Source organism: Artibeus jamaicensis, unplaced genomic scaffold (assembly GCF_021234435.1).
Source record: "Artibeus jamaicensis isolate MK-2021 breed Jamaican fruit bat unplaced genomic scaffold, CSHL_Jam_final scaffold_474, whole genome shotgun sequence".
NCBI classification, from domain to species: Eukaryota; Metazoa; Chordata; class Mammalia; order Chiroptera; family Phyllostomidae; genus Artibeus; species Artibeus jamaicensis.
The window spans coordinates 19,943,602-20,087,780 of NW_026522046.1; the positions used below are offsets into that span (position 1 = coordinate 19,943,602).

Below are 144,179 nucleotides of genomic sequence, written 5' to 3' on the forward strand. Positions count from 1 at the left end.
GCTGTCCCATGGCAGCAGGCATGGGTGTCGGGTTGTATTCAGAATGAGAACTGTGTGGAAAGATCATCAAACCATGGCGCAGCCTAATAAACCAGGTAACTAGAAAAATTTCCAAAATAACTACTAAACTTTTGGTATTTAATGATAAAAAAAATTGAGTGACCAAAGGACAGGTGGAACCATGAGGTTTTGTGTAATAGGGATTTTATCTGTGTTTCCCTGGTTCTGTTAGGCAACCGAAGTTTTGTGCTTTGCTATTCTTCCTGATGACATTGTTATCTTCTTGCTGTCCCCAAAAAAGGTGACTAATTCTCTGTTGGTTTTAAGAAGGAAAACAGGCAGAACAGCATGACTCACAATTATAATCATTCTTTTTATTTCATACAAGAAAATTGGTTTATGTGGGTAACTCAATTTAATTGAGAAGATACCTTACTAATTGCATTCAGTGAAGTGAAATACCCTGAACAAGACCACTTTTTGGTTAAATCACTTTATTAGCAGAACTGTAAATCTGAATCATCACATCCTAATGAAATTACTGACTTTTCTTCCATTCATTTCAGTCTTTGTGATAAGCTTGATGCATATGTACATTGCATATAAATTGTATTATACATCTCAAAGTATACATAAAATTAGGACAATTTTAATAATTACAATTAATTATATTAACGTTGAGGATTTGTTTACTTTTTAAATGATAAATGGTAATGATGACAGCTGAATTTTTTGATTAAAATCAAAAAGGAATATGTAGACTTTATGTTGAAAGAGAAGAATCATCCTGGAGGTTTTCTTTAAAAATAGTTTTTGTAGTCTCTGTTTGATAAAAATGACACAAAGACTTTACCTACAAAGACGGACCATCCCCAAAATCAAACAAAATCCTAGTTTTCCATTTCTATGGTACCTTCTGTTCTCATTTTGACACTGATTTTAGCTTTAAGAGACAAAAGTGGGAGGTTGAGAAATGAATCTGAATTGGACACCCCTCCTAAGTACTTCTGCCAGGAAGTCCCATAGCATTGCTTCTGCTTGTGTGGTCTTCCCTTTGGCTGTGAGTTCTTTGAGGGAAGATACCACATGTTATTTACCATTGTGACTTCAGTACCAGTAATGGGGATCACAGTGGAGCAGCTATGTAAGTGTTTCTTGATCAAAGACACAAATATGTTTAGTCCAATCACTACATTGTTTACAATATAAAATTATTTTGTGAAATTCCATTTTGGAATTCAGAGAATAAATCCCTTCAGAATTTCCTACAAGGTTGTAAAAGTCTACTCTTTCACACTGGATTTCATATTCAGAGGTAGAGTGATTTGAACAAAATAGTCACTTCTGCTGGACAACATCATTTTTAGTTTTAAACGAATCACAACAGAGTAGGTAAGTTTTTTGAGGGTTGCTCATTGAAATTGTGACTTTCCATGGAGAACAATAGTGAAGAACTAGGCATTGGGTTACACAGACTTTGAAGTCACAACAGCCTCCCATTCAGTTATTCCTATTCTGATGCCTTCTCACCTGAAGTATCTGAGCAAAGCCTCCAGAGTTATTTTATGTTCTTCCCTCTAAAACTTTCAGGGACTCTCAGCTACAGAATAAATTCAAAAAACTTTAAGTTGGCATTTAGAGGCACCCGTTACTGGGCCTCAGCCTGCATTTCCGAACTTGTGCCCACTTTTCCCCCTTCGTGTACCTCAATGCCCATGTACCTAACGTACAGCAGTCAAGTGGAATCTGTCATTCGTCCCCATTCAAGAGCTATACTTTCTTACAGTGTGCAAAGTTCATTCGGTTTATACCCTAACACATAAGTCCTGCTTCTCCTTAAAGCCGTAGTCAAATGCTAGCCAGCTTGAATTCTCTCACTTCTACTATTACACATATAAATCTTATGGCCCTTCTCATTTCTACATTGTTTTGTGGCTTTTATATATAGGTATTAAATACCATATTTGACTCCACGTGAGCCCAGGCAACAAATATCCCTGGGCCTTGACTTTTTCCTACCTCTCAGCACCTCGCATGTGGCAGAGCTTTAATAAATATTTATAGGGGTTATGAGTACATAGGAACACATATGTAAACTGGTAGTATAAAATGGTTTGGGCATTTAAGAATAAGGACTCTATGATACTGCCTTTTATATATTTTTAAGAGTATTTGGAATTTGGAAAATTTTATTCATATAAAATAGTTTCGCATGTGATTCAGTAATTCAGTATTACAGAGAAAATGATTATAGAGCCATGAATAATTGGATGCTCAGGAAACAGGGTGCTCTGAATAATATAATTTTCTGGTTAACTTGGAGTTAGGCAGAAAATCTTTTTTTGTTTCATTTCTTGCTGAGAATTCTTTCTAAATATGCTAATTTTATATCTTAGGCAGAGCATCATTAAATTTTTCTTTGATAAATGAGGATATTAAAATGCCTTTGGGTAATCATTACATATCTTATTCTCATTTTACATTACCATTTAATGTAAGGAAAGAGAGGTTTCTAAATTTGGATTGTATCTCTACTATATTTAGCTTTGGATATTATTTTTGGATGTGGACAAACACATGATATATATTTTTATAATCTTAACATAGGATGATCCAAAATATGTACTCTAGTTGTCTTTATGAATGCATTTTTCACTTGCAGATGAATATTTCCAGTCTTTTGCTGCATATTATTGGTAAAATTTTATTACTTCCAGAAATGTTATATTTATAGCTTCATTACTAAATATATTTATATAACATAATAATGAACCATATATAATTATTCTTTGTTGTTTAACTTTTGATTTAGCCTTTTCCCTTGTAACAATTCCTTTTTTAAAAAGTTTTTCTGAGTTATATGCAGTTTTAAATTTGTAAGTTAACTTCTTTACCTCTGGTATAATTCTTTTGTCTTTGTTACTTTTTCAGAAGTTTCCACAAATCACAGTAATCTTTTGACAATATTAAAACAGGAATCATGAACACCAAAGATTTTGTAGTTCTTCCATGGGGAAAACCTGGACATTCAGTAAAGCTAAAATATAAGTAAGTACCTGCCTATTTACTTAAGCAGAAATAGCTGCTAAAGTTTCTGTATATTGTAATTTAAAATCTTCTTTTCACATGAGACTATTTACTTAAAATTTTAAAAATATTTTACTTATTTTTAGAGAGAAGGGAAGGAAGAGAGAAAGAGAAAGAGAGAAACATCAATGTGTGGTTGTCTCTCATGCATCCCCTACTGGGGTCCTAGTCTGCAGCCCAGGCATGTGACTTGACTGGGAACTGAACTGGCAACCCTTTGATTCACAGGCCTATGCTCAATCTACTGAGCTATGCCAGCCAGGGCTCACATGAGGCTATTTAGAGTTGAACTACAATTATGTGAATTTTTATCTCTATTTTCTTCACAGTGGTATTTTAATCTGTCAGAGAGTCAGTTTGAAATGTTATAAATCTATATTATTTTAAAAACAGGGACTGCAAGTATTTATGCCACAGGAATCAAAGGGAAAAGTTATAAATGAAGGGTGGGCTCACTATTAAAACTATAACAGAAAGTTACAAATATTTTTGTGACACTTACTCAAAAATAAAAAAAGAATTAACCTGAAGAAAATGAAAGAAACTTAAAATTAAGGACGCTATTAAGGTGAGCGACCTTTTGAAAGAAAAAGGAAGTACTAACTAACCTAGCACTCTGTATAGACAAAAGCTGTTATGTTGAATTTCCTTTTCTCTGGAAGAGTACCTTCTGTTCTGGATATATTCAGCCAGAGGCAAACAGTTCTGGGCATCTTGGGAATTTTGTGGCACGGCAGGGATACCCGAAGGGTCACTGTGCTGTTTGCCCTTGTGGCCATTGAGAGTCACTGAGAATCCCCAAGACTATTTTCTCAGTTATCACTAGGGCAAGCCAGCATGTGTGGGGAGACTGCTACTTTATTTATTTATTTATTATTTATTTATTTTTAATCCTCAGCTGAGGACATGCTTATTGATTTTTTTTAAAGAGAGAAGGAGGAAGGTAGAGAGAGAGGGACAGAAACATCAATAGGTTGCCTCTTATATGCACCCCCACCCGGGACCAAATCTTCGACCTAGGCATGCACCCTGATCTGCAATCTGAGCCATGATGTTTGGATGACACTCCAATCAACTGAACCACACCAACCAGGGCCAGACTGTCAGATGCTAATTTTAGTTCCTGATGTCCCTGATAGAGATCAATAGTCCTGTGGTAGTTCAGTGTCTTCAGAGATTTCCTAATTCTCCATTTACTGTAAGAGCATTTTGTAAACTGGAAAATGTTATAATGCAAATTTATGGCATTATGATGATAAGAATTACCATTTTGTGGTGGGGAGGGGAGAAATGCAATTGCCAGTATTACCAATTATCCCTTTTTATGCAAAAGGAGAAGGAGGCATGCATTAGTTGATTTTAGTGATATGTTTCAAAGTCTGTGTGCGTATACTTATAAAGATTATCCAACAAACTTTTATTGAGAGTGCTAAGGAATGGTGGATTCAAAAGTAGAAAGTCACAATATTTGCCATTATGTACAATAGCCTGTGGAGAATGTGAATGAGTAAAATGACATTTACGGTGCAGCTGGAATCACAGCAGGATGTGGAAGCGCAGGGGCCGCAAGATCTTGGCCCAAACTGCTGGGGTGAGGTTAGGTTGTCTCCAGTTAGTTGGGTGAAAGTTGGGCTGAGGCATAGAGACTACACAGTGTGAGAACTTCCAGTCGGCTAAGATTTATAGGACAAAGTTGGAGACATGGGCAGCATCATATAGACGACAAGCTAGCTTGTATACCACACTAAGCAGTTTGGAATTTATCTTGGACATGAGGGGGATCATTATTTTCTGGACTGTATGTCTTCCTGACCCACAGCCCATAAACACTAGGACCGGAGCACCCACTCTGTGGTAATTACCGTGGAGTTCCCTTTCTTGGGTCCTTTTCTTATTCCAAGCCTATTTTCACTTGATGTTATCTTAACAATCGTCTTTATATTTGTCTCACATTTTGGTGTTTTCCAACCCCCCACTACCTCTTTCCCAGCCCCCAAATCATTTCAATACATTGTTTTTGGCTTTTGGGTTTGTTGTGTTGATGTGGTCCCCATAGGATCAACCTTCGTTTTTCTTTGGTGGCTTTCCTGCCCTGCTGACTTTGAGTCCAAAGTTGTCCCCAAAAGGAAAACTTTTGTCTTTGTCTTATTTTAGCACATGCACTGCCACCATAAACTTGACAACTTAGTCAGTGGGCCAGTACTTTTTTTCTGTCATAGTCATTTCCTGTACCACAGTGGGGACTTCAGAAATATTAGAAGTTCTCTAAGCAAATGATTGACAAAGTCATATTTGTGCTTTCAAACTCTTCCTCTGGAAGTCACGTGGAAAGTATTGTAGGCCTTTGAGACTTTGGGGTGGGAGACCATCTCAGGGACTAATCCTGATCTGTCCCCATCCCACCCGAGAGTGATCGATTTCAGGAAATGGCACCACATCCTCCTGATCGCTCAAGTAAGAAACCCGGGATTGTCTTAGACTTTTCTTTGTTGCTTCCCTTGGGCAGTAATCTACTTCTGGTCAATCTCCAAGGTCAGTTAATTCTCATTTCTTATATTCTCAAATGTTTGCATTTTCTCTACTGTCTCTGTGGTTAAGATTATTAAAATAGTCTCCTAATCGGTTTCCTTGATTCCAGGCTGTGCCCTTGTTCAATTTTCCATTCTGCAGCCAGAGTGACCTCTCTAAAAAGCAAGTTTGATCAATTCTCTTAAAATCTTTTAATGATTCTTATTGCTCATTACTTATTTGGCTCTTTATGGTTTTGTTGCTCTAACCCTCAGAAGTTCCATTTCCACCCACTTTTTCCATCCTGCACTTAACTCCTTGTCACGTAGAACCTCTAGCGCTTTGGCCCACCCATCACTCTTTCTACTTGTGCCTACACATATCTGTAATCCTGGCACACTGCTCTCACCACCGCCTTGACTGGCTAAATCCTTTTTATCCCTTAGGGCTCAGTTCAGTCTTCGCTTTTGCCAGGAATCGTTCCCGCAGTCTCAGAGGCTGGGTGCGTGTGTGCTTTTCCTGTCTGCCGTGCAACCTCCCTGTGCATCTCTCGTGAGCTCACCGTCATGCATTAGTTCAGTTACCTTCATGCCTGTGTTCCTCTCCATAGTGGAAGCTCCATTGGGTCTTATATTCTGTTACCTACTTCAGTGATTTTATGTAGTAGGGGCTGATTTACTCCTTGTAGAGTAGACATATTGAAAATAATGCCTCTCTGCCAGTATCTTTGCAGCTTCTCTGAATCTTCTGGATGGCCTTGGCCTCCCGTCATTTTTTATATTCCATCTGGATTGTGTCTATTTGGGGGTGTATCTTTGACCCACGTGCCCTTTGGTGAATGCTAACCATCTATATAAATTATTTCTGATATCTATTATTCTTAATTTAGTTCTTTGCTGTAGCACGCATGGATGCCCATGCTATAGGTTTAGAGTAAAGCACTAATGTAATAATGAATATGCAGTTTCAAACTCATGATAGACCATAAAAGAGAGACAACTATGTTGGGTTAGACCTACGAAAGAGTCAACGACTAATGCTGACTAGAGAACACAATTGTAAAATGAAGAAAATGGCTTGTGTCAAAAGTTTATGGGCTTCAGATGTTAATATCAAAATCTATTGTACAAGAATCTATGAGGAAGCTCTTTTCTGTTCTCAGAAAAGGACTCTTCTCATTGCCTTTCTTCAGTGGAAACATTTGGTGATATTTGGCTCAGTTTCCATTTGTTCTTTTCGATGGCTCCTGTACCAACACCTTTAATGGGTGTTTTCTCCAAGTGTCTGCTCTTTTAGTCTTTTTAAACTTTTGATTGTACATTCATGACATAAAGATAGAAATGTGTTGAATGTTTAGCAAAAATATGCATTCTGCTTATATAGAAAAAATCATTTTTTAAATAGTGTGCTTCATACTACTTGAATTCTTAGAGAAAAGATAGTAAAAAATTAAGAACATAAAATTTTCTTTGTTTTCTATTTTGTGCCATAGATATTTGTTCACATATAAAGGCAGAGCTCATATATAAAGTGGGTTATGATTTTAAACCTCTAACCATGCAATGGGAAAAATAAAAGTCTAAGAATTGAAGAAATACCTTGTTTAAGAAGAATGTTAATAGAAAGCCAATGCTAACTTTAGAAATCATATTTCAAAGGACAAAGAAGCAGTTCAAATACTTTATCACTATTTATTATTCATAATTTTACTTAAGAGAAAAAGATGATCTAAAATTATTTAGCCTTTATTTTGTTTGTTTATTTATCCCAAATGAACATTCTGCCTTTAAATCTCATCAGAAATGCTCAAGAACTGAGGATGGAGAAAGTACAGCTGGAGTTGCAGAACCAAGAGATGGAAAAGAAATTACAAGAATTCCAGTCAACAAGGAGGAAGGAGAAGGAGGAAAGAGAGTAAGTGACATTTTTAGAGAATTTTAGAGGACTAAACTGAATTTATGTAAAGGACAATTTTAGATACTACTGTCATTCCTATACGAATCTGCCCTGAAAGATAATTTCTGGCTTTTCTTGATAAACAAGCAATATTAAATTTCCCAAATACCATAAGATTTTACTCATATGTGGAATCTAATGAGCAAGCAAACAAATTAGAACAGACTCATAAATACAGAAAACAGAAAAAACTCATAGACATAGACAACAGTATGGTGATCACCAGAAGGGAAGGGGGTGGGGAGAGAGAGAAGAGGCTACAGGAAGGTTAAATGGTGACAGAAGGAGACTTGACTTTGGGTGGTGAACACACGATACAATATACAGATGATGTGTTATAGAAGTGCACACCTGAAACCTATGTAATTTTATTAAACGATGTCACCCCAATAAATTCAATAAAATAAAAAAATTCCCCTACTTTTTCTGTTTGAATCTCTTGTATAAGACATGTTGCTTTAAAAAAATACCATTATTTTTGCAACAACATGGATGGAACTGGAAAGCATTATGCTGAGTGAAATAGGCCAGGCATTGAAGGACAAATACCATATGATCTCACCTTTGACAGGAAGCTAAAGAATAAAACAAACAAGCAAACAGAATAAAAACAAAGACGCTGAAATAGAGAACAAGGGGGCAGCGACCAGGGGGGAGAGGGAAGGGAACTTAGGGGGAAAAGGGGGGGAGGGATTTTGAGGAACAAGTGTGAAAGACACAGAGATGGGGACGGGGGGGGGGAATGGGAGGGAGGGGGGAGACCGGGCGGGGGGTGGTGGGGTGGGATGGGAGAAATAGATTAAAAAAAATGTACTTGAAAAGTAACTAAATAAACTTAAAAAAAATACCATTATTTTTGTTTTCTCTGGACCTTATTTGCTGTTACATTTTCTTATTTCTCTTACATTTTTCTTCTGAATCATTTATAGTTTGGAATGTTTAGGACCTCAATGCAGTATTTGCCCTTTGCTCTCATAAAATTGCCATCAACAGGAGATTGCCAATTAATATTTTAGGACATTTTCTTTATTAAAGACTTTTTGAGGTGGAATTTTACATGTACATACATAAGAAACACTCAGACCCTTAAATATCTTCAAAATACTTTTAGCAATGTACTTTAGCTTAAATTTTATGACAACTCTCTGATATTATGCATGCATATTTATATGAATTTTACTGAGAATTTGGTTTTATTATAAAAATAATAAATAAATATGATGAAAGTCTAATAGAACTGATAATTATATAATAAAAGTATTCTCTTCTTAGCTCTAAGCTGACTCCTATCCCATTTTGTAACACTGCTTTTAACTACTAAAAATGTTTCTCACCACAAATGTTTTATCTTTATACAAGCCTATGTATATGTGTATATTAGTGTGTGTGTAGTTGATGTCTTCTATGTTTTTACAAATATGATTATCTATAGTTATATGTGAATTGATTCATATCCTGAATATCTACTTAATGTAAGTACTCTTGCCAAATCAGTACCCAGTGATCTTATATTTAATGGCTACATTAACATTTCTTTGCATGGATATGATAGCACTTATTTTTCAGATTTGTATTGTTTCCAGTATTCTGTGATTATATATACTCCCATGAATACACATCTATATATATATTTCTTATATGTGCAAGAATATCTATGGGGCAAATTTCTAGATATATATTTTAGATATATATTGCTAGATACATATTTTAAGTATATGAGTGGTGTACATATTGATAGACATTGGAGAAATAGTCCTTCCAATAAGCTTCAAAAGTGTGTAACTTTCTCCTATAGAAAATGAAGGCACATGGTTCATGTGCTTTTGCTGGTAATAAATATTACCACACTCTATGTATATTAAATTTTGTTTGGTGCGAGAAGTGATGGTCATCAGATTTCTATGAAGTACCATCTAAACATTTAAATTCAGATGTTTACTGTAGTTTCAGTAGTATTTATTTTTAAGTATAACTCTTTGAAAAATATTAATGAGATACAAACACCCTTTCTGATAACCAGAGTGTTGGTTTAATTGAGGCATCTCAATGCCGTACATCATTTCAGGTGACAAAGTTTATTGTTTGTATCTTGCTGCTTTTCTCTTAATGATCCAATTACTAGTTCTGTTTTTTAAAACTTCACTGCTTTGGGCTTATCAGTGGATCACAAATATGTCTGTGAATGAGAAGTTTTGAAATCAGTTCTCAAGAGAGACTTTTCATTAGCCCTTTTATAAAAATTTTTTAAAAATGTTCTAAAGCTTGACTGGGTTTTCAGAATAGTTAAATGCTTTTCTAAGGTCACACAGATATTGAATGTCATTCCCAGAATGAGAACCTGCTACTTAGTTGTTAGGAAGTTAGAAGTCCAGTGTTCTCATCTTGGCTTTATTTTTTACTATCTGTGACCTTGGGCAAGGTTTTGTCTCATTATTTTTTAAATGGGAAGTGGACTCCTTCCCTTGTTGACTTCAAAAAAATTTGTGAGTCTCAAATAAAGGTGCTTTAAAAACTAAACTGTAAAGCTAAACAGTTGCCTTCTTTGCAATCTGTTACCCTTCAGTGTAGTGCTAATTTGAAGTCTTAATAAATAATTGATCATTTAATAGGTCTGCTGAATCTTTTTGGTTATTGTTTTATTTGCTTTCCCTCTTTACATTTGTGGGTCTTAGCTTTTAAAACTGCATGACAATCTGTAAAAATTTCTATAAATCAATAAAGCTACATTTAGTCATAATGTCTAAAAATAGAATTCATCTGTTTGGACATTTTGTTTTTACTCATTTCACTTCAAAAGTCCCAAATATGGTAGAGCGATATGACGTCTGCCTGGAAGAAGTCCAGCCATTGTTAATACAATGGTTTGTGCATCATCATGTAACCTGGCAGCCAAGGAGAATGGACTGGAGTGCGCATGCATAAACAATGATGACTTCACTCTACTAGTTAGTGGGGGCAGTAGACGCCACTGGGTGAGCATGTGCACTGTGTGGCTGTTACATACAAAATGCCTGAGCTAATAGAGCAACAAATCTACATCATATTTTGTGTTAAACTTGAACATTCCTCTGTGTAATCTATTCAGGTAATTTAGAAGGCTGCAGCTATGGGCCACTGGTGATTGGCAGCATCATTAGGACAGTGCACCCACTCATGCATCACGTCTCATGCAGACCTTTTGGGGGCAAATATAAAATCACCCAGGCTCCCCTAGAGCTGAGATTTGGTGCTCTGTGACTTCTGGGTTTTCCTGAAACTCAGATCACCTTTGAAAGGGAAGAGATTTCAGAGTCTTGATGAGATTCAGGAAAATACAATGAGGCAGCTGATGGTGACTGAGAGAACTACGTGAGGTCCCAAAGTGCCTGTGTTGAAGGGGACTGAGGCATTATTGTCCTATGTACAATGTTTCTTGTCTCTTGTATTTTTTCCAAAAAATGTCTCTATTTTTCATTTTACATGGCTGGATAACTTCTGTACAGACCTCATATTTTAAAGTTACTGAAGATATTGACACTATTTTTTTTTACAGACACTAACGTTACTGACACTATGAATATTTCATTTTCATTTTGTGGTCGTCTGTTACATGTTAACAACTGAATTTCCATTTCATGAAATCAGAAAAATCTATTTGTTTTCATTAAAAGGAGAAATGTATTTAGTGGTTATGTTTGACTTCTGTTTACATTTATTAAAGGTCAAGTGAATATCACTGGAAATCTGGAAAAATGGGCAAATTGGGTACTCAATCACATAAAATGTCACAAAATAAAGGAAATGTTATTAAGGTAAGAAAATACGATTTGATTCTCAAACAACTTGCTAACAAGAATATATAAATTATTTTTTCTGATCTTGCATTCCCCTCCCATTCTTGTTTTAGCAACTTTGCATACTATTTGATTATGATTATTTTTATAGGTTACATAGACCTTTCATATTCAGATATCTTTTTGTTTTCCATATACAAGTTGATTTTTAGAAATTCACTTTGAGTTGAATTTTCTAAATGAATTTTTTTCTGTTAAGTTCAGTTCTGGTTTCAAGTATGTGAAATAGAACTGTGTAGTTCTAGGTTAAGGTGAAAGCTGTTATTTGATGTAACAAAAACCAAATTTTTTCTGCCTTTTCATTATATCACATTTGTTTAATATGCTGATGTTCTGCTTCAATAGTAATTATTATTCATATCCTATTGATTCTACATGTGAAGATACCCAAGGGAAAAAAACTTACAGATTTCTCAGTCATAGAACTGCTTTATTTTTACCTATGTATTGGAAAATATATTATTACATTACATAACTGATTAAAACCAGATGAGTGTCTTTCTGTAAACTTTTTTTCTTCTGAATTCTTAAGCACAAGATCCACGACTTTGTAATTTTTATCTTATATAGCTTTTCCTTTTTTATGTGCCTATCATTAAACTTTCATCGGGCAGTTGGCATCTACAAACATCTCACTTGATGCTTCTAAACTTATTGGCTTTGGAAAAGCATCGTATTGTTTAATGTCATTTTCTTATTTAGTAGGTCTTTTTAATTTTTGGATTAAACAGTTCATAGTCCATTTTTTATTATCTTTCTGAGATATAGTGTTCCATGTTTCCGATGTTATTATACATATGGTATACTAAAAATGCTGAGTCTGTGATTATTGACTTATTTATTATTCAATATTTACTAAGCATCTCTTTGTCATAGAGTGAATTTTCCTTATTCTCCAGTAAATTCTCATCTAATGTAAAAAACGATTCACATATGAAAATATTTATATAAAACATCAGTATACAATTTTTTCCATAACTATTTAGTGTATGAACCATCTGTGCTTGGGAAATAGTATAGTTCTACACATATTGGAAAGTCTACTAGATGTGTTTGTAAGAACAAAGTGCTGAATAAATCATAATGCTAGTCCTTACAATCTTCATAACTGAGTTGAAGGATGAAAACACGGGGGATGCTGTCGAAGGCGGGTGTAAAGGTCTCCCTATAGCACAGGAGGGAAGGCCTCCAATAACAGGCTCAGGAGTCTTGATCCTTTTCACTGGGCGAATGGAATTCCCCGACAGCTCTGGAGCAGGAGCACAGCAAGACTGAGATGACGATTTCCGATGGCTGATTTTGTTCAAATATCTAATGCAGTTGGGATTTATAAATATAGAGCATGTGATATCCAAACTATTTTGATTATGTATCACATCAGTAAAGAATATGTTCTGAGCATAGCTTTGTATACATCAAGTCTTTATTTATTCATAACTAGAATTAATTTTTTAAGATTTTATTTATTTATCTTTAGAGGGGAATGGAAGGAGAGAGGGAGAGAAATATCAATGTATGGTTGCCTCTCATGCTTCCCCTGCTTGGAACTGGCCTGCAATCCAGGCATGTGCCCTGACTGGGAATCGAACTGTGATACTCTGGTTCACAGGCCTGCATTCAATCCACTGAGCTACTCCAGTAGAATTCATTTTTATATATTCTGTTTACTGATATATCATGTGCACTCTAAAGCAAAATATAGAGGTTAATCAAGGATAATATAAACATAATAGATGTTTCTTGTCTCCTCTCTGGTCTTTTCTTGAGCTCCCCCAGGCATGTATACATACTGCTTTGGAAGCCACCAGTATAGAGGCAGAGAGACCGTTAAAAATATCTAGAGATTCAGATCAGAAGAGTCTAACTTAAAATGTAGCAGAAAAAATAGAAAGGAAACTATTGGACCAAAAAAAGCAGTGATAAAAGAAAGGAAGAAGTCAAATACATAACAGATATTGCAGCCTGGGTTGGCGAGGAAGTAGAATAAAGAAGGAAGTTAGAAAAAAGTTCTAGAGTATTGATTTAGACCTCTCCTCTCTCCCTCTCTCCTGCCTTCTCCCCCAACTTTATTGAGGTATAAATGACAAATAAAATTGTAAAGTATTTAAAACGTACCATATGATAATGCAATATACATGTATATTGTAAAAGGATCCCCACACTGACTTAATTAATACATTTATTACTTCACATCTCTCTCTCGTTTTTTTGTGAGAACATTTAAATTCTACCCTTTTAGTAAGTTCCAAAGGTTTAGAATTTTCATTCGAATTTTCATCTGTTACTTGAATCTGAGAGAGTGAATTGGCTCCTAAGCATTTATAAAAAGGGGAAGAAAAAGATAAAGGATAAAGCGCAGGAAGGGCAGGTGTGAAGGGTCAAGCTCACAGTCTGGAGGCAAAGAGAACTTTAACATTTACTCAGTCTGTTTTGCACCAGTCAACAGTTTAGCCGCTCTTTCCGTTTTATCTCAAGTGCTTATGTCACTCTTGAAAAGCAGTTGTTATTTTTTTTTTAGTTCCACAGATGAACTAATTTACCATCAAAAGGTTAAATAACTTGCTGAAGGTCAAGTGCCTGGGCCAAGGTTTGGAATGCAGGCTTTCAGGCTGGTCCTAAGGTAATTTGCTAGCTCTGCAATAAAGGGAGCCTGCAAAGAGAAAAATGGTAGGAGTCGAGTCAAAGCAGTGTGATTTCATTGAAGAGGAAAGGGAAGGAGGGTATTTTAAAAAATATATGGAGAAGTCAGTCTTGCCTAATACATTGTGCAGTGGACCCAGTTTTGAGTCTAGTTTTAGACCAGGGTTTCTCTGTAGGGGTCAGTCCCCTCCCACCCCAACTTCCTGCTACAAGGAGACATTTTGCAATGTTGGAGACATTCTTAGTTGTTACCAGGAAAGGGTTTTTTGTTGTTGGTGGTGGTGTAGTTGTCATCATTTTTCCCTAATGGTAGCAATGGCTACAGGCCAGGGGTGCTGCTGTGCATCCTACAGTACATTGGACAGCCCCATAGCAAAGAATTGTCCTGGCCAAGGTCAAGAAACCTTGTTTAGACTAAATTTCTCACTGATTTTATTAGCTATGTGATTTTGGGCAGGTTATTTGACCTTTCTGACTTTGTGTTACCATATTTGTAAATATGCATAATGGTACTTTGTAACTACACAGAGTTTTTGGCAGTGTGTGAAATAATAGGGGTGAGGTCAATTGTAACATTACCTGAGAATCAATTTAAAATGTCTCTTTGTGGAGAATGGGGATTTCTAGAAACACTGAACTTGGTTTGATGATTGGCTCATTACTAGATGTAAAAGTATCTTCAAGTGGTTGAAAAAGGAAAGCAGGTGGCGGTGAGTGAAGACTAGCATTTCAGTGATGGTGAGGAAAAGCCTGGCCTCTCAAGGGCTGAATAGCATCAAGGAAAAACTTTATTACATTGTTTTTTAGACTAAGGGAGAAGATGAGTCAGTGCATAGTTGAGAGGTGACTCACAAAAGTAGAGTAAAGACTAAAGGTGGAAACCAGAGAGGTGTCAGTTTTGGGGGGCTCATTAAGCAGTTCTTTACCAAGGGGAAGGAGGACTCATTTTCTCTGAGACCAGAGAGATGGAAGAAGAAACAAGTGGCAGTAAAGCTAAATTTTTAGAGGTTTTATCTGACAGAGTGAGGAAGAGGAAGCTGTGGAAAACTGCTAATGGGAAGACCTCATCATTCTTAGTAAATTTGACGGCAATATCATCTGCCAGATTAAGGAAGAAAAATGGGGTAAATTTGAGTGTTTTTGGAAGGGAGAAATTCTGGATTAGACACTGTGGGTGACTGAGGATTAGCAGCAGATGAACACATACATTGTGGAAGAGCCATAAGAGCCCACTGGAGTCGTTCAGCATGGATTTGTAAGGGACCCAATCAGTATTATGTCATCGCAACGCCGGGTAGGTATGGGAGGTTTAAGAGAAAAGAGGTAAGGTTAGCACTGAGAAACTCTGACTTTGGCATTTTGAAGGTGTGGACATACAGATATCTGCTTAGGTTCCTGGTTTGGTCATAATGGTGAAGTGGCTGAAGAGACACTTGGAAGTTCATAGTAGTCACATGTTGGAGGGTCTTCAGCCTCATGGTGTCAGGTGGACATGGAAGTTGAAGTGTCCATGATCATCCCCCAGAAATGTGATGAACAGAAATACTGGGTGGAGTGCTGACCTTCAGGTGGACAAGGGTTCTGGATATTGATAAAGGCAGAAAGTGGATGGTGGGGACCTTCACCAGAGGCAGTGAATGATAACAGCAGTATTGAGGAGTAAACAGGAGAAAAAATTCTTCTCCTGGTCAGGAAAGGAGAGTAGAAATGGACCTAGTTCCTCTGGAGAGTTCTGTGGAGGAGGTTGTGTTGGAAGAAAGGTAGGTCCAGTTCATGTGAACTTTTGGAAGAGGCATTTTTAGGAAAGGTTTAAGGCATAAGATAGTTAAATGACTGTTTCATTAGTACTCCATCAAATGGCAGGGGAGCCCTGGACAGAAGGACAAACAGTAGAGAATGGCAGAGGTCACATAGCTAATTAGATTAAGAATGTGTATATTTGAAAAGGTGACCTGTGGGAGGAGTGTGGGCCCAGCATGGGGGGTTAGGGCATTGGAGGGAGTTTGGGGGCATCTGTGAACACCAGGGAGGCAGAGGATGACAGCATAGTCTGACTCCAACGGCCCAGATGACACATGGGTGTGGTAGAGCCACTAAGCTGCCCTGGTACCTGATGGCACATCTTCAGCAGCTGCTGGTGGAGGCATAAGTGGTTTAATAGGGCATAGGCTTTAGTATATTGAATTACTGATGTTTGAATATACCTATATATGCATATACTTAAAGCCATATATATATGTGCATATTTGTGTATATATGCATGGATGTGTGTGTGTGTGTTTCCTTGGTTCAGTCCTACTTTATCCTCAACTCCCAAACAGATAAACATCGGACTTAGGAATACATTCTATTTTCTGAAAAATAGCAGCTAGCATTTTGTTCACTGAAATATTTTTTATGCAGCTTGAGTTATTTTAAGTAAATATGAGCAGGAAAATATTATTCATGATACTAAAAACAAAGTATAAAATTTCCCTAATTTTCCTAATAATGGCTTTAGTTTGCTTTAGCAAATCCTTTCTGCCCAGGTAGCCTATAACTACATTGATCATGCTGCAATTCAGATGTATCATTAAGGTAATAACATTAGATAATTTGGTTATAAAAATGAGATTAAATTATTTGTAATTTGTATAACACTGCGAGTTTAAATGTGAAAGCATGATTCACTAAGAATTGCTTATTTCAATTGTACTGTCTTCTTTTTTTGCTGTGTTTGGTACATAGTATCTGAGTAACTACTTAGAGAATGTGAACAACAAATGTCCTTTTGAAGCAAAACCACTAGATTCACTGAAAATAATTAGGCTGAAATTTTCAGATGAGTGCATTTGGTACAGCCACAGACACAGAGGCAAGCATCGTTCTCATATTGTCATGTACAGATCAGGATTGAGCATGCAAATCACAAATTGGAAACCAGGCATAAATTGACAGTGTCTGTGTAAAGTGCCTCTCGTCTGTGTTTGTTTGTGCCCTTTGAATGTAGGTTTTAATAAGACCGGGGCAAGTGTGTGCGATTGATGAGTCTGTTTTATTTCTTCAAACCTTAAAAATTCCAGGATTTTAAGTGAATGTTTATCTGAAATACCTAGCAGTGAGTCTTAATTACCCATGTATATCTGTATTTCTGCCTACATCTTGGGAAAGTCAGGGATCTCGAATAATATATTTGAAGGTTAAGTTTATGACCCCTAAACACATGGTTCTCTAAACTGGGCAAATAAGGTAATAATATTGGTTTCTTCAGGTATGTAAGCAGAGTAGCTCAGTCTAAATTCAGTTTAGATTTAGTCTACATGAATATTTGACTTTGCGCCTTTCAGAAAGATCAGAGATGGAAAAGCCTTTAATATTTGAATAGTAGTTTTTTCCTAAAATCTTTTCTTGATGGTATGTAATGATTTTGTTTAACAAATAATATATGGCATGTTTAAAAGACTGTTTTTATATAGTTCCAAAATTTATTTTCTTTTTTAAGAATTTTTATTAATTTAATTTAAAGTTTTTATGTTTTTATGATGATCTACTAATTTTATATTATTGTTTCAAAATGTTTGGTTTGTTGAACAAGCACCGAGATTTTATAGCTTTTTAGTCTTTTTGTTAGTGACTTCAACTTCCTTTGAATAAGAAGATGTTTACCTAACAAATGATATCTATTTCATTAATACAGCTTCCTCCTGGAAAACTGAAATTAAAATTACTGAAGGAACAGCTTCAAGGTAAACAGTTTACCACTGTGCTATTAGCTGCCTCAGCTATCATTTCTTCTACATTTGAATTACATAGAAAATTAAAGCGCTAGAACTGTTTATTCAGTATAAAGATTCTAACTCCCCAAATGATGACTCTTTACTTCTGATATTCAAAATACATTTCACTTATGTTTGTGGGGGGGGGCTTATTTTATTATCAAAGAGTGTCAATTTAGAGTATGATTAGAATATAGCATTTTTTATAGTGAGGACTTTCATACCACTGGTCCTTAAAGTTTGTTAGTGTAATTTGTAAGATAAAAATTTTTCAGTATAAAGTTGTAAATTGAAATTTCACTCTAAAAATTAAAAGAATATTGAAAAATTTCTTTATATTTTAAAACAGTTTGACAATAACAGACACTAAAATCAATTCTGAACATGCCAATTTCAAAAGAAATTACTTCTTTTTTAAAAAATATTTTATTTATTTACTTTTAGAAGGGAAGGGAAGGAGAGAGGGAGAGAAATATCAATGTATGTTTGCCTCTTGTGCATCCCCTGCTGGGAATTGGCCTACAACCCAGGCATGTGCCCTGACTGGGAATCGAACCACAGCTGTTTGGTTCACAGGCCCGTGCTCAATCCACTGAGCTACATCAGCCAGGGCCATAAGAAATTACTTCTTAATAGAGGATAAACACATTTAATTTGAATGGTTAAGATGATTTGGTAGAACAAGTTATATATATTACTATATATAACATTTATTTATATATGTTATTTGGTAGAACGAGCTATGTTAATTATATATAAATTATATATATTATATATATAACATTAATTTAATTTGAATGGTTAAGATGATTTGGTAGATTTATTACAGAAGATGTTCTGTGTAGGCTTCAGTTTGATCCAGAGATGGGACAGAATGCTGGAGGTATTCTATCAAGAGAATGGTTTTTAGCACTTATTACATTCTATAATTTCACATGTCCAATGTAAGTGAGTTTTAAGCAGGGTAGATATGAGTGGATATGTGTGGCCCTAAAGTCACGGGAAGGGGACGTGAGCTCCCCAGCCTACTGGGAGAGTTAGACTTGGCTACATGCCATTCTTACTAGGTAACTAATGTTTATATATTATATGAGTATTTAGAAATATGCATACTTTCATTACTTTATCAATCAAATCTAAACTTTATATTTTAAAGTGATTAGTCTGACTTTTTCTTTTCTTCCAGAATCAGTAAGACCACTTAATTATAAAATGGCAAATTCTTCTGAAAGTGACAAACCCAAGATAAAAGGGAAGCCTTGTGGTCAGTGTGAGAACAAAGCCGCTCTGCTAGTACGTACACTACAATAAGATACTGGAATAGCACTTATGCATGGTCTCAGACACCTCTCCCAACTTAACTGCCTCGGTAGGCACACACTTTTCCTCTGTGGCTCGTATTAAGGGTGAGGTGTGCATGCTGTTGGGGCTGTGCGTGCTGCTGAAGCTCACCCTCTCCTTCCTGTTTGAGGCACTGGCTTAACTCATCCTCTCTGCCTTGGATCATGCCGATCAGCACACAAACATGCTGCAATATCTTCTACCTACAACCAAAGCTAAAGTGACAGCAAACACTCTCCTTTGTCCCCCATATCTCCCTCTGTACTTCTATTTTGGTAACAGTTGACAAGTTGGCTATACTTGCTGTCATCATAGTCTCTTCTCTCATTCTGTCTATTTTTTAAAATTGAGATATATTTTATTTACAGTGAAGTAGACAGATCTTAAATGTATAACTAATTGCCTTTTGACGAATACTTACACTCTTATCAAGATAATGGAATGCCCCTGAAAGTTCCCTTCTGCCTTTCCCAATTCATGTTCACTGCAAAGGCAACCACTGCTGTGGTTTTACAGAAGCACCTTACATTGGTAGTACCTATTTTTGTACTTTATGTAATGGAATTATAATGTATATGTACACACACACATACAGGCACAGGCAAACTAGTTTTATAGTTGTGAATATGCAAAACACAGAGTTTATTCTTGCATTATTTATTTATTAATTATTGCATTATTTATTATTAGTAGTAACCTCCTTTTGCCCACCCCTCTATCTAGATTTTGTGTAAGTTTTCTTTTGCTCCATGTGGAGATTTATTCATGTTACATTTTCAGTAGTTTGTTCATTTGTATTACTGAGTCGTATTCCATAGTACAGATACACCAACATTTGTTTATTCCTTCACATGTTGAATGACATTTGGGTTGTTTCAGTTCTTTTTTTTCTATTATGTTTAAGACTCCTGTGTACATTTATGTGTAAATCTCTTTTTTCCCCAAAATGATATTTATTCTGTCTTTCTTTAAAAGTTCTGAAGTGAACTTGAAAAAAAGTACAAAAATAGAATGCTTTCTGACAGCTCTGGAACTTTCATAGATGTGAATTCATGAGCTTTAGAAACTACTGTAAAATCCATCATAAGTTAAATGTTGCCATCTGGGCCATTTTAAGTGCAAAGTTCAGTGGCATAAACCACATTGCTTTGCTTCTATCACCACCATCCAGCCACTGAATTCCTTTCAACTTGCAAAACAGAAAGTCGGTACTCAGTAAAACAAGAACTCCCCACTGCCTCCTCCCCTCGCCCCTGGCAACCTCGACTCTAGCTCTTCCTCTCTGAATCTGACCATTAGGTTTCTCATGTAAATGGAACCACAAAGTACCTGTTTTTTATCATTAGATAGTATTGTCCTCATTTCACTTAGCGTAATATCTTCAAGATTTATCCATGTTGTAGCCTGTATCAGAATTTTCTTCATTTTTAAGGCTGACATTCCATCGAGTGCACTGTGAATAATGCTGCTGTCAACATAGGGGTACAGATATCTGTCCAAGTTCCTGCTTTCAGTTGTTTGGGGTGTAGACCTGGAAGTGCAACTGCTAAATTCCCAGTCTTTCTTCAACCCTCTCCATTCAGTACCGGGTCTCTGCTACTGACAGCAACTGCTCCTCTGATGGTCGCCAGTGGCTTCCACATTCAATTCTCAGTTCTTTTGTTGGTTTATCAGTGTAGTGGTCTATTCTCAGTTCCTATCTTAATCCATCAGTAATATTTGATACAGTAACCCTCTCCTCTCCTAGGACTCTTCACTTGGCTTTCTCTGAAACATCATTCTCTCTTGGTTTCATTTTATTTTGCTAGCTGTCCCTTTTCAACTTCCTTTGTTGGTTTTCTGTATTCTTGACCCCTTTGAATGCCTCAACCCTTGGTCCTTAGCCTCTTCTCTAGTCTGTCTACACTTGCTCTTTAGGTAGTTGCATTTATTGTCTCAGCTTTAAAGACCATCTCTACTTCCATGCTTCCCAGATTTACATCTCTGATTCAAGCCTCTCCCCTTGAACTTTCAACTCAGTCTGCTCAATCAGCACCTCTAGTTGAATGTATAAAAGGAATCACTAATTTAAAATGTTCAAAATTGAACTTTTGTTTATCTCCAGCAAATTTCCTCCCCCTACACCCCACAGTCTCCTCATATCAATAAAGGTCAACTCAAAGGTTACTGACCCCCACTGATCTTTAGAAAACAGCAGTAACTGAGTTGCACTCTAGTTTCATGAAGCTTCTTTATTCAGCTGCACAGCAGTTATCACCCTATAATGCGTCTCTGTTTTCCACTTGCCTTTAATATAGATTCATGAGAATGGTGACTTCATTTCATTCAGTGTGGTGGGTTCACCTATGCCTGCAACTTAGCGGATACTCAAAACATATTTGTTGAATGAGTCATTTCTTTAAAACTTCTGTAGGATAGACTTTAGACATATTTTCCTTTCAGTTAATATTGATGGTACCCAATACCTTTTGTAATTTAATATATTACACATACTTAAGAAGCAGGTTTTTTCTCCCCAATAGCTTAATATATTGGGGATTATATTGGGGATTATATTGTGGAATATTGGGGATTATAACTAATATTGTGGAATATATTGTAGTTTCAGAGAATTTAGCCATAATCACTTCTGATTTAAGCCTGTTTTTACTAGCCTTATTTCATGTAGTTTTAACTGGGCTCAAAGAGTTAGAATTCTGTGAGTTTAATAAACGGCTTAAAAACAACATTAAATGTAAAACGCTGGCTGTTGGTAAAATGCTCTTACTATGACATCAGATTGTAATAGTGTTAGAGATAATAATGGACAATAATGTAAAGAATATTAGCCAATTATACCTATGTTGCAATGTTTAAAAATTTAAACAAATAATATTTTTGAAGCTGGAAGTATGAAAGGGGCTTACTGGTTGAATTGGATTGTCGAGGTTTATTGTTCGTGATCTGAAAAAGGATTTAGGTAGTAACTCTGGGTTGACATTTCTATGGAATCCTATTCTATGTGGAGCACTTTTTAAGGGCTGTGGAATTCGAACAGTATGGCATATGTAGGCAAGACTTTGCCTGAAAATAAAGGGTGAGTTTTTTTCCATCGAGTAGGAAATGTAAGAAAATGACATCCCAGACAGGATAAATGACATATGCCCTTACTGGAAAGCAAATGAGTGAAATATATGCAGTGATTAAAAAGCTGATTTGCCTGAAATCTGTGGAAGTTCAGATTTACGTCCTAAATATACTTAAACATTTCACTAAGATTTTAATAAAGGATGCTCTTCGATTTGATGAAAATATACTTGTTAAAACACAATAATAAATTGTTTAAAAATTGAAGCTAGGCAGACCTAATTGAGTAGACTGTGGTCGTGTTAAACTCCGAGTTTATCCTGTGTTTTAGCTTCCATCATTCTAGATTATAATGTTGGATAATTAGAGTCAACCTTTCTATATCTCGTGATAGTCTCTTCATCAGGGAAATTGTTTATTGGGATTGGGTTAAGACCTCGTGTTTTGGGGTTTTTAATCTCAACTTTACCTTTTATTAACTACATGGCCTTTAGCACATGACTGGATTCCTCTATAGCTCTGTCCTCTCATTTGTAAAGTGGAATACTATGAATAACTGTAGACTATACTGCTGAGTTATTCAGGACAGTGGGTTAATGCATGTGAAATATTCAGCACTGTGCCAGGTACATTGTCAGGAGACTCTAAACTGTGTGTTTTGGGCACATGTTCTTATGTCCTGATGCATTCACATATGTTGGTGGTGAAAATAAAGTCCCAAACTTCTAATTCTTCTTTTAATGTTTTAAAGATGTTACAGTAACTTTAGACTGTTTCTACATGGCAAAAGTGAAATGGATATTTAAAAATTACATATTAATTTGGCAGATGTGGATAATTTAGTTAAACTCCAGTGGTTTCCGAGGGCTTAATACAACGGACTGGTCCAGCCTTGATGGAATTAAAAAGATGTCCACTGAAACTGCACTTGGGTGCGCCGCCCTTGAAGAAGGGTCTGCGGTGGGGTGGAGTGCTCGTCTGTGTTCTTCGTATGTTTCTGCTAGTTGCACAAACTGCCTAAAAAGATTTTCCAGTCAGCGGTCATTTTAACCCAATTTAACTCCAAATATGCTTTTGTGATAAAATACATAAGCTGACTCTGCTGCCCTGGCTTTGATCTCCCAGTCTGCGGCCTCTGCTCGGCTGTTCCCATCAAAACTCTGCTGTCAACTGACACTTGGCTTAGAATCGTGTGTTGAAAGTGGCTTTCTGTCCTCTCATTACATTGTAAAACCATTGCTGAGTATTTATTGAAAATTCATTGAAATATTAGCAGATAAGAAAAATAAAAATTAAGCAGAATGTATTTTGTGATACGCAGTACTATAAGGATATTGCCATATATTTATGTGGAATTATGGTTTTTAATAGATTTTGGACTTGAAAAATGATGTATTTAGATGTGTTCATCATCATTTTTCTAAGAGACTTCAGCTTTTGAAATAAGAGTTGAAAGGGTAAAACTAGTTTCCATAGTAGGGATAGTATTTTTCTTCCACTTAAATAAAAAATCCAGTGTTGTAGAGCTAATCACATTTGAACAAATATATATTTGGATTTATTTTATTTTATTTGTTTTTTAGAGAGAGAGGAAAGGAAGGATAAAGAGATGGAGAGAAACATCAATGTGTGGTTGCTTCTCATGTGGCCCACACTGGGGGCCTGGCCTGCAACCAAGGCATGTGCCTGGACTGGGAATTGAACTAGTGACCTTTTGGTTCACAGCCTGTGCTCAATCTACTGAGCTACACCAGCCAGGGCTAATTTTTGACATTGGAAAAAATATATTTGGATTTTGACAAATACCCGAATATGCAGCCATTGATATATTTATTTTATTGCAGATTTTATTGTTTTTAAATCAATGATTAATACTGAAATTAATGATCAATAATTGATTTAATGATTAGTAATGTGGATTGTGGGTAAAAGCTTGAGCTTTGAGCCAGAATGGGAGGTTGAAACTCTAGCTCTATTGGCTGCACCAACTGACACATTTTTAATCATTATGTTCTTTTATCATCTCATCTTGACAATGGTCATACAATGGCCTTTATCACTTTAGAGGGTTGTTGTGAAGAACAAATGAGATGAGATAGGTGAAGCTCTTAGAGCAGTGAGTAAATGCTCATTAAACATTGTGAATATTGTTGTTTGATTCTATCTTTCCTTTTTAGTTTCATTACAGCAACATATAAATTTCTCACTCTTTTAACCTTTTGTAGTGTTGTCCTAATCATTTTACATCTGATAAATCTGTCTGCATTAGTGTAGGTAACTATATCATTATATGGGGACTCATACAATTTTTAAAAATTGATTGACAAAATGTCTATTGGATTTTTAATAAGAGTTGCTCTGCTTTTCTATGTCTCGTACATTCTAATGCCTGGTTACTCAGGGTGTGGTCTGCACCAGCTGCTGCGTGCTGTCACCTGGAGGCTTGTGAGAAGGCAGCATCTCAGGTGGCATTTCAGACTTCCTGAACCAGAGACGATATGACAACAGAATCCCCCGTGATTCACGTGCACATTACATTTCGAGAAGCATCACTCTATTGCACATTTCAGTTCACCATTGACCAGCCCAAGGCAGAAGGGCTAGGTCAGCCTTTCCCCAGTCTGCCCCAAATGTCTCATGCTTCTGTGTCCCTGGTACTAGGGCAGAGGAAGGAGGGGGAGAGTGGGGGGTGGACACCCAAAGAGGGGGATAAAAGAGGGTCAGGGGAAGTGTGAGCTCCTTGACATAGACTTTCTGACACCATCTTTCCAAACCCTCATGCTTTCTCACTTGCACTAACAGCTGTTCTTCACCCAGGCAAACTCAAGACAAGAGGGATTTTAGCCATTTGCAGTTTTTTGTCATATTGTAATAAAGAGTATTGAAGTGGCTGTACAACTGCATGGTAGTAATTTCACATGCAGTGAAAATGTCATTGTCTTCTATATTAACTTCTAGTTTTGCTGGAAAGCAAAAAAATTTAGAGATAAATTTTTTATCTCTAAATTTTAAAAATTGTATTTTTACACCGTAGAGAATTTGGAAGATAAATATATATTTTTCCATAATCATTTCACTGATCACAAACATTGCTGATATTTCTGATGCAGTTCTACTCAGTTTTTAAAAATATTTTTCTTTGAGGACTCTTCTCAAAATACTTTTAAACCATATTTCGAGACTCACCAGTGAAGGAGTTCACTGAAGTGTCTGGGGACTTTTGGAGACAGATAGCATACATACCGTTTGGAACTAATCGTGCCCCGGGAATCCACACCTCGAGATGGAAGAGCGGAAACTGAGGCTGCACCGACACAGAGATGGAGTGTTTGGTTTCGACCACGTTGGAGAGTTTGACCTCATGCTGCCTGTTGTTTTGGGATTTATTCAGAAATTGTATATACGTACCTACACCCAGCACATGTATGAAACTTATATTCTAGCTGTTATAATTATTTTGATATGAGAGCAATTAGTTTGTAAGTTCATTTTTCTCAGAGTTAAATCTTGATTGGAGCAAACCGTTATCTCAGTTTCCTTGGACTTCTCAATTCCAATGACATCTAGGCATATAATGGAGAAATAAAGATAATAGCAATAACATCTTTAAACAGACATTTTCTCAAAGTCATATAATAAGATTGTATTTTTTTAAATATCTTTTAAGGTATGTCTTGAATGTGGAGAAGATTATTGTTCAGGATGCTTTGCTAAAATTCACCAGAAGGGGGCGCTGAAGCTCCACAGAACAACTCTTTTGCAGGTATGACTTGAAAAACTTTAAGATGCTTTACTGGTAGGGTATTTATAGAATGTTTCAACACAAAGCCATTTAAAACATGCTTAATTATCTAGAATTTAGGATGATTTACATTGATTTCTAAAATCCTGTTATGTACAGACAGTCTTTACATGCACCTTAAAACTATTTTACTGAACACTAATCTGGATTCTATTTTGCTCTTTAAACTGTGTTTTAAATATAGTTCTTGAAACACTTACTTGATTAGAATTTTTAGATTATGCATTCTATCTGTGAACTTGACATTTAAAAATTAGACAGTATTTTTATCTATTGTTTTAAGTGAACACATGATTTAAGTATTATTTCTAATTTATAAATAGAAATCTCATGTTTGCTTTTTTGTTTAGCTTTAAAAATTATTCTTTTATTTATCTTCACCCATTATTATTTAAATATGCTTATCTCTCAGGTTTCTATGTCTCCTCCTACATATTAGCAGCTTTTAGTCATTGCTTCTTGAAATGCCTAAACTCAAACCGTGTCAGAGAGTCTTAAGATTCTGATACTTAAGCAACAAATATGGTTAAATATAGATATGACATTGTACCATTTATATTTAATGATGCTTCGATTTCATTCATTTGGCAGTCATTTATTCGACAAATACTCACTGAATGCCTTTAGGACACAGTGTCCGTGGGGTCAGTGACCGTGCGCAGATGGCTGATGCTGGGTCCTGCTCAGGGGTCTGGAGATGAAACTGAAAGCCAAGGACCTTGTGTCGTTACACAAGGTCAAGGGTTTTATTATCTTAGAGGTAAAAAGATGGAGATGATTAGATCTATGTTTAGAAAGATCACTGGTAGATTCCAGTCTTTACATGTTACTTGAATATCAATACTGGTAGCTCTAAAGACCCAAGTTGTGACAAACACAAACATAAAATATGCCTTTCTCATATCATTATTTATCGTTACTTTCAAGTGGCTACTCAATGTTTAGATACTCCTGGCAGAAATGACAGAAGGAACAAGGAAAAGAAACAAATGGAAGAAACACAATGACCTATTATTCTCCTCCCTCAGGATGGTGCAATTGAACGGTCACAAGAAATAGAAATTGATGCATACAGAATTGAGTGTAATTGTTAACATAGAAATAGTACAGAATTTAACTAAAGACTTAACTTCACTTTAAGGGGAAAGGGTGTACTTACCCCACTGTGAGTTGATGTGAGGAATTTTCCATCCAGTAATTTATTCAGTACATTTTTTGAGCTATCGCTCAGTAACTTTAGCTACTGTGCTATCTGGTACAGGACACACGGAGAGGAAGAGACGGGGCTTTTCCCCTCAACTTCCAGATTTGACCTTCAAGATTTATCCATGGCTTAATTCTCTTCTCTCTCTCACACACACACACATACACATGGGCAGGGAGAGGAAAGGGGAGAGAGAGAGAGAATATAAATTTCGACCTTAGTTAAATAATTATCTGCAAAGTAAAATTCATGAGGGGAACTGATATTCATCTCACTTTTTTCCTCCTCATTTTCCTGTGAGTTCGGTGCCTCGGCCTGATGGTCGTTGTGCAGCAATTGGTGGGTGTCCCTGTGTAGCTCTTATAAACTAGTCATATAGCGGTTTTCATTTTCCACTAGTTTGGTAACTATCAAAGTCACCTCAAGTAACTATCAATTAAGATTTTTAATTGACCGCTGAATTTATACCTGATCTGAGAAGTTAGGGTGCATATCTGATATCTGAATATTAATCATTACTATATAAATAGTAAACCTACTAGGCTAATGGCTGCTGTGCTTTACATTCTTTACCTATGCTGACATTTCTGGTAGTTATAAAGCATAGCAAAATTTGATTGTTGTAAATCATTTAAACCCCCATCCTATAGCTCACTGACTCTGTACAAAGTCCATGGTCAATAAGGACCATTTTATTCTGGCTTCTCTTGTTTTACTTATGAGATAAATTGCTGAAAAATTGAAGGCAAACTATTACCACTTCCATGTTGACTAACATTATAACTTCACAAGGCCTTTCTTTTGATTTACAATTAATTTATACTTGGCAATGAGTCTGACACCAGTTTATTTTTACTTCCTCCAAACTCTATTATATTAAATAACTAAATATTTGCAAAATAAAGTGTAAGTGTACAAGGGTAATTACTAAGGGTGAAAATTCTACTTCTATATTTAGGATGATTTTCAATGACAAAGTTTTAAAAAAGGTTATCTTCATGTGTAAGCCTCATATTGATGAAAAATAAGGCCTTAGTATATCCGGCATTTTTATTTCCTTTTAACAATCAAACAGAAGAGACAAGGTTAATCGGAGTTAATGGAAACTATGGGGGAGACAAACAAAGACATTCGTTGTGAAGTGTTGTTCGCACAAAGAGAGATGGGATTAAAGAAATCATTAACCGATTCTGTTACGTGTATTTTCTTAATTGGAATGGGGATTTTCTGGAGTGGAAAGGAGAGATCTTGGAAAGTGAGGAGGTGAGGGAGAAGCAATAATCGAGGCATTTATATTCAGCCTCTTACATTTTTATCTCCAATGAAAGGTATGTCTACATAAATATAGATGTAAGTGGCAACATATACTTGTTTGAATACACTTACAGGGAAGTATCAGGAAGAACCTCAGTTATTATCAGAGTACAGTCTGTGCTGACTGACTCTGGTCGATTTGTTCTCCTTTAGTTGACAATGACCAATACTAGCTTTGGTGCTCACATTGTCATTATTCTGTTACTATTTAAAATAATACGGCATTTTTTATTATAGTTATTTTTTATTGAGGTATAATTTACAAATCAGTTTTACCACATAATGATTTAACATTTGTATATTGCAAATGATCACCACCATAAGTCTAAGTTAACATTCGTCACTATACAGTTACAAAAATGTGTTTTTCTTGCAATGAGGAATTTTAAGATCTACTCTTTAGCAACTTTCAAACAGGCAATACAGTATTACAAACCACACTCACCATGTGTACATTAAATTTCCATGGCTTGTTTTATAACTGGAAGTTTGTGCATTTTGATCCCCTTCCCTCTTTTGCCCTCTCTGCATCCCACCTCTGGAAGTCACCCATCAGTTCTCATAATACAGTATTTTTGAGTCATAGCTAGTCCTTTTGGATAATATGCTGCCTTAATAGGATGACCTTATTGTGGCCAGTTTTAAATGCCGTGCAGACACATATTTGCAGATGCTGTGATGTGCCGCCCTGATTCTACTCTTTAGGGCTGAGACATTTCACGAGTTGCCTGGAGTGTTGCCTGTGGATGAACCAGAGCTGAGTCTCTCCCCAGGGATTACCTTTGCTCAAAGGGAGCCATGACTTCGGAGCCTAAACCCCATCCGTGGAGGCAGCCCATTTCGCAGTCCAATTTCTGGTCATTGGGAGGGTACAAATTGCCAGCAGCTCACTTACCTCAGTTGTTAACAACTATGTCGGGCCATCAAAGCTCCCCACCTTGGGACTGGCAGTTAGTTGCACTGAATTCAGCTGTTCTCTTTGCCTGCTTCTGCTTCTTTCCCTTGTCCATGGGTGTTCGCAGAGTAGTAAAAGTCAGGCAGACAAATCTTAGAATTCTTTTCTCGGGGAAACGGACCCATTACGATATGTGATTTTGAGTAAAATGATAGATAATCATTGCCCTAAATTTAGAGTAATTCAGAGCTGTAATTTTGAAGGCCAATATATAACATCTTTTTCTTTACTTTCCAAATTCTGAACCAAGTGAGAAATAGATATTAGAGTCAAAAGGTAGAAATCAAAATATCAATTTTACTACGGACACCATCAGAATTGCTGGTTGTGGCGTGAATGGTGCACAGACAAATTCAATTTCCTGGTAGTTTCTTGAATTGAACTTTTTTCCAGCCTCGCCATCACATTGTAGGCATTTCCCTTCGGCAGAGCAGGCCTCCCCAGTAAAACTCCTTAACAGACCGACATCCAGTTGGGAACCACCCCTCTTTGGTCAGGCAGCTCTTAGAGAACCTGGAAGGGGCAGAAGGCTCACTTTCTTCTCCCAAAGTTTCACCAATAAAGTAGAAATACAAGGATGGGAGTAAATATTCTCTCAGAAGGGAATTATTATAATTGACATGATTTTAGGGTCTCAGTGTATATATATCCTAAAACTGTATATATTCACTGTTCATATTACACTTAAAAGTAAAGCATTGCACACACACAGGCACACCTGACTGAGTACTGCATGTTTCACTTATTTCTTCAATGGGAATAAGGCTTATTTCTTATGCCACAAGTCTCGGTTCCTTGTCCTTCAATATGATTATTACTTTGTACTTTCTCTGTCAAGGGGTTTTAAAAACTGTGCTGTTATTTACCAGTCCTTCTTTTATATCTTCTGATGCACTTTCAATTCTGTGAGGAAGGGGGCTGTGTCTTTAGCATGAGAATTTGACATTTAGTCAATTTTCTGGCTCTTTCCCTGGGAAACAGATAAAGGAAGTAATGTCAACTGTGTTTCTAGACTTGTGAAACACATGACTCCTGATTGGCCAGTGGCGCCTAAATGGGAGAACACTAAATCCTGGGAGGGAGACACGGCTCCCTGAGGGCGGTGAGCTGTACAGCTGGAGCACGTGCTGTGGACAGTCCTGCAGACTGGGGTTAACGCCAACGACAAACAAGGCTTCTAAGGGGGGCATGTCCCTCAGCTCCCTGGGCTGTGCCTCTTCATGAGCTGCTGAAAGACGCCAACCCCGCAAGGTCCTGTCCTGTTGGCGAACTCTTGTTCCTGTTCCTTCTGAGCATACAGATGCGAAGACTGGTTTGATGGCAGCCCTGTGTGTCTGAAAGTTTAGTGAACCCAGGCAAACTACTTGATGGGCATTGCAGTTAAGTCTTTAATTAACCAGCATGTCAAAAATCAGAAAGGTGGGGTACCAAAAAGGTAAGTGAAGAACACAACCATGAGAACCATTGACTTGAATTTTTTACAAAGAGCTTTCTTGAGATATAATTTACACAGCATACAATTCATCTGAATTGTACAATCCAATGGATTGTGGTAGATCAGCACAACCAATTTCAGCACAATTAACTTCAGAACATTTTGATCTCCTTGAAAAGAAACCCGTTTGCTACGACTTTCATCCTTCTGTTTTTCTCCCTCGGTTCCTTAGCAACCACTAATCTACTTTCTGCCTATTCTGGCCACTTAAAAGTGGAATCATATAACATGTGTTTTTTATGTCAGGCTTTTTTTACTTAGAATATTTTGTGGTTCATCCAGGTTTTGACATATGTCAGTACCTTATTTTTATTCCATTGTTTGTTTATACCACATTGTGTTTATCCATTCATTGTTTGATGGACATTTGAGTCTCTTCCTTTTGGCTACTATGTATAATGTTGCTATGAACGTTTGTGTACAGGGTTCTGTGTGCACATATGTGTTTTTTCTCAGCTATGTCTCCAGCAGTGGGCCACGTGGCAACTCTACCATTAATTGTCTGAGGAACTGCCTGATGTTTTCTGAAGTGGCCGCTCCATTTTGCACTGCCATCAGCCGTGTGTGGAAGTTCTGATGTCTCCACATCCTAGCCAACACTTGTTATCTGTCTTTTTGATTCTAGCACCTCAGTGGGCACGAAGGAATGTCTCCTGGTAGTTTTTATTTGCATTTCTCCAATGACTAACCATGTCAAACAGCTTATGGACTATTTGTCTATCTTCCCCGAGGAAAGGTGGACAAGGACTTTGAGAACATCTAGGTATGGGACTCTTAGCCTGCACATCAGTGAATCTACATGTGCGGCGATGGCCTTTTAGATGCCAGCACTAAAGAAAAGCTAGAGGAAAAGAAAAGAGGACATTTGAAAGGAGCATGGGAAAGGGAGAAAAGGATTTCTGCTGGCATCAGAGAAGAGTTGGAGAACATGGTGGTCCAGGGAGCAAGTGGCAGACGCAGTGCAGAAGGCAGATGGAGTGCAAGGGTCTGAGGCAGAGACAGCCCGAGTCGGTGTCGAGGGGAGAGGCGGGGTTTCAGTGATATCGGTGCTGAGGGAATCTTCAAGACAGACTCATGTATGCAAGCTCAGAGACTCCCAGGGTGGTCGTATGGGTCGGATGAAACGGCAACAGATATAAAAGCATTCTGCTCTTGGCAAGTGCTCTGTACATTAGGTTTTATTAGTCAGTATACATAAAAAATTTAGTACAGTTCCCACACCATCTAAATTTAGAAACTAGAAAACAAAGTAATATTAAATATAATGAATCTAAAGTAATTATGAAATAACTACTTTTGGCTTCAGGGCTGTTTTCCAAAGTATTATAGCAATGTATATTTTGGAATGCTTTTGGGAAAAACAGTGAAAACTACAGACTTTCTCTTCATCTAAACTGAGAATAATAGAATCTGAATTTTGCAGGGGACCATACGGATCATTAGTCTAAATCTTTAGTCGATCACATTGATGCTGGATATTTGAAGAGCCTTTGTGATTTCCATGTACTACTTATGTTACCTTCTAGTTTTATCATGGAGTCTGGCAAATTTTATAGTAGTTTTATTTACTTTTAGTCATGTTCATTGGCCTTAATGGGATAAAATCATTTAATTGTGATACAACAGCACTGCTATATATAAAAATGAGATACAATGGATTATTGATTGATTGTTAATGACTATTATTCTAATCTGACTAATATTTCTCATTCAAAGCATTGCATATACAACAATTTGTTGCTCATGTAACTCAAATATAAGTAATTGCTGAAAATAGCTAACTCATCTGGATGCATTTTTCATGTAATATGAGTTTGAAACAACAGTAAGTACTTGCTAAGATAATTAATATTGTGCATAATTATATGGCATCAAAACTGCAAATAGAAAGCAGATTGCAGGTGTAAATTTCCTGCATAGTTTTCTTGTTGCTATTCTGACTCACTTTTAGGAGTGCTCTCTAAATAGAATTTTTAAATGTTCTAATACAATTTGAAAGGCACAATTACTTAGACTGAGATCACATTTTGTTATTTTCTGACACCAAAATATTTAAAATTTTTGACAAATGTCACCTTTTGAGCTATTTTATGCTATTTTGCCTTGTTTTAAAATATTTTAACTGCATTGTTTTATTTTACTACTGTCCACATGTTAGTTTATGGTGGTACTAAATGAAGAGTCAGATTAGTTTCATTTGTCATGTATTGTCTGTTGAACAGCAAACAACAGTTATATCAGTGGTGTGTGTCCAGGTCAGGGGACAGAATAATAATACATAGATCTGAGATGAATAAAACCTGCAGTTTCCATTAGACCTTCATAAGATGGTAAATCTGAGGGTCCTTTTTGTTCGTTACTTAAAGCTCCACTAAAATGATCCTGAAATAAGCAGTCAACTTCAGCCACATGAATTTCACACTTCCAGGATTTGATTCCTGTCTGGCTTGCACTAAGAAGTTTTTTATACCACTGATATTTTTGGACTACCCATGCATATATCATGTCTGTTTTTAGAAATGTGATGAGCAGAACTGGATCTAAAACATGATTCTGTTGTAAGTTCCCCTGTTACAGTTTTATTTTACTTTTTAAAACACATTACACATGAGTATATAGTTTATTCTGTATATATAGCTTTAGAATAGCTCAGTGAATTGATTAGAGTTAAGTTCAGCACATGTGACCTCGGTGTTTGAAGCAGTGACACACGTGCCCTTCTCGAATCAAAGGCTGGAAGCAGCCAGCCTGGGGTTAAGGTGGAGCTCCAAAGGGTTTGGGGTCACAGCTCCTCCGCTCTCTCGCTCTGGCGTTGGGGAAAGGGTGCTATGTGTCCCGAGTCATCTCACGGTCTGAGATGTCCACGAAGCTTCAGTTGGCACCTGCTGCAGTTTGATTTCACCAAGTCAATATTCAGCTTGCATCTGTTTTTTCATTTTTTATGTGATGATTTTTACTCAAATTTGGTTTTGGTTTTTTAGTTTCTGGCACATGGAAACCCTGTCCTGAGCTTCTCTACTTTTTGAGCTGGCTGGAACTTACCATTTTTCTTATTTTCTTTTCATCCTTATGGTAGACATAACCTTCGGTTAAATGATTTACAGATATAGTTCTCTTTAACTTTCATGGAAAATACAGATTTGACTCTGTGGTAAAGCATACAGACCCAAATTTGTATTAAGATGATCTATAAGAATGGATTTATCAGAAAAGCAAAAGAGCATTATGCTCTAAGAATAGAAGATATATTTTAATAATGTAGAAAAACTGAAAGAGAAAGATCATTTTTTCATTCTTCTTTAATGAATTAGGTTGTTTAACATTATGTATTTTATAAGTAAAATATTTTCAAGTTGCAGACATATTTTTACTAACTGGAAACTTAATGGTATCATTGCATCTTATCATAGATCTATGGTAATTTGAGGAATTTGTCTGCTGGGTGCAGTCAGGGTTCCTTCTCTTCCACATAGTTTCTGGCTCAGAGAGATGTAGCCTGATGTGTTATTGATTTTAGTTAACGGGATCCTTGGACTGTCATTATGCACTGTGTTCAATGTGATGTATAAATCGCAATATGCTGGCAAAATAATTTGTAGAGTTTTCTTTGAATAAATAGATCTTGAGCAAAGATTTTATAATTTTTAATAAAAATTGCTGCTGTAAGTTGAAGCACAGTTCTTTAGTGTACATATGTTTCTACTGTAAAACGATACAAATTTGTATGTTGTTTTAGGGCAGAAACACATGTGCACTGAAGATACGATTTCTGAACAGTGTCCCATTTTGGAAAATCACCCTCTTAACTAACAGGGTTTAGGGAAAAATGACGCTTTGGGGAGGGCCCCTCAATCCCTGTGGCACTTTGTAGCTGGTACCCTCACAAAAACAGTGAACCAGCCTGATTAAAAAACCCACCAATGTAGGCAGGTGCCTTGAGGACTTGTGTTCCTTCTCTGTGGTGTAAATCCTGGCAGCAAATCGCTTCTAACAGAGATCATTTTCCTCAGAATGCAAAATCTCAATCAAACTGCTGCTTCCTTTATAAATCAGTTGTTTAAAACCAAGGAGTGTCTTTATAGCCTCTTTGCATTCTTATTTTTCCCCAGTAGCTTAACTAAGTGGAGCACACGGTTGTTCAAACCGTTCAGCATCAGTACTCGCACTAAGGGGACTCACTGCTATATATTTTCAACTTTCTTCGTAAGGTCCTCATACACTGATGGCCAAGGTTTTGGCTTTCATTGGGAGACAGCTTGCCCCCGTTGCCTCCAAACAGTAATGTGCTGGAGAAGAAAAATTTAAGAATCAGTAGAACTCCTCAGTTTTACTGATACCGCACTTCTATTTGCCAGATGCTTACCAAGCATTTCACAGCAAAGAAAACAGGGCAGACCGTGCTGGGGAGCATATTCCTGATGTGTGAGGGGGGGTGTTTTTATTAAGAGCCAGGCCAGAACAAACAAACAAACAAACAAGTGAAATTATTTATGTGAAATTTAAAAAAATTCCATTTAGTGCACAGTTTGTTCTTCCTGAAATGATTTATCATTTAAAACTATCCGAGTCCACCTATATGCAACTCCAACAACCACTGCGGCCAATGAATTCATAATGTTTCTTCCGCTGTAACACTTTTTCTTCTCTGTGTGGATATTTCCCCCTACCTCTATCTTTTGACTTAGCATATACAAATGAAATCGCAGAACTCTCCTGCAGAGATTGGTGTTCAGTTTCTAATGCAAGGCTGTGGTTGCAATAAATCTCTTCTAAAATGTTGTGATTGGAAGATCGGTGAAAGTGAACACCGTGAACAGAGACACTGCAGCATTTTCTTTCTCACACTCAGGAAACCGTATAAATCCAAATTACACGTGAGCCTCCCGGTCACATGAGGAGGCACGGCAATGTCCACATATGTGATCGCCAATATGTGTTGCTGGATAGTCTGGGTTTGCAATGGTGGTGGTAGGTGGAGCTCGGAAGCACTGACCCCATCATAGAGTGCATCATTTTTCTAACTGAACTAAAACTTTTACTCTTGGACCTAAACTTCTACAAGGTGCCATCCATCCCAAAATGCTATAAAATATCAACTCTCTTTACTTTGATTAATGACACATTGTCAGAGTGATGAATTCTTCTAGAGTGTAATTTGAAAGATAATATCATTCTGGGGAGAACATATAAAAAGTTCAGGTGAGAATTTCGAACTGCAACCAGATGAAATCCTACCATCACGCCATGTAGTGAAGGATGTGGGGGGAATTTGGGAACGCTGGCAGTAAATCACATTCTTTGGTTTTAGTTTAAGCTTCTACTCTGTTCTACAGTGAGATACATGATTTACTATGTGCCCTGAAAACTGTTTTTGTTTAGTTTATAAACATTTTTAGCATGAGCAGAAGTTGCTCAGGTAATTTTAATCATTTTTAGTCCTCTCTGCTTTCTCTTGATATCTTTTAGTACTTTATTTATAAGTGTCCATATTCAGAACATGTCCATATTATCTTTGAGTTTGAAAATTTGAAAATATCTTTTTAATAGATATGACACAGTATTATGATATTTAATAGGCATAGTTGTCTATTTTAAGTATTTGATAACAATAACCTTCACATTCTTGTTCACTGGCTGCTCATTATTTAAAATAATAGTTTTTATATTGGCAAGTGAAAGATAATTTGTTTTGTGTTGCAAATCTAGATGGGTCCTTCCAAGCAGAGACAGAAGGCCACAGACACATGTATATGTCGAACGGTTAATAGCTGTTGTCCCTGGGAAGTACTCTTCATGCTGTGGAAGAAACCTGTATTTTTTACTTTTCAATATGGTGGTGTGATGATTTATTTTCACTGTTTCTGTAATTTTTAAATTGTTGCTAATGTAAGGCTACATCTATGTTTTTCTCTGCATAGGGAATGCTCTTGAGTATTTTGGGCAGGACCTTTTCTTCTTAAAGTGTACCATCCTTCACATTTCAGAATTTGCTAAATCTGGTTATTACCCCTTATAAATGTTAGTAATGTTCTCTCATGATTGCGAAAACCAAAAACACCTCCCTACATTTTCAAATCTTGCTGCCTAAATGGGAAGCACTGATCCTTGTATTTAGATGTCTTTACACTAGCTTGGGCAAAAAATAATTTTTCTTGTTGCCGAAGGCCTCACAGATGCAAGGGAGTAGTGATGACGTGGCTGAGTCACGGTAAGAACCAGGACTGGGAACTGAGAAGTGGTTTCCAGCCCAGGGAGACTCCTTCTTCACTTCCAGCCTTTTTTTCTGTGTATCTACTGTATTGCTTTCTTCTCATTAACAAATTATGCATTGACATAACAGAGGATCACTAAAAGACAGACCAAATGTCGCTTTCTTGATTCTAAGTCTAAATTCTCATGAAATCATTCTGGGTCAGGTGCTCACTTCCAGTCCAAGGAAACTGGGCTCAGAGGGCAGACATTTTTAAAAGTAAATTTACAAATGTGTGTAAATTTACAAATAATTTTTTAAGTATATGGTTCAGTATGTTCACATCATTGTGGAGTTAATCTTCAGAACTTTATCTTGTAAAACTGAAATTTTGTACCCATGAAATAACATTCTGCTTTGTTTCTACCTAGTTGACTACTCTTCATACCTAATATGAGTGGAATTGTATAGTATTTGTCTTTGGTAACTGGCTTATTTAGCATAATTTTCTTTTTTTTTTCATTATTTATTTATTTATTTATTTATTTATTTATTTTTGTATTGATTATGCTGTTACAGTTGTTCTATTTCCCCTTTCATTCCCCTCCACCCTACCCCCCATCCCACCCACCATTACCCCCCTTTAGTTTATGACCATGTGTCTCAAGTCCTTTAGATTCTATATTTCCCATGCAATTCTTGCCCCCCCCCATCTATTTTCTATCTACTGTCTATGCTACTTATTTTCTGTACCTTCTCCCCCCTTCTCCTCCTCCCATTCCCCTGTTGCTAACCCTCCTTGAGATCTTCATTTCTATGTTTCCACTCCTGATCTAGCTGTCCTTTTAGTTTGCTTTCATTTTAGGTGTGGTTGTTAATAGCTGTGAGTTTGTTGTCCTTTCACTGTTCATGTTTCTTTAACTTCTTTTTCTTAGGTAAGTCCCTTTAACATTTCATATAATAAGGGCTTGGTGATGATGAACTCCTTGAATTTGATCTTATCTGAGAAGCACTTTATCTGTCCTTCCATTCGAAACGCATAATTTTCTAATGGTTCATTTATATTATGAGATGTCAATTTCTTCTTAAGGCTAAGTAATGTTCTATTGTAACCTGTATACCATTCTGTTTATTCATTTATTGATGTCACTTGGGTTCCTTCTACCTTTTGGCTATTGCAAATAATGCTGCTAGGATCACTGGGTGTGCAAATATCTCTGTGAAGTGCTGATTTCAATTGTTTTTAATTTTGGATTAGCAAAAAGTTCATCTGTTTTTTTCTGTAAGATTGTTTCAGTAGCTCTTAGCTGTCTTGAACTTCATTCAAAACAATTTTGTTCGATTGTATTGTGGCAGCTTTCATGCCAGCATGCATTAAAAAAACATTAAAATTGGTGAATTTTGTGTAGCCATTTTAATATTGAAGATGGAAGAAAATATGCAATGTTTTCAGAATATTATGCTTTATTATTTCAAAAAAGGTAAAAATGCAACTGAAACACAGAAAAACATTTGTGCAGTTTATGGAGAAGGTGTTATGACTGATCAAACGTGTCAAAAGTGGTTTGCAAAGTTTCATTCTGGAGATTGATCCCTGGATGATGCTCCACAGTGTGGTAGGTCAGTTGAAGTTGATAGCGATCAAATTGAGACATTAACTGAGAACAATCAGAACAATCAATGTTATACCACCTGGGAGATAGCTGACATATTGAAAACATCGTATTCATATGATGTTAGTGTAGGATTTTTGTAGATGCTTCTATCAGAATACACAAGGACTTTGTGTTCTTTGTTGTGATTATTTTCTGCTCTTATTAAAATGGTTATGTTATTGTATTTTTGATTCATATGGTTTATTATGCTACTTGGTTTTCAGATGTTCAATTGACATTGCATTACTGGGATGTACTTTTACTTGGTCATGATGCATACTTTACGTGCTGGTGGGTTGGATTTGCTGATACTTGGTGAAGGGAATCTGCACCTATGTTCATGAGGGTTATTGGATTGTAGTTTTATTTTTTTGGAGCATGGTTATCTACTTTGCTATCAGGGTTGTATTAGCCTCATAAAATGAGTTTAGAACTATTTACTCTTTAATTTCCTAATGTGTTTTTCTAAATGTGTTGGACTAGTATAATTTCTTCCTTAAATATTGAGTATAATTTATCAGTGAAGCAGTCTGAGTTTGGGATTTTTTTATGGAAAGATTTATAATTATTAACTCAAACATTTACCTTCTATCTGATTTTCTATATTTAAGTTAATTTTGGTAATTCCTTTCACTGAATGTTATTCAAATGTTGGCATAAATTTTCCCAATTTCTTTTTTTTAAAGGTTTCATTTATTTACTTTTAGACAGGGAGGAAGGGTGGGTAAAAGGGAAGGAGAGAAACATCAGTGTGTGGTTGCCTCCTGCGGGCCCTCAACTGGGGACCTGGCCTGCAACCCAGGCACGTACCCTGACTGGAAATCGAATCATTAACCCTTTGGTTCACAGCCTGTACTCAATCCACTGAGCCATACCAGCCAGGGCTCAATTTTTTTATAATCTGTTTAATTTCTATAAATCTATACTGATGTTCCTACTTTCATTATTGACTTTGTTAACTTGTATGTTCTCTTTTTTCTTGGTCAGTCTAGCTGAAGCTTTATAAATTTTCAACTCTCGACAAACCAAGTTTTAGTTTCATTAATTTTAAAATTTATTCCTTTCCTATTGCATTGATGTCATGCTTATCCTTATTCTCTGATTTTCACCTATTTTGTACTTATTTTCTTTGTCTTCTTGAAGTGAAGCTTAGATGATTAATTTTAGGCCTTTCTTCCTTTTAAAATAAGCACATAAAGCTATAAATTTTACTCAAATCACTCCATTAACTGTATCTCACACCTTTTGATATGTTGTGTTTTTTAATTTTCAGTCACTTCAAGATATTTTCTAATTTTTCTTGTGATTTGTTTTTTTTTATTTGTAGGTTACTTAAAAGTGAATTGTTTAACTTCTAAACATTTTGTCACTTCCCAAAATTATTAGCTGCTGGTTTTTTAATTTCTTTGTTTGGGGGCAACTTTGCCAGCAAGTCCCCCATCCACCACAGATGAAAATGAAACTACCAAGACATGATCTGTTTGGGGAGGAGAGGTGGTCAATCTCCAGAGGAGAAAGACCAAGAACCCCTTCCTCAACGGCTTTTATTAGGTTCATAACACACAGGAATAAAGGTAAAGCTTATCAATCAATGTCAGGTGGCAAGGATCAAACAATAGATAACATTTCAAAGAAATCTAAGGCCTTAATCTGAGTAGTGTCTATCAGGTAAAGGGGTTGCACAAACTTTGGGAGACATGCTCATTTCATGCTTGGACCCTTATTGTATGAATGAAAGCACTCTTAGCAAAGCAGACTTCACAGGACTTTACGAATTCTTTCTTATGCCTGGATCACCCTGGAATCTGCTCTAGCCTGCAAAGGGCTGCACTGCCTTCCTGGACATAGGTTTTTAGGCTTAAGTGGATTAGAGCCAGGAAGCGCTTCTCCCAGATGGAAATGGGGATCAGGCTATGTCAGAATAGCCGGGGGGCGAGGGTCCATCACTCCCTCTTTGCCTCAGCCCCTGGAGTCCTTCCCTGATGGCCTCCCGAGTGATTGTATCTGGCTTAGGTTGGCCCCCTCTCTGAGGGGGTCTTTCTAATCATTGACTAGCAGACCAAGCATTGGGGGCAGGGCTGGATGAGGCAGAAGCGGCGCTCCTGCCAGGCAGATAAGCTTTGTCTCCTTAGTGGATCACAGTCCAGAGGTCGCTCACTCAACCTTATCCATGGGGGGCAGTTACAACTCCTGAAACCAGGCAGAGAAGTTCCCAACATTGGCTGAGGTCAGAGATCATGCTTTTTATTTCAATTCTCATGCATTCCTACTGATTTTATGTGGAGCATATTTTATGTTCTATCATGAAGAATGTCTCATTTGAGCTTGAGAAGAATTCATGTTCTGATGTTGTGAGGTTGAGAGTTCTTTAAGTGCTACTTAGGTCAAGTGATTTGATGGAGCTGTTTAAATTTTCTGTATCCTTACTGATTTTTCTACCAGCTGTTTCATTAATTTTTAAGAAGGGGGTTTTGAAATTTCTAATTGTAATTTTTAAAGGACTTATTCACTTTTTACTTGTTTGTTGTAGCTTCATGTACTTTAGGGATCTGTTAGTTGCATATATAATTGTTATATATTCTTGTTTTTTGACTGTTATGATTATTAAATATCCCTCTTTGTCTTATATTTTTATTAACATACCACTTTAGCTCTATTATGGTTATTAATTTCAAGGTATATAGAATATATATTATTAATGTATATACTAATACAACATCATCAATGTATACATTAATAGTTTGTTGATTTATACATTAATAAACATATTTTATAATATATAAGTTATATATTTTTTCATTTCCTTACTTTTAACCTATGAGTCTTTGAATGTAAAGTCAGTCTCACAAAAGGCGCATATTTGGGTATTGCTTTTTTCTGCCTTTTAATGGGAGTCTGACAATTTCTGCCTCTTAATGAGTGTCTAGTACTCTTATATTTAGTGTGACTATTGGTGTGGGTGGTTTTACATCTTCTGTGTTACTATTTGATTTTCATACATGTCCTTTGTTCCTTTATTTCTCCTCACTGCTTTCTTTGGTGTTCAACACATATGTTTATTGTTCCATTAAAATCCCCTCTTTGATGTGTGTGTGCACGTGCATGTCCATGCATATATATGCATATATTCACTCAGTGGTCGTTTTAGGTATTACAATCTATGCCTTATAACAATTTACATTAGCAGTGACTTACTATGGTAGACTATTGCATAAATGGCTTTATTTTAGTTCTATTTTTCTCCACTTCTTTGAGACATTGCTATATATGTCAAGGTTACAAAGCCTCAGTAGTATTAATGTTATTGCTGTATGTAATTGTATGCCCTTAAATTAAACATTTTCTTTAAATATTTAAAGAAAATAAATATTTAATCATCTTTTATATTACCCATATATTAATGTTCCCAGACTTCTACCTTTCTTCTGGTGGATTTAATACCTTTCAGCTATAAAACCTTTCTTTAGTATTCTTTTTAAGGCAGGTCTGCTAGTAATGAATTATCTCTTACTTTGTCTACTTGGGAATGTCTTAATTTTTGCCTTTATTTTTGAAGAATGGTTTGCTGAGTATACAATTATTTCTGGCAGCTTTTTTCTTTTAGCACTTTCTATCATTCCATTGCTATCTGTTCTTCATTGTTTTCAGATGCAGAACCAGGTGCCATTCATATTGGTGCATGCTTACGTATGATGAGTTAATTTTCTCTTGTTGCTTTCAAATTTTTCTGATTGTCTTTGCATTTCAGTAGTTTGTTTATGTTTTGGTATGAATCTTTTTATGTTTATTTTTGTGGGGTTTGGTATCTTGGCTTTTTAAAGTGATAATTTTCATTAAATATGAGAATTTGGGGGCATTTCTTTCTTTTTTTAATTTAATTTTTATTTTTTTGTCCCACTTCCCCCCCCTTTACTCCCCTTCACCCTGCACATCCCCTCCCACCCAAATTCCCCCACTGGGGGCATTTATTTCTAATTTTTGCTCATTTTCTTCCTTTGATACTTCCACTAAATATATGCTGGGTGTTTGTTGTTATTCCCTAGCTCTCTGTGTTCATTTTCTTCAGTCTTTTCTTCTTTGATTTTCAAATTGGATAATTTATCTTGATCCATCATCAAGTTTACTGCGTCATCTTCCACTTCACATCTTTTGTTCACCTATTTAGGTCATGCTCAAGAATTTTTATCAGGTTCACTGTGATAATTGCCATTTCTCCATCTTCTATGCTGATTTGCGGGCAGATCCCATTACATGTTTGGCTGGTCTACTGCTCACCCCAACTGGCACCAAAACCTCAGTCTGCCAGAGCTGTCGGTTTTCCCCCTTCGTGTATAACCGAATTTTCTAGTTCATTGGTAATGCCATGGAAACTTCAAGATTCTGTCCTCTGCTGAAAATCAAGCACACTCCCCATTGAGCAAGACCAGTCTTGTCCTTGTTGCCCTGATAGACTTGGGAAGGGAGATATGAAGTAGGAACAGTCCTATGCAAGGAAGCCTTGCTCTTATTCACAAATATCACATCAGTTTTCCCTGAGTAAATACTCAATTTGGTGTTTGCTTTTGGTTGATTTTCTGAAATAGTCTTTAACAAATTTATCTAATTTAATATTTGTTTTATGGAGATATAATTATTTACCGACTTCTTTATTATATGAAAGTCTGCAGATTCACTTCTGTCTACTGAATTCAGTAGAAATTCTGTTTTCTGGATATTTGAACAATTTATCTTACAAAGAAGTAGTATATTGTAATCTAAATAAAATGGTAGCAATCATTTGATTGCATTACATTCTGTTATCACCCTGCTAGGTGTTTTTCATCGGGATGTATATGCCACAGCTCTGCAAGGTAACCAATGTCTGCATTTTACAGGTACAAATACTTAGACACAGGGAGGTACATGGCTTGCCCTGTTGTGCATTATTAGTGGTGTCATTTACGTTACCTGTGTTGACATCGACTTAGTTTGGGTATAAGGAGCAAATCTGCAAATGGCATTTTTAGTCATTTTTATCTCAGAAAATCAGCTAAATTTGATTCAACCAACATTTATCAAGAAGTTAACCAGCATTAAGCAATGCCCTTCACACTTTGCAGAAGTGTAAAGGACAGGGCTGCAGGGAGGAGAACTGGAAGAGGGCAATGTAAAACACGGTATGGAAGGCAGAAGAAGGCGTGGTTCCCTCTCTCAGGGAGTTCATAATCACGGTATTCAGCCAATTGTAAAACAATCGACCTAGTCAGTGTTTTGACACAGTGATGCTCAAAACTTAATGTGCATTCAGGCTACCTGTTAAATTACAGATTCTGATTCAGTGGGTCTGAATGGGACCTGACATTTTGTATTTTTAGAAAGTTTCCAGGTGATGGAGATGCTGCTGATTTATGGGTCACACATTAAGGAGCAATGCTCTGGTATGGATATAGGCAAGGATTTATAAGATCACACAGAAGACATATTAATTTTGCTATGGTTAGTTGAGGAGGAAAACTTTGTTTCAGAGAGATTAAATGATTTGCCCTTTAAAGCTATTTTTTTATAATGCAATTGGATGTACTTTGGAACCGAATAGCATTTGATCTGGGCCTAAAATGATAAATAGAATCATGATAGGAACACTCACCTTTCCAAGTAGACAGGGAAACTTTGGCATGACATGGAAATAATCTATTTATGTATGCTATTAATGGGAAACACCTTTTCAAAACAACTTTTATTTTTGCTGGTTTAAGCAGTATCCGGTTAGGCATAGTTTCCAAATATGAGGCTCTATGCTAGGGTGATGCTTGCTACATAGAAGGGCCCCTTAATCTCAGTGTCTTAAGATGATAAAAGTTTATTTTTTACTCACCTAAGAAGAGTTCAGTAGGGATGTATGTTCCTAAGACATCTTCCCTCTTAAATAATGATTTACTGACTTTTACCTTACCATTCACCATATTTGATATGTTACTTCCAAGGTCACCATACATCTTTTTTTACTGAGCTTGCTGAACAGTAAACAGGGTAGAGAAGGCAGTCTGTTTCTTACCACCTTGCCATTGGAAGGGAAACTCATTGCTATTTCTCCCAACGCAGTAAACTGTCACGGAGCTCTATCAGATCCAAGGGGGAGGACCTACCTAGGTGGAGAGATGTACCTAACAATTAGTTGTCAGTTCTTCTCTGGAGTGAGTATGGGAGATTGGGTCTGGAGAACAGGAAACTGCAAATTATTAACATGTATGATATTTTTTTCACATAAGAAAGAACTTATAAATATTATAAAATAGCCTGTGATAGTACTATAGTTTCTTTTTTTAAGATTTATGTATTCATTTATTTTTTAAGAGGGGAAAGGGGGAGAAAGAGAGGGAGAGAAATATCAGTGTGTAGTTGCCTCTCACGTGCCCCCTGCCAAGGACCCTGCCTGCAACCCAGGCGTGTGCCTTGACTGGGCATTGAACTGGCAACCCTTTGATTTGTAGCCCAGTGCTCAATCCACTGAGCCACAGCAGCCAGGGCTGTACTGTGGTTTCTAATCTTACTGATTTTGTTAAATTATATACCTCTTTGTGAAGAGACGGATAGTTTAAGTTTGTTCTATAATTAGAACTTTTAACTTGGTTGTTCAAAAGATAATTTTCTCAAAGTTCATGTTACCCCCTGAACCCTCCCCAAATATGCAAATGAAAAAGAAGATGAGCAGAAAGAGAATTTTTATTCCTTCAATTTTCTAGTGCTTGCTCAAACATGAAAATAAACAAAATAAATTAAAAACAAAATTTAAAAAGTGTATCTTTATTTCAAGAAATCATAAGTAAAGCACATTTTCTGTGTCACCGTAATTCAGGGAAAAGGATTAGGCCAGAAGAAGGAAAACTTGCCTCTAAATCAAGCCCAGGCGTTTTGGGTCCAGTGGCCTCAACCTGAGTTTTGTGAGCTCGAGTTTTCTTGTCTCAGTGATGGGGGGTCGGTGTCTGTTCCCTCTCCTGAAGTGACTATTATAGGAATAAGAAAAATAAAGCGAACATATACACTTTTAAAACCAAGGAAAGTACTCGTTCAATGTACAATTTTCAGGAGAAAATTTTTCCAGAATCAACATGACGTGAAGACATCTGGATAACAGCATTCCATTTGATCAATTGTCCACGATGCTTATCATATTTTTAGTAGTAAGCAATGTAAGAATAAAATCATCTTTGGCCATGTCATATTCTTTTAAAATGTTCCCTTAAAATATTAGAAAAATTATTGTAACATTGATAGCAAGATTCATTTTAGGACAGGAATAATCTTTCTTTTGTGTTTAAATAAACATACATACTTGAATGATAATTCTATCATCATAATTTTATATACAATTAGTACCATTGTGTTTTATTTTGATATTTGATAAAATAAAAACTGGATATTTTAACTACTTTTGAAATCGACAGACCTTTATTTTCAGAAATTTAAAAATCAGGCTTAGATTGGACTATTCTGTTTAAAAAACATTTACTAAAAATACAGGTATTTGTGGAAGGATAAAGCATTACTCTAGGCTTGAAACTTCCTTTTCTCTCACCTTCTTTTCATTCTTTCTTGTTAAACCAACTGTAAATAGCTTCAATCTATAAACAATGTAATGCACCTCTCATTTCTATGTGCTCATTATTTTTAAACTGTGGTAAAATCCAAATAACATAGATGTTCCCATCTTGATCATTTTTCAGTGTAGAGTTCAGCAGGGTTGAGTACGTGGGGAGTAAAAAAGCCATAGAGATCTAAGTCAGTATAATGAATATGCACAATCATAATGGACTACAATTGTGAATTTCTTTTTTAAAAAGGGCCGCATAGGTCTAACTGGGCTTTTGATGGACCACTGGGAACTCTGGAGCAGATACCACAGATCTGAATGCGCACAGCAGTATCTGCGCATCGGTCACAGGAGCCATTTTTCGTATATAACTTGCTGATTCAGTGTGAAGTAACACTAGTTAATTTGACATTTACTAATTTATTTCAGAATTGGATCAAATCCTAACATTTAAAAGAGGCCATGCTGTAATCTTAGCTATTTAAATAGATAACTAGGTGAAAATTTAAAAATAGGAATATTTTTATTGAAGAGTACAAAATGCTTCTGGCTGATCCCTGCTGGAGATTTCCTGTGTTTTTAGGACATTTGCTAGGAAGTAAGAGTTATTGCTTTTGTTCATAACTTGAGGTTCTCAGAGAGCCACTGAAGGGCTTGCATCTTCCCCTGGAAATCGTTTGATTGACGTTCAGCTGACATCCAGAATCCTGCAGTGTCCTTGGCCAGACCAGGGTAGCTCTGATAGGAGACTCCTCAGAGAACAGGGCCTTCCTGAGATTTGCCTATTCCTTTTCAGCCACTTAGAAGAAGGTGTGTATAAAGGTTTTTTGAATTATATTTCTCAATCATTTATTTTCATTCTGGAGACCTTCTGCTCCCTCCCCACAACATCCTATTTTCACCATGTGTTATTTCCCAGGCACAATGAGGCCATTCCAAGATTTAAGAAGACATCTTTTGTTCTGTGAGCTTATGTGCTATCACAAAATAGGTAGACACCAAAAGATTATATAAAATCAGTACTGTAGAGGTTGGTAGGGATCTACTCAGGGTTGAAGAGGTTACAGAGAGTGGGTGCCTCACACAGCTGGGAAAGGAAGATAGGGAAAGCTTCCTAGACATGAGAGTAACTTGGGACAAGGCCAGAAAGAGAAGGGGAAGTCTGCCAGGCAAAGAGGATAGTAGAGGATGGAGGGCCTTGCTGGTAACTGAAACTCAGCAAAGGCACGATATGAGGAGAAACTTGGAGAGCACTAGGGAACTGCAGGTAGACGTACTTCCTGATCTGCACCCGTTAGGTAGTTAATATTTTCTAAAGATGTTTTTATCACCAAGGAATACTTACTACTGCTTATTCAGGCTTCTACTAGATTCGTTACATTTAGTTCTTTGGCCATAGTGTGCATAAAATAACATCTGTTTATTTGGGGTTGACGTAGTGGGAAGGCTATGAGTCAGAATTATATGCTCCTGGGGTCACTTCCCAGCTCTGCCACCCACTCATTACATTACCAAGGACGAATCAGTTAAACACGCAGAGCTTTTGTTTCTTTATCCCTGAAACAGAGATAAAAATAGCTACACCATACAGTTGACTTTAGGATTAAATAACACGTTTTTAAGGCTTAAATAAGGTTTAATAGCATGTTTTTTAGGATTAAATGACATGTTTTAAAATAGTATGAGTCCAAACTAGCCCCTCAAAAGATTGGCAGCTTTTACTATTATATTGGTTGGTGTGAGTGTCAATTTGTATTTTTAAACATTAAAACATTGAATTCAGTAGTCATAGAAAAATGAAAATATTATTTCATGTATGTAATTTACTGAGGCTTATATATTCGGCTTTTTAGTCATGTTTTGTTTGTTTTTGAACAGGCGAAATCTCAGATATTAGCCAATGTATTAGATGTCGCCCATCAGTTTATAAAGGAAATTAATCCCAATGAATCCAAAAGAGAAAATCACTGTGCAAAAGACACTGGTAAAACCCAGAATAAACCTCAATCACCTCTTCTGCAGGGGAGTAGCTCCGAGGTAAGCTGAAGAAAACACAGTAGACATTTTCTGTCATATGTGATCATGGAGACTGTCATGCATATGCTGACCTGGAGATGTAGAATTTTGCAGATTATTTTATCACATTGTTGTTTAATATGAATTTGTTTTTTTATCAGTCACAAACCTCTTGACTATAAAGATCCTTTTAAGAGATTGCCTTGATTCCACTGAACACTGATTTTTTGATGAATGATCTCTTGCCCGTGTGGCTTACTTGGCATTTCCACCATGTCAGGAAATAAATGAGGATTTGAGGAACATAAAAGTAGATAACACAATGCAATATAATGATTTTATATTAATCAGAACTTTAGACAGGCTAAAATACAAAATCTTGCCAAATGTTTTGGTGACAGTAAATCTGCCAGTTGTTTAACATTGGATTTATGACAAATGGTGGTGGTTATTGAGATTGATTACTGATCCCACGATGTGCGAGATAAGCTTTCACCAGCTCATGTCCATATTTTTATAATAGACTTGTTATATTGATTTTTTTTAGCAAAAAAACAAACTTCTTCAGACTTTGATCTATGTAGTCATCTTCATTCTTTTAGATGCCACTCACCTGTTCATTGCAGTTCAGAAACAGTGTATAACTTGCCCAAAGTCACACAGCTTGTTACTTGGTGACAGAGTGAGGCTTGAATTTCATCAGCCTGTTGAGTTCCATGCTCATAGAATATAAAAGAAAATGTGCTCTATGTTAGTGGGACCTCTTTTCAGCAGAGGAACTATGCTTGAATTGTCCAGGGAAGTCAGCATATTTTAATGGATTTCATGTTCTAATAGACCCGCCATGGGTGTTTGTGAGGAATTGCTGAACAAGTCAAAACCTCTGGATTATAATAATATATTGAAGACTTACAATGTGCCAGACACTGTCCTAAATATTTCACTTGTAATATCTACTCCTGTCCTTTCTTAATTCTTTGTTCTAGATGATAAATAGTAGCAAAAATCAATTTTTATAAAGCACCCAAGGAATTATTGATAGTGGAACTTATAGTTGAATCCAGATCTTCTGATTTCAAATTATTTGCTTTTAACCACTACTCAAAAACTGTGGTTTTAAGACTTCCTTTCATGCCATTTTATCTAATTTATCCCATTGGCAATAATACTGATAAATCAACAAGTAAACACCTGATGCTTGGCATTGTGCTTAATTATTTATCTGCCTTATCTTACTCGGTAATTACAAAAGCCATATATTTTGCATTTTTTTTTAAGATTTTATTTATTTATCTTTAGAGGGGAAGGGAAGGAGAGAGGGAGAGAAACGTCAATGTATGGTTGCCCTTCGTGTGTCCCCTGCTGGGAACTGGCCTGCAGGGAACCGGCCTGCAACCCAGGCATGAGCCCAGACTAGGAATCAAACCGTGATTGTCTGGATCACAGGCCCACGCTCAATCCACCAGCCAGGGCATGTTTTGCATTCTTATTCCTTCACTAAAGTAGCCCTACTAAAAAGCTATAGAGTTATTGCTTTGCTTGGACTTCTAATCCCTACAATAAATGCTGCCTCTTGTCCACATAAGTGACTGATGTATAGACCCTCCACCCCTCATCTTAAGAGCCTTTAATTCAGTGGTTTCATCTAGGGGTATATATTTGATCAACTAGAGAAACATTGGAGAAACACACAGAACTGAATTCAGTACCTCAGGGGGTCAGGTCCAGATGTGAGGGTTTAGCACCTGGTCAGTAAGTCTGGTGAGTATTCCTGGTTGGTAGTCCCTGCTATTGACCCTCAGGTGTGTACCTGTCTGTAGTGCACACACTGAAGAGATGCCCCCTCACCTGTGTGCATGGTACTCTTCTGTATTGAAGAGCTGTTGCTATCCACCTGTAATGAGCATCAGAAGGAGTGGCTGTGCATTCCTGGCCGGCATACCTTGTTGCTCAAATTTTATTTTTTTTTACAGCCCACGAATCTGATTTTTAATTAGCCTACCAAGCAATTCCAAAATGGAGCTAATGCCTAATGTCTGTCTTAAGACTTTGCTTATGGATTCAGGCCACTGGACATCCTTTGAAAAGGATGCAGTTCATGAAAGAGCTTTGAAATACTGATCCTGATTTTCTTATAGCTTTCATAACATCATACTATTTGCTTAGTCTTTTTGATCCTCTGTTTCCTCTTCTGGAAAGTGGGGATATGTGTATAAAACCAGAATTATCTTCTGGAGGGGATGCCCCTTGTAGTATAGTCTTCCTGCTAAGTGAGTGTTCTAGGAACCCATCTGTATCAGTGTACCAGCTGGTAGTGTTGTGAGAGGCTGCATTTGGTTTCAGATAATTTTTTTTGAAGATTCTTTCAACGTGTTTGTCCATTTATTGAAGGTTGATTTATGAGCCCACCTGCCTACACTGTGCTGAGTGTTCTGCAGTTTTTGATAAAAAACAGCATGACCTCTGTGCCCCACCATCTCCATTCACCTCATTTTGCACCAAATGACTGTTAAATGCTTGTTTGTTTCCCTGGATGAAAAAAAACCTCAAATGGAAACATTTTGATGAAGTGGAAGTGGTGAAACAAAAAAAAGGCAGAAGTACTGAAAGGCATAAAAATAGATGAGTTTAAAACTGTTTTGAGCAGTGGGAAAAAATGTCTTGATAGGTGTGTTGTATCAAATGAAGACTACTTTGAAGGTGGCTGAAGTTTAAACATGTAAGAAAAAATACACAATTTTTTTAAATTCCATTTTTGGATCCTCCATATATATGTGCACATATATATTTCTACATGTGTGTATATATGTATATGTCTGTACATATAAGAAGTGGGGTAAACATATCTTGCAGGGAAGGCTGTCATTTGGCCCATCGAGGTAATGTTGTACAGTACTGCTTCTTCACATTTTCCAGCCCTTTCAGAATTGGGCAGCGTCCTGCTGGGCGCTGAGTGGAAGTGACATATGACAGTTCTGGGCTGAAACAATGAAGAGCTAAGCACAGTCCACTGGCGTTTTCCTATCTTGCCACCACTGTGTGGAAGCCAAGTAATCCAAAGGCATAGCTGTAAAATTCAAACATCTTCTATCACGGACTTATTGCTTGGAAAGGAGCCGCCCTGCAGAGCTGCTAGAATGACTGCAAACTTAATCCATTTTATAATAAACATGGAGTTCTTGATGCTTTTTCCTTAGTGCAGTATACATACATGTACATGCATTCACTCACATGATGCTTACCGGGTACCTGTAGTTACCTTCCAACATACTTCTAAAACTCAGCATTTTCAAACCAAGTTCATTATTTCTCCTCCACAACCTGTAGATCTTACTGTCGGTGTCAGCCTATCTTCCAGCTTCCCAGGCTGACAAGAACAGTTATTTTCTGTAGTGCTTTCTCTCCCCTCTGTACACCCATTCAGTGACTGTGTTCCATGCAGTCTAACCATCTAAAAGCTCTCTTCAATGTTTGCTCATTTTTATTCTTACTGTTATCCCAAATGCTGAAGTTAGGTTTTATTTAAAGTACAAAAGGTTTATAGAGTGTAAATTTCATTTCATTTTCTCCCCTTTCAAAGGTTTCCAAATTTGTATGTATTTATTGAAACCAATAAAGATTACTATATTTTGCATATTGCTCTGAAAACATGCTTTTTAAACCTAACAAAATATTTTGATATTCTTGAAAGGACATTCTAAAACCTCATTCTATATAGTGGCTGTAAAATACTTCATTTTTTTGACTTTTAAAAATCTGATTGCCACTGACAAACATTTACACTGTTTCAGTTTTTCCAGTACAAACTATAGTATAAAGAATAATTTGGGAAAATGTTGTTTGCCATATATATGTATATTTACATAATAAATTATTGAAATTTCTAAGTGAAGGGGTTAATGCATTTGTAATGTTGATATTTCCAAATGGCTGTAACATTTTCATTGGTTTCCTTGCATCCATACTCACTGTTCCCCGATTTCTCTCTTTCCCAGAAGACTCTGTGGAACTAACTCTTCAGGGGCTTGTGTTTCCAATAAGTGTAAGCCTAGTTTACTCTGTGTGGCAGGCAGGATCCTTCCGATCTTCCCCTCTTTGTCTTTCCACCCTTTATTTTTTCATATCCCACTTTTCACTATAACGATATAAACTACTCGTGGTTTCATGCATTTGTGCTGTTTGGCTCCATGTCCTAATCTATGTGTCACTCCCTCTTTCTGGTGTCCTGCCCCTGCCACTGCTTGCCCATAGACTTCTTGTCCAAGTTCAATACCTGCTCCGGGCCCCTGTTTCTGTTGTGGCCTTATTAACCTGTGTTTCTGTGGCCAACAACTAGCATGGTGTCGGTCAGGTTCCCAGATCCTTTTTCTTTATATTAAAAATTTTTATACACCTATTTAATGATCTTATCTCAATCGTACCCTAACAATCTGCATGTTTACTTTGCAATTAAAGACTGAACATAAACATAAAACATTCTACTCTTGTATCTAGAAGATACACAATAGAGTTTAGCAATTTGATATCAGTTATAGATAATCCACACTGGATAATTCCACATTGGTGTGGAATATATTTTTCTTTTGTTTCCTAACTTGGATGTTTTCTGTGCTTCAGTGAATAACTGTCAGATCCTACCTGTATTTTCTTATGTGTGTTCACAGTGGGTCTATATTTTGTACTAAATTCATCTTTTCCCATCATTATGCTAAGAAGCAGGCGTTGTTTCATATGCATTTATTTATTCATTCATTCAGCTAACATTATGAACACCCCCTTTGTGCCAGGCATAGCTCTTGGCACTGAGGGGGAAGATGCTTGGATTTTTTTACATTCTAACAGAGAGGGGAAGACAGTAAACAAATAAACATGTAGAGAAATCCACACAGAGATATAATTTTGAGAAAAAATAAAGCAGAAAAGCGATTATAAAGTACGTGTATGGGGAAGAGTCTGCATGGTCATCAGCAGGGTAATCACTTACTCTCTGAGTGGGGGACATCTCAGCAGACAGAAGGAAATTCACAGAATGGCTCTGTGGACACGCGGAGAAGGTTCATTCCTTCAAGGCGTCGGGTACAGCTAGTGCAAGGCCCTCTAGTGCTGGTGTGCAGTGTGGGTTCCCAGAACCATAGAATTTAAGTTTGGTTGGAGCAGGGTGAGTGAAGGGGAGAATGGAAGGAAATGAAGTGGAAGGCAAGGAGTATGAGGTTGTGAAGCCTGTCGTAAATCCTAGTAGGACCTGGGGCTTCATAGAAAGTCGTTGGAGGGTTTTGAGCAGAGGCCTGACATGATCAGACTGACATGTTATAAAACTACTCTTTCTGCTCTGGGGAGGGCTGCCGGAGCAGGAGATTGAAGCAGTAGGAGGGTCACACACAAGGCTCTTGTCACTTCCCAGGGAGAACACTAGTGAGTAACAATGATAAATCCTCAGTTCTGTAGGCTCCCGTTTTAATACCTTCTGAAGAGACCATTTATGATTGCTGATACGCAGTTTTCAAGAAATGAGTAAAGCATGTAAAGAGGCACAACTTTAAAGCATTCTATTTTGAGTTAAAAATGTGTGATTTATAATGCCTCGCGATTAATGCTACCTGCATTTTAAGATACAGAAAATTTAGAAAAGGATACTTAGATACGTTTTTCATTGGTTTAGATGGAAGTTTCAACAACACAAGGAGAATGTACAAACTCAAGAGATAGGCTCCTGTGTGAAGGGTCATTCGATGAAGAAGCTTCTGCCCAGTCCTTTCAGGAAGGTTTAAAGGAATGGAGAACTGGACATCATTCTAAAAATGAGAAGCAGAACTCACCTGCAGCAAAACCAGGTATAGCTATTTTTATAAAATGAATGTTGTAAAATGAAGCCAAACCTACTTATCTCCATTCCGCATGAATATAAATTCGATGTTCAAAACTATTAACATTGGGATAGCAGTTTGGTATAACTTCTCAAAACAATATTCACTGCATGACCACCGATTAGTGGTTTAATATTTATAGAACCCCTGAATTGGGAACTGCAGATGTCTGTGCTTATTTCCTATGTAAATCCAGCCTCTCAAATGCATAGAGAACTGGTTTCTTTCGGCTCCCCTTCTCCCAGAAGAAGGTTTTCGTCAGGAAAACTATTTCTTTATTGGATTTCTTTATTGTAATTACAACACATGAAACAGGAATGTCTGAGAGATAGGGAAAGAGATAATGTTTTTATATGTGTCTTGAAAAATATGTTTCAAATACTGCCATGAACTTCAGGGGAGAATAGATTTGTCTTCCGTTTTTCAAGAAATACTTCCTATGTTTATTTTTCTTTGATGGTTTTCACACCTATTTCCCAGACGCTGAAGAACGGGATGACTGAGGTGCACAGTATCTTTTTGCTTTGAGTTTCTCAGTATCTCTTGAGGAAAATCATGCTTGTAAAAGTATTTGATTTATTAATTTTATTACTAAGAATATTGTAAGAACTTCCAGTTGCTTTTCATTAAAAATAAAATGTTAGATAATAAATTTCAATAATGTATCTTAGTTGACAGCATCCAACTTTATTATTTTTATTTTATTCTTTTTCGGGGGGAATCTCTTTATTATTCTTCCTTTATAACTCAGCATAATTTCTAACGTCAAGGCATCACATACCATCTTCCCATTAGAACTGCATTTTTACTAACTATATTTCTCTTCTTCAAATATTTTTTCTTACATTTTTCTGATATATTAATTTTACTCATATTTCTAAGATTTTATTTGTATACTTTATTATGTGCCTCAATATAATGTTCATTGACTATGTTTTTATGTACTTTTTATTTTAACTTTCATACTTTGATGTACTTTTTACTTTTCTGCTTTGAAAGGGACTAAGTCTTTCATGGAAATATCTTTTTGGTTGCCCACTTTGAAAAACATAGGGTTTAAAGCAAAAGAAGGACTGATTTGATAAATCAGATTAGGTCAAGGAAGCCCAAAAATCATTTAAATTTTAAAAACTTATTTTTCAGTTACATTTTACGTTCAGTATTAATTAGTATTAGTGTCAGGTATACAGCATAGAAAAATCATATACTCTACAAAGTGTTCCCCCTGATATTTCCAGTACCGACGTGGCACCATACATAGTTTTTACAGCATTATTGATTATATTCATTATGTTGTATTTTATACTTCCATGACTATTTTGTAAGTACCAGTTTATATTTCTTAATTCCTTCACCTTTGCCACTCAGTCCTCCGACCCTACTCTCCTCTGGCAACATGACTGTCCTCTGTGTCTATGAGTCTGTTTCGGTTTTGTGAGATCCTACAGTATTTGTCTTTCTCTGACTCATTTATTTCACTTACTATAATACCCTCTAGACCCATTTATGTAAATGGTAAGATTTCATTTTTTTATGACCAATTAATAATTCATTATACACATGTGTAGCACAATTTTATCCAATAATCTATTGATGAACATTTGGGTTGGTTTCATATCTTGGCTATTGTGAATTACACCACAATGAACATAAGGGTGAATATATTCTTTTGAATTAGTGTGTTGGTTTTCTTCAGATACATACTCAGAAGTAGAATCACTAGGTCATTAGGTAGTTCCATTTTTGATTTTTTGATCATTCTCAACACCATTTTCACTGTGGCTACACCAGTCTGCATTCCCACCAATAGTGCATGAGGGTTTTCTTTTCTTTACATTCTTACCACAACTTGTTGTTTGTGGATTTTCTGATGCTAGCCATTTTGACAGGTTTAAAGTGATGTCTCATTGTAGCAAAACCATTTAAAAATATTGTCTCTTATAGTAGAAATAACTAAATTATAAAATCAATACCATGATTATTTTAAAGGACTTGAATATAACAAAAAAGTTACCAAGAAGAAAATATAAATAACCTAATCTTACAATATGGTGGTAACCAGTGTTAACATGTTGGTAAATATTTTTCAGCAGACACAATTACACACACAGGAGCCTAAGTGAGGTAACACTATATGTTAACTTTTATTTATGTTAATGCTGTTTGTTAACTTTTTACTTAATTGTGTCACGGACAACTTTTTATATAAATGCCTATATTGAATACATCATTATTTAGAACTGTTGCAGAATATTCTGTATGCCATGATTTACTTAATCAGGCCTTTATGGGTGGATATTTTGTTTCTAATTCTCACTGTAATAACAGAAGTTACGATGACCATCTTAGCTATTTGTGTACTTGTATAATTGCCTTAAAATAAATTTCTAAATGTAGGAATGTTGCATCAGTGTTGATTTTTAATGAAATTTTGATGACTATAATCAATTGTCTTCTAAAAAATTACTGTTACTTTTATGTCTATTACCAGCGTGAGATGACTTATTTCCCCAAATTTTCTAGTTCTTTAACTTTAGCTAATTTGATGGACATTAAATGTTTATCATTTGCTAGATTTTTCTGTTTACATGTGAAATAAAATTGGCTATTTAAATTTTTTGATAAATATATTTCATTCTTATTATTTGCCAATATTTAGGTGTAAGTAGTATTTTAAACATTAGGGCTATAAAAGATTCCTTTCTTGTAATCATTCTTTTAACAAATAATGAATGCATATTATATGCTCTGTGGGGAGGTGATGTGCAAAAGCAGTCACAATTAATTCTGGAACTTGTAGTTAAGTAGAGGCGACAAGATCAATCAAATGACTCACATAAGCGCCAAAGCCTGCACCAAGTGAAAATTACCGTCCACTGAAGAATCTTGTCAATTTGCAGGGTCTTGTCAATTTGTATCACGTAAGTCTGTGAAGCAAGCAGAGGAAGAGATTTTTAGGAATGTTAGATGAAGGAAAATAACATATACAAATACTTCAGGTTGGGTTTATCAATATAGATGTACTTTGGGCTTTAATGTGTACAAGCACTGTAGCAATGACACTAACGATTTGCTAGGTTGGTTAATTTTAGTCTGAACTTGATTTTGCAGTTAATGACAGAGAGATGCTGCAAGTTGCCTGATACTTTGTTGAGAAACAATGTTGAAGGCCCTGAAATATAGGTGGGAAGGTTGGGACTGATAGTGTGCAACCTACTCAGTCATCTTTAACTGTACCTCTCTGAGGGCCCAGAGGACCCTCTCATTTCCAAGGGGTTAAGCATTGGTCTCCTGTAAAAAGGTTTGTTGTGGTGGAAGATAACTGTGGATGGAGATGCTTTAATGGAGTTGAACTGCTTGAATTCAAAGGAATTGTGGCAACCTGGAAGAGTAGAGGCCAGGTGTTGGCACCTACTCATCAAAGTTGTGGTAGAAAAATTACCAAAATAAGTGTCAGGGAAGAGTGGTAAATAGATTGCTTCATTCGATTATAGAGATCTGTGATGCTAATTAGGGTACCGAAGAATAAAAAGAGCGATAGAGTCTTCTGTTTTACCTATATAAGTAGCAAATTTCTATCTAATGGCAGAAACCCAACTTGAGCCACTGTATTGGAGATTCAGGTTTTTATAAAGTTCCCATAAATGGTATGTCTAATTTGTGTACCTCACTATAAATGACACTGAGTATTTTTTCATATATTTCTTGGCCATTTAGCTTAGTAATATACTTTGAATTTCCAAGTTCTGTAGTTATTTCTTTTCCAGAAATCTCCATCAGTTGTAAACATTTTCGAATAGCAGTTTTAATTTGGTAGTACTTCAGAAACATCTTCAGCATCTGGAAGTAAATGGCCATGTAGCTATAAATTCATGAAGACAGTTGTTCCCTCCAGGTGCCATTCCGAGTTATTTATTTTCTGTTTTCCATAATGTGTAAATATTGTCAGTGGCTATAATACATACCTTCATGTTTGTGTGTGTTTATAGAATATATAATGAATCTATTTGCATTTATTTTTAGCAGCTAAAAGAAGTAGTTGCTTTCAAAAAACCTTGTGAATCATTAGGTTCTTTAATTTCAAGGGATTATTGAAGAAAACTGTCTATAGTCATTTAATAAGTTATCAATGTTCAACACTTTTGCATTATTTAAACCTAGAACTATTGATTATAAATAAATATCAGAGAATATTTGTTAAGTTCTGTATCTTGAGAGAAGTTATGATAATTTATAGAGTAGGTTACATTAAGTATGTATGTTATGTTTATTGTTACAGACTCATTGGAAGAATGTGAAGTACAAACCAATTTAAAAATTTGGAGAGAACCACTTAACATTGAATTTAAAGAAGATAGTATATCCTACATGGAAAAATTATGGCTTAAAAAACACAGGAGGTATTCTCTGAATTTTTGCATTATTAATAAGAAATATAAAAGCTAATTATGTTTTTTGCTAGTGTGACATCTTTTTTGGTAGCTTCATATTTGCATAAATACTTTTAATGCAATATTAAATTCTCATGAAGCTTCTACTGTTCTAATAAGAATTTTAATTCTATTTATATATGTGACACATCATTAGTTTAGGGTTTTCCTTGAGAAATGTAAATGTAAATGTGGGGAAAAGGCCCACAACTGTATAAAATTAATGAATAATAGCAAAATCATATGATAAATGAAAGACCGCTTTGAGGAGGTAGTGCTCTCAGACATTTGAAATTAGCATAAACTTTTGAGGCTATATTTTTCAGAATCTACTTTTAAGCTTAATTAGACCTTTAATTTTATATTTTTATTAATAGTATTCAAATATATTTTATTCAAAGACTATTATCATTATATTCACCATTTTATAAATTATTTAAAATTTAACATTAAATATTAATAAACAACATTTCTTTTTCACAGATCTTAAGGCTGGAAAGTCCAAGATAAATGTAGCAGCAAATTCAGTGTCTGGAGACTTCCAGGTTCACTGATGCCCTTCTCCTCGATGGGTACTCACATGCAGATGGCACTAGGCCCTTTCCCAGGTCCCTTTTACAGAGCACTAGTCCTACTCATGAAGGCTCTACGCTCATGACCTAATCTTCTCCCAAAGGCCTCATCTCTTACTACTGTCACCTTGGAGGTTAGGATTTCAACACAGACATGTGTTGAAGGAGGAGCACAGACATTCAGAACAGAGTTTTCTGCTCCTGGTCCCCTGAAGGTCATGTCCTATGACATGCAAAGTATGTTCATCTCGTTTCAATAGCCCTAAAATTCTTAACTCATTCTAGAGTTAAGTCTAAACTCCACATTCTTATCTACATACCATCTAAATCAGACATGGGTAATACTGAATATACGATTCATTCAGAGGCAAATCGTTTTCTGTCAACCTGCGAATTCAAACACATGTGCTTCCAAAATACAGTGGTGGGAGAGACAACGGTTAGATATTCCCATTCTAGAAGGGAGAAACGGAAAAGAAACAGGTTCTGAGCTACTCGGTAACCCAAGAGGACAAATTCTATCATATCTCAAATCTTGAGAATTATCCCCTTGGTTGGTACTCTGCCCTCCAGACCCACTGGCATAGAGGTCCCACCTTCTAGACATACTAGAGCAGCCTTCTGGAGACACTGTGACAGAAGTCCTGCCCCTGTAGCTTTGCTGGACAGAGATTGAGCCCTGAAGTCTCTGTGTGGCTCTGGCCTCTGGCTCTGTGTGGCCTCATTCCTATGGTGGCTCTGTGCTGGGGGTCACATGCCCATGACTCTCCAGTGGTAGCATCTGGTGTCTCCTCTGTTCTAGGGTCATGGAGATAGCCTTGTCCTTACAGTTTCCCTGGGCATTGCTCTCTGCAGCAACCAAGAGCTCTCTTGTTCTCTGATGGGAGAGATAGTCCTGATGATTTCTGAATTCCCTTTGGGGTCATTCTTCCATTGTATTGGACAGTAGGTCATGGCTTCTGTTTAGATGGCTGACTGATCTCCCTGTCAGATGATCCTCTGGTCCTATACTTCCTGTTCTCTCCTGAATAGGCTCTTTCATTCTTTTCAATACCAGTAGGCTGAGAATGTTCCAAAACTTTAAGTTTTGCTTTTCTTTTGATTAATAATTCTTTCTTTAAATAATTTCTCTCTTCTTGCATTTTACTATGAGCAGACATGAGAAACCAGGACTCTTCTTTAACACTGCTTAGAAATTGCCTCAGCCATAGAAGCAATTTCTTTTTTTTTTCAACTGCCACTTTATTATAAGATGGTGGAACTAATTACAAAATTTAATTATAACTTGGTAGTCTTTAGTTAGGTACCAACTTTTGTTAAAAGTGAACTGCATATTCAAAAGTGATCATGGAGCAGTAAGAAGCATAAGAAACATTTTTGGGGCAATAGATTGTTTTAGTTCCGTCACTAGAAGAAACTCGTTCTCGTCATTTTTAGGTGGGGTAACCTGTGCTGCAGTACAGACAGCTGTGGCTGTGGCCCAGTTTCCATTCAGCCAAGTGTTTCCAGCTGTGGCAACTTGGGCAGATCCATTTACAGAACTGCCTGTGCCAGAGCCTTCACTGCAAGCAGTTGTAGATCTGCAGCGCACTTGGCGATGGTCTCCTTTCTCTGGTGTCCGGAGATGCTCTGCACCTGGTGTTTCTTCACCCACTTTATCTTGTGCTCTTGCTCCTTCCAGCACATCATGTTCTGCACAGAAAGACAGGTTATCCTTTACCTCCTTGTGTACTCTCTGTAGCCATTCCCAGTAAGTAGCCTCTGAGACCATCACAATGTGATTCCTCTAGACATCAAACAGGTAATGGGACTTTTGGACCAGTGCCTGCTAGCACTTCTCCAGATCAATTGCATTCTGGGTGTTTTTTATGGAAAGTTGTTTCACTTCTTTTAATTGGGCAATTTTTTGCTTATTGAGTTTATCAGTAAATTCCCCAACTGAGGCAGCATAGTTTTTTGTTACATAGATAACCCTATTGTTGATATGGCAGAGATGGCCTCTGGACTAACCACATATATTTCCTTGGTTAGAAAATATAGCATAAGCCCAATTCTGAGTACACAGGGTCCCATTACACTGGTTTAAGATAAAGGAACTGGAAGAATTTCTTAGGAATCAGTCTGACAAATTTTCCTCCATATTCAGGGAGAGGTGGTACAGGGGCGAGACTCAGTTGCCCGAAGTGAAAGATCCCTGTTGCCTGCAATACTTCTAGACCGAGGATGGCTGTGTTCTTGAGGGAGGGGGCAGCAATGGTGGCAGCAGAAAGTACCACTTGAGACAGCATGCTCAGCAAGGGTCCACTTGGCATTCTTGGTGTCCCACTGACCTGGATGAGACAGTCTGTCAGGGATAGGAGCAAGATGGTTGCTCCCATATATGTAACTCCAATACTCGTGAATTCTACCTTTCATAAAACCCTAGGACAGAAAACACAATTCAGCCAAGTTCTTCACCAGTTTATTAACATTGATTGTCTTTCTTCCATTGCCTGATAATATGTTTCTTATCTCCATCTGATACCTCAAAATGACATTTGCCATCCAAATTCTTACCAACATTCTGTTCAAGATTACTTAGGCATTCTCTGAGAAGACTGTCTTTTTCTACAGCTCTCTCTTCTTTCTGAGCCCTCACCAGAATGGTCTTTAAAGGTCCATTTAGAGCAATGTAGCCTTTTTCTAGCATGGATTTCAAAACTTTGGTGCCCATGACTCAGCTTCAAAATTTGTTCCTCATTTTTAAAATCTATTTGTTACAACAGCACTCTGCTTCTGATACCAATTGTTGTCTTTGTCCACTGAGGTGTTATAACAGAATACTGCAGAATGGGTGGCTTATAAACAACAAACCTCTATTTCTTGGAGTTCTGAAGATCAGGAACTCCGAGGTCAAGATTCGGAGTCTGATGACAGTCCTCTTTCTGATTCATGGGTGGCTGTCTTCTCACTCTCCTGGTAGGGCAGACTCTGCCCAAATGACCACATCACCCCAAAGTCCCCACCTCCTAATATAATCCTGTGGGATGTTAGGATTTCAACCTTTGAGTTTTAGGGGGACACAAATATTCCCATCATATGAGTTAATAAATATTTCAGGGAGGTACTTTGAGACGATGCAAAGCCTTGCTTTTCCTTACATTTTCATTTACTAATTCTCACATTTGTCAGCAGATTGTCCTGCAGCACCTATTACTCTTTGCTCTGTCGGTGATTTTCTATTTCTTTCATTTCTTTTACATTTATTATTGAAATTCCTCAAGGAAGGATATCCATGTATGCATTCAACTGGTTACTTATGCGGACTCATGGGTATTTATTTTTTTATTAAAATCTGATACTATTCTTTATTTTGTGACTCAAACAGTTTCTGCTTTGACCATTGAGACTCTTGCAGGTTGATGCCTCTCTTCTTTCAACATGGCTTTTGTTTGTCAGTTGGTTTGCTTTGAGTATCTCTTCATTTTTATGGCATTCAAGGTGTATTTATCTGTCCTAACTCAGAAATCACTTCTCCAAAGAATCATGACTTTTATTGTCGGCAATCATGTTCAGAAACCTGTATCTGGGCTCTATCTGTGCTCACTGAGACTCAGGTGTCACAGGTCCCAGGCCTTCTCAGAGAACATCTAGGAAAAAAGTACATCTATTTAAACATGAGTTTGCATTCATACCTCCAGCTCTAAACCAGAATCATGTGGTTCATTACGTTCTCTCTTTGCTTATCTGTAGTTTCTTCCACCTACAGTGTGAGAATTCTGGCTGTCATTATCTACGATGCATTTAATAATTTAACACCTTCGGTATATGTATAGAGTGGTTTCAGAATTGCTAACTTCACTGTGGGAAAAAATTCCGCACCTGGAGCACATTGTTTGTGCACAGTGCTGGCTATGGCTACCCCGCTGTTTGCAGGCACCACCTTGTTTTCCAAAGTTGCTCAGGCCATGATACTCATTTCTTTCCCACCTCCTTTAGAGTGATTTTACCATTTATGGAATACTTTGAAAAATTCTGACTAGCATAATGTCATGTATGGTTCTCTGGGTTTTTATCAATGCCTGAAATCAAGGGTTTCCCGTAGTCCCAAACAGCACAATTCCATCACCTTGACATTTGCTCATGCTTCCCCTTTGTAGTTAGCTCTTCTCCCCCAGCGTATGGCAACCATTGGTCAGTTTCCATCCTTATACATTTGCCTTTTTCTGATTGTCATGTAATGAAATCATGCAATGTGCAGCCCTTGTGTCCTTCATTTAACAAAATGCATTTAATATTCAGACATATTCTTGAGTGAATCAAAATCTATTCCTTTTTATTGTGGAATATTATTTCATCACTGGGATATAAAGTTCATCTATGTAGATGTTGAAATATATCCTGGTATTCCCTGATTGGTTTGGCTCAGTGGGCTGGGCATCATACTGCAAACTGATAGGTCACCAGTTCAATTCCTGGTCAGGGCACATGCCTAGGTTGCATTTCAGGTCCCCAGCTGGGAACATGAGAGAGGCAAACAATAAATTCTTTCTCCTCCCCTTACCCTCCCTTTAAAAATAAATAAATACAATCTTTTTTTTTAAAAGAAAAATATCCTGATTTTTTTGTAATTATGGCTAAATCAGTTATAAATACCTGCATACAGGTTTTTGTTTGAACATAGGTTTTTAATTTCCTGAGTAAATATCTGAGACTCAATTGGCTAAGTTGTATGGTAAGTGTACGTTTGTCTTTCTGAGAAATAGCCAAACTGCCTTCCATAAGACTGCACAGTTTTGCATTCCTTCCTACAGCCTAGGAGTGTTCTGGTGGCTCTCTATTCTTGCCAGTGCCTTGGTATTTTCAGGTTCTTTTTCTTTTGATGGTCACTTTGTTAGGAATGTAGTTGTATAACATTGTGGTTTATTTGCAGCATTTTAAGTTCATTCATATCTTATTTTAGTTATTCCTATGTAGATACTGTTTAAGTTTTATATGTCTCTCTTTTATGAGGCCTGTAACAGTTCTTCAGGTGAGAAACTCAGTGGTGTGTACCTGTCAATTGCCTCCTCTTAGTTTAAGAATTATTACCTAAAAGTAACATGAAGTTTTCTTATCTTTTGTGGTGGCTGCTCATTGATGCCTTTCATACTGAATTTGTTGTTCAATAAAAGAAGCACAATTTTGTTTTTAAATGACCACCATCATTTGTATTTGGACACGTGCAAAAACCTTTAATCTTGGGTACATGAAGTCCTGAGATATGCTGAATAATGAGCATTGGTAAATTTTCTTATTAGAAAATAATGGTTAGTGAACATGTTTGCTACAGTCTTATTTCTAGTCAATATTTTAAAACAGTGATCATTTCTTTTGAGTTATACTTTATGTCTCAATTTCAGATGTTAGTATAGGGCAATCCATTTGTAATTTACAAGCTTGTGATTGTAAATTGATTACAACATTTCTGATGCTGTGCTTCTGAAGAATTTCCCATGTCGATAATGATGATCATGGTTAAGACTTTGTCTTTGCCTATCATTGTCCTGTTTCATAACAGGTTTATGAATATACATTACCTCACATTTTATTTTTTGTATTTCTTTTATTATTTGAATAACTTTTTTGTATTACATGTGCAACCAATGTTAACAAGAAGTGTTGACAGATCTTACTATGTCTTAATGTCTCCAGTAGATCTTTAAAATTCTAGGAAAGTTTCATGAAAGGAAGCATATGATTTTAACTTAAGAGTGTTTAAAGGGTGAATATTAGCAATTAGCTGGTTTTCCTGCTCAAATTCCCCTACTCTTTTTAGTACATTTAATTATCTATTCCATTTGACTATCAGAAGTCCCCAGGGCAAGTTTTTCAAGTACTGGTTCCTCTACCCAACCCCAGACGAATCTTGAAATCAGTGTTTTAGTGGGTGGATATGACACTGCATTTAAAAATGACCTTCCTTGATGGTTGTGGGGCAAACAGCCTAGCAAATTCACAGAGTACCTTTAGGACCACTCCTCACACATTTCCTCAAATGAGTTGGCCAATGTTCATTTTAATTTTTAGGTAATCATATTTTAAAATACCCTCTATATTTATCCTTCATTTGTGCAGCTTGATCTTTTAACAAGGCATAGGTGCCAGGGGTTCAATACCTACAATAGACTTAGTTTATTAACTAACTGGTTATTTGTTCACTGGCAAATCACTTAAATTTCTTGGCCCGCATTGTCTCATCTGGAAAATATTGAGTTTATAATTAACAATCTATAGGGGTTCTTAGGTCCTATGCTTTACTACTTAGACTCTGTCAGTCTTTGGTTCAAGTCTTTACTCATAAAATCAGATGTTTTCACTTCATGAAGAAGTATTTGGGTAATAATACACTTACAGGAATCTGTGATTGAATTTTAATGCAGTATATCCATGTCAAATTGGAAAGATTTGTGATGGCCAGGCACCAATTTGTCTTTAATCTTTACCCTTCAATATCTTTATCACTTAATTAAATTATGGATGTAAAATTATATGCTCATCAAATTTGTTAAGATGCAAAGCTGAATAAAGTAAATATTTGAGAGTGTTCTGATTTATACATATCCTGTACTGGGAAAATGAACATAACTGTAGATTGCCAGGAAACCATCCACTTTATGCCTTTGCAGATGGAGACAAATACAGTATATGGAGTAATGGTTATAAATACGGGCTTGGGGAGGCAGATGCTTTGGGTTCAAATTCTTCTTCTGCATTTATTGCCTGAATGATTTTGAACAAGTTGGTTTGTTTTTTTGTGCCTTGATGTCTTCATCTATAGAATTAAAACAATACTAGTGTCTACTTAATGTATATACTGAGATTAAATGCCCCAAATTAGAACAGAGCCTGATGCATGCTGTTTATGTATCAATTTTACCTCTCACTGTTATGAAGAAGGCCCTGACCTTTTTATGGGGACTGCATTAGATCGTTTGGTCTATAAGGGCTGCAGCCAGTTTTATCCTTGGTTAAAAAGGAAACAGCTTCCCATAATTTGGGAATAACCTTTGAAACCAGATGCACACTCTTGACCTTTGAAAATCCCTATGCTTCAATCCCTTCAACATGAAATGAGCCACATCAAACCTCATTATTAATTGGGTGACAGATGCCACAGTCAGAACACTTCATATTCATATCATGGGACCCTTCTGGCTTGATGGAAGCTTAGAAAAATGTCTTCAGGTTTTCCTAAACTTATCAACATAATGCCAAAGCTGTAAGACACAGTGCATATTCATAAATAAATTTGCTTGTTAAATAGTGTAATGTGTTTAATGGGCTTCCTGTGCCTTTTGCAGGAACACTGACTTCTATTAGAACTTTACTTTTCAACCTAAACAAAAAACAGTGGAATATGCATTTTAAAGTGTTATATGATGTTAATTTAATTTACAAAATTATTTTAGTAGATTAAGGTTCCCTTGTGCAATCATACTTTTCTTCTGTAAATTTGAGGTACAGCTGTGATTTCTTTATTAGTTTTGTAGACTCACTCCTTGGTGAAATAAATAAAGATTTTGTCTGGGAAGATTTAGATAATGTATTTTAGTCTTTTAATTCCTTCCTTCTTGTTTTGTAGAACTCCACCGGAGCAACTTCGGAACATGCTACCAGATACGTTCATACCTCAGTGTACACCCACTACTGAGGCACAACATCCTCACACTGAAAGTGATGAAGACAGTGATGGTCAGTTCAGTCCAGATTAGAGATTTTCAAATTTATTATTTCAAATTATACTGTAAGCATTAATCAGCGTCCACTTTTGTTTTTCTTTACTGTACCATTCTCAACTGGACTATGTACCCTTTATCTTCCAATCAAAACACATTCTTTCTTCCCATTTTCTAGATTTACTTTGCCTGATTTAAATAGTTTTGTTTAAAAATTGAATGTTAAGAAAATGTGTATTTTGCCTGCACTAGGGACATTGACAACATTTATATATTTGTGGGCATGCATGAGAGAACACACTTCAAAAAATTTGGCTGTCTTATTTGAACATAGGAAATGATCAGGTAAAGTATATTTTTGGATGATATTATTTTCTAATCTTATTTCCTAGCTGAGGAGACCACACTACAGTGCCCAGCACTTTTTATGCCCGTAGAAGAAGTCAAAGTAGACAGACCTGAAACATCTGTAAAAATAGTCGAACTGGATGATGTAAGTGCATAATGACTACTCATGTTACTTAATAAACGACAACTTCATAACATATAGTTACAACTAGACTTTATTTGCAATAAGCTTTCTTTCATAATTCAACATAATTTAATAGGAAATTTGTAAATGTTTGAATTTAAACATGCTGATAGTAATAAGAGTATTATTTTAGTTTGAGGGTAAATATCTATATTGATAATGTGCCATTCTTTGGAAGCATGTCATATGGAAATAAGAAGACATTTTATTCTTTAACTTATGTATATAAATGTAGTTTATTGCCTGTTGATTTAGGTTTTTTATGTTATCAGGCTTTTAGACACAGATTAGTATGGCATCTAATAAAATATGTATATATTTAGTCTTTTTGAATGTCATTCATATTACTTTCTGTTTAAAGGAAAAATAGTATGAGTATTTTAGAATGTAGTATAATAATTACATGAATACAAACCTCTAGAAGACAACAAGTAAGATCAGCTAAAGCCAGAGCCATTTAGAGCTAGAGCTTCCGGCTGAAAGTTTAAGTTGTGACCACCTCAGTACATTTCTGACTTTCCAGTCACCTAGTAGTTGAATACGCCACTTATCCTCAGTATTTATATTACTGTGGTTGTCGAAGAAAGGTCCTAGAATGTAGGAAGTATCTCACCAATAGCACTTTCTTCCTTAGGTTACTAGCCCCTGATGTGTGTGTGCAGATCTGTGTGCATTGCACCTACCAACACTTTTATTTCTCCTCTGGACAAATGTTAGCCATTGAGCAAAATAGATCTGCACACATGTGCATGTATGTGTGTGTATGCTTGTTACTAATTCTTTATGTATATGGTAAGCTTATAACATTCTGGCCAGAGAACTAAAAGCCTCTCAGTCAATAATCTACTGGGCACTTAGTAGGTACGAAAGGAAACATAAGTTGTTACTGTTGGTTCTGAGTGTGAGAGTAATGATAAAATGAGTGACAGAGCAAATGCCCTCAACCAGTATCTTTTGAATTTGTTGGGTTCTTCTAGAAACTCATGATCTATGACATATAGTCAGAGAGCTCATGACACTATTTATTGAAGAAACTTCTCTAAATATTACTCAAAGTTAGCTGGTTAATATATAGCATATTTATTGAATATACTAATATTACAAAAATGCATTTGATAAGACTAATGAAGAGGAATTTGAAGAACAAGGAAACATCGTACCTTACAAAGTTGAATTAGCTGTTGCAGACAGTCGACAAAGGTAAGGCCCTTCTGACTCACCTTTGAGGCTTATTAAAAACCCACTGAAAATCAAGTATCTTTTTAAATGAGAAATTTATAATGTAAAAAACAACTTTATGTTAGAGTGTATTTTACTAAAGTTGTGTTTAAATTTGGGTGCAATATTGCTGGTGTTTGTCATCATTCAGCAATTTGAAATTTGTCCACAATGATATATTTGTACACTTACCTAACATCTGGGTTATTTAATACATGATTATGAATTTAGGAATTGCTATTTTTTGAGATTGCTGACCAAGGCTGATATATTTCATGAGCTGTGTTCAGTTCTTTAAAGATAACTGAATTTTTCTCACTTTAATTTACTATGAACCCTAAGTAAAATAGATATTACTAAGGATTAGTTTGAGAGATCAAAAGAGCTCCCAAATTATAGATTACTTCCTTAGTAGATTTTACTGCTTAATTAACAAATTAAGTATAATGGTTCACTTGCAAATTTTATAGAATTTTGTCATTTCCAAATGGAAAATAACATCTAGCTGTGTTTGTTAGTAATGTTAAAAATTACTTTAAGTCCCCTTCACTGTTGAAACTTTAGCTAGGATTTCAGATGTTTTGACTACAAAGTATTAAATTGGTTAAACAGCAACCTGAATTTTCTACTGAGTAACCCCTATGCCAATTCTTTGCTTATATGTTCACAACAACTTAAACCCCTGTTGGTATTTTGGAGCAGCAATGGGCTTTTGTGAGGCACTCAGGCCTTCAAAGCCCCATGGTTAGACACGTAGGCCCAGATATCTAGACACAAAAGTGCTTTTGATAGTTGACATTTTGTCAGCAAGTGGCAGACAACCTTCTGGTTGTAAATAAGAGGTGTTTATTCACTGCTGTATCCCTAAGGAAATGAGGGGCACTTCTGCTCTTTAATTTGATTGTTTTATGTATCTTATTACAAATTTTTGCTTGAGCTCCATGTATGGTGTTAGAGAAATCAGAAAAAATTACTGATCCTGGTTTGGCTGTAGCTGTGCATCTTGAGTTTACAAGTGCCCTTGGAGCTTCTTATTTTCTAAGAAAAATAATGAATCATAGGTGGCAATACAAGAAGACCTTTCTGATTAAGCATAATCCATGAGCTTTTATGATGGTACTGTATAGAGCTTACAAAAATATCAGGCATTCAATATATTACTCAATTAATAGAAAATGTTAAATTGTAACAATGCTTATATGTAGTAATCAACATTAAAGATAGAACAAATGCCACATATGCCATTTTAACTCTTATAGTTCATTGATGGACAACTAAAAGTTTATTTAAGTATAAAACTTTGATTTGATGGAAGGAGACTTGACTCCAGGTGGTAAACCCAATAAATTATGCAGAAGATGTATTATAGAATTGTATACCCAAAACCCATATCATTTTATTAACCAATGTTACCCCAATAAATTGTATAAAATACCCTTGATTTCATCAGATGTCAATCAGCTTGAAAGATAACTCTCCATCATTTGAAGAAAGAATATAAAGAACAAAACTTATTCCAGAATATATTGAAAAGAAACTTTCAGTTAAAATTTTGTAGTTAAATCAGTGTTGACCCAGTTCCCTATTTCTTTTAAATCCATGATACTGTTTAGTTACTTGGAGTTTACAATGTGTCTCACAGCAAGGCTAAAACACAAGTGAATATCCCCATTCCCTTAAGGTTTTATTATATTTGTGTTAATAAGCTGGAACTCTTTACTATTTTAACATTATTTCTTTCAACTGTATTCTTTTGCTTGTCTGTAAACATGAAAGTTGCAGGTTTCATGATTATCAGAATGCTTTTCTGTATGAAAAGGACATCCTTCGTCATCATGTTTTTACAAAGGGAAAAACAGACTTCTTACATCTTTATCTAAGCAACATCTCCTACTGTGAAGATAACTCAGAAGGTAACTTTTTTCCTTGAGTAATATTATTAGCAATAAATGTTGGTAATTTAATAAAATAAATTGGCATTGTAGTATATAAAAGCTTTAACTATTTTACTATTCATTTTAAACCCAGAAAATTTAGTACTCAGAAGAAAATTGGTTGAAAATATGCCCAAATTGGAGCTTAGGAACTTTAGAGGACTCTCAGTCTAGTCCAGAAGGTATTTTTTAACTTACATGGAGCATGGTGTTTCAGTTACTTATGGGAAAAGGCTGAATATAAATGTTTATTGAGTGTTACTTTAAAGATACTTAATTTATGTAAATAGACTTTTAGAGCAGTTTTAGGTTTGCAGCAAAATTGAGCAGGAAGTGTAGTGTTCCCATAGACCCTTTGCTGCCACAAACTCATAGCTTCTCCCACTATCAACATCTCCAGCCAGAGTAGTACATTGCCAATCAACAAGCATGCATTGATACATTGTTACCACTGTATATCCATAGTTTACATTGGGGTTCAGTCTGGGTTGCACACTTGGTTACTATGGATATAGTGACATGTTTCCAGCATTACAGCTTCACACAAAATAGTTTTACTGCTCTGAAATTTTTGTGTGTTTTGCCTTCTCAGACCTCCTTTCTTCCTAATCCCTGGCTACCATTGATATTTTTACTGTTGCCACAGTTCTGGCCTTTTCCAGAATGTCATATAGCTGGAATTATGCAATATGTATCCTTCAAATTGGTGTCTTTCCCTTAGTGATATGCATTGAAAGGTGTTTCCATGTTTTATTATGGCTTGAGAGCTCATTTATTTTTAGTGCTGAAATTCCATTGTCTGAATTTAGCACAATCTATTTACACTTGTATGTTCACTTATTGAAACCACCTTGGTTATTTCCAAGTTTTGGCAACTATGAATAAAGCTGTTATAAATATCTCTATGTGGTTTTTTGTTTGGAACTACATTTTCTCCTCATTTGGGTAATACCAAGAAGTGTGATTGTTGGATCATACGTCGTACTTATTTGGTTGTGTGAGAAATCACCAAACTGTCCTCCAAAGTGGCTGTGCCACGTTGCATCCCCCAGCAATGAAGGGCAGTTTCTATTCTCCGTGTTCTTGTCAGCACCTGATGTTGCTGGCATTTCAGATTTTTGCCCATCTAATAATTGTGTTGTGGTATTTCATTGTTGTTTTTAGTTGTAATTCCCTAGAGGTTTATGATGTTGAACTTCTTTTCATATGCTTGTTTCCCATCACTGTATCTTCTTTTATTTATTCATTTTTAGAGGAAGGGAGGGAGAAAGAGAGGGAGAGAAACATTAATGTGCGGTTGCCTCTTGTGCTCCCTCTGCTGGAGACCTGGCCCACAACCCAGGCATGTGCCCTGACAGGGAATTGAACTAGTGACCTTTGGTTAGCAGGCTGGCTCTCAATCCACTGATCTACATCAGCCAGGGCCAATATATCTTATTTGATGAGGTTTCTGCTAAGGTTCTTGGCCCATTTTTCAGCTGGGTTGTCAGAATAACTGAAGAACCAGTCATTCTTACTGTGGAGATTTAAGGGTTCTTTTGTATATTTTGGATAACAGTATTTACCAGGTATGTATTTTGCAAATATTTTCTCCACATCTGTCTGTAGCTTGTCTTCGAATTTTCTTGACAGTATCTTTTATAGAACAGACATTTTTAACTTTAATAAAGTCCAGCTTATCAATAGTTTCTTTCATGGATTCTACCTTCTGTGCTGTGTTCAGAAAGGTCACCATGATACTCAGTATGACCTGCATTTTCTCCACTGTTCTAGGAGTTTTATGGTTTTTCGTTTTATGTTTAGGTCTATCCTTCATTTTGAGTTAATTTTTGTGAAGGGTGTAGGGTCTGTGTCCAGATTATTTTGGGGGGCATGTGGCGGACCAGTTGTTCCAGCAATATTTGTTGAAAAGGTGATTTTTTCCACTAGTGTATTGCCTTGGTTTTTTGGTCAAAGATGGGCTGACTATATTTATGTGGGTCTATTTATAGATTCCCTGTTCTGTTTCATTGATCTATTTTTTATATTTTTGCTAATACCACATTGCTTTTATTAGAACTCATATAGTAATTCTTGAAGTTATATAGTGTAAATTTTCTAACTTTGTCTTTCTCCTTCAATGTTATGTTGGCTATTCTGGGTCTTTTGCCTCTCAATATAATCTTTAGAATAAATTAATCAATATCCACAAAATGGTTTGCTGAGGTTTTGATTGGGAGTGCATGGTGTCTATAGGTTAATTTGGGAAAAACTCACATCTTGATGATATTGAAGTTTCTTAACCATGAACATGGACTGTATATTTATTTGGTTCTTCAATTTCTTTAATCAGAGATTTCTAGTTTTCTCATATAGACCTGTACATAGTTTATTAGATTTAAGCTAAAGTATTTCATTTGTTTGTGTGCTAATGCAAATGGTATTACATTAATTTCAAATTCCACTTGTTCATGTTGGTGTGTAGGAAAGTGATTGACTTTTGTACGTTGACCGTGTATCCTGCAACTTTGCAATAATCACTTCATTCCTTTCCCATTGTTGATCGTTTTGGGTTGTGTACACAGATGATCATATCCTGTATGAATAATATCAGATTTCTTTCTGCAATCTGTATACCTTCTACTCCCTTTTCTTGTTTTATTGCTTAGATAGAATTTCTAGCTCAATCTTTAAAAAGGAGAGATAAGAGGGGAAAACTTAGCCTTGTTCCTCATTGTAGGAGTAGAGCTCTTTGTTTCTCATTATTATGTATGATGTGAACTATAGTTTTTTGGGTAGTCTTTATCAGGTTGAGGGATTTCCCTTTATTTCTAGTTCGCTAAGAGTTTTTTTTACTAATCATAAATGTGTGTTAGATTTTTTTGTGCATTTTCTATATTGACTGATATGATCCTTAGATTTTTCTTCCTTAACATGATGTGATAAATTCTATTGATTTATGAATGTTAAACCAATTTATCCAATTTTTATGACTTAACAGGGCTTCTAATAAATAGGTTAAATTAAATAATGCCTATACTTTCTGCATCACATTTTAAACATTAATAAATAGCTATTTTGCCTCCTTTTCAGCAAAAGATCCTAATAATGGAATTTTGCCACCTTGAAAAAATAGTGTAGAGGTTAGTTGTAGACATTTACATGTAACAATTGGCAGGTGTTTCTGTCAAACAACAACAACAACAATCAAATGATTTCTATTTAAGTTTAGAAGGAAAGTACAGCATTATTATGGAAGTTTTATTAAACTGAATAGCTTTTGTAAAATTGTTCTTATTAAAGCATTTCTATGACTCCCAAGTTATTGCATTTCTCCGAGTATTTGCACAGTGTAAGAGGTGATAGTTGTTGGAAGTGGACGTTGTAAATGCTGCATGCGGTTGCTGAGCTGCATCAGCATTTGCTTGCCACAAGTTGTTTCGCCTACAAGAGAAGTCACATCACTGGAGCCTATTTTAGTCATAGCCTCTACTGTTTTACACAGTATACTTACAGAGATAAGGTGTTTATATTGGAAAGAGAATAAGGGATAATCGGATGAAACTGTATTAAATCTGGAAAATGGTATAAATATTTTTTATTTAAAATGAAAGCACTATAGTGCAAACATTGTTCAGTGCTTTTTACTCTTCAGAAAATCTAGACCAATGTTCACAACCTGGGTCGCACATTATAATCACCCAGAAAATTGGCAGAGGGAGAGGGAACGAACACACAGGAGACAAGACAGTGCTGGGTCCGACTCGCAGGGTCCGATTCAGCTGGTTTGGGGTCAGGCCCACACGCTGACAGTTTTCGAGAGTCCATCCTGATGAATCCATTGTGCTGCCAGATCGAAACCAATGATCTGAACCAAGTGATATATTAAAAGCCAAAACAATGGGGTGTTGACGAATAAAATCTTGCTCATTTTGTAGAGTTCCAGAGGCAGGTGTCCCGGCTTGAACATTCCACGTGCCCCTAACGTCTGCCGTTTGACCTGGCAGACCTTCCTCTGCTTTCTGGTCTCCTTATCACTAGCACGCTAAGGGAAAAAAGTCAAAACGTAGGAGTAAGATCGCGTCTGTGTTACTTCTCTTAAATTGCTGTCATAAAGCGTGAGTGAGAGGGAGGAGGTAAAGTAGAAATTAAACCATGGGCTGCATAAAAATTTGCATCAATTTCAAGATTTCATTAAAAAATAAAATCTTGCTTACTTCTATTAGTCTCTAGCTCATTAAGGTTTGAATGCCTAAGTAAATCATGATTATCATTTATGAACAAAAACTGCATAATCATAACTTAATACTGAGAACTCACTATAAAAATAACATAGTGTTTAATGATACAGGTTTACACCACAGAGCATTTGGGTTAGGACCAGATTATTTCATTTATTTGCTTAAATGTATTTATTTAACTTTTGTAAATGTGTGTTTTTGGCAGCAGGAACTTCAGATACAAAATTAGATAAAGATGTCGACCCCGATGTTTATTCTCCTGCTGTTGAAAAATTAGGCGAAAGCAGCTGCTTTAAAAGACATTTCAAAGAGAAAAGTATAAACGGTATGGAAAGTAATCAGAAGTTGGATAATTCCTGCATGTCATTTGAGAGCAAGGATTCTTTGCCAAGTGTAGCTTTAGAAACACCTTCCATTAAGGAGAAATTTTCACAAGACATTGAAGAATCTTTGGAATTTAGCAATCTTCCTGAGAGGCCAGACTGTGAAGATTCAAAAACTATGGAGTCACCACTGGTAATTTTCTATTATGCTTATTATATTATAAATTTTATAGGAAACATCATAAGAAAATTTTACATTCACACAATATTTTCTTTTTTTTAAAATTTTATTTATTTATCTTTAGAGGGGAAGGAGAGAGGGAGAGAAACATCAATGTATGGTTGCCTCTAGTGCATCCCCTGCAGGGAACTGGCCTGCAGGGAACCTGCCCGCAACCCAGGCACGTGCCCTGACTGGGAATCGAACTGCAATCCTCTGGTTCACAGGCCCGTGCTCAATCCACTGAGCTACACCAGCCAGGGCCAATATTTTCTTAAATGTTACTTACTGAACTTAAAATGTGCTACTATATATAATCATGAGGTAGTTGAAGTTTGAGTTATATGGGAAAGATTGTTAATGACTTACAGGACAGATTCTAATATGGTAAATGCCATTTTAATAAATGGTTTCTATGACAAATAAAACTTGAAGGCCCATCTCATGCACCATAGTAAGAGTGCTGTTACATTTCTAATTGGCAGTGTTATTATGGAAAATTTAGTATAATAAATCCTTTCTAGTTTTTTCACTGTATAGTATCTGGTTGAAATTTTAAAAAGGCACATATGTAGATAGAATCACTCTTTGTGGATTGATGTAAGTATAGGATTTAAAGGAACATGGCTAATAAAGAAATAAGGGTGAAGTTTTTGTTTCTTAGGGAAAAAGGTAAACTAGCTCATTATTGCATTATTGCCAAGTTTTAAACCTACATATAAATTTCTGTTCTGCATACTGACTAATAGTGTTATTGATAATGAACTCTTGGGTAATTGAGCAAGACAAATGTAAAATCCTTTGGAAATTGGGAAGTTAAACATCTGAACAGTCCTTTAAAATCATGTGAAGTGAATCTCCACAGGGCCTAAACTGAAAGTGGCACCAAAAATTGGACTGAATATTGAGCTGGTGTGACTTCTGCTTGGGGATTGGATTTCTGTGCCCACTGTGTGACAGGCCTTGCTTCTTTTGAAGTGTGAAATTGGAACTGAGACCTATGCAGAACCTTAGATCCCTAATAGTCTGCTAGTCTCTGAAGGACTTCACCAGGAGACATATTTGCAGATGCAAGAATGTGAAAGGAAACTGATTTCTGTGGGGCTCTGGGCCAGGTCAGTAAGATATCTAATTTGAAAAATAGATGTCCTGAGTTTTCTTTCGGTTAGCATAGGTTGAGAGTTTGAGTATCCATTTCCTGCTTGGAACTGCCAAGCCACGAAATTAGCATTAATGTTAACCCATGTCTGTCTGTTGATGCCCTGAATGTATCTGACAAAACTAAATTCCAGTTCCTTCTGGGAAGACATTCCCACAGCTTAGATAATAATAGATGCCCCCAAATAAACCCTCACTGCAGATAAGCTGTTCTCTCCCATCTCTCAGTGAAGAAAACAGTTGATCATAGATTGAACTGCTGGCAGAACAAACAAGACCTCTAATTTTCTAGTTTCCCCAGGGCATTATGAAGAGGGCTAGGTGACCCCTGCACATGCAGTGTGTTGTGTTGTGGGAGAGGAAACCTGAGCAAAGAAAACACCATTTTTTTTCTACTGGGCATAGGTCTGCCTGACCTTTGTCCTCGGGGGAGACATCATCTTCCGTAACCTAATGAAAGGCATTTGGCAAAACTCACAGGTACATAAACTGTGGTAATTCATATCCTAGTAGAAAGTAATATAGTAAGTGAAATAAATAAAATAGAACTACATTTATTAACATGGATATATCTCAAAAATAGGATGTTAAAATTGAAATGTAAAATGATACATAGAGTTTGATAGCATTTTTGGAAACATTTACAATGTTTATAACTCTTTATGGATACACTCAAATGTGATAAGTCAGAAATATCACTGGAATAGAGTGTGTCAACTTCAGTGAAATACAATTAGTTAGATTTATAAAGATTAATATCTATTTTTGGTTTAGGAATCAGAAACATCTTTCAAATTACTGATATGAAATTGTGTGATGAAGTTGAATCATGTGTTGTTTGTATCTGTATATTTAAAGTATTTCATAATTTAAAGTGAAATGTTAAAAAGCTACTAATCATATTTTGATCGCTCATGCTACTATTGTAAAAATGGTAAATGATTACATCATAGAGCACAGTGCTTTATAAGTAAGATGCTGTCTTTTCATCCCTGCTGATGGCACACACTGTTTGTGCGTTCCTCCTGCCCTCGTACAAGCCATTCCCTGAACAGAAAGTACTTTAACATCTGTTGTGTTCTGGTGGAAAATTCAAGAGTGAGCAATAGGAGTAATTTTTAGCAATGACATTAATTGACTTCCAAATTAAGCGTAAGAGTTCATTTTGCCCTGGGTTTTCAGAAATTGAGTTCTTCATAAAGGTGGGAGCTCCTGCGGAATTAAGTACTAACAAGCAGCAGTGAGGTAGGATCAGGGGCAGGGAAGAACATGGTCTACCCAGGGGCACTTGGTTCTGGTTCCGAAACAACCAATATTTACTTTGTGAGTTTGGGAAGAACTAACAGACCCACTCTCATTGTTCTTACTTGCCAACCAAGGCTTGTAAACCCATTCAGATTTGCAGTTGCCTAATCCAAATACAAACTCCGCTGGGGCTGAAGGGGTTCTGTGGATTGGATTTTCAGTGTCTGGGAGAACCGGGGAAGATGGATTAGAGTGGACTTGGACTTGTCTTTGAGGGAAATAATTTATTGGTCACTAACTTGGTTTTGTAACGTTTTACCATTGTATGGTTTATACACTTTAAATAGAGTTATAATAATTATCTTTGCCTTGGTTATCTCCTTGAACAGACTGCACTGAGGCATTCATTAGGTCCATTATGGAACTTTTAAATACCAGTCGCCACTCTGGTACATTTTAAGCCCATCTGGAGCTCTCACTTCGGAACCATGAATCATTTCCTACTAGAGTCCTATAGTTTTTTAATGTCCTTATAGTCTTCCCTAGGATGAAAATATATCAAAAAATGAATCATACAGTGATGGAATGAGCCTAGGCATCCAATGAAATAGACCTATATTCAAAACTTAGGTCAGCTAGTTTCTAACCATATAAACTTCTCTAATCCTGCCTCCGTGTCCTACTTGCTTCATGATGAATATTTTGTTAATTTGGACTCTGTCTATGACCATGATCTGATCAAATCTATTCCCTTTGATATTTTACTTTCATTTTGGAAGTTATTTTACGTACAGAAAGAAGTACTAGTTCGAAAACACTGCTTATGAGAGGGATTTGGTTTTCCAGATAATGTATGCACAAAGACATTGAGGAAAGAAAATAAAGGAAGGGAAGGAGAAAGAAAAACTTTGTTTCATGAACTCAGACATTCCTTGGATAGATGGCAACTTTCATATTATTATGTAATTGTGGTTTATACATTTCTTAAAACCTACCATATATAAATGTTACTATTTATGTCCCCACTATTACAATGTAAACTTGATGAGGGAAGAATCCATGCTAAGGACACAGTAGGTGCTCAATAAATGAATGTGCTGTTTTGTGTTGATGAGGTAAAATAAACTTAATTTTGTTGAATATTTTGTTTCCTAGTCATTACAAGAAATAGCCCACAGAAGTAAGCCTATAACTGAACAATATCAAGGACTTGAAAGATTCTTTGTTTCTGACAAAAATGAAAGACTAAACTTACTTCCTCCTCATAACTTAGAACATGGCTATTCCAGCATCAGGACTACAATTGCAGGTAAATTCAGTCATCAGATGGCCTGTGGACCAACCTAACAACTCTCTGACATGATTTTTAAACCAGTCCATCCTCAATTTAGGAAATAGTGGGTGATTCTGTCCAACAAATAAAACCTTCTCATTCTTCTCTAGCTGAAGTCATTAGCACTGTGTGAGTTGCCACCAGTTGGTGTTGAAGACAGCTATCAGAATGACCCATAGCGTGACTATAATGACACCAGGCAGAGATTAGTTTTAGCATTTGGGAATGTGGCCCACTCTAAACTGTAAAATAAAAATTCTTAGACTCAATTTATTAACTATTAAGCATTGTATGATGATTCTTAAATGCCATCTTAAAAGAAAATCCTCAAAATCTCAGGTTCTGTGAGATTTCTGAGACATATCTGTAACTTCCTTTTGAAATGAGATTTTGGTGTCAAGTGTATTCTCAGGTTTCTTATGTGTTCAAATGTGTTTACTCACATACAAATTATTATACTTTATGTTATATGGTTAACTACTTCTTAAATTATTTGTTTCTATTCAAACATGTGTGCAGTATCTTCACAATTTAGAGTTTATTTTTCTTGTTTTAAGCTATGTGAAGCTAATGGTTTTTATTGTGTAATTATGAGATTTTTATCTTTCATAATATATACCAAACTGTCATAAATGTTCCTTATTTAGCTAAATAATATTCAGTAAGACAATATGATTTGATTAATTAATAAAGTCTATAATAAGTAAATAAAGCGACGAAAAGGTTTTTTTTTCTTTTTAAAATTTATGTAATTGTACCATTTTTCTGTCTGAGGAGATGGACACTGGATCCCAGAGCACAGCGTGAGCGCGCGTGCGGACGGCGCAGTCGCCCCGGGTGCGGTGGGGAGTGCCCGGGGCTCTCCCACAGGCAGAGCCCGGCAGAGGACGGGTAAGGCGGACGGAAGACCACAGTGACAGACTGGCGCCTTACTTGATTATTTTGACTTCACCAGTTTACTGGCCACCTGAAAATTAAGTTTTGCATTTTTTAATTTAAACTTAGTCATTTTTAACTAACTGTGCTCTACTTTTCTTCCCAAATGACAACAACAAAAGAAAAAAACCTGAAACAAAAGAAAAAAACCAACCCTAAAGTAGCCATTATTCCTGTCAAACCTGAGTTACAGTCCTAGTTGTTTTCTTCTGTAGCACTGAATTACAGCACAATGTTTTTAAAATGTAGTTCAGGATACGGGGCATGTTTTGAACAATCCTTATCTGTTCAGTTCCATTACACTAAGAGAAAAACTGTGTATTTATACTAAGGTTTGCATACCCTCTACTTGGTTTATATGCAGATCAGATAATGGCTTAAGCTAAGCTTACTGCTGGTAGGCATGGGTGAGACACCTCCATTCTAACTAAACCTAAGGCTGTGTGTGTTAATGCTGGGATCTTGATTTCGTTCATTTAGTCCATTCTCTAACCAAACTAATTGCAATTTTTTCTATAGGATAACTTTTTGATATATTGAATGTTCATTATCCAATAATACCTACTAAAGTAGGTTTCTTTTATGCTGAATTTCACATGAGTTTGCAGTAGATGAATGATGAATTAAGGCAATGCAACACAGATGTGTTGAGTATGTTAACACCATGCTGGGCTGGGGGCAGGGGGAGGATGCATAAGTAATATTCCCAGATAGGTTTAGGAGGAACACTTGGAAAGGGAACTATTTACTTTTGTTTGAAGGCCAACTTCATGCCATAAATTTAATTACATATGACTTGTACAGATGTGTAAGATTTGTATGTCTCTCTTGCCCTAAATCCTATGATTAAAGCTCTTTGGCTAGAAAATATATTTTTTATATACATTTATGTTGTGAAACTGTCAGAGATGAAATTTTTTAATGGAAAAACTATCTGTTTAAGGTCATGTTTTTGGCTGTATTGTTAAGTACCAACACTTATATCAGAGTCGAAATCAGCATAAAAAATTCTGGTTGCTTCCTTCTAAGGCAGTCAAAAGTATTGTTTTAAGTCACTATATAATGTTGAAAACAAATTCACATGCATGCTGTGAGAAATTTGTTACTAAGACAAGCCTTTATACATAAGTAGCCCAATGCCTTTAATTATCTATTTGGAATGGTCAGTTGCAATCAATAATTTAATATAAAAACCATTTGTGAGAGCACATAGTTTAGGTTAGGCAATGCCAGATACTGGTGATAAAAATAAACCTTCCCTAGTGAATGTGTTTCTGGTCAAGAGGTGTAGGTAAACACAGCTTGCCTCCTTGTGCAACAGCAACAAAACATTATAACTAGACTACAAAATAAATATCACCCAGAATTGTCAGAAAATTGAGCTGTATGGAAGTCTAACAACCAAGAAATTAAAGAAGTCACATTCATCCAGACTGTTAGGAGGCGCAGAGAAGTGGAGACATGTGGAGAGGTACAGAAGCACAGAACCGTGGAGATGAAGAAAGGTAGGTCACACACCCATGTGTGGTGGATAAAAATTGGGAGGGATACCTTCGGAGTGAAGGATTCTAGCCCCACACCAGACAAACCAGTCCAATGTTCTACTGCCAGGAAGATAAGTTCCCATAACTTTTGGCTGTAAAAACCAGTAGGTACTAAGGTAGTAGAAGAAACTGCAGGATTCTCAGGAGTCTCCTCTTAAAGAACCCCCAACAGACCTAGGACCTATGCAGACTCACTCCCACTGGACTCCAGCACCAGGCAGCAGCTGGAAGGGCACCAGTGTGACACATGGAGAAATTGAAGTGTCCGGCATCAGGGCAAGAGCCTGAGGACAGCTTCCTCCAGAGGCCAGGCAGCGCTATTGTCCCTTTTGTGAGTCATCTCCCATATAGAGCCACAGAGAAGTCACGTAATATCTGAGATTCAATCATCCCGGTTCACTTGGGTTTCCCGCCCTGGCGATTGTCTAAGGTTTCACCCTCTCATAGAAAGCACACCTACAATCTACCCCATTACAAGTTTGCTTTCCGTAGTAGGGCCACGTTACTAAGACCTGGAGTCAAAGCAGCTCTATTTGTACATAGACACAAACACAAGGAGGCTGCCAAAATGAGGCAACAAATAAATATGGCCCAAACGAAAGAACAGAACAAAACTTCAGAAAAAGAACTAAGCAAAATGGAGATGTAGTGTTCAAAACACCAGTTATCAGGATGCTCAAAGACTTATTGGGTACTTCATCATAAAAAAGACCCAGGCAGAAATGAAGTTTACATTAAATGAAATAAAGAAAAATTTACAGGGACTAACAGTGGAGTGAATGAAGCTCAAAATGAAATCAATGATTTGGAACATAATAAAAAATAATATTCCATCACAACTGCAAGAAGAAAAAAGAAAACAAGAATAAGCTAAGGAGCCTCTGGGGCTGTTTCAAATGTTCCAACATTCAAATAATGTCACAAAGGTATCAAATCATCTGTGTCTTTCTGGCACAAATCATAAGCGTGCCAGAAAGAAAAGAGAAAGAGCAAGAAATGGAAAATTTGTTTGAAAAAATAATGAGGAAGACTTTCCTAATTTGGTGAAGGAAATTGACCTACAAGTCTAGGACGCACAGAGAGTCCCACACAAGATGGACACAAAGAAGATCACGCTATGACACATCATCATTGAAATACCAAAGGTTAAAGATAAAAAGAATCTTACAATCAGCAAGAAAAAAGCAGATAATTATCTACAAAGGAGTGCCCATAAGACTGTCAGATGATTTCTCAAAAGAAACTGAAGGCTAGAAGGGACTGAAAAGAAGTATTCAAAGTGATGAAAAGCAAAGATCTACAACCTAGGTTACTCTATCCAGCAAAGCTATCACTTAGAGTTGAAGGGCAGAGAAAGTGCCTCTTAGGCAACATAAAGCTAAAGAAGTTCATCGTCACCAAGCCATTACTATATGAAATGTTAAAGGAACTTATTTAAGAAAAAGAAGAATATAAAAACTATGAACCTTAAAATGGCAATAAATTCACAAGCATCAACAATTGAATCTGAAAAACAAACTAAGCAAACAAGGATAATGGAAACAGAATCATAGGTAAGGAGATAATTTATAGGGCTATCAGTTGGGAGGGGGAAGGGGGAAAATAAGGGAAAAGTTGCAGGGATTAAGAACTGCAAATTGGTAGGTAAAGAATAAATAGATAGGCGGGTTTTTTTAAGAATACAGCCAAAGAACTTACATGCATGACCTATGGACATGAACTAAGGGGGGGGGTTGCCAGAGGGAATGAGATTACCAGGCAGAGGGGACAAAGGGGGAAAATTGGAACAACCATAATAGCATAATCAATAAAATATATTAAAAAATAAGCCTTCCTTTCCGAGCCTGTGATCGTAGAGTCAGGTGCAGAGGTTCTTACTTGTCACTGGGAGTGTAGTCAGCTGAGACACCTGTTGTAATGTAGCTCCCTTGACTTCACTCCTAGAGATTCTGATTCATTAAAGCTGAGATAAGCTCCAGGAATTTGCATTTATTTTATCACAATTCCATGTTATGCTAATATAATAGGCCAAAAATTGTATGTTGAGAAAACTGGTATATAGATATGTAAACATAAATTACACCGTCTATAAGTTTTATAAAAGGACTGTGAGTAACATACTTTTGGAGATCGACATGTAATTAATAATATTTATAATAGAGGTAGGTACCTGTGCAGTGTTTTAGGAATAAAAATGATAAAATAATTGCTTTGCCACTGAAAAGTATAAATATGCAAGATGATAGAACTTAATGACATTTCAGCTGAATCTGGAAGAATTCATAAGATCTACCAGTTGGGGACAGAGAGAAATGGCTCTACGGGGACAGAAATGGTTTTATTTTTGTGGCCTAAAATACAGTAAATTTTTCTGGGCTATTCCGTAAGTTATGGGAATTCTATATTCTGAACTGATGCCAGTGTATAAAGGAATTTGTATTCCTGTAGAGTTTTTTAATTTGTGAACGTAAAAGCTTGACTGTTGTGAAATACAAATGAGTTTGACAGCAAATCCATTGATACTTCCCACCCACTGCCAAAAGCTACCCCTGCTCCTCCCAACCCCCCTTTCTGTCTCTGTAAGTGACACCACCACCTGAACATTGCTAAGTCTGAACCCTGGGAATCCTTCTGACTCTTACTCACCACATCCCATTCATCCCCAGATTCTGCTGTTTTCAGATCTAAAACTGACCCTAAATCTAACCATTTCTGTCTGTACTGCTCAAGATGAGCCCAAGCTAGCTTTGCATCATCTCTTACTTGTCTCCCCCAAATTTACTTTTACCTTTCCACAAAACCATGATTATTTTCCATCAAATTCTAGTATTTATAGTCAGTGAATGAATTATTCATATTGTCATAAAATTGTTTATAATTTGTAGGGAGTGAATTATATTTTTCATGAACTTAAGCCATAGATTGGATCATGACAAACTTCTACTAAAAAAGCATCTCGTAGCTTCTTAGAGAAAATGGAAACAATTGTATTTCTTACTGTGCCTCACACAGCAATACCATGTTGGCCCTGCCTGCCTGTCCTCACTCAGCTACTCCCACATCGTAGCCTCTCTGGCCTCCTTTGTCTTAGGGACAGGCCACACTCTTACCTTACTTCTTAGCTTTAAAATGTGCTCTTCCCTCTGATCCAGGATGGTCTGCAGCCTCTTCTCCTTATTCATATTCTTTCTCATATGATTCATTCTTTCTGATTATTCAGCCTCAGCCCAGATACCACTTCCTTAAAAAGAAGTTTTCTCAGACCACCCCATCTATTTAATGCTGGTGTCTTGAGTCCCTTGATCCCACTTACCTTCTCTTACCTTTCTTGTAGAACCTGCCATTAAGTGAAATTATTTTCATTTGTTTATTTTATGCTTACCCCGCCTATAGTTGGAAGGAGAGCAGAACCTGGCCTGTGCCATTCAGTGTTGCATCCTTGGTGATGGACCAGGGCCTGGAATGCTGTGAGCTGGAGAGCAGGACAGTGTGTTAGCCTGGCATGCACCATTGGATTGGGACGAGGTCTCATACACTTTTGAATGTCTGGACCTGACCCAGTGCCAGGCAATTTTAAAATTTGGCAAATGTTTCTGTAATTGAATGGGACTGGATGTGAACTTATAAGTTCTCAGGGTTTGAGGGGATTTAAGACATCATTCTGCCCAACTCCTTAATTTTACTGCTGAGATATGAATTCTTATGTCTTAGATCATAACCTGATTTCTAATTCAGCGAGACCAGACAATAATGTTTTTGCTTCTTAGTTTAATGTTTTCCTCTAAACCATAATGCCAAATAACATTTCCACATGTATTTCAAGAACTCTTAGAAAATACATTCTTATTTCTTATGTGTAAATTCTTAATATGTAGTTGAGCAAGTGTATCCATAGATAATAGTGTTTTATGACCACTGTTCAAGAATAAAATATTGGTCCATTGATCAGAATGGAATTTGTTATTGACACACTGTGCAAGAAGCAAGTTGCCATGATTATGCTTCATTGATTCTAATTTACAATTAGAATAGCAACAATAACTGCTGTTGTATTGAATACTATTCAGGGAGTGATTCATACGTTCATATTTTTATTACATTCTTGTGACCAGTAATACAATAAAATATTTCCAGTATTTTGCATGGTTTTATTAGTAGTCATAGAAAAATACACTCTTTAACCAATACTGAGGACAGTTTCTTGTGTTATATTTTGAGTATAACTGTGATCGGTGTTAATCTATAATTTCCCAATATTACATTGCCTGTTATAGCACAAATTAATCCTAGAATGATTTCTTGTATTTATAATTTAAATATTGTACTTTGAAAAAGGTATAGAATGGTCCTTTCAATAGTGGCATTTTTCATCAATGCCAGACTTAACTGTGCCTCAAATCTCAATTCTAGCAATAACATTAATGGGCTTATACAATGAACATTAGAGAGAAGGACATACCAACATGTATAAAACAAATGAGTAAAATCAAGAACCAAACTGAAGTATTTTCTGTCTGTTTCTGCATGTTGGTTACTTTAAATTGCTTTTTAAATATATTTTTGTCAAAAAAGATGGTCTGTCTCTTTGCTGTGTGCTAAGCACAAGTCTGATAATCTTTGGTGTACTTTTATTTATTTATTTTTCTCAACTGGTATCAATTAACCTCAAATACTGTGGCAACCAGATGCTGTTATAACAGTTCATCAAGTATTTGTACTCTTCTAGATTTTCTGAAGGACATCGACATTATGTGAAAATTTTCTCACCTTGTATTTATCTATATTGTCGTAAGTCTAATTCTAGCTAATCACATCTTTGTAGTTTATTTTAATAAAAGTTATAAATCCCTTTACATTTTACTTGATTGAGACCTAGCACGATACAGATAGAAGGGTATGGTTTTCTCCGAGGACCTAGAACTTTCGATTTATTCAGGCGAATTGTTGTTACCCTCACTGACCGGAGCTTCTATTCCTGTTCCTATCACTGCTTCATTATGCAGGAATGGCAAATTTGTTTTTCTAGATGGCTCTGAATAACATATTGATTCTTTACATATTATAGGTAAAAGGGGAAATTATTTCCACATTTTTGTCATTAAAATAATTAAAATAGTTCTTAGGGATATTTACCTTTATTTTTCTTAAAACATAAGCACATTTTTGTCAGTTATTTTTCTTTAGAATTGTCCTCGAACACAAACAGACACAAAAGGTCAGGATCTTATTTTAATTTATTCATAATTTTATTCCAACAAAATTGTTTTCAAAATTGATTTCTGAAATGTTCATTAAAATTGGTGCCCTTTGGGACTTACCTTAGTCAGTTCTAATTGCTTAAATAATTACATACTGCACTCAGATTTTTCTTTGGGTACTAGCTACATTCAAAGTAGAGCTTTAAAGTTTTTTTAAAAAAAGAATAACTCAGTAGTCAGTAAATGTTTAATACATGACAACTGCCTAAAATTCAGAACGACTCTTTCGAGTTTTACATTTTCCTTTGAATCAATAGAGTGGCATCACATCATGGCACATGCTCAGTCACATCCTGACATTTATGACAATGACAATAGCACTTCTCTAAAGAATTTGATATTTTACACAACATCAATTTGTGTTAAGGGAATGCAAGGTTATCTTATAATATAAATCATTTATACTTAATATAAATACATTTATGAAAATCAGAGCAATGAATCAGCACATTTAAAACTTTACCTGTGCTATGAATTTCTATATGATTTTGCATAGACATTTTGCTTTAAATTAATATTCAAATCATTTTATCTTTTTCCAAATGTAGAAAAATTATGGGAAAATAACTCCAAAGTGTTCTTTATGGCATAGATAAAGTAATTGGGCTTAGCAACTTGTGGTAAAGTATGGATGATGGACTAAAATTTGATTTTTCATAAACTTTTTTGCACAACCTAACTGCTTTAAATTTTGGAGGCTAGTATTTTGTGTTTTTAAGTATTCATTCAAAATTTTAAAAGCAACTGATGTAAAAAAATTCATTTTAGGCCAGACATCACAGAGACCTTCAACGGCAAATTTACCACTTTCTAACTCTGTGAAAAGAAGCTCCAGCTGTCTTTCCATCTTCTCTCATCCTCTGCCAAGAAGTGCCCCTGTTCAACCATTGTCTAGAGCTACTTCTGAAACATCAGAAATGAAACATATTCATATTACTGATCATAGTGAGCCTTTCTTAGACAGTCTGGAAAAAGAATCAGATGTGCTGAAAAATCTTGCAGGTAATGTTATTATTTTTTTCACTGCAGACATTGTTAACTTGGTCTTCTGCCTGATTCTTTGTATTGTGCTTGCTCTAAGAAAACAAGCTAGCAAACAAAAAAGCCTCTCCTGTTCCCTCTTTAACCAGCAACTTCTGTCTCTGTTTTCTTGGATATCCCTCAAAGTCACCCTGAAAATGTTACATGTGGATGCCAACCATGCAAGAGATAGTCCCTTAGGTCACATAATACGTGATTAAGTTGTATTTCATAGGAAACTTCATGTGGGCGGAAAAATAATTTTTTTCTCATTTTTGCAAACCCATCGAGTGGTTAATCTCTATAGCTTTATGAAAGCTGCTGCCCCAAATTTTTGTTAGAGAATTAAGCTGTTAGATCTTTTAAAGCAGCATTTCCTAAGCCTCAGTGTATACAGGAAGCCTCCAGGGATCTTGTTAAAATGCAGATTCAATCTCGGTATGTCTGGGGTGGGCCCAGGTTCTGCCTGTCTAACAAGTACCCAGTTGATACAAATGCTGGTGGTTGGCAGTGCAGTTTGAGGAGAAATTATATCTGTGCATTTACTTTCTGAACCTCAGTGGATGTAGTCTAGTAAATCATATCCATATTCTTGAATGTAGGAAAGTCTGGTTTAGTAACAAAACTTCACGGGAAGAAATCTTAATTTCCATCAGAAAGTTTGTTTGTGGCATTTGGTAGAAGCCAGATGCAAATCTAAGAAGCAGGCCAGAAACTTCTCTGGGCCTGTGTGTTCCACCGTGGCTCTTCCCTTGGTTTTGTTTGTTATTGTTGTTTAGAGATATTAATCTTGGATTTATGACTTTGCTATTTTCCTAAAAATAATACATCTTGGTTTTTGAAAAATTCAATCAAATTTATAGTTAGAAGGATGGATAGATTGTAGGAAATATGGTAATAATTTTATTAAAAATAGGCTTATGTCATATATAGTATTTTTAAGTTATACATTTATTTACCCAATTTAATAAAAAATAATCAAAACTAAAGGAAATGATAAATTTCAAATAAATATTTTTATCACAGCAAATATTAAGTTAAACTATATGAAGCTGCCTTTTGTTAGACAAAAATAATAGTGGGATATTGACAATTTTATATGGTCCAACTTGTAATTTTTACAAATACCCCTTTAAAAAATTAAGGAAAAGGGTAAAAACAGGTAGTGAGCAATTGGGGCCATTTTTAGCTCTGTGATTTATTTTAGATGGTAATAGTTAGATCCCTACAATAAAATATAAGAATTCATTTATTTCCTATATATTACACATGTAATTATAGGTAGTATTGACTATATCCCTGTTATAGTGATGGTGTCGGTGGAGATCAGGCTCTTCCACGGACCAGGAGGAAACATTTTAAGGACCCAGCACAGGAGAGTGTGGTGTGGCAAGATGGTTTATTATGGTGGAAATAGAGCTGCCACCTGGGTTTCCAATTTCTCATCTCCGTCTGTCTCACTGTGGAAAAAGTCCAACTACGTCTTCAGCAAGGCTAAAACAAAAGACGGGGTCCAGAGTTTCTGCTTCATCATAAAGCTTAGTCGATTGGAGCCCCTGCAGTCTTCTGTAGGCCTTGGTAGCTGCTGGATGGACCCACATGGTCATGTGTTCCACAGCAAGAGAGAACGTGCTAATGCGAGGGATAAGTGTGGATCATGAGCAAGAAGGAGAGGGATAGAGAGAAAGAGAGAGAGGGAGAGCATTTCTTTGTTCCCCTGGGATTATATTAGTTTGGGTTCGGAACAGGCCAGATGCGTTTTCAAAATGATGAATCAGTTTCCCAAGCTGTCACAGACTTTTTGATAGGTTCACCCCCTAGTTAGACTGACCTCCATAGTCCAGCACCTCCCCCTGCTTCCCCTTAGCAATACAGTACTGGAGGGGTGAGGAGAGGAACGTTAATCACCCTGGTGAAGCAATACTACAGTCCCCTGGGTTGTGAAGCTGTAGCTTCCTGGTGAAGCAAACAGGTTTATGCTCCCCAGTTTATTAAACTCAATGTCCATTCCCTTTGTTTTCTTTATCGATAAGTACTTAACTACCTATTGTAACAGTGATGGTATAACTTTTTTTATTTTTTCAAATTTTTCTTTTTACATTTTTTAGTACAAATTTTATTGATTAAATGATCAGAACCATCATTTTACTACAGCTTCCCAATTTTGAGCTTTTAATTTTGATTCTTCTCTACAAGATTTGATTAGGGCATTCTTGAGGGTTTCTGTATGTTTTACCTTTATGGTATACTGGCAAGTTAACTCGATGAATTCAGTAGATGACAAATTTTCCCTTGCACTTGTAGACATTTCTCCATTGTCATCTGTCCCTGAATGTGGTGCTAGTTAGTCCCTTAGCACAGTTTTTTCCATTAAATTTTGTTTGTTTGTATGTGATTATCAAATAGTTTTTCCCCCAGGAAGAGCTCTTGATAGCTCAATGTCCTGAGTTCTTTCAGGTTTCAGAATGCCTGCTGCCTTTATATTACAGTAGCAAATTGGCTGAGGTCACCTTGAACTTTTTAGTTCACCCTCTCTCCTGCATGTGACAGGCTTCTTTTCTCATTGGATGCTTGAAATTTTTAAAATATTTAAAAAATTTAGTAACAGAACCAGGATTGTGTTTCAGTTTTAGTGGTCCAACATTTCTTAAAACAGAGGCTTCTCTTTCTGTCTGCAAAATAAGTTCCTTTTTATTCTCAGAGAATTTTCTACTATTGTATATTTAAATTGCTTTTTTGTTCCATTTGGTTGTCTCCTGCTGCGAAACCTATTTTGTTTATGTTGGATCCTCTTTGTACAGTGTATTTACTTATATTTTCTTCAACTATTTTATCCATGTTTTACTTCCCTTTGCATTTACTGTGATTCTCTCAAGCGTGGCTTCTGTGTCAGAATTTCAATTTTCAGAACTGGCTGTCGTCCATTCTTTATTGATTGACTTAATAAATTAGCTCTCCAAAGGTATTTCTTTGGCTTTATTTAATAATGTTTTTCTTTGGTATAATTTCAAACTTAAAGAAAATTTGCAAGAATGCAAAAATAGTACAAAGAACATCTGTATACACTTTACTGAATTAACCACCTGTTCCCTTTTTGCCCTTGCTGTGTGTACGTACGCACAGCCCTTTTTTTCACAACTACTTAAGAGGAAGTTGTAAACATCGTGACCCTTTCTCAAAAATAATTTGTGTGCATCTCCCAAGAACAAGTATATTCTTTTACACAACCATAGTACAATTATCAAAATTAGGAAATTTAACATTGATATATAATGATTCTGTAATCCACAGTGCATATATAATTTCTGAAAATTGTTTCAATGTTCATTATGGTTTTTTTCTGGTACAGGATTTAATTCAGAAGCAGTTTACCATTTAATCTTTTCCTTTTTGATGTTTGACATGTTTGATATATGAGACTCTTTTGAAAAATATTATTTTTATTATTTCTTTTGTAATCAAAAGCTTTATGGGGAATTTTCTTATGTTCTTGATCTCTTTACTACCAGATTGGTCTTTTATTTTAAACATTCTTTGCATGCTATGGATTCTTGGATTCTAGTTTGTTTGCATAGCGAGTTGCTATCATTTTTCATATCTTATTTGTTCATATTTATTTTGGATAGCTTTGCTCATATCGTCTCTCTTTTCTGGTGTAGTATGATGAGATTTTCCATGCAATGCTTTCCACCTGTTCTGAGATATGTCAGTTTTCTCTTTGGAGCTACATTTGTGGGTTGGATAGTGTACTTTTCTGTACTCTACCAGCTCAGTGTCCTAGAGAGGATAGATAAAGGGCTGGAGAACTCAACCTCCTTTGTTGGAGAATCTGGGTTGTCTTACCTTTTTTGGATTTTATTAAATGCCAAATTCCACTGAACCTGGTTTCAAGTTTCTCCCTGTGGGGTCACCTGCAGGTTTCAGTTTTCTTGCCTCTTCTAAAATCTTGTGGTGGGTACATAGAGGCCTTAAAAATATTTCAAAAGATTTCTTTTTCCCCTTCTACTTTTCTCCAAATTGGTGCTGTAGTAGTAAGACTTGTCAGCACTTTCGATGATGCTCCTTTTCCTATTAGTAGCATATAGAGTGGAGTAGGGGGAGGGGAAGACAGCAGTAGCACTCAGCAACACCTCAGTGAGTCTTCCTTTTATTTCTTTGGCTGCCCCTTGTCAAAGTTTATTACATGAACTTGTTTTCTTTCTTTGTTTGGATCTTGATGGTTTAATTTAATTTTTATTTTTATGCTTTTTCTACTTATTTTATTAGAAGTTGAGAAATGAGAGTTTATGGTCCATCGTTACCCATCCATCATTCATTTACTTTACTCTAAATCACTAAAAATCAAATGCATATCTCCTAGGAGGTAATAATACTCACACTAAAAGCAAATTATAAAATGAAGCCTGTCTCTGGTGTGACCTGGATCTAAAAGGATAACCATATAGTTTTCAGTCAGAAAGTAAAGGATTTCTTATTTTGATAGATTGATAAGCTCCATTATTTACAAATGAAATACAGCACTTACAAACACTAGTCTTTTTGTATGTGTGTTTCTAACCACTGAGCTTTCCTTTGCCTTTGTCACTTTTATTCTTACATGCTTCATGGGAGCCCCGTGTCTCTCATTTTCTTATACACCAGTCCCAGCATTTTCACTAGAACATGTTACTTTATATATGAAAGCAGGCACACACAGCATAGCCTGTGACCAGCTGGGCTTTTCCTCCAGGCCATGAGCAGAAGGCTGTCACTTACACACATTTGACCCAGGCACAGGTCTTTTTTGGGGGGGGGAAGATTAGCTCTGGATGAGTTCACAGCTTTGAGATGCTCTCTTGGAGCTGAGGAAGTAAGAAGATGGTATATCAGCTGAATCAACCCAACAGTCAGTGAGGTGACAGATGCTGTAGTGAAATCAGGCCCTATTCTAGAAAATTCACTGATTCTGCACAAGGCATTTTGTATTCTGTTTAGCATCAATGGGCAGAAAAATTCCACCCACATTTTGCTACTTACGATGCATTCTGGCAAAACTCTGGAGATTTGGTCTCCCGCAGACACAGCTACACAATTTGACTCTTATACAAATGTAAATGTGTTCACATCCCTGTGAAAGCTGCATTTTTGTGAGCAGCTAACCTTGACCCGTTTTCTGTAGCCTCTAGGATGCATCTACTTCTACTAAGTTCTGTGGAAAACAGCTTTGCAAAGGAGCTGAAAGAAGAAAAGACAGAAAATAACTACATTAAGTAGTGTTTTTCCTTTGATTCAGATTACTGCGGCTGATATTAGATATTAGATATTAGCCATTTCAGAAGCAGGTAGGGTGGTGACAGCAGGGGAAGTGTGTGTGCAGACACAGCTTCCTGCTGAATCAGGAAGGAAGGGCAGCGGAGCGGGGTGATGGAAGCCAGGCGCCAGGGCAGGGGAATCCAAAGGGGGAGCTAATTTTGAAACAAAACAGTCACTTATTAGCTTGGTGACATTGGGCAAATTATTTTCTCAATCTCACTTTGCATCAGTTTCTATGTATAAAAGATGGATATAACAGGCCCTATCATAAAATGGTCCAGTGGTTGAATTCAAATGTGTATTAAATATTATATTTAATAATATATATTGAATATGTTATATTTACTTCTCTCTGCACAAAGAAGTTTGGGTCTTGACAAGCCACTGGGGGTTTGACGTAGAAACACACATGCATGTACACACATGTGAACTCAGCAGTGCCTCACACATTAGCACGTCCTGGAAAAAATGTTAAATTGACTGTTTTTCCCATGGCCCATTTCCTATCATTGGGCCATGTAGAGGTATCTGGAATACCAATATTCTCTTACCCTGTGGGAAACTGGGAAAGAAGATAGTAGTCTAAAGCTAGAGAATTAGATTCTGGAACACAGTAGTTTATGGTATTGGTGAACTAAAAGAACTCAGGCGTGGTTTCAGTTCTTTGAGTGTGTGCTTGCATGAATTTCAACAAGTTGCCAATCCCCTGTGGGCCCCTAATTTTTTAGTCTCCAACAAGAGGGGATGAAACAAAAATTTAGCTGAAAATCTTTTGTTTTTTTCCAAATTAGCCTTAGATAAGCTGTAAATGTAAATAAGACCTAGTAAAGCCTTCCTGATTACTGTAGCAATCCTCCTGAAGCCTACAGAATTTCTCCATGTATCATAATATGAAAATCAGTGGGCTGAATAATTTTGAGGACACTTTCAGTTATAAATGTATCGAAGTCTATTTTACAGCAGAAATAATCTAAGTTACTTTTAGTAGGGAACTCTGCTTGCTCAAAAACTTTAAATTAATACTAAGCCACCAAAAAATATCTCTTCAGTCACGTGTATAATACACTGTGGTTTGGTGTTTGGTTGTTCTGATCAGGGAGATGTTTCCTTGGCACTTTCATCAGAATGAAGGGAAGAATAGTGCCCAGTAATGTTAACAGTTGTGAAAATCATCATAACCTTATGTACAAGTTAGATGACTTCTTGGAATTCTATCAGTGACAAAAAGAAGGCATCATGGCCTTTTTAATATACTAATCCTTTATTTATATACTTGAATTTTGGGTAGTTTCTATAAAGATATGTTTGCTTATACAATTGCTTACTTGCACTATTTTTTCCTACCTAGGCTGATTCTTAGGCCAGCTTTATGAAAAGGGAGATTTAAGGTTCCCCCTTTTGCATACAATTGCTTATTATCTACCCAAACAACCCAAGGAAGCCAGAACAAAAACAGAAACAAAAACAAAAACAAATGGGCAACTTTGCCAAGACTAACCTTTGCCTCAGACTTTGTGGAGGTAAAGCTTTTATTTCTTAGAAGACAAAAAGATAATAAAGTGTTTAACATGCAGATAAGTTGAAGAGTTGCACAAGATATTCTCACTTTAAGAGGATTGCTTGTCTTTCTTTGTAATTTTATAAATTATCAGAATATTTGACAATTTTCTTAAGTATAGTGTGTTTTGAAAAATCTAGATGGCTGAGATAAGACAGTCAGAGAAAGACAAATGCTAAATCACACATGGAGTGTGGGGTGAGATGGGAGGAGGAGGACAAGGGTGGAAAGTGGGGACAACTGTAATAGAAAAACAATAAAAATCGATAAAAAAGAAAAGTAAAATTAGTTGGTAATAATTCTTATATCATTGGATTGTTATGAGCATTAAATTGATGATATATAAAATACTTAAAATATTGCCTGGTTCAAGGCAAGCACTAAGTTAATGTTATTTACTACTCTAAAAAACAAAACAAAACCAAGAAAAAAGCAAATGTGGAGTCTACAAAAGCTAAACTCATAGAAACAGACTGGAATGGTGGTTGCCAGGGGCTTGAATGTGGAAACTGGGAGATGTTGATCAAAGAGTATAAACTTCCAGTTGTAAGACGAAGAACTTCTGAGGATCTAAGGTACAGGGGATGATTATAATTAATATTACTATATGATATACTTGAACATTGCTAAGAGAGTAGATCTTCAGTGCTCTCACCACAAAAGAAATGGCTTTTGTGTGATGTGATGAAGGTATTAATGAACACTGTGGTGGTCATCGTTTTGCAGTATATGATTGTTTCAAATCAACACACTGTGCACCTTAAACTTAAATGTTATGTGTCAGATAGATCTTAATTAAGTTGAAAAAATATAATTGGGTAATTTGCCAAAAAATCAGTATGATTAAAATAACTTGGAATCTCAAAGCACGTTTATCTCATACTCTACCCATCCCACAAACACTGGGAAATTTAGAGATGATTAAAAATCTCTGATCCTCTTTGTATTACTTATTATTCACTCTGAATACGCTTTTCAAGCCATTTGCTGTGCATTTGTTTCTTGAATTTATGTGTTGACAATTCGTGAAATAAAATATTTCAGGTCCTTCAGAAGAACTTTACAGCCTGACTGCAGAAGATTCACCAGACTTCATCTACAATTCGCTCCATATAAGTCAGTCTGCCTTAGATTTCTTTAAGATCTCACGTGCCATGGGCCCCTGTGGAACAGAGGAACCGAGGTGGGTTACACCTGCAGCTTATGTGTAAACATGATGCCTAGTAACCATTTTGACAAGCCCCCAACTAACTAATTCATTTTATTATGTAAGGAAAGATTGTCCTCATGTGTGTACTTTATAAAGGCATTCTTTGTAAAATGTTCGTGTTCTTTGCTGACTTGTTATCAGGATTTAGTAAAAGGCTTATGAAGGTGTTACTATAATGTGAAGAGATCATTTTGAGCTGCAAAACATATGTCAAAAATAAAAAATTGAAATTTAATTATACTTCAGCATTCCTTTTTAAGTTGAAAAACAGTTGCCTTACATTAATTAATTAAGCTAATAATTTTAACACTTTGCATTGATAGAATCCTACTCAACGTGAATAAAGTTTTTAGAATAGAATATTGAGAGGAATCTTTCTGAAAATTGAGTCCAGGCTGTTAATGATGGTGTATTTTAATTCACTATCATTTCTTTCTTTTCTCACATAAGGTAAGAATTTTTAGGGATGGTGATCAGTTTCTAGGGAATGTAGGTAATATTAATAAATGCTTAAGAAAAGTATTTTATCATGTCACTGCACTATTGAAATAATGGAATTCCTTAAAAAAGACGGAGGGTTTATTTCAGAAGGTTTATTAAAAATGTAAATGAAAGTCCTTCATATGGTAAACTCTGTTGACTGAGTTGAAGTCTAACATTGAAACAAAAGCAAATCAAGAGTTTTACACTCTTTTTTCTGAATAAGGAAATCATTTAGCTGAGGTTCTTGGATTTTTGTATTTCGAACACCACTTAAAATTTATTTTCAAAAGGGGTCAGTCTAAAGCTGCTATTTTTTTCTTAAAGCTATTAAAAATAACGTAACTAAACCTATCACTTAATGTCACCATCATTTCATAAAAGAAAGGACATTTAATACCAAAATATATGGGGAACACATTAACAGAATAAAACAGTTCTCTAAAATTAAGATAATCATGTAAAAGTCATGACCAGTGAAAAATTTTTATCACAGTTAAATCTGTGCTGGATCACAGATGAGAGTGTAGGCTCTGATGGTTTAGCCTGTGTTGGACATGAGAAAGAATGCTTATATCCATCATGGGATCTCAAGCAAGTATTTTATATTACTTAGTGGCACACATGGGCTGACAATCTAAATAACTTAGACCAAAACATATGAATTTTGCAGGCTCCCTTCTCCTCGCCACTCTACCTTTTTTTCTCAAACCTTTGTATGCTATACCCTAGAGGCTCCAACAGAACTTCCTCTTAACAATAAAATGCAACAAGATAAAATAACTCAATAATCGTTGCCATTAAATCTGGTTTTTGTTGAGAACTGCCCTGCCTGTTTTCAGGAATTGTAACTGCTTCCCATGACTAAGTGAGCGACCTCTGAAATGTGAGCCACGGGAGACAAAGCTTGTCTCTGGCAGCAAGCGCTGCTTCTGCTTCTTCCCCTGTGTTCAAAGCATGGTCGATGTCCCTGGTGGGTATGACTCCTCAGAGAGGGGCAACCTAGGCCAGACATGATCACTTGGGAGGCCATCCTGGAAGGACTCAGGGGCAGGGGGGCTGCAACAAAGAGGGAAGGATGGATCCTCATCCCCTGGCTATTGTGACATAGCCTGAGTCCCCATTTCTGTGTGGGAGAAGTGCTTCCTGGCTGCAATCCACTTAAGCCTGAAAACCTATGATGGGGAAGGCCGTGCAGCCCTGTGCTGAAAAGGGCAGATATCCAGGGTAAATGAGGCTTAAGAAAGAATATGTAAAAATCCTGTGAAGCCTGTTTTGTTCAGAATGTGCTCATTTAAATGATAAGGATCCAAGCAAGAAGTTTGTTCCTCAAAGTTTTATGGCTCTTTAGCTATCTGACCCTGACTGAGAATAAACCCTCAAGGTTCTTTGAATGTTATGTATTGTCTGATTCTCACTTATATTCTTGTGCACAGAAACCCAATAAAAGCCCCTTGAGCAGGGGGCTCTTGGCCCTTCCCCTTGGAGGGATGCTGCCACCTCTCCTCCCCAAGCAGATCATGTCTTGGTAGTTTCACTTTCATCCTTGGTGGACAGGGGGACTTTTGGGGCAAAGTTGGCCCCACAGGTTTTGACATATCTTGACTGGCCATCCACATAGTCCTAATTTACTGTACACAAAAGAGGCGATTTACCTGGCAGTCTATTCATTGGGATTTTATTAAACAGCCAATTGTAATGATGAATGTCCTTAATGGTGACCCTGAGGCTCAACAAGTTTCTGAAGTGTCTTCTGAATCATCAGTGAAAGACATGATCAGAGACTGTAAAATCTTCTTTCTTTGGTATCACTATGGCTATATTTCTTGGGAGAAGGAGAATGATGAGAATTTCTCATTAGAAGGAGGCTTGGTATATTGGGCAAGTTGAAAATTACGGCCCCAGTCTGAGGAAGCCTCCTCACATCTGCCTGCCTCCAGTGACTTCTGCGTATGTAGTATTGATCAGAAGATAAATGAAGAGTTGAGACCTGGTTCTGTATATTGTGTATTGATCTTTTAATGTATTTCCAGCTCTTCTGAAAAAGATACTGAAATTCAGTCTTTCCAGACACTTTTTGAGAGCAGCACAGATGAAGAGAAAGAGGAATTTTCGTGACAAGCAACTTGTCATCGCACTACCATGGCCAAAGAGCACCTCTCAGGGTCATTTGTCCATTACTTTTTACTTTTTGCACCCAAAGGAAACAGAAAAAAGTTAACAACTGATAAAAGTAACCAAGTGATTACTCTTCTAGGTGCTGGAGATGTTCACTATTATTAATGTCTGACATTTTAACATTTACAGACTAATAAAAATTAGTAAAATTATAACTCTAAGGAATTTTTCTTCTAAATGACATATCATGTATCAAATAATCTATATTGCAGATCAAATTAGTAAAATTTGGTGATTTAAACAGTTATAACTCTGTCTATAGAACATACCATAGACTATGGCATTATCACATTTTAAGTTATGTTGAATTGTCAAATTATAGTTTAAATAATTATGTCATTAAGAGTGTACATTAATGGCCAAACCATACTTGGCAGTATCATTAATTGTGCCTGGAATTCATTTTTTACTTTGGTAGTTAGAGGGTTTTTTTGCTAGTATTTTTATATTTATAGAAGTTCTTATAGCTTCAAAAGTTTCTGCTAGAAAAAGGGAAAAGGACTCATGGACATGTTCAACAGTGTGGTGATTACTGGGTGGGAGGCAGGTATAAGGGGACTAAATGGTAATCAAAAAATACAATGAAAAACAAAAATAAATAAATATTAAATAAAAGTTTCTGCTAGAAAACAAAATGAGGACCCAAATTAAAGTTGATATAATACTTAACCTCCATTTTGATAAAAAACAAAAAATCCCCAAAGCACTTTATTTTAGGAGGGCCAGCGTGATGGTTCATTTTATGTGTCAACTTGGCTAGGCTACAGTACCCAGATATTTGGTCAAACATTATTCCAGCGGTCTCTGCAAAGGTATTTTTAGATAATATTAACATTTCAGTCAGTAGACTTTTAGTAAAGCAGATCACCTCCCATAATGTGAGTGAGTCTCACCCAATCAGTTTAAAGGCCTTAAGAGAAGAAAGATGGGGGTCCTCTGAGGAGGAGGGAGTTCTGCTTTCAGACTTCCTCCAGACCCAAGTGGCAGCATCACCTCTTTCCTGAGTCTCCAGGCTGCCAGCTGCCCCACAGATTTTGTATTTGCTAGCCTCCACAGTTGGTTCTGTTTTTCTAGAAAACCTTAACTACTACAGTCACTTTGAAGCATGGTTGTGATAGCCAAAGAAAATAGTAGATATGGAAGTTATTTTACTAGTCTTGGTTAGTAACGGATACTGGGGTTGGTGGGTGTTCAAAGTCTTATAGGATCTTATAATTCAGGGTCTTAAGAGCAGAAGAAGATAGAGACTTCTACAGACTTTTTAGGAGAGCTCCCCTTAAGGAGTTTGTGGACTTAGAAAAACATCCCTGCAGGTTGGTTGTGCCATCACTGTGGCACAGTCATGTATCGGTGTTCAAACTTTTTCTTCTCTGTAATTCTGATTGTAATACCTTATGCAAGACTCATGGTTGCTGAGTGTGAATTCATCTTGGCTAGTTTTTCTATGGCATCAATAAAGTGTACTGACATGCACACACATCATCTACTGACAGGATTGAAAATGCTGGGGAAGAGACCTATAGCCGTTTCTATGTCTTTTAACCAAAAAAAGTCTTTTATTAAATGTGATTAACATAAATAAACAAGTAGTAATCATCAAAATCAATCATACTACCAGAATAAAATTTTTCAAAAGAAATATCTTAAACTCAAGTATGTTACTTCCCAGTAATTTTCACCGTCCTCTGAACATTTCCCCTATTGCCAGCCCGTAGAGGCACAGCGTGAGTCACTCTTGAATCTTCATCCCTTTCTCAAAAGCCCTTCTGTCATCTTGTCTTGTGGCTGCTAGCTTTCTGAATTTTAGTATCCATAGTTAAAATAGGGATTGCCTGTTCAAATATGGTAGTTTTTTTCCCCTGTATATTTGCTCAGGTTTAACTTTTCTTGACTTTCCCTACATTCCTTGGCTCTGAGACAACATTGCCCTTGTACTTTTGATGAAGAACATTGTTTTGCTGAATGAAATATGTAACTCCAGTGTCTTTCTCAAAGTGAGAGGAGGTATTCTATTCTCATGAGGAAAGTAGGACCACTAAAACTCTTTCTGTGTTTTCAGTCATAGCTGGAGTCTTCTGTGAACTAGCCCAGAAAGAAATTTTGTAAAATTCCGTTGCCTTTTACAACATAAGAATTCTGAAATAAAAATTTAAGCTGATAGATAATTAGTTGTCATCGGTGTATTTCTGAGAATTTGGGAAAGAGCATACCATTGACTTTGTCATTTGACTTTCAACATGGCATTGGAGTTAAGGAGGGCCCTCTGCGACAAGCAGAGCAGGCCCCCTTCTGCCTTTATTTGCTTCCCATAACCACACATTTAGAAAAGTTTTTTAATTCCTTTGCCATTAGGCTAATGAGGAAATAAAACTAAATAAGATTAGAGCCTTTGCCTGAAGCAGCTGCAATGTGTTCTCTCATTTTGAAGCTCAAGCTTAAAATTGCTGTTTAAGGCAAGCATCTACTTCTGACTGTTGAATTGAGTTATAGACATGTAGAAAAATCACAGCCATATTCCTAATGCTGGAGTTAGGATGGTGCGCCTCTCACAGCTAGTATACAAACAATCATGTGATATTACCTGCATGTTGGGATTTAGTAGTTTATATTCAGACTTGCCTGCGGGGGTAATAGCTGATGAAATTCTGTACTTTTACAGGTGTGGACATACACATGATGCAAACAAATTGACATTAAATTATGTTCGATAGTTTTCATCTGTTTTCATCATTTGTTGAAGTCCTTCACCTCGAGTGCACTCTGAGTGGATCACACAACACCAAACCAGGGATTCACTACCCTTAAGACCATTAAATGTTGTTCTTAACTCTGCGATGGTCAGAAAACTTTTTTTTTTTACAATAAATGTTACAAAATGGCTTCATCTCTGTAATAGGGCACTCAGGTATTTTGAATAATGCCTTAATTTATTTAAAAAACCTTCTCTTTGTCCTCATGATCCAATTGTTGGAAAGATCTTGAGCAACACTTATACACTTATCTCATCTCATTTTTGGCCACATGCTATTTCTTTAAGGTCTCAAAATGTACCTGCTCAATGAGACTTTCTCTAATTTCTGTCTAAATTAATTCTTCCTAATTTTTTTCATGGCATTCTACTTTTTCCTTTATAGCATCTATAATTATTTGTCTGTATTTTGAATGTATGTCTTCCAATTAGACTACACATTTCAATGGAGCATTGATTATGTCTATTAGACTGGGTTGTCATTAGTAATGAATAAATGAATGATGAATGATGAGTGCATGAATGAATGGATGAAGCAGGATCCAGCTGATAAGCAATCTCCATCCTTAATGTTTCCCAAAGGGAGGCAGTATGATATGTATAGTGGGAAAAACACAGATTATCAGCTTACACTGCTTACTAGCTGACAGATTACTTATGTGAAAGGATTTCTTCATCATGCATTGAAGAAAAAATATATGGACTTTAGCTCAAAAGAATGTTGTGTGAATCAAATGCAGTAATCAATGCGAAACACTTGTGGAGCTAGAACGTGCTCTGTCATGTTTATCGTCACTTTGTATGAACTTGGAGTCATTGAATATAGAGACAAATCAATGGATGGACTAATTAGTGAATTTAGGATAAAGATGACATGAATGACTCACAAAAATTGTTGAATATAAAAAATGGAGAATGGTTTCAGTGCTTTGGACAATTAGATTTAATGATGTATAAAGCTGGAATTTTATGTTGAAATTTATTAAATTTTATTTTAAATTTATTAAAAATATTTCTGAAACGTTCACTATGTACAGATTTCTTTCATCATGTGTAAGTTCAGGTTTTTAAATATTAACACTGCACTGGTACTTTATAAACACTTTGTGCATAATATTTTCAAAGAGGAGAAATTTTAAAAACATACTTTTTATACCTCCTAAGTCTGTTTTTTATAGAATATCCTGTTTCAGCATAAATTTCATTCCTAGTTATTTATTGCTAGCTACATTTTCATAAAACCAATCTTTATTTCCTCAGAATTCATCTGTGCCTCTACTTTATCCCCCACCTAAAGTCATAATTCTTTGTTAGTGACATCCTGATTGTTTTCTGGGTAAATGATTATGATGTTACAAACAAGATTATGACTTCAGTGGGGAAATATCCAGCAGGCATAAATGAACTTTAAAGAAATAAAGATGCTCCTTTTTTAATGCAAATATGTTTCATAGTTAAGAAAGAGGAGTGGATATTCTTAATGTTCTCTGTGAAATGACAGTTATGTTAACAATAAAAATATTTAATTGATTGATGGAGTTATTGTGTGGGTTTTTTTCAAATACAGATAATATTCAATAATGGTATGGGAATATAGTTCAGAAAAGGTCTCTATTTGCTTTTATTTATGAAAGGAGGAAACTATATGTGTATATATATATATACACACACATACACATTCATATATGTGTACCATATATACATATTCAAACATATACATGTATTTGTTTTTGGATAAATACATATACATACACATATATACATAGTCATATATATATATATACACATATACTTTTCTATATACAAATCCTTAGAAAGATTTCCAAGAGGAGAAATGTATATCACCGTTATTTTTAAATTAACCAGTCTTCATATATCCAATAGAAATGTGAAAGAGCCCTGGCTGGTGTAGCTCAGTGGATTGAGCATCGTCTTGTGAAGCAAAGGGTCGCTTGTTCAATTCCCAGTCAGGGCACATGCCTGGGTTGCAGGCCAGGTCCCCAGCAGGGGACACATGAGAGGCAACCACACATTGATGTTTCTCTCCCTCTCTTTCTCCTTCCCTTCCCCTCTCTCTAAAAATAAATAAAATATTAAAAAAGAAGTGTGAAATAATATTTAGCAAAAATTTTGTTATAATTTCACATTTTTATAGTTAATTGCCATATTCTTATAGAATGATTATTTTATTGTTTCTTCAAACAAGGACACAATTCTTAACTTTTGTTCTTAAAAAATGAAATCCACAAGTGCAGGCAGGAAAGGAAGAGATGTATCTGTAATTTTTTTAAAGTAATCATCACATTTACCTTCTCATCTGACCTCCTATGCCATAGCTCTGGAAGAATAGCTTGTCAAGTAAGCTGTAGAATCAGCGAGGATTTGGTTTAATTTTCTATTACTGGAAACACCAGAAAACAGTGGAATAACAGAAGTTTATTTCTCTTCTATATCAAGTCTGGGAGTAGGCAGTCAAGAGCTGGTATGGCAACTATGTCTTACTATGTTATTGCCATTCTCAGGGTCGCTCCATCATCCAAGATGGTTTTAGATCCCTAGCCATCACAATCTGCATTCAAGGCATCAAGAGTGAGGAAAGTGAGGAGAGCAAGATAGGTACCTACCAGGTGAGACTGCTTTCTTTAAACCAGTCTTCCTGGAAGCAGCACACAACTCCTCTACTATACCTTTTTAGCCAGAATTTTGCCATGTCTAGATCCAGGGGATATTGGAAATATACTCAACTAACTGGGCACCTTGCTGCTCAGAATGCAATTGGGATGGTGTAACAGTGAAGATGGGCAGAGTGGGTCCTGAAAGGACCGGCACCTCTGTCACAGGCTCTGATGTGTCCTCACTACTGATCCACAGATGCTTGTTTTCAGAATACAAAGATTTTGCTTGTTTTCAGAATACATAGATTTTGCTGTTAATGTGGTTTGAAATATGTGGTAGAAGGCAACATTTTGGAATTTAAATAAGTCAAATTTAAGAGATGCTCTTATTACTTAAATGACTCCATTTTTAATACAAACCATATCTTTTTTCAATCTGAAAGACATATTTAAGTTACACAAACAGAGACCTCATCATTATTCAGCTTTAAGTTTTCACCTTAGAACTTCTTGAAACATATTCAACATCTCTTTGAAGTTCAGTCTTTGGTCTGATGCCCAAATCCAATGTACTTTGGCAAAGACTTTCAATATGCTGTGTTAAAAATACTGTGATATGAAATATTTGTCTAAAATAAAAGTTAAAATATTAGGGTATTTTGATACCTATGATGTTGGAAATTTTTACAAGAATACACACAGAACAAATATAAAATAATATCTTACAGGTGTGTTGAATATTAGTATGGTAGAGCAGGGATTAGAGATGGTCTCAAAAACAAAGCCACATGACTGTTCCTGTACAGCAGTGATTAAATCCTCCATAGTCTACGTACGAAATGAGAGATTAATTGCATTTAAATTCAGTTCTGGGGACGCTTTTGGTTTCTTGATTTAGGGCAGGAGTATTAAAGGGTACTGAGTTGCTCAACAAAAGCTTCTGTGCTTGGATATTTTTTATATAAAATGGGATTTTTTGGTAAAAATTTTTTTAAAAGTCTGGCACAAAAGTTAGAGATCTGTGGCCTTGACTTCTAGAAGATCTCTGAGGCCCATCTCAGTTTAGTATTTTGAGATTTATGATGTCACAAAATATTCTATGTTGTCAAGATATGTGACTGAATTTGCATCTTTTTGCTGGAAGACCAGACTCCAGAGAACCATGGAAAGAAGACAGTTTCTCTTCCTCAATTAATTGCAAGCATGCAACAATTATTCAGCTATCCTTATTGGTAACTCGCTTTTAGGTATTTTTTCTTCAAGTATAGAAACACACTCAGGATATAAAATAAAGTGTGTTTATTTTACTAAGAAGTGAAATTATATGGAAATCCAAGAACAGGGACTACAGAAGTGTTGGCTTCACAGGAATTCTGTGTCCATGGACCTGAGACAGCCCTTCCTTCAGATAGTGTGGACGCTGATGGGTCTCTGCACTGGGGCACATTAGCTCTGTTTCTCCCAACTGATACACTTCTTATGTTCACTCACACTTTCTGCCTGTGCCTCAGGATCTAACCTATCATGGTTCACTCAGGCCTCTCACTCTGCCTCATAGCCTTTCTCTTGGCTAACCGTTCAGTCTCTTGAATTGGTTTTTTAATTCTAAACCTGAGAGAAAAGTTGGATTGGTCCAGTTTATATTTTCAAGCCAGGCAGCCTGTTGCCTAAGAAGGGCCCCTAGATGAGGCAGACTCAAACAGCTGTTACCAGATCACTGTGAGACAATGAAGGGCAATTGCTATGGAGAAAGTGAAGGGCAATTGTTATGGAGAGAGGGAAGGACAATTTGTTATGATATGTGGTCTCAGCATCTTAGCAGGCTGATGACTGTGATTTAAGGTAATAGAAGAAGTGTGTTAGGTATGCTATTGGCATCTCTAAAGGACCTCTGAAAGAAAGCTCAGTGTCAAAGAGATAAGGTGTGTGGGACAGAGTTGTCAATGTTTGGATGGGAGTGAGGAAACAGGCTGTAAAGGAAAGGGTATTAAAGGCTAGTGGCACATCAGGATCTGCTTGATTGTATGGGAATAGTGAAGATGCTACCTTCAATCTCAAGTACCATCAACCTGAAGTGCACGTTATCCAACTAGATGACTGCAAAGCCATTCTCTCACCTGTGACTGAAATATTGATATCACTCTATTTTCAAAGAGCCATTGCTGTAAATGAGCTACCTGGAGCTTCATTCTAATTTTGTTCTCTAATGTCTTCATCATAGACACTTTTTTATTTTTAGGACTGATCTACTTGACAACTATAAAGCAAAACTTCACACTTAATTTCACTCAGGACAGAATATTCTCTGGACATCCCAGCGGATTTCCAAAGCAATATTATGAATGGGGCAGGTGTCCTCCCTCGGCTTGTCTGGTACTCAGGACCAGGCGATTCTGATGGGAGCACACCTATCGCACACAGATTCCCTTTATTGGCTCTTGAAACGGCCCCATTTTCTTCTTTATTGAGGGGGAACAAAATTTCAACCAGATGCTTGTGATTAAAATAAGGGATACAGACAATAGGACTTTTACCAAGGATATGTCTCCTCCAGCTATAAGAAAATGCCAAGGTGAAAACAAGTCATTTATCTGCAAATAAACATTGCACTGGGGGTAAATGGTTTGTTTTTCAAGTTTGAAACAATTATACTTTGACAGCACCACTCTCAAGATTTTAGGTTTATTATACATCATTAAAAACACATTTAGTTGCTATTAAGTGAAACACAGTTCATTGCACTGTTATACAAAGGACAGTTTTGACATAAAGCTAGTAAAACAGTTTCAATTTAATTTTCCATATTTCTAAAAAATATTTCTTACTTCGTCATGAATTTAGGTAGCTGATTCAGAGACATCTCTGAATAGCTGAAATTTTCTTTTTCTATAAACAAGAATGATAGACTACACTTATGCATGACCAATTTTTCATTATGACACTTCCTGTTCTAGAAAGTAGACATAAAATGCTTTCATTTTAAAATTAAATTTAGAGAAATTGTTTTACTTGATTCTACACCAGTCAACATAAATGCTACCTCAGAAAAAGGGAAGTGTTTTTGCATTTCCTTTATGGAATCCCAACTGTACAAAATTTAAATCCAGGTTAAGCATCTAATTTCTTGGAATGAATCCCCTTTGGACTACCCACCACAGATTTGGTGAGAGATTTGTTTATAAAAGAGAATTAGCATCCTTTGCTCAATCCAAAACGTTAATTTTAGAGAAGGAACAGCATACTTTTACATCTTCCACGGAAAATGGATTTTTTGAGCCCTCCTCTTTAGCCATTCCATTCATAATTCTTTTTGACCCCTGCATAGTGAAATTCCTAAAAATGACATGTCTGTACACTACTTCCATTTTTCCTACCTCCTGTATTTTTTTGAACCATGAAATTATGTTCTTGTTCTCACCACTTGACCATAATGCTCTTGTCAATATTGACCTCCATATTTCTCAGAGCTCAGATTGGCCTCTCAGCATTTGATGTGGTCGATTACTCCATCGTCCTTGAAACTGTTCTTCACAGATCCCTGAGGGTACCACATCTTCGTGATTTTCTTTTTATCTCACCGACTGCTGTTTTACAGTGTTGTCTGCAATTTCTTGTCCTTTTTCCAGCTTCTGAAAGTCAATGGGCTCAGGGCACAACTTTATAACCTTTTACATATCTATACTTGAAGTGATTCTATACATTCTTAAATATCCACAGTTTTACTTTAAAAAATTACCTCCACTTCAGATTAGGATACCAACATGCCCAAAACAACTGTGGATCTTCTGCAAACTGGATCCTCTTTTGGTCTTCCCATCTTTTAAATGACAGTGCTATTCACCTAATTGCTCAGGCTAAAGACACTAGGAGTCACCTTTGCATCTAATTCTCCTTGCAGACTCATATCCATTCTGTAATTCTATCTTAAAATATACCCTGAAAATTGCCTCTTCTAACTGTCAACATCACTTCTATCTAACCCAATTCACTCTTCTTACACTTGATCCAATGTCTCTATTTCACAAAACAGTCAAATTTACCTTTTAAAAATGAAGATGAGATCACATCCTTCTGCAGTACAAACTCCTCCACTGACCTCACTTCACGGTTAGAGCTAAAGCCAGGATTTCCCAAAGGCCACCAAGGCCTTGTGTGATTAGGTCCATACACCTAGCACTAGGGTCTCATCACCTGCCCCTCTTCTCAAGATCACCCTGCTCTGAGCACACTGGCATATTTGCTGTTGAACTCAAGGCAGTTCTGACTTCATACCTTTATACTCACTCTCCCTTTTTTTAACATTTTCCCCCCAGATCCTCACATGGCTCCCCCACCCCTTCAGGTTTAGGTTTTGCTTCAAGTGTTTATCAGAGGATTCACTGGCCAGTACATGAAAAGGAGCCATATACCCCTTCACTCTACCCACTTGCTCATTCTCCCCCAATATTACTACAGAAAGTATGCATTTAGTTTTTTACCTAGTGTCCTCCATTAGCATATAAACTTTCTGAAGGAGGCATACATTGTCTGGTTCATGCCTGTGTCACCAGCGTGTGTCTGGCACAGAGAAGGTGATTAGTAAATATTGATCAAATGAAGGAATGATTTCTTTCTTTGCAAAGGTCTGTAGAGAAGGCAGTTGATAGAAACTTTCTATAGTAACTTCCTAAAAGATACTGAGTCCCTGTAATATATTGCAAGCCCTTTTTATCACCTCACAATAAACCTACATAGTAAGTACCATTTTTAGTCCCCATTTTACATATGAGAAAACAGAAACACAAAATTAAGTGATGTGCCCAAGGTTATCAGGCTCCTGAGGATGCTGGATTACAAGTATAGGTCTCCATTTACAGAGTCTGTATTTTCTAACATTTACAGTACTTCCTTACCACTTCCAGCTACAGTGAACTTTTAAAAGATAGTTTACAGTGTGGTGGTGATTACTGTGGGGAGGGCGTATGGGGGATTAAATGGTAAAGGAAAAATATGTAGTAAAGACTAAAAAATAAAAATGTTTAAATCCTAAAAAAAATAGAAAAATGTTTTTTGCTGAAAAGGAGAGTTTGCTTTCCCCCTCTCTATCTCTGATTTTTCTAGCTTTGCAGAAATATATCAAAGCAATTAGCAATTTTCTTAGTGTCTGATTCTTTTCTGGGATTCCATGGCTGGTGACTGTGTTGTGCCTTTTGTGTGGACCTGATCACTGCATAGAAGTCCTGGAAATCTAAAAAAAATTGATTACATTTTATTAACTAGTATTGGTTTATAGAACAGATCTTAACTTGAGGTACTAGGATTGGCTCTAGATTTTTTTTAAGTAAAATAATATGGCTTTGTTAAAGTTACTTTGATTTTTAAAAATGCATTTTTTGAAAAAAATTAAAACTCTGCTACACTGACTCAAATCTAGTAGAGATTTAACAGGTCAAGATTGAATAAAATATCAAAAGCAAAATCTAGATATATGATAATATGTGTACTCTTAGCTTTATAATGGTCATTTTTCTTCCAAAGACAGAATATCTAGTTTTCAATGGGTAAGAAGTATCAGGCTGGGAGGCTTAAGCTAGCGCATGTGGCCTTATTGTCCTCAACTGCAGACTCAGGTACCACTCAGATCATCAGATTTCCTAGTGTGCCTGTTCAGAAAACAATTTTGTGAGGCATCTCACTGATAACAATAGTCAATATCATCCACCTAATGAACATTTTTGACAATCTATTATGTGGCAGGCCTTGAAGTAAGCCTTGAAGAAAGCTTTGAGGCATAAATGAATGAAGTATGAATGCTGCCTCAAGAAATTTATGGTCCAATAGATGCAATGTAATTGCACTAATGAGTGCAGACCAAACTCACCTCTGCAAGGTTTGTGCTAAGGGAGGCTCCGCATAAGAAGGGGGTGTAGAGAATAATTTAGGTTTGCCATGGCAACTAAGATAGTTAGGTGAGGTTGAAAAGCATTCCTGGCAAAACTTCAGTGGCAGAAGTACCTACATATAGAAAGCAAGAATTGTCTTTTAGGGTTCTCATTAATAAGTTAATTAATTATCATTCAGTTCTCTATCCAAGCACTTTATAGCCTGAAAATAGAAGAATCTGAATTTCTGTGTGCCAAGGTTATCTTAAAGACTGACATCAGAGAGCAGTATATTCTTCTAACCGCTAGGGACTTGACAATCTGTCCTAAACAAATAGGAAACAGTAGAGTCTATTTTTCAAGTTATACATTAAGTAGTGATGACAGGACCAAAAAAAAACACAAAAGAGCAAGAGAGACTTTCACTGATGTGTGGAGACAAGCTGAAGCCAGCCATACATGGCAGGGGTATGTCATTCAGTATAACAGCAAGGTGCCATTTGCCTTCTTGAATTTCTAGAAAAAGAGTCATCACCAGGGACAGCTAGCAAAATGAGTGATGGGATCATGGACTGGCTCCCTTTTTGGGTTTGTGTAAGATGGGGAGCATTATTAGCACTGCTCATTGACATATTTATTGCATTGTCATATGCAAATTCAACACAGAAAAAAAAATATGTCAGTGTGCTTTAGACTCTTCTCCATGGAGCACTGGTGGTTCCATAAAGAGCCCTCAAGGTGAAGGCTATCAGGCAGGGGTGTGGTGCCTATACCAGTTTCTGTTACAGAACCCTATTACTCTTATATAACAGTAAAGATTTCTCATCACAAACATTGAAATACCACTGTTCTGAGTGCACTAAAATGAGACATGAGTCCTTCTTGTGACTACTATTTATATTTTAATTGAGTGGAATGCTACTATGTACATGCATGCTCAGTGCAGCATAACGCACAAATGCAGAGAATGGACTGCAGACCACTTTTTTTAGGGGGGAGTAAACTCAGCTTGACTCAAAAGCTGAGTCACTGTTCTAATGATACAGTTCTATTTTAATACTTTAAGAAGCACTTTAACTCTGTAACCTCTGCTGAAAATAGTTTGCGAGAGACCCTCTTAATGTGTGAAGTAATACTACAACTTATTTTCATTCACTCATAGTTGTGAAACAAATAAGAAAAATTATGTCTTTTTACTTTATTATTAGAGATTTTTGAAAAATATTTGAAGGTGTTTGGGATGGACCTGTAGAGATCAGAAGGGTCAAGAACTTAGGCTGTAAACATATTTCCTTGGTGGGACAGGCACTGGGGCTCAGGTGAGGGGTCATCACCCCATTATAGGCGAGGAGAGTGGTCTAGACTTACAGTAGACTCACTGGTTAGAGAATTAGGTTAAAGTCCATTTCTTAGCTTAAGGTCTCTGGAATATGAGGGAAAGGGTATCTGGAGAACCATCAGAGAGTTTGGGAATCCTATGAAACTGTAAACTTTGGTGATTTTGTGTCGGGGACCACTCTGTGGTTGGAGACTGTAGCCCCATGAGAGCAGGCTCTGAAAGGGGCTAGTAAGTCTTCCTGGAAAACCAGGTGAAAACGCAGGTGGCAGACATGACCTGACTCTAACACCGAGGGTTCCTGTGGGAATCAGGTCTGAAATGTACATTATATCCATTGAAGCTTGCTCTGCCCAGCATAACCCTGTCAATATAAACTGGGTGTTTAAGTTGAAGGCATAAGGAATAAACTCCTTATCTCATAAAACAGGTCTTAAAGACCCTCTGGTGTCAGCATGACTAACAGACCCTCACCTATGACAGATCTCTGTGTTCCTTCAATTGTTATCTGTAGAAAATACCTGTTTTGTATGACAACAGTCCTTTGACATTGATTGATGAGTATGCACGTATGCTGTATAAACCTACACATACCATTTCCAATAAAAGTCATTTGGGAGAAGGGCTTGGGACATTCCCCACTCGTGGGGATTGCCACCCTCTTCCCCCCACGAACAGCAAGATTGTGTCTGGGATGATTTATTTCTCATCTGTGGTGGCTGAGAGAGCTCTGTGGGATGGAGTTCCTCCCACAATTTTGTACCGTGGAAGGAGTCCATAGCTTTCTTCAGAGTTTTGAAGGAATTCACATATGAAAAGCTTCAGGAATGTTGAATGACACCCAAGGTTAGATTTGACTAAGATCTAGATGAACTTGATGGGAGATAACTGAGTAACAAATTGCTTCCCAATGAAAGACATGAAGGGACTCAGAATAGGTGTAGGAGTCACAGTAGGAGGGTTAGTCCTGCTTTGGGTAGAGGTAGAGGAAAATGGTCAAAGTGTAACTAACTCTGTCCTTACTAAAGACCTTTGTCTGACTAAGGTTAGAACAATGAACAAAATGTGCCAATCTGGCCACAGCTGTGGAGGTCTATATGCTCCCTCTCCAGTGAGCTTGGATATCACAGGTAAGAGAAAGAGAAGTTCTCAGTTTTAAATCAAATCGAGATATGGTACTGTCATTCACAGGATTGTTATAACAAGTGACAAAATTTAAAAAGAAAATTTCACATGATTATATACTTAATCATGCTATACTATTTCCCAAACATACATTTTTGTCAGGGTAAAAAGACCTACTTCCCACCATTTAATGGTGATTTTTAAACTTGTACTATTATAACTATGAAAATATATTAATTTGAGATTTATACTGTTTTCTTCTGTTGTTCGATATCATTCAGAAACTACATCAATTATATCTGCAGAACAAGACCTTTAGTATGCTAGTTTGTCAAAAATACATGGAATTAAGCAAATATAAATCAATTTACTAAGAGAAGTCTGAAAATAATACTGTAATATGTCTTTAATTGATTTGCATTGGAATGTGATGGTTGGTTAATTCAGAGGCTTATTGGGAAAACAATCTAGTCCTGATGGGGAGATAATGGACTGCTAATTGCCATGCCTTTGAGCCTGTTAATGTCTTATTTCCCACCTGCTATGTTCTCTCCCGTTGGCATGTCTGCCAAGCAGATCAACCTGAGCTGCTGGGGAAGGTTAAAGTGCTTAAGGCACTAAAGTCTTCAGCTCTCTCACTCTCATGTATGGCTAATATTTTTTAGTATTTCAAAAAAGAAACATTGGGGCCATTAGCTGTCTGAGAGAGATCATTCTCTTTTAATGTCACATAGTTTATGTGTTGAGCCATTAGGAATAAAGACAGACAAATTGGATCATATGGCTGGTTAAGAACATATTTAGCAAGAGTATAACAGAAGAGAAATTATAAATTCTTGAGGACTGTAAATATTTTAACCTGGACCAAGAAAAACATAAAATAATGATTTAAAGGCATACATTTTGCATTAACTCCAACTTGATTAATGGGTTGCAGAGGGCATTTGTTTGTTAATCATATGTCTGAAAGAAGAGAGCATTAATAGAAAGTTAAGAACTAGAATAGACCCAAAAGATCAATTTTGCCTAAACCAATTATTTTATTAAAAAAAACCTTGAGGGCCAGAAAGTTTAAGCGACTTGCCCAAAGTCATAGAGGTATTTAGAATAAAAGCTAATACTAAATTTCAACTCAGGATTCTCACATAGAATCTTTTCCAGGATGTATGGCCAATGGTTTTCTAGCATATCTCTCTCAAGAAAAATCTACATGGTTCTTTATTCCTTTGTTGAAAAACATTTTTTCAGGACCTACCTTGTTCTTAGCACTTTGCTGAGTATTTTGAAGTTAGGGAACATTTAGCTCTTGGCTTCAAGGATCTCACATACACACACACACACAGAGTGGGGGGTTAGTATAGCATAATACTCTAGCTGTGTGTCAGGGGTTAACTCTAGCAGTATGTCCGGTATTGTGCATGGGGTTAGGAGGCTGAGAAGGTCAAGTTGGGGACTGAGCAGGAGTCTCCTAGTGATAAGTAGATGATTGTTAAGTCAAAGAGAGGAAGCAGGATCTGCTGCTCTATTAGTACTGTTGTTATGTGGGATTTCAAAATTGTCCACTTTGAGTAGCTATAGCTCGACTAACAAAGGACTGAATTTCAGCCCCTGATCACTCCTTGTGCCTGAATTCGGGCATGTCTCCATAACATGAGCAGAAGGATGTTCCAAGTGAGCTATAATAAATTACTATAGGCAAAAAGGCAAAGCTATATAATAGTTTTTGTAAAAAACGATAATAAGCAAAACTATAAAAATTACATTAGGGATGTCATTATTAATTTGAGAGGTAGATCAGTTCTTGTGTAGTCATCTCACTCTTCCCCTTCCTAAGTCTATCTGTAACTGATCAAGCTGTCTAAATGCCAAGAGTGACACCTTACATTGCTTACAATATACTAGAATAATGCATAAGTTGTTATTTTGTTCTAGGCTATAGTAGTGTAGTTATTATAGGTTTAAATCCTGGTTCTACTAGTTGCTTCTAGCTATGTAAACTATGGCAAGTTATTTTTTCTGTCCTATAAAATGAAGAAGAAATATGCAGTAGGAACCTCATGACATCCTTGTGATGGCTAAAAGACTGAAAATATTTAGAGTGCTTCCAAAAGTGGTTGGCATATAGTAAGTCTTATATAAACATTAGCTCTTATTATTTCACTTGATTGACATAGTAATTCTATAATGTCAGTAATGCAACATAATCATTCCATTTAACATATGACCCACATATCACTCGAGATCTCAAAACGACTTAAGAACTTATAGGATTTATTATGGATTGTGGAAACCCAAAGTTAGTCTTAAAGTTTTTGCAAATTCTGAGATGGCTTGCATTGTCATGGTTGCCTTAGCTCCTTCATTCTACTCCTGAGAATGACTTGACCTTTCTCATTGAGTCATCCATTCTCCCTCCGCATCCCCCATTATTTTCCATCAACCATCAATATGAAGCTCTTCAGTATAATAGAACTGCTATTAAAATGTGTGGATTTTGATGAGGGATCAAACTGTACCTTATCCAGTAAACAATTTAAAATTGTATATTAGGCTTTTCCCCTGCCCTTCCACAGGGGTTTTTAGTACTTGTGACATGTCATGCTGTGCCTCTGTGCTCTTGCCAACTTGCTGTTCTCTCTCTCCCCTTTTATTTTCTCTTTGATTTTTCTTTATTTTCTCATTTTCCCTTCAACCATAAGAACCATATTTATCTCATTTTTTTGTGCGAGGAAACTAAGTCTTCCTTCCCACCCTTCCCTACCCCTCTCTTGGCTGCTGCTTCTATCCTCAAGATCTTACCTTCTATCTCAAGTGTTTTATTGCAGATCTTTTCTAAACAAAGACAGTTCTCTCCTTGGACTTAGACCAGCCGTAAGAACATTGATTTTCTTCTGCATTACCAATACATGAGGAGACCAAAATACAAAAGATTCATGTGGATTGCTAAAAGTTATCCATGTGATATTCAGCAGAATAAGGACTTGAACCAAATTGCTTTGACTCAAATTCAGTACACTTTCTGTTGTCTTATTTAAGGAATAGCTATGAGATACTTGAATGTTTTGTCTTTTGCCATTTATTGAGCATGTGTTCAATGGAAGGCACTGCTAGAGATTAAAACTTTCAAAGATAAATATGACAGTCTATGCCCTGAAAGTGCTTAAAGTATCACTGTGGACAATAGTATTTTTACAGGTTGCAAAAAAAAAGACCTTGTATCAACTAGAATCATTCTTCTTTTGCTAGTATTATTTCCTGGGCTATTGTCTAAGACTCTTGTTGAAGAAATAGTTTATGGTTAAGAAAAAAAAGAAAAAAGTGAAATAACAGAAAGATAATCATCAATATAGATAGATTAGTGTGGAAATCTTTCACTTCACAGTTGTACCTCCTTAATCAGCCTGATATGTTATGATCAGTGATTTGATTCATTCTTCTTTAAATAAACATTTATTGTTCAAAAATTGAGAAGAATTTAAAGATGAAAACAAAATTAACCTTACTTACTTTAGTCATTGATTTTTGTTAACTTTTGTCATATTTCCTTTGAATTTTGTCATAATGTGCATGCACCTATAGTCAGAGAAAAGTCTGCATACAATCTGTGTTGTGAATTAAATGTCACCCCCTCAAGTTTCATATGGTGAAGTACTGATTCCTGGTACCTCAGAATGTAACCTTATTTGGAGACAAAATTTTAAAGAGGTGATTAAGTTTAAAAAAGCTGTTAAAATGGAACACTAATCCAATATGACTGGCACCCTTATAAGCTAGGAAGAAGACACCAGGAGTGAGCATGCATAGAGGAAAGACAATATGAAGACTCAGTAAGAAGGTAGATATGTACTTGCCTTGGAGAGAGGGCTCAGAAAAAAAACAAACATTTCAATATTTTGATGGTAGACTTGTAGTCTCCCGAACTGTGAGAAGCATAATTTCTATTGTTTCAGCCATCAGGACTGTGATATTTTATTATGGAAGCCCTCATAAACCAATTCAATTGGTCTCATGTGTTTCCACAATTAATATGAGATAATAAGCATATTGACATATCGATTAAATTTCTTCAGGAGAACTTTCAAAGTTTACAATTCATGAATTGACTGTTCTCTTAAAAGGCTCTGAATAGGAAGTTATGGGGTTGGTTAATCAAAGGGAAAATAGCACTGGTAAAAAGTCATCACACTTTCGACCACAAATGATGTTGCTTGACGGTGATGGTATCTTATTTTTGCATTGACAGTTAAAGGCCTGTCATATGAACCTCCATTTTAGGATTTTAGGACATGGCTCCTAAGACTTCATTTGAAATGCAGCTCTGCAGTGGCAATTCTTATGTTTTCCTTTTTATGCTCTTCATTTCTGAACTTGCATTATGACTCAGTTTGAATTTCATTAAGATGATCAAGGAGATTAATCACCAGAGTTTACTAGTTTCAGATTTTGTCTTTGGATCCTTTAATCTAGCAGCTTTGCTTCAAAATAGAATATCATAGACCATTACTTGATCATATTGATTAGTTCAGCTTGCTAAGTAATTTTAAAACAAAACCACAGAGATATTAAATCCTAATAAAATTTGCATATCTCCAATAACTGATTCTCAGCTATTTAACCTGACAATAGCTCTCACAAATCTGAGGCAAAGAGAACAATTGCACGTTCTCTGTTCTGGTACATTATTTCAAGAGGACAATCTTTTCCTGAAACAATTTGGAACTTCACAGTGTGATAGGAAGACCCCTGGATTGTTAATGAGGAATGTGAATCAGGTTCAAGGACTGCTTCTTTTGCTAAGAGTATAACCTTGGACACTGGGATACTGGACCTCCAGCGACTTAATTAAGCCTCAGCTTGATTACCTGTATGGTAAAGAAAATGAAAACCATAGTCCCCATCTCATGCCATCTCCATAACTGTTAGGGACCACATGTGACTGAGCAGACATGTACTTCATGAAGTAAATGTTAGGTATCATTATTACCTGCTGTGTAGATGAGAAGCATGTTGACCTTTGATACAAATAATACATACTTGGTGCTCTGCTTATGTGAAGGTGATGCATGACATGGAAATGTTATATAGCCTTCCTAAACTAAAAATAAAAAGACATTTTTCTAGTGAAAGACCTTAGGAATTTTCTATACCACTGAGGATCATCTCTCTAAAAGTTCATATTCTTATGTGTAGGGTTGCATATTTTGCCTCCTTTGAGGAATAGAATTTTTTCCTCTAACCGTGCAGAGACACAACAAACAAAAGTCTGAATTTTGACTTACCTTGTTATTTTTAATTATTTAAACTGTTATTTTTAGGTATGTTTTTGGTGCTTTGCAAGAAAAAAAGCAAGTTTCTCTATTTCAGCGAAATTTATCTAATGTGCTCCTGACTCATTTATATCTTTAACCTAAAATAAATAATTGGTTGACAGTTTTGTTCATGATTTAGAATTGAGAACACTTGGGCTGTTATGTGACCCAAATATAAACTTAGATTATGTTTGAGCTATTACATATTGGGTCTATATTGTATTTTGCAATCCTTAAGGAGCTTTTTTTTTTTTTTTAAAAAAGAACCATTCTGGACCTACGGAATCACCATCCTTTGGGATGAACTACACAGAAGTCAGAATATAGGGGGTTCTAATAAACAACAAAGTTTGGGAATCACTGAGTTAGGTGACTCATTTGTCCCCAAACAAGCTAATGACTCCTACCTTTGGCCAAATTATTCTCTTTACCTAGGATAGTATTTCCCAGGCAACTTCACATTCTCATTCTGTTCATCTAGGGTGTAATTCCAAAGCCACCTCTTCACGAAATCTGACTTGAACTTTCCAGAATGAGTGGGAGAGCAGTTAATTGAGGTTCCTCCCACTTTGCTTATACTTCTTTGGTAATAGCAATTATTGGGAGATGTCTTCTTCATCACTAGAACTAATTTGTAGGTTTTCTGGAGGCAGAGAACCTTATTTCTGTTTCTCTACCAACTGATTGGGTGTTTATATTCATTATTCCCACATATTCTTACATATTGTGTGTAACTCAATTAATATTTAATAAGTGGAATTCATTATGACTTCAGGCTCCAAAAGAAAATGGTGCAAAGGAGGAAAAGGTTTGATCAAATACTTATGCAATTATTTAGAGAAAGTGGGTTATGAATTAAGAACAAAGACAGTCCGTGAATCTTTGACACTTATTCTTAATTTCAGGTGCCAGTTTTGAAACTGAATCTCTTCCAAAGGAACATAGAAGGAGGTGATGCTGAAGAATATGAATAGTTTCCAGGAATAAGTCCAGATAAAATTATAGCACATCTAATTAAATTTTAATTTTAAGTAAAGAGCAAATAATTTTTACTATAAGTATGTCCTCTGCATAATTTTAGGGCAGTCTTCATTGTTTTTCTAGAATTCAAATTTAACTTTGTATGCTGGGTTAAACTGTGTCTCTCCAAAATTCATGCCACTTGGAACGTGTGAATGTGACCTTATTTGAAAATAGGGTTTTTGCAGATGTAATCAAGTCAAGATGAAGTCAGATTGGGTGGTAATAGGCCTTAAATTCAATCACTGATGTACTTATCAGAATAAACACAGCCACACGGATACAGAGGGGAGATGACATGTGAATATGGTGTTGGAGTAATGCACGTACAAGGTGATGAATACCGAGCACTGCAGGCAACTGCTCCATGCTAGAAAAATCAAGGAGGTACTTTTTCCAAGAACCTGCAGAGAACCTGCTGGCAACATGATTTCAAAATTATTCTCCAGAGCTCTGAGGGAATACATTTTTGTTATTTTAAGGTACTCAGTTTGTACTATTTTGTTATGGAAGCCCAGAAAACTTATACACTGAGTGTCTTATCTCCTTCCTTCCTTTCTCTCTCTCTCTCTCTCTCTCTCTCACCAAATCTGGCAACCCTGAAGAAGATGTACTCAGTTTTTTAATTTTTTTATTTGATCATACTATTAGGCATCCCATGATATCAAGATGTATTGTGATTATAACTATACAATTACAAAACAGATTATGTAATAACCGTAATTTCAATACAATTTTGAACTAGTTGTAGGATGAGACTTTTTAAAAAACAAACTCATATTTAACAAAAGCCTTAGATAACTGTGCATACCACAGACCTTTTATAAATTCTACTGCTAACATTCCTGTACTCATGGTGAGAGGCAAAATAAAAGAATAAATCCCTACATGTGAATTCCTGGGCCTAGCAGATGGCATCAATGCCCCACTTATATTTTCTTTGCTTACTCAGGAGGTCACCTGCATATAATTCCCATAAAGTCTGATGGCTTACTGAGTTTTCTGTTTGGGAGTATTCTCTGGGTATTGTAGATAGCCTAATTGGCATCACTGGATTAGACAAGTTAGAAAATTCATGCCCTTAGAGAAAACCTCAATCAACAAAAGATGAATGTTGGTGGGTAAATTGGCCAATTTCATCAAACATGATGTGCATTTCAAAATTGCTCAGTGGTCTACAGTGGAGGTCACCTGCTCATCAACTGACCTTCTATTGACTTCCCTGCTTCTCTTCCCACATCCATTCTTTTATGTGCTCCCTTAATCCACATATCAAGTAAACCTTTTGTGTTTAAAACTTTAAACACATTTTTTCTTTCTCTCTCTGCTTTTGGGGAAAAAAAACACAAAGTGAATGCATATTTTTAAAACTTTACATTTAAAAAAGTGTTAAATTGCTTTATAGAGATTAAATCTGCATGCACTCCTATGACATGACATCTACTTTAATTTCTTTAAACAAAACTGAGCTAAAGACTTGCCCAGACTTCTAACTCCCATGTGACAAAGATACAACCCCTGTCTCCCTGACAGGTGTATAACACTGTTGAGGGCACATTATGTTATCAACAAATCCAGCAGCTGAAATTTCATGAATTGCTCAAAATCCTAGCTCAAAAATTAGTTATACTTTTTTTCTAATGACTTTTTTTAAAGATTAGTGATTCCATTGAGATGTCATTAAGTGTTTTTTATCTGTTATTTCTCTGGAAAACTGAAACAATTCTAATGGAACTATTTAGACAAAGCCCTTTAAATTTAATCTTGTAATTCCTAAAACATAATGCTGTACTTTATAACTTTCATTTTTTTTGATGTTCCTCTTTCGAAATAGTCACATGGTCTATGCTAACAATTTTTTAATTGCCCTTTAAAAGAGGTATATCACCTTCATATCTAATAGGTAAAAATACTCTTGATTTTCTTCTTCACCCCACTAAATATATGGTACTTCAGGAGTATTATAGACACATTTTTTTACATTATCATATTAGGATATCTATGTGTTTATGACAATAAGACAAGGAAAAAGAGACCTCTTTTGGGTTGATAAAGGTCATATACCAACTTTATCCACATTCATTTAAACATTGTAAAAATGAGCAAACAAGAAGGAGAAAGCATAGAGACAACTCTGAGAAATTGTCTCTGTAATGCTAGGTACGACACTATCAGGAGACTTCTCTTCCAGTAACAGATGTGAGAAGAAGGGTTTTCGTATTTTGTTTCACTTTTGGGTCTTGACTAATTCTCAAATAATGTCATAGAAAAATCAAGGTCATTCTTCTAGAAAAGAGCCTTCACATTGCTCTGTTTTTATCAAGCAGTGGATCCTGAGAATAATTCCTTCATGGTTGATTAACAAGATTTTTCTAAAAGAGTCCATAAGTGCACTGGTACTTAAATGGTTCTTGTAGGTCAGGCTGGGAAACTTGAAAAACAGAATTAAGTTGAAATGATGGTCTAAAACCAAAAAAATGAAATGAATCATGATTAAATGCATTTGCCTATACATTCATTTTTTTAAAAAAATAAATATTTCATGAGGCTAAAAAACTGAAAATAGTAATTTATGTAAAAAATACATAAAAATTCTGACATTACTTGACTCCTTTGTTCAACATATGGTTGTCAAAGAAAATAATTGCATAAAAAGTGGATTTTGCACTCTCTCCTGCAGCAGTGTGTTTGTGCCTTCTACCCTCTGCCCTCCAGCAGACACTTCTTCCCTCCAGGCAATTTACCATAACCTTCCTCTCTCTTAAGTTCCAGGGACCCTTATTTTGCTTCTGTAACTTGTTTCTTCAGCCCATTTCTTCTACATCTATGATTTTCTAAATAAACTTACTTTTATTAAAAAAAGTTTTCTTTGATAATGGTCCTCCACAATCAATATGGATACATAACTGAGTGTTTTTATGTCTTTCCTATATAAAGACAGGGACTATATAATCTATTGTATCAGCTATCTGGACATGTATTGTAGTACTTTCATATCAGTATTATTTTCTATAATTTCCATGCAGTCAATATTAGTGAGTTATGACTCACTAATATAGCAAGATTCAATGACCATTATCTTTAATAATGGCTTAATTTTAAAATATAATACATTTTGGAATATATAGTGATACCTTGGTACTCATCGTTAATTCACTCTGGAATTCATGACAAGTGTCTAAACTGACTAGTGATGAAACATCTTCTTTTGCAGGGTGGGTAGTGACTCATACAAGTTCTAGCAAGTGTAACGAGTTCCAAACAAACACATTTTTTTCTCGTCAAAATGTGACAAGTACTGGGTTTAACACAGTCTTAAGCTGAAGCATACCGAGGTATGACTGTAATTTATTTTGACAGCATGTCAATAGCACTTTTTTTTGGTACTTTTCCCTACTGCATATGCTCTCACAGATAACTGTCAATCTGGGATTTCATGAAGTTAACTATGTAAGTTAATAGGCTCAAACCAGTGTACTAGAACTTCCAAGGAAGTTGTCACAGCATAATCTGGAAACAATTTGTAGGTGGCAATTTATATAGATCTAGTTTTGCTCTGAAATTATATTGACATGCTCTTAGTGATAAGCCTTGTATTGGTTCATTTGGAGTTGGACTTTTGGGGTGCTCTAGCTGCCATGAGGGCCCTAACCCAGGCTCAACGGGACTGAGGAGAAAAGTTAGATATTATATTCAGGTGTGTGGTGGGTGTGTTTCATTTGTTTTGTTTTTAAAAATTGGTTGTAGAGGGTTTTATGCTCAACCCATGGTCTATTTCAGTGCTAATAAAATTTAGGAAGTCTTTTAAAAAGAGTAAATATTGTATCTTTTAGTGTTAAGATGGAGGAAGGAGATGGACTCAAAAATTCCCATTCACACATGTACTCACTGACTTGTCTTGGCTTCAGTATGAATCTGCATTGGCTACTCTACAATTCAGTCAGTGCATGTCCCTGGTAAGTTAAAAAGGCTTAGAATTTGTCTTCTTAACTCCTGCTAGGAAAAAAAATTATGTTACAAAGGAACACATTGCAAATTGTTTTTCATACTTCTCTTCCATAATTGCTTTTGCTTGATGTGTTAAATACATGCACTGGATTTTGATTACTTGGATCATCGGTCATTTGTAACCAATTGACCAGGAATTGATTATGCTTGGGTACTGTTTTCACAATAAAAATCACTCCTTGAAAAAAAATAACAAGAATTGGGATTCAAAATTAGAGACTATTCTTTTAAGTCTGAGGAAGAACATGTGGTAATAAATATGAAGTAGTACATTCTAGCAGTGTATAGGTGGTGATATAATTAAGAGAGTAGAAAATAAATCACAAAGAAGCTTGTATTCTATATTGATTGTAAAGGCTGAATTGTTACTCTGTTGAAATTCTAAACTCCTTAACAAGGAAAGCTCCTGTCTGTTTTTGTATAATTCTTTTTTGTAGATACATTTTTCATGAGTAGCGTACTAGTGCCATTGGGGAATCTTGGCTGAATGGTCTTCTTGTACCAAAAGAAAAGCGTCACTGATAAGAAATAGTGCATGACATTCACTTCAATATATTGTACCAGCACTTTCTGCTCTTATACTATTTGTCAATACCTGCTTGATGTTTTGTCATTTTCTTATAATGTCAATAGTCAACAAAACAACTCTGCTATGGTTGTCTTCAAAGGAAGAAAATAATGATAGAAAGTGTGTAACCTTAGAAAGCCATGAAATGGTTTTCTCATTTTGGAACTATTTCATCAAAAAGTTTTTTCCTTGAGTGAATTCAAAGCATTGATGTGTTAGCCTCAGAAAGTTATACTGAAGGATACACGTTCCCATTTCTTTAAAACTTGGGTATCCAATCACAACTTCTTCAAGTTTTAAAATAAGTTTTAAATGTTTGTCTTCTGTTGAGCCAGTAATGAAATGATTCCAGCACATACTTGGAGTCCTGATTCAGTAGGAGTTTCTATAGTCAACAACATCAGCAAATAGGTGATGCCAAAATAAAATTATTACTAAATGAATGAGTTATCTTACTATCCTTGATAGTGCTATCTTAGTGATTTTCAGTTGTTGATAAGACTTAGCAGTGGATAAGGGTCCACTTAAGTTATGTATTTACCTTAGAATCTTCTGCTTAAATCATAACCATAGGGAATATAAATCTCACGCATTTATTTTATTAAAAGTTTTATAGATGATTTTAAATACAGCTAGGGTAGAATCATATATAAGCAGTCTTCTAACATCACCAAACTGATATGTATTGAACAATTATGTATTAAAATGACTTTTTACAATATGATTCAATGTTTTAATTTTTGCTGCTCTAGGAATTACATTTATGACTTTGACAATCACTGTGAAATATAATTGAGTCCATGTGTTAGTTTCCAGATTCTTGTCTAGAATCTTAGTGAACTGGTTTCCAGTTTGTGCTAGTGAAACATTCTCATGGTTATACCAGAGATGAAGGGGCATTTGGAATGGCTAAAGAAACCGCCTGTGCTAAGGCAATACTCTGCATGACAGGTTTTAGAGACCTAACTATGTGAGCAATGGCATGCAGAAGAATTTACAGCCCCCACAGTCACTTTAATAACAATGGATAACAGAACACTTTAGAACGGCCTCACTAATTTCAGATGTTCAAGTGCTGCAATGTATATCCATCATTTTTATATTCCACAGTGGAATCCGAAAATAAGTTAATCTAGAGAGGGTGAAACTCCTAAAGTTCAATGTTAGGTGAAGGCTTGGGTTTATGTGATGCCAAATGGTGTAAACCTCTGTGACAGCCCTTAGTTAATTTATATTGGAAACTGCTGCTCCAGACTCTTTGGCATGTGTGCATGTCTTGAGGCTTTCTTTAGGCTATTATACACATAAGATTTGTTGAATTTAAAGGCTACCATTGTGGCTTCAGTTTTAATAGCATATACAGTCATTTCACAAATATGTTCTCTAAGAAGTTCCCAAAATGTTATTGTCACAACAGATGGTGTGACTCTATAATATAAGAATTATGTCATTCACCAGGAAGAAAATTTGTTTTAGTAAATTTAAGGCTGATTAAAACTGATACTGATTAAATAAATACTTTTGAAAAGACCCACATCTTAAATTTCTATATGAAATAGTTTTTGGAAAAGCATTAGTTTGGCATGAGTTTTTTTTTCAGGTTACTAAGAATATTCATTCTCCTTTTGAAGATTCTTTATATTATTTTATTCTGGATAGAAAAGAAGCCTCTCAGGTTATAGTTATTCAAAAGCAGATTGACAATATCAATCTTTTATTACCAGGGTTGAAGTCAATTTGAATGATTAACTTTAGAGTTAGACAAAGAAATAGATGCCAAAGGGATAAGGAGTTGTCCTTTTGCACAGACAAACACACTCTGATTTAATTAATCCTGAGCTCACATAATTTCGGAAAGAATTCAAACACAAATACGTGAAAGAGGAAAAATGCTAGCCTAAGAGTAATCAAGTTTATACGACAAGAACTATCTAGGACTTAATGGCAAATGTTTGATATCTGGTTACTGTATATTTTGCATGGTAGATTAAAAAGGGCTACACATTTTTGGTCAATCTTTTTACTGAGAAGTTGATTTGTTTTTCCCTTAGAATATGGCAGAAGTGGTGCTGTGCCAATTCTAGGCCTAGACTTTATGAAGACTGGAAGTTTCTGATTTCTTAAACTTGGAATGCCATTCTTGGGACACTTGTGAGACTTTGGACAACGCACTGTGAGGACCCAGAACACATGGAGAGTCTGGGAGAGAAGCCACCTCAGACGGCTGAACCACAGGATGGCTCCAGCATCAACCTGCCGTCACCACGTCCGGAGCTCCTTCACACGGCCCTCCATGCATTCTGGGTCCTCACCCTGTTGTGCCCGGAGTCTCAGAAGTGTCCTAAGAGCAACATTGTCTAGCACAGAAGAATCACTTGGTTGAGCACAATAAATCCACAGAAATGTGAAAGATATAGTCGTTACTGTTTACAATCCAAAATGAAACTACTACATAAGCAAAGTACAAAATTTAAAAAGCTGACAAATATCGCAACTGCCACAGAACCAGTAAAAGGACATATTCATTAACTACTTGGTACATCTTTACATTTCTACACCATTTGCCATACTCTGTGATCTCCTTTTCACATGACAGTGATTTTTAAAAATAACATTATTTTTAATATTGAGAAAAGATAATAAATTTATTAATCAAAATGTATTTATTATTACTTTCAGATCTTATTATTGCTAGTCCCACATCTTTAACTTTCTTCTCCAGGAAAATCCCTCCAGAAACTCCAGGCCTTTACTCTTCCTTGGAATGACTAATGTTACAGCTGGTCCAGCTTAGCCAGGTCCTTGTTCTCATTGGAAGTTTCTCAGCTCCATCACCCCCATATCCAGGGTGATTCTTTAGGGAGGAGGTTGTGACGGATCAGGCAGCATTTCATTCGCATTATGTAGACGAGTGATCAACATATGAGGCCTACGGATAAACTGGATTCCAAGGTACATGTGCAACTGGGCATTCATAGCTCTGTGCTCATGCATCAGTTTCACTAATCAGGAAATTTCTTCTCTCTTGGGGAGAGGTAAATAAGCCCTTCACAACAAAGTCACAAGTTCTCCTCCTAATACTTCTGAGATGGAAGAAGATGAGAAGTACAGTAATGGAGAGGATATCCCTGGAGAGGCAAATCACGTGGAGACTCTTAATTTATGAATTTTCTGTCTCCTCAGCAATGCACCACACATACTCTTTCCCTGCCTGAGTGAGTATGCGTGTGCTCTTGTCAACAAAGGCAGCCTTTTTCTCTTGATTCATCGAGACTGGATATGAAAACCCTGTGTGAGCTTTCCCTAATCTTTGCATTTAGGAGGGACCCTCCTAGATCTCCAGAATGGGCCTTCTACTTTAATAATGCAGTTAAAATAGAGAAAAGTTAGTGGGCCTCTGCAAGTCTCCTGTCATGACGGAGCCACTACATCCGCCTAGGCAGTCACTGCCTCCTGGACAATGCTGTGAGCCAGCACCTACTCCGCTTTCAGACTGAGCCACAGCTCCATGAAGAGAAGCATAGGCCTCATCACTGTAACTAAGGTAGAAGCCTCCAGTAGGCCGTGTGCAGCAGCATGTTCTGATACTCACTTCAAAGGCTGTCTAGCTCATTGGCATTCCCTTTTTAGTGCTCGGTGTCCTTAACCCAACTCCTTTTGGTTTGAATTTTAACAAATGACCCTGCTTCAGAAAAGAGGTGATAACTGAGTTGATAATCTCATAACTGCACAAAAACTCTTACAGTAAAACCATGTACATTATTTTCAGTTTTAAGCATAAATTTTATGTATTCTATCTCATTCCATCTTCACAATTCCATGAAGGGATTATTATCACCACCAATTTATTGATGATGAAACTGGTTCCACTTGGTCAAGATGGCTTAAATTGCAAATGATACTGCAATAAAAGTTTGCATGATTCCGAAGACAATGATATTTTTCCTATAATTCCTAGAATTTTTGCATGTGACATCCAGAACCTTGTCCTTAAAATGACAATGTATATGAGCAAGAATATTTATTGTAACCTTGTGTGTGATAAGAAAGTAGACTAAAAACTAAATGCCTATTCTGAAGCTATTTCTAAATAAATTAAAGTATATGTTTATGAGATTCTGTCACATTACCAAAAAAGTAAGGCAGATCTATATGGACTCGAATAGACAGGTGTTCAGTGAAAAGGGAATTTACAGGTCACTGTGTAAAATAAGAAAATATCTGTTAATGTGTGTTGTCTATGACAATGGGCACATGTCACTGTACATTTGTCCATATTCATGATAGAATATGCAGCACCAACAGTGAACCCTAATGTAAACCACAGGCTTTGTGGTAGTACATGAGACTTTCTATACCTTCTGTTCAATGTATCTGTCAACCTAAAACTACTCTAGGATATGCAGTCTATTTATCAAAAATTGTATGCCTGTGCCCTGGCTGATACAGGGTGCAGCCAGGGGGGCCCCCCAAAAAAAGATTTGGAATAGTGTCCAGAATTCAAAGTGTATAGGAATATTGGAGAGACATATAAGATGTCCTCACACCTCCCCCCAGGGGGAAGAAACGAATGGAGCCAGGCCATCCAGAGCTGGTTTGCATAGCAATAGTTTTGCAGCTAACCTCTGGAATGATTATTTAACATATCTATAACCTTTAACTGGTTTCATAGATATGTTAAATAGCAGTGGCCAAGTTTGGAGCCAGGGAGAAGGAGAGTGGCAAGGACTCAGGATGGAACTGGGGGCTGCACTCCGGAGTGAGAAGGGCTTGAGGACTCAAGATGAAACTAGGGGCCTGTGCTCCTGAGTGAGAAGGCCTGTGTGAGAGCTTGGAAAAGACTGGCTCCGAGTCATGAGGGGATAACTGCCCAAGTGAAAGAGGGAGCCACGCGGTTTCAGCAGAGTGAGGACCCCCCTCTTGGTGAGGTGAAAGAGGGAGCCACGTGGTTTTGGCAGGGTGCGGACCCCCTCTTTCCCAGGTGAAAGGGAAAAACCACACAGCTTTGCCAGAATGGAGATCCCTGCAGCCAGGTGAAGAAGAAAGCCACATACTTTTGGTGGAGTGCGGACTCCTGCAGCTTTGGTAGAAGTGGCCCACGTGGCTTTGGGGTGCCCCCTTTGGCCGCATGGCCTGGAAAGCAGGAGAGACTTTGACTGGAAACTGGGTACAAAGAACTCTTGCCAGTGGACCGTGAAAGGGTACCACAGTACTTTGGATTAACTGGAGATCCTGCCTGCACAGTGACACAGCTGACGGTGCCAGTGGCCTGCAACACAGATGTGTGCTCTTTTCCTGATTTACGGTACCCGGAGCTGGGGCAGTGGGAGAAGGGAGCGCTGTGTGGGTGTAGGTGTACAACCTAAAGGACTTTGATATTTTAGTGGAGGCATTAGGCCTGAATAGCATTAAATAAACATTTTGTTTCCTTTTCACAAATCTCTGTCATTGAGAGATGTCTTTCCAACAGGCGGCGGACAGAAGAGCCCAGTAGATACCAGTATTTTGTCCTTGGGAGGGGCCCCTGTTGTATAGCAGTTTTTGGCATCCCTAGGTGGGCCAAATATTGTATTGCCCCTCCCTCGGACCTGTTGTTCTGTAACATGGCTAGTGTGGCTCAGTTGGTTGGAGCATCGTCCCATAGACCACAATGTCATAGATTTGATTCTTGATCAGGGTGCATAACCCAGGTTGCAGGTCCAATCTCCAGCTGGGGCATGTATGAGAAGGCAACCAATATATCATTCTCTCCTCATACTCACATCAATATTTCTCTCTCTCTCTCTTTATCTCTCCCTTCCTCTCTCTAGAAGCAATGAAAAAAATCTTTGGGTGAAGAAAGATATTCTAGGATGATTTGCATGTAAGTATTTATATTTATTACTCCGAGGTATGAAATTCAGGGGGAGGTGTGCGTGTGGTATTCACTTATTAGAATACTCCAAATTTGTGGGAAGTAATGAGTACTTTTTATTTTGTAAAATGTTTTATTTTTAAAAACTTTGAAGAGTATGACATTATCCTCCTAGGCTTGTTGACATTCTTTAGTTTGGGAGGCACATATTTTCATATTAATTGGGGTGAGCATAACATAAGGAAGAGTCTCTAGATGCCAACATGTAGAAATAAATTATTTCAAGTGTCTGCATTGTGTACAGATCACAAGAATCTATTTTCTCCTCGAAAATCTGAGGTCTTTACATGACTTGTAGTCTTCTGGAATAATTTAATTTGAGCATATAGGAGACAGAGACTTGGCACAGAAAAGGCACTGAGTGGATGAAAAATCAAAGTCATCAAGTCTTCAGAGTTAGCAAAAGGAAGGAACAAAAGGCTTTGCATTCTTAGTGCTTCTTATTTTCAACATTAGATGTGTGTTTGACTCTCAGAATCATAACAAAAATTTAATCTTACATTATAAATTTATTTTCTTATGGTGAGAACAAATCGATCATGTTTGTAATCTATTCATCCTTTATGATTTAGTATCAGCATCACGGCCGCCTGAGTTTAGCGTTTCTCTCAAAGCCCTGTAAATGTTTCCCTTCTACTAACACAGGATTCTAGTACAAGACTTTCACACTGTTTTACACCATCTCTCTACCTGTCTTCCCCTCTGACTTGTGAAATATTTTAAAATGAATTTTTATTATATAAAAATACTATATAAAATATATTTTATTATTTAAAAGATCTTACCAGATGGCTCCAAGGCATTAGGTACTCAGTAAATGTTTTGATTAATGAAGCTGTGTTTTGATTAATTACCTCAAATAATTGCTTTTATGGTAGTTCAAAAGAGCCCATGGAGTTTAACTACTCTATCTTTATTCTCAGTCAATTTTTAAAAAAATCTGATTTCATTCCTGTAATTCCAGATTGTTGTTTCCTTTGTCTTTGAGGTAAAGTTCAGAAGAATGACATTTTGGAGACCTCTGGCATTCTAGAGGGCTACTTTGCTATTTTGAGCCATTCTACCAGTTATAATAACAATGGAATATATTATCAATATTAATTGGTTTCTCTGGCAAGCTCCTGTGATGTGATTCAGTACAGAAAAGGGAAATCATAAATCAGTTGTACATTTTTATAATAATTGGTAAATGAAATACTGGACAGCTTTACGCCAAATTTCAACATTCATTTGTATCCCTTGCCACCTTCGATAGTAATATCCTTAAGTATATTATTTTCACTATTAGTCTGATGCAAACTTGGTATTTGCTGGGCTCATCTCAATTTATTATTCAAATGCAAACTGGAACTGTGGAGTTTTGCATGACATAGCTACTGTTCCAAATAATGCTTGCTTTCATTTTACTAAGCTACTGCACAGCAGGACTTAATGTGCCAATGAAATGGCAGAGCTCTAGTCATTCATAGTAAAAAGAGAGATGTTTGATTCTGGCCACTCTGAATATCTCAAATATCACTCACCAGTCATCAGTTCCCAATTTGCTGAGATTTTTTTCCAGCTTTGCTCCATTGCACACACAATCCTTCTGCATTAGAAAAGTTGGTTCTGAGCACTCCAGATGGGCCATGGATATCCCCAAAGCTATTCTTTGGGGGATGCAGTGGTGAAGATTATTTTGGGTAGCACAATTCTCATATGGGTCCTCCAATCTGTGATTTTGCTACCCCTGTCAAAGGTAGATATCTCACTATTCCCACTATTCTGCCAGAAGTGTACTTGTTATATTTGCCATTTCACTTGGCAAACAGAAATGCCTCATCTGAATAAAATTGGTGTCATATACTCCAGAACGACAAGAGAGGGGAAGTTAAAAATAAAACAAAACAAAGCTGATGTGTGTTTGGGTCAAGTGTCAAAACTTCCCTACTCTAGCATTTTTTCCTCTCTGTAAAATAAATAATGAAAAGCCAAAGCTGAATACGTCGAAGGGTGTCACTTTTCTTGTATAGAAACACACTGTTCCTCTTACAGATACTTCATCCTTGCCTGAGAAATAAAAGTATGCTTTAAACTTGAATAGGGGAGTGTTTAAAAAGGTGAAAATAGGACAAGCATCTTAATTCCTGTAACAAAACAAAAACAAAAAACAAACAAAAAAACCAGCTCAAACCATCAAAAAATGACAAGCTACAGAAAGTTTTGTTATGATGGCAACCTATTCGATGTGATTGCTCCTAATTGTATCAGTAATTTTTTGAAGATAAATGTTTGTTTTTGATTCTTCAGTTCAAAACAATTTGTTTCATTTGGTATTGGTAAATAAAATATATCATGTGTTGGCTGATATACTTCATTTACCTCTAAATATTATATTTCTTAGGTATTGTTGAGAGAATAAACCTTTTATGTATATATCTGACAGAATGTGAATTTACTGAGGTCAGTAATTTTTATTAAATTTGTCCTTCTCTTTGTAATTATTCTTCTGAAAGAAAAGAAGACTTCAGTGTAGTTAGCTGCATGATAGAAACATTACTTAAGGGGCTTAAGACAAAGAGATTCAAGAAAGAATAAGACCAAATAACTGATGGTGAGAGGTTATCTGAGAAACTTCTCCCAGACCTGCCTTTTGAGGTGACTACTCCTTGTTTAAGATTGCTTTTCCCTTGGGGAATGAGTTTCTTTCCCTTCCTTCCCCCTCCTCTACTTTCCTTCTTTCTTGTTTACCCTCCCACTCTTCTTCCTTCTTTTCTTTCTTCCTTTTGAACGTCAAGTACCAGGATGTGGTAGCCAGTATGTAGATTACTGATAAACAACACATGGTCCCTTGCTTCATTTTACTTGGTAGAATTTCCCAAGGTAATTTCTCATAAATCCAGAAGGGAACATTTAGGGAAGTACAAGGTAGTCTTTTCATGGTTTTATTCATATTGAAGTTGCTGTGCTTATATATTAAAAATACATATGGACAAAAGACATAGATAGTCTATGCCTCAAACGGTTATAAAATTTAAAACAAACTTGTGAAATAATGAAATCAATGATACACAAGAAAAATAGAAATTAGAGCAAAACACCCCATTTCACACAATTAAATAGATATAAATATTATAATGTATATATATATCTATATCATATATTAGTGAACGTGAAAGGTTATAAAATTGTTCCAATTTCCATTTTGGGTGGAAAAATAAGCAAAAATATTTTTAGTAAAAATGGGCAATATTTACTAAGGTAGATCCTTATTATTATAATTCCATGCATCAAAATTTAACTCAAGGGGGAAAAATCAAAGGAAAAAATGGTTATGTCTGTTAAGATGTTCAATGAAGTTTTGATTATTATACTAAAAAATGTTAACATAGACCAAATGTCCATTACCAAGGAAAGGTTAAATCAATTATATTTTGGCTAAATAGAATAATGTAGAGATGAAAAATGATAATGAATATGTTTCTATTAAAAATGCTTATTTCTAAGTGGGAAACAAACAGAATAAATGTTGAAATCAGCTATAGAATTATAGTGTATGTAAATAGTAAACGGAAAAATTAAATAATGTAACATCTTGGGAAGGCAGGATTGTGAATAATTTTAAAGAATGTTGTAATTGCAGTTTTAATGTTTTTACAGGCTATGCAATGGGACTCCTCTTTATGATCACAGTCAGTTTTGAATATTCAAGGGTCAAACTAATGTGACTTCTTTTTAAATTAAGATAAAGTTCACATATAGCAAAATGTACTTTTATTGTACAGTTCTGAAAGTTCTGAAAAAAATTACACTATCACATAACCAAAACCACAATCAAGATATAAAACACAATATAAAAAAACTACCCCCCCAATTCTACCATGCCCCTAACAGTCAACCACTACTATCTCAAGCCTTGGTTTTTATTATCCCATTGTTCTGTTTATGAAAGGATGTTGTATCAGTGGAATTACAGAATATAGGACTTTTAGAATTTGGCTTATTTTTTTCAGTATAAGCATTAGATATTTAAAAATGCTGTTTGTGTATCAGTAGTTCTTTCCTTCTTATTGCTGACTGGTTTCCCATTTATAAGTGTACCATGATCATTTTATCATTTCCCAGGAGGGGGACATTTGGGTTTGTTCCAGTTTGGGGCAATCACAAATAAAGTTGCAGTATAAACATTTATGTAGATGATTATTTTTATTTTAATCAATATTTTTCTTTTTTAAATTATTTATTTATTTTTATTGATTATGCCATTATTGAGATAATGTTAAATTCACATACATTTGTAGGAAATAATGGTAACATTTTTTTGCAATGCGGTAGTGTAATAGCACAACTGGTGTACTGGAAACGAATCTGGGTCTTATTTAAATAATCTATTTTAACAGGCAGTCGCCCTCGGAGGTTTAGCGTGGAAATCCTTGTCTATTGAAGGCCGTGTTTCTCAAGACAGTAGAGTATTCGCCCTGTGGTTTTGGTCTATTTTTGGTCTACATGTTACCATTGGGTCTCCCACTAGTTCCTGCTGGTGCTGCTTCCAGAGGGGCTTTCCCCAGGCCTGGTCACTAGATGTGTTTGGGTGAACAAGAGGGAATTAGGCCCATGGGGACTAAGAGATTTCTTTGGTCTGGCTGCTTCATGTGAATGGCGCCCTCTAGACGATTCCCACTCACCCTTTTAGGTTAAGATACTGTGTAAAAATAGGTTTTCATTTCAGTTGGGTAAGTACCAAAGAGTGAAATTGCTAGGTCATATTGTAAGTGTACCTTTAATTTTGTAAAAAAAAACAAAAAACCTACCAAAATGGTTTCCAAAGTGCTGTACTGTTATTGAATTCCTACCAAAAATAGATTTCTCGTGGCTCTAAAGACTCAGCAGTACTTCATTTTAGTTTGGTCTGTAGAACCCGAGAGTAGGGGTCTCTCATTTGGGTTTTAATATTTGCACCCCACTACTTGCTAATGACATTGTGCGTCATTTAAAGTGCTTATTTCACACCCTTATGACTCATTTGCTGAAATTTCTGTTCAAGTCTTTTACCCATTTTGTTCTCTTATTACTGACTTTTGAGAGTTCTTAATATATTTCTGAGTATAAGCCCTTTATCAGTACTTTGAAAATATTTTCTTAAGTTTATGGCTTGTCATTTTATTGTTTAACCTTACTTGTCTTTGGAAGAGATGTTTTACATTTTAAGGAAGTCTAATTTATCAATCTGTTCTCTAATGGATTATTTCTATAATCAAGTTTTATTTATTTTATGTATAAGGTAAGGTACATAAATGAAGTCTCTCTATTGATATGTAATCATTCCATCACCAGTTGTTGATAAATTACTTCTTTTCCATTGAATTTTGTTGCCTGTTGTTTATAATCAATTAAACATCTATGGGCAGCTTCCTCCCTCCCTCCTTGCCTTCCTTCCTTCCTTCCTTCCTTCCTTCCTTCCTTCCTTCCTTCCTTTCTCTTTCTTTCTTTCTTTCTTTCTTTCTTTCTTTCTTTCTTTCTTTCTTTCTTTCTTTCTTTCTTTCTTTCTTTCTTTCTTTCTTTCTTTCTTTCTTTCTTTCTCCCCCCCTCCCCTCTTCCCCCCCCCCCCCTTCTTTCTCTATTTCTATTTCTGAACTCTCCATCCAGTCTCATTTGTCCATAGCTCAATCTTTTTCCAATACAGAGCTATCTTCAAGCAGCTATATATATAGAAATCAGTTATTTTGAACCTCGGCCTTTTTTTTTTTTCTAAATTGTTTTTATTAGTTCAGTTCATTGCTTTTTTAAAAAAACTTTTTTTAGATTTTGTTTATTTATGTTTAGAGGGAAAGGGAAGGAGAGAGGGAGAGGAACATCAATGTATGGTTACCTCTCATGTGTCCCTTGCTGAGAACTGCCCTGCAACCCAAGCATGTGCCCTGACTGGGAATTGAACTGCGCTCCTCTGGTGCACAGGCTGGCACTCAATCCACTGAGCTACACCAGCCAGGGCCAGTTCATTCCTTTTTACATGTGTATTTTAAAATCTATTTATCAATTTCTACCAAAAAAGAAAAAAAGTCTTGCTAAGCTATCTAATGGTATGGTCTGAGGATGCAGACTTAGGAAGAGGATTTTTTTCTGTTTCCTTCCCCCAGTGGCAGTGGTTCTTTACTGGCAACAGGCTTTGGCTGCCCTAACCCCAGACACTTGTCTTTTTTTCATAGGAAGGTCAGGAAAGAAGAGGTTGGGCAGGACTTTGTGCTTTTTCCACAGCACTGCTATTTTTCCTTTTCTAACACTTATGGTGGAGTTTTTCTCAGGCCTCATGTTTGCACCCTGTCTTTTTGGTAAGCATCATGTGAGGCCTTTGAGGAATCCTTGAGTAGGTGTGAAGTCCCCTTGCATCTATGACTCCCAGGGCCTATATGATCTCATTTCTGCCCACAGTTGGCCTTTAGAAATGGGATAATGTTTTTTCATGAATTATTCTTCTGATGTTTTTTCATAACCAGTAAGTCGTTTCTGGATTCTTTTTCTTCTTGGAGGCAGCTTTTCCCCTTAGATTTCAGGTCAGCTGTTTTTTCTGAGACTTTGGCTCTCTGATGAGTTCAAGAAAGTTCTGGATTCATTGATTGCCTGGCATTTTTGGTTGTTTTTGTTGTGACAATGGGAGCAAGCTCTGTCCAGCTTTCTGCATCTTAAGCAGTATTCACAAATCTCTCTGGTTTCTTCTAACCTGATATGAACTATGGACAACATTATAACCACAAAAACTGTACTGATAGCCCAATAATTCTAATGGTAGGAAGAGTCATATCTAGCATTTTACATTGCTTTGCTCAGTTGTACATAAATGTATTGTTGACGTTAAACTTCCTGTAGACAAGGGGTGTCCAACTCAGAGCCTACAGGCTACATGTGACCCAGGGTGGCTTTGAGTGCAGCCTAACACAAAATCATAAATTTACTTAAAACATGATGAGATTTTTTGTGATTATGTGTCACAGTGTCACGTAAAATAAACATTAGTATGCTCTTGCTATTTATATGTGTGTATGGCTTCTATTTTTACAGTGGTGGGAGACTTCCAGTGTGTCATCTTCCAAGCACAGACTGTAGAATTGACACAGTCAGACGTTACATGGGCTTATGGTGACTTAGTGAGGCAGCAATTATCAATATTATTTCAAAGTACCATTGCAATGTCAGGCATTTAATGTCATGTACAAGTCAGGTAGGCATTCTTATTTGATTATTAAATGAGCTTCCACACTTTGGCAGCACCTCACACATCATCTGCCATGCTTTACAACCAGCCCTCCGCCTCATCCTATAGCCAGGAGGGCTGTGGGAGGGCCCAAACTGTGCCCTCCCAAACTATTTTTCAGTCAATTAATTTTTATAATAAATGTAAGTAAAGTTAATTATCTATATTATTTTTAATCCCAGCATGGCTACTACAACATCTCAAAAGAAAAAAGAACCCCCAAAAAGAAAAATTATGGATGAAGAGAGACTGTTCAGTGGAAAGTGGGTAGATGACTACTTTTTTGTCCAGATGAATAATAAGGTGCTCTGCTTAATTTGTGGGGGATTTGTACAGATTTTTGAAGACTATAATTTGAAAAGCATTATATGCAAAAACATGTTGCCAAATTCAATGCATATGAAGGATTGTGTCATTAGGCCAAAATACAGGAACTGAAAAAAGTTTGTGCTCTCAATAAACATTTTTTCAAAAAGTTACTACTCAGGCAGATTCCATTGTAAAAGCTAATTATGTGGTAGCATATTTAATAGCAAAAGAATCAAAACCATTTACAGATGGTGAGTTTATTAAGCAATGTATAGAAAGCATGACAGATATAATTTGTCCTGAAAAGGGGGGGTTATTTCTAAAATCAATTTGTCTCTCCAGACTATAGTCAAGAGAAATGAAGAAATTAGAAAGCCCATTGAAAGAAGTTTGAAGAGTAAAGCTGCTAATTTTAAATTTCATGCTTTGGCAACAGATGATATCACTGATGCTACAGATGAGGCTCAACTTGATATTTTTATTAAAGATATTGATGAGGAATATAATGTCACTGAAGAAGAGGCTTCTTTAGTGCCATTAAAAGACAGAAGTAAATCAAGACATTTATATGAAGCAATAAAAATACGTGAAAGCGATTTTCTTTGCCCACCATCAACATATCTGGTGTAGTTACTGATGGTGACCCAGTGATGGTAGGTAAAGAGAGGGACTCGCAAAAGTAATAGGAGATGATGAAATTGCCGCCCCAAACTCATGTGTGATGAAGTATCATTGCATAGTACATCAAGAAAATATAGGCACAAAACATTTAAAAATGGATAATGTCATGCAAATTATCATCAAGACTGTGAATTTCTTAAGAGCCATGGAATCGAATCATTGCGAATTCCAGGAATTCCTTAAAAGTATTGATGCTGACTGTGGAGACATTATTTACTTTCTGGAAGTAAGATGGCTAAGTCAAGGCCAAATGTTGACAAGATTTTATGATTTGTGACATGTTATCAAGTCATTTGTGGTATCGGAAAGCAAATCTGTGCCAGAACTTGATGATGAAAACTGGCTTACAGATTTAGCATTTTTAGTGGGTTTCACCACTCATTTAAAGGTTAAACATGCATCTTCAAGGTGAAAACCAACTTATCAATGCCATGTTTCAAACCATAACAGTGTTCCAGATGAAAGTGAAATTGTGGCAAGCTCAAAGTAAGACAAACAATTTAATGCCCTTTGACACATTGGCTAAATACAGTCCTGTGAACAGCAAAAAATATTCAGCCTTGCTTTTTTTCTTTTATTTTTTCTTATTTTATTTTTAAATTTTATTTACTTATTTTTCAAGTACAGTTTTCTGTCTCTTTCTCCCATCCCAGCCCCCCCGCCCTGTCCTCCCCACCTCCCTCCCATTTCCACCCCCTTAGTTCTTGTCCTTGTGTCCTTCATACTTGTTCCTCCAAATCCATCCCCCTCTTTTCCCTTAAATTCCCTTCACTCTCCCTTCTGGTCACTGCCCCCTTGTTCTCTATTTCAGTGTCTTTGTTTTTATTCTGCTTGCTTGTTTTTTTTGTTGTTTAGCTTCCTGTTAAAGGTGAGATCATATGGTATTTGTCTTTCAACACCTGGCCTATTTCACTCAGCATAATGCTTTCCAGTTCTGTCCATGTTGTTGAAAAGGGTAGTAGCAGCCTTGCTTTTTGATTTGATACAAGAATTTGAAAACAGATTTCAAGATTTCTGGGAAAAGAATATTTTGCCATCTTTGTGACTGTATTTTCAGTCAACATAAGTATGTTACCTGTCCATTTTCAAGTGGGATTCATAGGGTTGCAGTCTGACATTCAACTTAAAAAAATTTTGATCATGTCTCTTCACTGGACTTATACAGGTCCTATCTTCCCAGAGACAAATATTCCTTGCTTCACAATCACATCTGATTCATGTCATCACTCTTTGGCAGCACCTACATTTATGAGCAACTATTTTCAAAAATGAAATTAATTAAGAGCAAAATTAGAACCAAAATATCCCAGGAGCACCTTAAAAGCTTACTGAGAATATTGCAACTACTTCTGTCAAACTAGGTATTGATGAACTAGTTTCTCAGCTACAATGCCAAACATTCCACTAGTTCTACATTGCTTTCTTTTACTTTTAGAATAAAAATTATTTTAAAAAGTCCATGATGTTTTATTGTTCAGATATGCACATTTTCTATATTAGTGACCACACACTTGGGACTTGCTCAACAGCTTTAAAAGATTATCGGAAGGGCCTCTGAGTAATTAGGGTTATTATGTGTGAACTTTTTTGCTTATCTCTGGTGGTGGATATCATGAAAATTATGCACAGACCTTTTTCTTTTTTTTTGCTCATCAGTTTCCACTAATGTTTATGTATTTAATGTGTAGCCCCAAACAACTCTTCTAGTGTGGTCCAGAGATGCCAAAACTTTGGACACCCTGCTGTAGACAGTGTTAAAGAATACTACTACCAAGAATTACAGTATTAAAAAGTACAATATATTTCATCTCCCACATGTTAACCATTTTGCATACATTTCCTCTAATTATAACAAACACAACTTTGAGTTTGGATTACAGGGCCCATTTTCTACAGATGAGCAAACTCAATCTAAGGAAGATTAAATTATTAATATATCCTCAAGTAAAGGAGTCAGTAAGAAGCAGAATAGTAATGTTACTACAGTTATGTGCCACATTATGACATTTTGGTCAACTATGGATGTCATATACCATATACTACAGTGTATAGTGTATGATTAGAGCTGAAGAATTTCTATCCCCCAGCGACACTGTATCTTTCATTACATCATAGCACAACTCATTACTTGGACATTTGTTGTGATGCTGGTACAAACAAACCTACTGCATTGCCAGTTGTATAAAAACATAGCACATACACTTATGTGCAATAAGTAATACTTGATAATAGCAATAAACAACTCTGATACTGGCTTATGTATTTACTGTACTACACATTTTATCATTGTTTTAAAGTATACTCTTTCTACTTATTAAAAAAAGCTTTCTGTGAAAGAGTATGCTGTATTATGCCATCAGCAACCTCATACATTTTGTGTTTACTTCATCTCTTGATTGCATCATTTTCTAGTGCTTGATTCAATCTTGTTTTGCACAGTAACAAGATGAGCAGGGTTGTAGCCTGGAGGAATAGGCTAGACCAAATAGCCCAGCTGTGTAGTAGGCTGAACCATCGAGGTTCCTGTAAGTGTGCACTATGATGTTCACACAAGGATGAAATTACCTAAAGGCACAATGCTCAGATTAAGCGGCGCATGACTATGTAAACCAAATTCCAAAACAAGTTCATTTTTTCTTTTAACTTCAAAGTTTGTGTAACTTCAGGTTTCACTGTATGATCATAGATCTATTAACACTTGAAAGGGCCAGTAGATTTTAATTTCTTTGGCTAGCTTTAAAACAGAACAAACAACAGCAGCAGCAACCACCACCACATCGCCATATGATGTTCCCTAATGGAAAGATCCCGAAGGAGGGCGGTGATTGTTTCAGTTTTATGATTGATATCCGGTGTTCTTTTGTTCACAATAAAGCTTTATTTTTCATCTTGATATTTACCTCTGCAACACTTGGCCTATTTTCCATATTGGAGTTGGTTTTAATCCTTTAATGTTCAAGCTGTTTAAAATGTGATAGAATATTTAATGTAGATTTGGTGATTTTACCAGTGTAGGAATAAATATACAGGTATGTTTCAGATATGTCAGAATGCATTTACTATGAAGCTAATGAATACAGGCTGGGGCAAAGGTAGGTTCACAGTCGTTCACATGGAATATAATATAATAATTAGTAGATAATAATACAAGAATAAACTCTGTGTTTCATGTAGTCACAACTGTAAACCCACTTTGGCCCCATCCTGTATTAAATGTCCAGGTTCCTCACTGACTCATTCCTTGGCCTAATACTGTATTTGTAAGATTGCAATTTTAAAGACCCTTCCCCAAATTGTATAAATTTGGGCTTTACTAAACTGATTCCTTCATTCCTGGGCATAACTTTTAATCTTTCAGAATCTAAGGAGGGTTTTTTTGCTCCAGTTTGGCTGGAAAAGTAAAACATGCTATACAGTCATGTTTTAGTTCTGCTTGTCATAAAGTCTCACAGGAATCAGATTGCCCTTTAATTAAAAAGAAATAGTGTTCCAAAAGGCTATTATATGCAACAACAAAGCACTTCTGAAAAATGACTTGTGGCAAATAAATGCAAAGATATTTTTAGATAATTACCTATCTTTGTCCAGCATTGAAAGATTTGTATTGCAAAAATTAAGTAAAATAACAAGAAATATTCAGATATATTGCTTTTGGGGCAATATAAAAATGAGGTCAAGAAAACCATACAGGAATAAAAAACATTGATGAGCTTTTTTTAGGTTTCTGAGTAAATGGGGATACAATAAAATATTTTTAGGTTTCATCTTTGCTGAAGGCTTTTCTTTATGACTTATAATTTGAGGGAAATATACTGTATAACTTATCAAAACCTAATACACAGGTAATTTTTGCACACTCCATTGTGTAATTCTTTAGAAGTGCATTTCTGGCTATTTAAAAGACATTTATGATGTACTACTTGCTTTGTTTTCAAGTGCATCTCATTTGTGAATACAAAATTAAATTACCCTCTGTTAGATATGAATCACCAGTTGAAATTTCACATGCTGAATAAAAAGTGTATGTTTTAAAAGTCAAAATCACTTTTTACCTACTATGCATTTTGAAAGATGATTTCTCTCAATTTGGAAGATAACTGATTCAATAATTTTAATGATGTTGACTATGTTAATAAGATCTTAATGCTTTATTAAGCAAACATACTATTCTGGTATTTGAATGCACAAACCATCACAAAATTCATTACACTGTTGGACTCTTAAATGAAATGCAAAAAAGGTGGAATACAGAGTTCATGAAACACAAACATTCTGAATAAAAATATATTGTTATTGTTATATACTACCAATAGTTCTTTGTGGTAGAAAATGAGAGTAATAACACTTCAAAAGGGAGGTTGGAGGATTAGTACAGCTTGGAATTTTAAATGTCTTTATTTAGAATTTACTTCATTCAAAGAATTCAGTAAACAGAATTGTATCCTGAATCTTTAGTGACAGTGTTATGTGATGATTGATGGTCATTGATGATGAGCATAAGATGACTAAAGAAACTATATTAATACATTTTCATTTGCCTGATAGGGTGTGCATATGTTTCTGTGTGGCGTGTGCCTCTCAGTCACTCAAATTAGAATCTGTCTTTTTAGGTCTCCAGATCACTATCAAGAATATCTAGCTAAATAAGTTAATCTTAAGGATTTTTTGATAATTTAAGTCTTAGATTTATTGAGAGCTGTGTCCAAAGTTCAAAATTACTTTTGAGGAGCAACATACAGCTTGCAAAATCATACTTGCATGATGATTCTGAGAAACAAGTGATAGGGATACTTTTACAAAGGCATGCATTTTCTATTTGAAAAATATTGTTTCCTAGTTATAGGGATGGTATTTCTCTGAGGAGAAAGGGGTTGTTCTTTAAAGATAGGCATGCTTCAAATGTTTACATAAAGTAAAAAGAAAATATATTAAATAAAAACCAAAAGTAAAAAAAATAAGTGTAAAACCCTTTCATAACAGGATAAAACATACTTTATTGTCACAATTAGAACATCTTCATGCCCTTCATAGTTTCTCAAAACATAAGTCATGAAAAGAGCTAGGAGACAGAGAAAAATACAGTGGGCTAATATTGTGCCCTGCTGTTTTTTCAACTAACAGGTTCATGTTGGACACAGACTTTCTTACTTTAACAGCCCTTCTTCCCACTGAGTCACTGGCTGTTGGAGCAGAGGTAATATAAGATAAGAAAAGTAATCAGTGTTGAACATCAAGTCTGTTCTATTGCTCCCAGTGTGCTAGGCTGACAATTTTCTTTATAGACATAAGATATTTTGAATTTCATACAAAACAAGGAATTATGTGAGTAAAAAAATCTTTCTCTCTCACCTTTGTAATAAAGAATTTGGCTAGCTTTGGTTCCTGTTACCTGGGAAGTAACTTCTAAATCCTTGAAAAAAGAATTTTGCTGGATTTTCTCTCCAGGTCCTGAGAACTAGTTTCTAAATCCTTGAAACTACATGAGTGATAGGCATGTTTTTGTTACTCATGGTCTGCTTCTTGGACTCCCCGAGACAGTTTTTGCTAATGAGGAGCCTTATCGGGGGTCCTCAAATAGTTTGTGCTAACACAATGGTTCGGTATGAGAACTGGCCATGCTGGAGAGACTGACCATGTGATTAGACATTTGAGGCTTTGAGCCCTGTGCTATCAGCCTGACCTACATGCGGAGGAGTCAGGGGCTGGAGACCGAATTCAGCCAAGGGGCCAATTATTTAATCAATTACATCTACATAATAAAACCCCAATAAAATCTCTGAACACTGAGGTTTAGTTGAGTTGTCTTCATTGGCAATACTCTGTGTAGTGTCCTATATCAGTGTGCCAGCTGGGTGATGTGTCTCTGGGGGGAAAACTTCATTTTTAGAACCTTCTCAGACCTCGTGCTATTCATCTCTCCTTTGGCTGGTTTTAATTTCTATCTTTTGCAACGATAAAACTGTTACCATCATAAATATAGTGCTTTCCTGAGTCATGTGAGCCTTTCTAGGCATTTATCAAACCCGAGGGGGTAATGAAAACACTGAATTTGCAACCAGCTGGTGAGAAATGAGGGTGGACTACTGGCTTCCAGACTTGCATTTGAAATTCGAAATAAGGGCCATCTTATGGAAAATTGTACTTTTTACCTGTGAAATTTCACCAAATTCTGCGTAGCTGGTGTCAGAATTCACTGCATGCCCTAAGTCCCATCTTGACTGAAAAGGCATGAGCAAAAATACATTCAACAATATAGAATTTTGAATAGTCTGTAAAACTGAATTAAATTGTTTAATTAAAAATATGATTAAATTATAACATGAATCATACTTTGTTGGCAGGCCTTAAATTAGATATCAAAGGAATGATTTTTCATAGCAACATATTCTCCTCCATGTATCATTCAGAAACTTCATTAAATCAAGACTACAGTCATTGGCTAGCTGTTGATGACTCTTATGTCTGAGGAACAGATGTATCCTATTTTTAGCAGAAAGCTGGTCAAACTTCATAAAGAGTATACTGGAAAATGAATGATGATTTACAGTTAAGATAAGTTAAGATAGAGAAGACATGAAGGTAAGATATAAACATAGTATTTTCAATTTATTAGGTGGTAATAGTACAGCAAAAATTTAATGCTTTAATTTAAAATGAACAAAAAATAATGAAGAAATTGTTAAATAGCCTTGGAAGTTTGGTAAGGCAAAGGAGAGCAAATCAATGTAATGGCTGGTACTCATAACTTAGTAAATATACTGGATGCTGAGGTTTTATAAATAGGTCCCTCCATCTGCCTTTCTATCATTATTAAGGGTGAAATCCTGTGAAGTATCGCTGCAGGTTT

General features: G+C 36.2%; 1 protein-coding gene and 1 pseudogene across 2 annotated transcripts; one reads left to right on the top strand and one right to left on the bottom strand.

Annotated features, from left to right (window-relative positions):
• The first annotated feature begins 2,980 nt into the window (after nucleotides 1–2,980).
• Nucleotides 2,981–98,549, top strand: ZBBX (zinc finger B-box domain containing). 2 transcript variants are annotated; one of them, XM_037163268.2, is made up of 19 exons: nucleotides 2,981–3,048; nucleotides 7,396–7,509; nucleotides 11,252–11,342; nucleotides 17,701–17,749; nucleotides 18,966–19,072; nucleotides 25,854–25,949; nucleotides 48,250–48,408; nucleotides 54,047–54,218; nucleotides 58,531–58,651; nucleotides 66,857–66,966; nucleotides 67,343–67,443; nucleotides 68,603–68,682; nucleotides 70,477–70,613; nucleotides 75,060–75,370; nucleotides 78,956–79,109; nucleotides 79,908–80,024; nucleotides 87,640–87,873; nucleotides 95,786–95,924; nucleotides 98,465–98,549. In XM_037163268.2, exons 1-19 carry the CDS (start codon nucleotides 2,981–2,983, stop codon nucleotides 98,547–98,549), a joined length of 2,445 nt encoding a protein of 814 aa, XP_037019163.2. The 2 variants fall into 2 exon arrangements, with proteins under 2 accessions (XP_037019163.2, XP_037019166.2); XM_037163271.2 differs by lacking the exon at nucleotides 79,908–80,024.
• Nucleotides 60,787–61,541, bottom strand: LOC119062320 (ATP synthase F(0) complex subunit B1, mitochondrial-like; annotated as a pseudogene).
• Nucleotides 98,550–144,179: the final 45,630 nt, after the last annotated feature.

Bases quoted from the DNA above. Each gene is read 5' to 3' on its own strand.
- ZBBX (XM_037163268.2), top strand. From the start codon at position 2,981: ATGAACACCAAAGATTTTGTAGTTCTTCCATGGGGAAAACCTGGACAT. The intron at 17,750-18,965 runs GTAAACAGTTTA...CTTTTCTTCCAG, and splicing joins ACTGAAGGAACAGCTTCAAG to AATCAGTAAGACCACTTAAT. The intron at 19,073-25,853 runs GTACGTACACTA...ATATCTTTTAAG, and splicing joins AGAACAAAGCCGCTCTGCTA to GTATGTCTTGAATGTGGAGA.